General features: G+C 39.9%; 17 protein-coding genes across 22 annotated transcripts; 1 reads left to right on the forward strand and 16 right to left on the reverse strand.

The window, feature by feature from the left end:
• Window positions 1-24507: 24507 nt before the first annotated feature.
• Window positions 24508-27149, reverse strand: LOC115764053 (vesicle-fusing ATPase 2). The gene is made up of 2 exons (XM_030706900.1): window positions 26987-27149; window positions 24508-26844 (listed from the first exon to the last, which is right to left on the reverse strand). Exons 1-2 carry the CDS (start codon window positions 27094-27096, stop codon window positions 24702-24704), a joined length of 2253 nt encoding a protein of 750 aa, XP_030562760.1. The 5' UTR covers window positions 27097-27149; the 3' UTR covers window positions 24508-24701.
• Window positions 27150-27466: 317 nt separating this feature from the next.
• On the reverse strand, window positions 27467-29049 carry LOC115763986 (tRNA:m(4)X modification enzyme TRM13 homolog). Its single transcript, XM_030706799.1, has one exon. The coding sequence runs from the start codon at window positions 28802-28804 to the stop codon at window positions 27494-27496; it is 1311 nt and encodes a 436-aa protein (XP_030562659.1). The 5' UTR covers window positions 28805-29049; the 3' UTR covers window positions 27467-27493.
• A 92-nt stretch (window positions 29050-29141) lies between these two features.
• LOC115763991 (probable small nuclear ribonucleoprotein Sm D2) lies at window positions 29142-29788 on the forward strand. Its single transcript, XM_030706807.1, has 2 exons — window positions 29142-29262; window positions 29377-29788. Coding segments are annotated over exons 1-2 (360 nt in total). The 5' UTR covers window positions 29142-29260; the 3' UTR covers window positions 29735-29788.
• Window positions 29686-30973, reverse strand: LOC115763989 (protein D2). Of its 4 annotated transcripts, none has more exons than XM_030706802.1 (3): window positions 30916-30973; window positions 30352-30485; window positions 29686-30285 (listed from the first exon to the last, which is right to left on the reverse strand). In XM_030706802.1, the coding sequence occupies exons 2-3, from the start codon at window positions 30475-30477 to the stop codon at window positions 29806-29808; spliced, it is 606 nt and encodes a 201-aa protein (XP_030562662.1). In that variant the 5' UTR covers window positions 30478-30485; window positions 30916-30973; the 3' UTR covers window positions 29686-29805. The 4 variants fall into 4 exon arrangements, with proteins under 4 accessions (XP_030562662.1, XP_030562664.1, XP_030562663.1 ...); XM_030706804.1 differs by having other exon boundaries at window positions 30352-30481; window positions 30916-30936; XM_030706803.1 differs by having other exon boundaries at window positions 30875-30926.
• Window positions 30913-31831, reverse strand: LOC115763990 (protein D2). The gene is made up of 2 exons (XM_030706806.1): window positions 31706-31831; window positions 30913-31649 (listed from the first exon to the last, which is right to left on the reverse strand). The coding sequence occupies exons 1-2, from the start codon at window positions 31784-31786 to the stop codon at window positions 31170-31172; spliced, it is 561 nt and encodes a 186-aa protein (XP_030562666.1). The 5' UTR covers window positions 31787-31831; the 3' UTR covers window positions 30913-31169.
• Window positions 31832-31960: 129 nt separating this feature from the next.
• On the reverse strand, window positions 31961-32713 carry LOC115763987 (protein D2). Its single transcript, XM_030706800.1, has 2 exons — window positions 32529-32713; window positions 31961-32471 (listed from the first exon to the last, which is right to left on the reverse strand). The coding sequence occupies exons 1-2, from the start codon at window positions 32685-32687 to the stop codon at window positions 31974-31976; spliced, it is 657 nt and encodes a 218-aa protein (XP_030562660.1). The 5' UTR covers window positions 32688-32713; the 3' UTR covers window positions 31961-31973.
• Window positions 32714-44406: 11693 nt separating this feature from the next.
• Window positions 44407-45643, reverse strand: LOC115764091. The gene is made up of 2 exons (XM_030706944.1): window positions 45223-45643; window positions 44407-45151 (listed from the first exon to the last, which is right to left on the reverse strand). The coding sequence occupies exons 1-2, from the start codon at window positions 45617-45619 to the stop codon at window positions 44709-44711; spliced, it is 840 nt and encodes a 279-aa protein (XP_030562804.1). The 5' UTR covers window positions 45620-45643; the 3' UTR covers window positions 44407-44708.
• A 3456-nt stretch (window positions 45644-49099) lies between these two features.
• Window positions 49100-50438, reverse strand: LOC115764128. 2 transcript variants are annotated; one of them, XM_030706999.1, is made up of 4 exons: window positions 50232-50438; window positions 49917-50166; window positions 49647-49828; window positions 49100-49237 (listed from the first exon to the last, which is right to left on the reverse strand). In XM_030706999.1, the coding sequence occupies exons 1-4, from the start codon at window positions 50436-50438 to the stop codon at window positions 49100-49102; spliced, it is 777 nt and encodes a 258-aa protein (XP_030562859.1). The 2 variants fall into 2 exon arrangements, with proteins under 2 accessions (XP_030562859.1, XP_030562858.1); XM_030706998.1 differs by having other exon boundaries at window positions 49890-50166.
• A 4055-nt stretch (window positions 50439-54493) lies between these two features.
• Window positions 54494-55487, reverse strand: LOC115764185. The gene is made up of 2 exons (XM_030707072.1): window positions 55019-55487; window positions 54494-54954 (listed from the first exon to the last, which is right to left on the reverse strand). Exons 1-2 carry the CDS (start codon window positions 55485-55487, stop codon window positions 54494-54496), a joined length of 930 nt encoding a protein of 309 aa, XP_030562932.1.
• Window positions 55488-58360: 2873 nt separating this feature from the next.
• LOC115764034 lies at window positions 58361-80743 on the reverse strand. Of its 2 annotated transcripts, none has more exons than XM_030706870.1 (9): window positions 80382-80736; window positions 72570-74114; window positions 71190-71423; window positions 70785-71038; window positions 67332-67516; window positions 65909-66131; window positions 63515-63625; window positions 63272-63450; window positions 58361-59145 (listed from the first exon to the last, which is right to left on the reverse strand). In XM_030706870.1, the coding sequence occupies exons 2-9, from the start codon at window positions 73180-73182 to the stop codon at window positions 59004-59006; spliced, it is 1941 nt and encodes a 646-aa protein (XP_030562730.1). In that variant the 5' UTR covers window positions 73183-74114; window positions 80382-80736; the 3' UTR covers window positions 58361-59003. The 2 variants fall into 2 exon arrangements, with proteins under 2 accessions (XP_030562730.1, XP_030562731.1); XM_030706871.1 differs by lacking the exon at window positions 58361-59145 and adding an exon at window positions 60725-61183 and having other exon boundaries at window positions 80382-80743.
• Window positions 80744-83479: 2736 nt separating this feature from the next.
• On the reverse strand, window positions 83480-84436 carry LOC115764036 (proline-rich extensin-like protein EPR1). The gene is made up of 2 exons (XM_030706872.1): window positions 84354-84436; window positions 83480-84295 (listed from the first exon to the last, which is right to left on the reverse strand). Exons 1-2 carry the CDS (start codon window positions 84370-84372, stop codon window positions 83538-83540), a joined length of 777 nt encoding a protein of 258 aa, XP_030562732.1. The 5' UTR covers window positions 84373-84436; the 3' UTR covers window positions 83480-83537.
• Window positions 84437-85879: 1443 nt separating this feature from the next.
• On the reverse strand, window positions 85880-86961 carry LOC115764186. The gene is made up of 2 exons (XM_030707073.1): window positions 86640-86961; window positions 85880-86394 (listed from the first exon to the last, which is right to left on the reverse strand). Exons 1-2 carry the CDS (start codon window positions 86959-86961, stop codon window positions 85880-85882), a joined length of 837 nt encoding a protein of 278 aa, XP_030562933.1.
• A 1838-nt stretch (window positions 86962-88799) lies between these two features.
• On the reverse strand, window positions 88800-89865 carry LOC115764037. Its single transcript, XM_030706873.1, has 3 exons — window positions 89544-89865; window positions 89042-89194; window positions 88800-88972 (listed from the first exon to the last, which is right to left on the reverse strand). The coding sequence occupies exons 1-3, from the start codon at window positions 89863-89865 to the stop codon at window positions 88800-88802; spliced, it is 648 nt and encodes a 215-aa protein (XP_030562733.1).
• Window positions 89866-91399: 1534 nt separating this feature from the next.
• On the reverse strand, window positions 91400-92408 carry LOC115764188. Its single transcript, XM_030707074.1, has 3 exons — window positions 92167-92408; window positions 91869-92074; window positions 91400-91785 (listed from the first exon to the last, which is right to left on the reverse strand). The coding sequence occupies exons 1-3, from the start codon at window positions 92406-92408 to the stop codon at window positions 91400-91402; spliced, it is 834 nt and encodes a 277-aa protein (XP_030562934.1).
• Window positions 92409-99163: 6755 nt separating this feature from the next.
• LOC115764038 lies at window positions 99164-100236 on the reverse strand. The gene is made up of 2 exons (XM_030706874.1): window positions 99883-100236; window positions 99164-99817 (listed from the first exon to the last, which is right to left on the reverse strand). Exons 1-2 carry the CDS (start codon window positions 100142-100144, stop codon window positions 99456-99458), a joined length of 624 nt encoding a protein of 207 aa, XP_030562734.1. The 5' UTR covers window positions 100145-100236; the 3' UTR covers window positions 99164-99455.
• A 2673-nt stretch (window positions 100237-102909) lies between these two features.
• LOC115764189 lies at window positions 102910-104459 on the reverse strand. Its single transcript, XM_030707075.1, has 2 exons — window positions 103814-104459; window positions 102910-103319 (listed from the first exon to the last, which is right to left on the reverse strand). Exons 1-2 carry the CDS (start codon window positions 104457-104459, stop codon window positions 102991-102993), a joined length of 975 nt encoding a protein of 324 aa, XP_030562935.1. The 3' UTR covers window positions 102910-102990.
• A 6781-nt stretch (window positions 104460-111240) lies between these two features.
• Window positions 111241-116846, reverse strand: LOC115764190 (the record flags this gene model as incomplete). The annotated part of the gene is made up of 3 exons (XM_030707076.1): window positions 116808-116846; window positions 114381-114819; window positions 111241-111596 (listed from the first exon to the last, which is right to left on the reverse strand). Coding segments are annotated over exons 1-3 (834 nt in total), but the record flags the coding sequence as incomplete, so codon positions are not given.
• Between the last annotated feature and the right edge of the window lie 4313 nt (window positions 116847-121159).

A 121159-nucleotide genomic window follows, 5' to 3' on the forward strand; every position in this document is an offset into this window, starting at 1 on the left:
ACATATGCATCTGTATTCTATATACATATGTACATGTATGTTTACATATATCTCTGCATGTTTATTTTTAATTTTTGATTTTATTATATATTTCAAAATGCAAATTTACATATAGAAAAAATATATAAATATAAAAATATAATATATATAAATATAACAAACGTAACTCTATGTATTTTGTATAAATTATAAATCATATTTAAAAACGAATGCTAAACTGTGCCTACTAAAAAAATGCCCTAAAATTGTTACTTAAATATAAGTTTAAAAACTTAAAGTATTTTGTATTCTACTTAATTAAATCCAATTTTTTTCATATAATTTTTTTTTCTTTCCCAGTTTTTGTTATTCATCTCTCATTTGAAAAGTTTGTTATATTTTTTGTTAGCTTCTGTTTTGTTATATTAATTGATTCTCTGATAAAAAACATTATTATTCCTTTTGAATATTTTATTAAAATTTTCGAAACTTAAAAAAATCTTCTTTTGTTTTTTTAGTTTTATGCTATAAGGTAATTCTTTGTTTCTGTTTATATATAAATTAATTGAATATGTCTTTCTCTTACGTTTCATTTGATTTTTTTTTTAGTGTACACCATTTTCACTTGCATTCGGGAAAAATCCTTTTAAATGTTGTACTGCATAAATAAAGTTGATTTTTGTATGCTTTCTACATTTTCCTTGCACAATTTTCCAACGCATCCAAAAAACTCTTAAAAGTCTTCTACTTGTCAGCTTAATTTTTTCAAAAAAGTTTTTTCTTTGATATTTTTTTTTTTAATAAATGAAATATCGCCTCTCAGTCAGCTTTCGTGTGCTTATTTGAATGTGCACAATTTTCACTTGGATTCGAGAAAAATCCATTAGCCAACCACAACAACTGCCAGCGCTTTTCTCCAAGCGGAAAAAAAAAATCGGAAAAAATACAAACAGCAAAACACTCTCACTGCTGTGGGCCAGGCGAAAGGTCATTGACATGGTCCAATTTTTGACAACAAATGTTGTTTTCATTGAAGACGACTGCGACTCAAGAGCAATGGGACAACAACAACAACAACAAGAGACTAGGCAGAGGCCGCAGCTGAAAACAAATTCAATTCACTTTCTATTCCAATGAAAAATCGCTCAAAGCTTCAAAATCAACAACAGTAGCAACGAAAGTGGTAGACAACAGCAACAACAACAGCAACATTTGAGTTTTGGTAGCAACATGGTCTTGGCTTGACTCCATTGATCTTCGCTTTCGAGTGGGCCAGCAGAGCGGGTAAACAACGGCGCACGGCTCATTAACAAAGGCAGCGGGACGAAGAGCAGCAACAACAACAGCAACTTGAACAATTTGAAAGCGATTTGAAAAGTACACTGAAAGAAAAATGTGCATCTATTTACAAGCATTGTGCGCACTTCTTTGATTCATAAAAAAATTCTCACCAATTCTCACTTGATTTCAGACAAGTTCTCAATCGTCCTTAAATAAGTATAAAGGTACTTAAATCAATTTGTACTTCATTTTAAATAAGTTATTAAATTCCTGAGTCAAGCAGCAAGTCACTTTAAATAATAGTCTTTCATAGTTTTATCAAGTTCTATGCACATAGAAATTCATGCTAGAAACAAAAATATTATGCTTGAATCAAGTTTTTTTTTGTGCTGAAAAAGTCCAACTTCATTATGCAAACATGTTTACAGTTCTTAAAATTGTCATAAGATTGTTGTACTTTAATCAAGATTTTTTAACATAAAAAGTTATACCTAAACTATGAATTGCATACTTAATTCAAGCTGTGTGTACATAAATTGTATTCTTGAATCTAGGTTTTTAGTAGCAAAAAAGTCAAACTAAAAAAAATTGCATACTTTAATCAAGATTTTTCGTACGATTTTAATAATTTTTTTCCAGATGTGTGTCAAAAAATTTTACACATACTTAAAGAAAGAACTTTATACTTAAATCAAGTTTTTTTCGTTGCCTTGCTCTAATTAATAAATATAAAAATAAATAAAGAATTTAATACTTGAATCAAGTTTTTCGATCAAGTAAGCCCTGTAAACTTCCAGGTTTGGTATTGCCTGCAGGTTTGTAATACTCGCCTGTTTTTCTCTCAGTGTAACGTTTGTTGTCTTTGTTATTTGACTTTAACGGTTTCCGTTTTTTGTGTTGACTGTTTTGTTTGTTCAGCCAGCAGCAGCAGCAGCTGTTGCTGTTGATTTGAATAACTGGTGAAAATTTCACCCAGACAAGTGCCTTTTGTTATATGCATAAATATATGTATGCATATACACCTTATATATGTTTTCTTTGAGTTTTAATTTCAATTTCGGTTTCGGTTTCGGTTTCATCTGTCGATTCTGCAAAACAACACAGAAATGTGGTCCGCCAGCAAAAGTTTCTCCTAATTTGCAAATATGGTTGGAAAAAACAAATAGTTAAAAACAAAATGTTGTTGCCATTATAATTGACAGATGTTTTTTTTTTTTGTTTTTTATGTTAGTTCGCATAGTTTGGCAGCGACTCACGTGACGTCTGTTACATTTCTGCCGAAGTTTTTATTAGTCATATTATATATTATACAGGAGCTAACATTTGTTTTTTAACTTTGATTCAACACGGGGCGTATGCGCAATCTGCAGCTAAATGGGTCGCTTTCAAGTGTTTTGCTTTGGGTTTTTTCCAACTGGCCAATTATCAAATTGGCCAGCTGCCAAGCGCTTAGAACCCTGCAAGCCATCGACTTAATAGGCCAAGAGGCCAGCACACACACAGACACACACACACCCACGCACATAGGCGCTTCTTTGGAAAAGCGCAAAATGAAAAGTGAAAAGTTGCCAGCAAATTTTGTTGTCTTGTTGTGTTTCGTCTTGGCCTGGCTTTATGTCTGCACACTTGGCTTTTGCCAATTGCAAATTACGTGCCATACAAATCAAGTGGCCGACGTTCATGTGGGCTGCGCTTGGATTTGGATTCGAACCCGCACCCACCCCCACATAGAGCGCGCCGACGACCGGCCGTTGTGGCCGCGGCTCGAGCGTAACTCGCACTTTCACGTCTAATGCCAAAACACGTTGCAATTTTCATTACTTGGCACTGACTTTAATGCCTCTTGGCCAAGTCCAAGTGAACAAATTGCAACCAGCCAAAGTCGTCGAATGCGCCTTTTTGGCTGCTGCTGCTGCCTCATTCACGTGACGTTGGCTGTGTGCAACAAACATATGCAGCCCGGACAGGTCTCACCTGTGTCAACCCCCAAAAATGAGATACTCGGGATTCGAACTGGCTTCCTTTTTGGTTCGATTCGTGAACCTGGTTTTCCCCAGGTCGGGTTTCCGGCCTTGCGGTTCGATTCGTGAGCATGTTTTTCCCCAGGTCGGGGTTCGACTTACAGTTCGAACCGGCTTCCAGCCCTGTGGCCCGATTATTTCCTAGGTCTTGTAGCTCGATTCGTTAGGCTGCTTTTCCCTAGGTCGGGGTTCGGTTTACGACTTGAACTGGCTTCCCGCTTTGTGGTTCAATTATTGAACCTGCTTTTCCTCAATCTAGCTCTCGGTTTACGGTTCGAACTGTCATACTGCCTTGTGGTTCGATTTGTTTCAGGCGAGTCGGCCTTAGGATTCAAAACAAAAATGAAAATATTAAATAAAATAAAATATGTCTCCCGCGAAAATATTTTGATTTTGAACCAGATCACTTTGGGTCCATAATTTGGTTCGTGTTCCGAATGAATATTTGGTTCATATTCACAAATTCTGTTCTGTGTTCCATTCGGTTCGTTTCTAGACTGGCTTAAAGGCTTACTCACCTGTTTCACCTTCCACGCATTGCGTAAGCAGAGCAGCCTCAACAAATCCCGCAGATCTATTGTATGTATATTGTGCAAGCACCTGACAATCAATTAAATACTCGCCCACAGACGACAACAACAAGACACAAACAAACAAACAATTTTTTTTTGCAACAATTCAATTAAAAAACTGTTACTACATTATTGAAATAATTATGATACCCAAACATTGCGTATATGTCCATGTCAGTCAGTTTGTGACATGCATAATCTATAAATATAAAATAATATGTCCCGACTAATTGAGCACTTTTTGACATGTTTGACATCACGAACGACAACGTCATGAGTCTGCATGACTCAGGATTCTGAGCGTCGAACTAGCAAGTAGCTGGTCGCTGGTTCAAATCTAGCGCTTTTTTATATTTTATTTATTTACGCTGCTATTTTTCACAAAGAAAAAGCAATACAGAAAATTTAAACAGAAAAATAAGTTGTTGAACCAATAAGCGTTAGGTCGCTGGTTCAAATCTGATTATTTTTATTTTATATATTTATTTAATTTTTGTATTGGTTTTTACATTCATCTAAAAATAAATTTAAGAAAAAAATAATTATTGAATTTATTTACACATTTTATTCTGATAAATTTATGAGAATAGTAAAGAACTCTTAAGGTTTGCTCTAGACTAAGCAAATACAATTTGAGCTCTTCTTCTACTAACTAAATAATTAGTTAAGTGTATTACGGCTTCGTTACAATCAAGAGTCTCTCTCTTGTTTTCAATATGTAATAAGCCAAAATACTTGAACAAAAAAGAGCGCTGAAATTTTTGGAGACCCCCAGACAAGGTATGAAACGTGAGCCGGCATTCACACACGCACACACGCACGCTCGCTCGCTTGGGGCCCGGCTAAATGTGTGTGGCTGTGCACCTGTCAGGTGCCGCTCTGCAGCGGCGGAACCCAATCCATCTAGCGCCTCTATCAGCATAACAATTAAGCTTAAATGCCTGGCTTATTGGTCCCCCCCCCCCCAAAAATTGGCATTATTCACACTTGATTGGAGGCATGTGAACATTTTTGTGGGCACTACGACTTGCATGGGGCCCATCAAATTTCCCAAATTCATTCAAAATTTCATCTTTCGACGGAATGGCTACGTGACAAGAGCTAAAAACACGCACGAATCCAAAAAAGAAAAAACTATATCTGTACAGATGTAGATACAGATACGCAGCCAACAGATACGAGATGCAGCGATAATGAGCTGAATATGGAGACGAATATATGTACATGTCTGTATGTGTGTGTATGTATGTATTTACATGCCACCCAACTAAAGCTTTCGTTGCAGTTCGATCCTAACTAAGTAAACACCACCTTAGACATACAAAAAAAAAAATAAAAACTCAATTCAAATACACAAATAAACATAAATAAAAACAAAGAGAATAAGAGAGTGGTAGAGCGGGAGAGCGGCAGAGAGGGCGGCAGATACTGATATACATATGTGGGCAGCCGCAGTGCCAAAGCGCGAGCGAGAGAGATAGAGAGTGCGCGAGTGGCAGAGAGAGCGAGCGAGCGAACAGCATAGCAACATACTGAAGACAAAAACAGTTCATTGAACTATTTGTGAGCTTTTTTTTGTGTGTATGTGTGTATGTGCGTGTGTGTTTGTGTTTGCTGTGGTTTCTTTAGTTTTATTCGTGGATTATGGTATCATAGCCCAAGCATATGCCATATAGCATACAACATATAACATATGGCATGGCATATATGTATGCACACACACACACACACACGCACACACACATCTACATACACATAGCTTCTTCAAAGGTTTTAAGGTGTCATGTGTTTTTTGAGAGGTTTTGGATTTCGACGCTCGACCGTTTGCCGTGTAATGGTAAACTTTTTATCATGAATTCCAAATTGATAGGGCACACAAGTGTGACTATTTCTTTAGATACATATGTATATATATAAGCGCAGATATACAGACACACAATAGAAATGCGGACAGCGGCAAAGAAAGCTAAGCCCGGGTTAATGCTGATCACAAGTATTAAGACAATATGCAAGTCATTGCAATAGGAATACTGACTGACTGATTGACTGACTGAAGATCAACTAGCTCAAAAAGCTAGAAAGCTGTATTTCTTTTTACAGTATAGTATTGCACGCTACGACGAAGCTTCAAATCCACCCGCTTGCGTGAAAAATTCGTGGAAAACTCTTGCAATCAGCCTCAAGCTCATTCCTAAAAATTTTTAATAAAACTGGAAACACACTTCTAACAAAAGCCAGCCCGAACTAGTGAAAACTGTGGCTCGAGTTTGACGAAGTTGCGGGCTCAAACCTTATTTGGTGAAAGAGGTGTGTTTTTTGCTTTTCATCCGATCGATTTTAAATCCACTAAGAAAAGTGCTATTAAAATTTCGAATGAGCGTTAAATTGGATGAAAAAATAATTTCTAATATTTTAAAAGAAAGAAAAATACTTAACTCAGACAATGCTCGGAAATACCCGTTGTACCCATTATATGGATGGGCTGCAGTAGCTGCTCCCAAACAAATCAGTTATATAAACCTGTCCAGACGATCGGCTCGTTTACAATAAGCCAAGCCAAAGCGACCTTGAGATTAGCAAGTGATAAATGCATTTAACAATCGGGTTTACACACACGCACACACACACGCACACACACACATATGCACACTTAAATATTTGGCATATAGCAGGCAATTCATGATACGATTTTATTATTGAATTTATAATGCAGAAACAAACCCAACCAGACGCCGTCTTCAAACAAAATAAACCTTTTTTGATATCTGTGAAAAGCAACAACAACAACAATTCCGCGAAAAAATGCATTTAATTAATTTTATTTTTAATCAGTTGCCTGCGTTATATGCTTCTTTTTTTTTAGCTCATTTGTTGTTATTTTTAAGTTCCGATCCGATTAAAAACCGGGAGTTCTTGTTGTTCCTTTTTTGCACGGATTAGAACAAAAGTTGGGAGAAACACGTCTTTAATTATACCCTGAACCCATTAAAAATGGGTATATGGGTATATTGTATTTGTGCATAATCCAAATGTTTGTAACAGGCAGAAGGAAGCATCTCCGACCCCATAAGGTATATATATTCTTGATCAGCATCAATAGCCGAGTCGATCTAGCCATGTCCATCCGTCCGTCCGTCCGTCCGTCCGTATGTATGAACGCAAGGATCTCTGAACCTCTAAGAGCTAAAGACTTAAAATGTAGATGTAGGTGCTCATAGTGCCTGCGCAGATCGAGTTTGTTTCCGATAATCGATAACTTACTCCGTTTCCAAGCAATCGATAAAAACCGATTTCGATATCCTGTTTTTTGGGCAATTTTGGTAAATAATAAGAGCTAGGGTCGCCAAACCTGACATATAGATTCTAAAATAGAATATATATTTGCATTTGATGTTGGAAGAAGAGGGTTCAGGGTATCCTCTAGTCGGGACCTCCCGACTAGAACATCTTTCTTGTTTTATGTAAATCGGCAGCAAATGCTAAAATTTGTTTAAAAAAATAGATTCAAAGCTTCTTACTCTAGTTTCCTCTGATAGTTTCCAGTAAATTAACAATTTAATTATTTTGTTTTACCGATCAAACTAATTAAGATGTTCACATTTTAAAACAATTTTAGCGATAAGAAATGAATAACTAAGTTTATAGATTTTTAAACAGATAAATAAAGATGTTCAATATGCTAATTTATAGAAATTATTTTAAATATGAATCAGCAAAAAACACAAAATTCACTTACAGCAAGAACTTTGATAAAAATAGTTAAGAGTCTCCTAAGATTTGGCTTAGTGAAAACTGATCGCGGCTCGAACTCTATAGGCTACATCGGAAGCAAGCTCGTACTGCGGGCACAATAGGAGGATCTACATTCAAAATCATTCAAATCCTTAGCTCTTATAGACTCTGAAATCAACAAATTTATGCATACGGACGGACAGACGGCGGGGGACAGAAGGAGAGACAGATGGACTTGGCCAGATCGATTCGGCTATTGATGCTGACCGGGAATATAAGTACTTAATGGGATCGGAGATGCATCCTTCTGCCTGTTACATAAATTTACTCAAAACCATTGTGACCGTATTAGCCATTTTGAATAATGAAAAGAAAAATACACAATTGCGCATGTTTCGCAATCAAAGACAGCAACATTTACGTTTAAATTGTAAACAAATTGCAGAAACACGTTTAATGCAAAAAATGCGCCAGACAAGAGCAACAACTCCACCTACGATAAGCGACTCGATGACAACATAAATAATAAAATAAATAAATAAACATTCAATTAGAATACAACTACATAATATTTAATGCTAGACGCCAAAGTCAAAGTCAGAGCTGGAGCTAAGTGCGAGTCGGAGCCCAAGTTCAATATCAAATGTCAGACGCTGTGATAGACGTGGCTCAATGAGATCGATCTGAAGCCGGGGCTTGTCACAGACGGTCAGTCATAGAGAGAGCGGGAGCGAGAGAGAGAGAGAGAGAGAGAGAGGGGGAGAGGAAGAGGGAGAGGGAGAGGGAGAGAGAACAGGAAGCATTACGCAGATTAAAAGCGGCATTGGGCGTCGCAGCGCTATAAATCAAATTAACTTACTACGGGGCTGCCCCGGCTAACACGCCCTTTTTGGCCAGCTCGGCGAACGGCTAAATCCGAAATAGAAAAAGGCAAAAACCAACAAACAAAACTCCTGCAGCTTGCGCTCAATCGCAAGAAGCCAACTGGGACATACCCTGACTCTAACCTAACCTGCGTGGCAGGTCTTCTTGCCTTTGCTCCACACTATGGAGGAATGCATTCTCAAATAACTTCGGTGCTTATAGTCCGATCTGTATGAAATTTGCAATACTTAAAGAAGTCAGCATACTGTATGTGCATCCCAAAGTTCTGCCTTGGAAAATGAGTTTTTCTAGCAAATATGCCCCATATACCAAGTTCAGCTTTTAACATATTTTGAGTTATGGTTACACAAGAATGCTTAAAAATAAATATTTAGCTATATTATCTATATAATAAGCTTGTTATGGGTAAGCGAGAATATATATTTCTTATTCCAAGTTTGTAGCTACTTTATTTTCCGATATGACCTGAGACACAGACGAGGCGATCCAACTCCTCGTCTGGACTCGACGATGCTTTCTTCTGCCTGTCACAAACGCTTGCACAAAACCATAATACCCCTTTTGATTAATTTTCAATGGGTTCGTGTATAACAACAGCAACTGCAACTTACACAAATGACAACTTCCGCATGTTGCTCATGAGTCTGTAATTGAGCTGGGGCAGCAAATGCAAATGCAACACAAAAAGTCAGCTCGAAACTAAACTAAAGTGCAATTGTATATCTTTTGGTGGATCGATTTTGAGTTTCGATTCGAAAATCGATTTGCATTGATTTACGGCGATCGTACGACGAGCTTGTGTTTACCAACAAATTGACATAATTTGCTTATAAATGTTTAATGAAAATGCCCAAAGACTTGGCGCAGACCCAACACACAGCGCCAACAACGTTGCAGACACCCAAGTGTGTAGTTAGCATACTTTTTCATATGCTCAGCCGACATGCAACGGGGTATATTAGACCAAAACGAACGTTTGTTACGAGCGGCAGCTAAACAGAACGTGAGTAAGGGTTTCTTATCGGATGACAAACAATAGTTTGTGACACACAGAAGAACTTCAAAGATAACCCTAATTAGGAAAGGTTTTAATACTTTTTGACATATTTTAATATCTTATGGATTATTTAGAATAATTTTAGTTGTAAGGTCTGTAAGTTTAATGTAGAAAATTGTTCAAAAATTTCTAAGGAACGCGATCATCTTGCAAAGTTATATTTGCAATTTTAACATTAAATAAAACAAGTCAACCATTAACATATATAAATTATTAATATAAAGAGAAAAATTAAAAAACAAATAAATAAACAATTTTTATTGAGTGGAATTTCAAAGATTTCGAGATGAAAAAACAATTTGTATCGAATGGAAAAATTTCAAAATGAAACAAATTTTTAGAATCAATTAAAATATTGTTTCAAAAAGCGTTTTGCATAATCTTAACGTAATTAGTATATTTCTTAAAGAAAGAAATTATGTATATAAACAATTGTTTAAGTTATTAAAAAATATTTTGAAGGTTTTATGTTATAACATATAAAAATTTGAATTATTTAGAAAAAAAAATTATGCTTTTGTTAATTAATATTTCAAAATACTTTTTATGTTTTGTATAGAAAAATTATAGAAAATTAAGAAAAAATATGCTATAAAAACTGAAATTGAAATTTTATGTTTTTTTTTTTATAGATATAAATAGATGAAAAAAAACTGGGCATCTGCGAATAGTGTATTTCCCACGTTTTCCTTAAAGCACTTGTGTAAATAATCAATCGAGCAGACACTACAAAAATACAAAAAAAAAAAAAAAAGAAAGAATGAAAAAAGATCAGCCACAAAAGCCAAATGCTAATTTAGATATCAAAGTCGACTCGCCCCGCCCCGTGGAAATATTTTCGGTATTTGTAGCTATAAATTGAAGTATTTTTGCCACACACTAAAAGCGACGTCAATTAATTAAAAATTATTGAGCATACACATATATATCTAGTATTTACATGTTAAACTCGTTGTGATTAACTGAAATATACCCTGAACCCATTAAAAATCGATCTAGCCATGTCCGTCCGTCCGTCCGTCCGTCCGTCCGTCCGTCCATCCGTCCGTATGTATGAACGCAAGGATCTCAGAACCTATAAGAGCTAAAGACTCGAAATGTAGATGTAGGTGCTCATAGTGCCTGCGCAGATCGAGTTTGTTTCCGATAATCGATAACTTACTCCGTTTCCAAGTAATCGGTAAAAATCGATATCGATATCGCAATTTTGGGCAATTTTGGTAAATAATAAGAGCTAGAGTCACCAAACTTGACATATAGCTTCCAAAATAGAATATATATATTCATTTGATGTTGGAAGAAGAGCGTTCAGGGTATCCCCTAGTCGGGAGCTCCCGCCTAGAACCTCTTACTTTTTTATTTTGGTTAAGAACCGAGAACATGAGAACTGGAATAATGCCTGATGGTGCCTGGCTGCATGTGTACAAAAACACAAAACGCATTAAATTTGAAATGATTAAATAAACAAATTGATTGCATAACACAAAAAGCCGCAAAAATAGTCTTAAAAAAAACAACAGCAAATTATGAAATAATTAGCATATTGATTTGATTGGATTATGCATACTATATGCACTATATATATATATATATATATATATATATATATATATATATATATATAAAGGGATTTTTTTGGAAGGATTTCAATGCAATTATAAATATTTAATCAAATATAAATATATAACAACAAATACAAATAAAATTATGAAATTAGAAAGAAATTCAAATTTGAACTAGTTTAGTAAATTAAATATAGAAAAAATTAAAGTTAAGTAAATAAAGGTTATTTAAATAAACGATAATTAAAGTAAATTATATAATATATAAAAATAATAAAAAAAAACTTGACTAAAGTAAATTTAATTAATTAAGGATAAATTACATAAAAGAAACTTAAAGTAAATAAAATACAAATAAATAAATATCAATAAATTCACGAAACAAATTATAATAAATAACAATTCAATTAGAAAATAAATAAAAAATGTATTAAAGATTAAAATATATTATATAAAGAATCAAAGTTAATAGCATGCAAATATAATGAAGTTAAATAGGGACAAAAGCAATAACAAATCATTAAGAAAAGTAATACAATACAAATTAATGGAAAAATAAAATATATAAATAATTATTTAAATTTGTTCTGGAATATATTTATATAGAGAGATACGCGTACTATAAATGAAAGTATGGCTCAAACAGAGAGTAATAAGATCGGTACTTAATTAAATGGAATGAGCTGCTATTAATATTTATTTATTTTTAATCAATTGGCGTCCTCTTGACGCACTTGCAGTTGGCTGAAAGCGGCATTAAAGTGCTCAAAAACCAGTCAACTGCTCGGCAACAAGTACCCCCGCATTTGTGCCCCTCATTTAGTCGGCACACTTTTTAAATTTGGAGCCAGTGCGACCTGTTCTCAATTTAGCGCAGCCCAGCTCAGCCCAGCTCAGCCCAGACACGGCCCCAAATCCAATGCCCATCCAGCTAAGCTGCGTCTGACGCAAATGGAGTTACCCATAAATGCGACACATGCATATATGCGACACATACTTATATACTAGATTACACAAATTGATTATTGAACACATTCGTAGCATATGAGAATGTCAAATGGGCTCAGACTTTGATACCTCGGAGAGTGCGTAGAACAGAACGGAAGCTGTTCCAGCTTAAGATCTCGAACGCGAACTCGATCGAATGCTGAATTTATGTAACAAGAAAAATAGCAACAACAACAAAAGCGATTACAATTATTACTACATATTAACATTTGTAACATTCTTACATACTTAATACATTATTATAGTAATTTAATAACATGTTCTCATGGTCAACCTGCTGTGTGCCATGGCTTTAATACGATTGAGCCACATTGTCGTTTGTTGTTGTTGTTGTTGGGGAGTGTGTATTGTACTCGATGCCTGACAGTTTCGATGCATATTTTAAAGAGTACATAGATCGTAGCAGGCCCTCGCGGTCCACTCGCTCGATCATAATGAACAACATTTTACGGGCGTTAACGTGGCAACATGATGGCTCGAACATTGGACATGCCGTGTGCCATGTGCCATATCAAAGATACCACCAGAGTATAAACATCAAATATCACGATTTTCAGCTGTCAACAGTTAGCCGGATGTTGATATATACTCTATATATGTATATCTGCAGATCGGGTGAAAAGTGAAAACGCATCGTTCTAATTGTAAGACGCGGTGATATCATCTGGCATCACTTGATTAACGAGCTTATGCTTTGCAACCAAAGATCCGGCAACAATTGGCTGCACCTGATTGCATTCGTAACGGCCCCTGCCCCGCCCATGCAACGCCCCTACCCCCGCTCAAGTTCAATGCGAAACTGCAAATGCGACACGCCAGACAAGGCAAACCCTTGAAAATGGACTCGACTCGACTCGACTCGACTCGATCCGACTTGGCTTGGCTCGACTTATCATCATCTGTGCACTTGATACGAGATACGAGCTGCGACAATGGATGTTTGTCACCTGGGGCTGGGCGGGAGAGATACGGACACCCAAAACCACATTTGGCGGCCTCGTCGTGTACGTAGTACTTCGATGCTAAGTGTGTGCACAAAAACGATTCAATTCCATTTCTTTTGCGAATTTCATTTGATTTGATTTTGTTTTATTTGTTTTTTTTTTTTTGCCATTGCGGCAATTTGTGTGTTGCTCTGCTAAATTGGGTCTTGTTTATGCGGTTTGTTTATGAATCTGACCTTAGTCATGAACATGAAGTGCTCTGGTTTCTATGAATGGGCTTGGACAAGGGGAGAGTTGAGATCAGGGAAATTTAATTAGCCAATATCTAAATATCTAATTGACTGCCGGACTGCTATTTTCCATTCTTAATGAGGTGCCTTTTGCAAGGAAAATATTAGTATTGCAAGACAAAGCAATGAAAACTATATAAGTGCTAATAACACTATTTCAAGTATTTCATAGGTGTCTGAGCGTCAGACTCACAAGCGAGAGGTCGCCGGTTCGAATCCAGTTTTCTTATGTAAAAATAAAGAAATGAAGGTTAAATTTGTTTAAATAATATTTTTGTTTTTTAAATAATTTTTTAGGCTTTTTTGTTAAGTATTGCTACCAGTTAATCATATTTGCTCTACAACTGGAATCGAACATTATTTTCAGCGAGCTTCCCCTGCCTGACTTAGTCCCAGATTCCACAACTTATGCATATATAGTTTAACGCATAGTGCATCAGCCATTATCTGGACGATAGACACCTCCATAGATTTATGGGCGTCGTCTATGCATTGCCGTTTCAGACAACAAACAAGCTTTAAATCAAGTTCAAAGTCAAACAAATTAACAACAATTTATCTAATCAAATGCTGGCCGAGTGAGCAAAACTGTTTGGGGCCGCGGAAAGGTCCCAAAAGCCGCAACATTTTGGAAAATAAACTAAAAACTAAACTATAAGAAAAGCCAGCTGCAGACTACAGTGAAGCCCATGTAAGCTGACAAATGCCTGTGGATAAATGCAAATAAACAATAATTAAAAGCAAATATAGCAGAGGTACCAGCAGAGGCAGCAGCAGCGGCATTTTTGGCCACAACTCACACAACTCGGCTATTATTTTGGCAATAAACTTGTTTAATTTGCATAAAGCCAATGCCCGCCCCCTCCCACCATCCTAACCGCACCTCTACGCTGTCAACCAACAGTTGCAGATCGTATCGAATCAACGTCAGCATCTGCTGACGCGGATGCTGGGACAACAGCCCAACAGCATCATCTGGAGGCGACCGTATATAGTCGATATATATATATATATATATACACATATATGAAAACTTAATTTTATATGCACTTTATTTTCGGCATCGGGAATCAGTTCCGAAACTAGTTCGTCGCTGCGTTATTTAGTGCAGTACATAAAGCAAGCAGGCATGATCTAGTTAGTGGGGAGTGCACAGCTGCCAGCTACCCTCTACGAGCTATATCTCACTGATCCGAACTAAAACTTTTCGTGTTTCCATAATTTAGCTATTTCTAATTTGATTCTCCTGAAATTTGCAAGGCTTGGAGATATCAAGATCATAAATAGCTATGATATATAGCTAAAGATAATGTTAGTAAAACGTCCAGAACTTGATTCACGCATATTTGAGATCGTATCAAGTATATGGAAATGTAGATGTGTTGCTTTATATGGGATCAGTTTGACCTGATATTTAAAAAATATACTATATATATACCACATAGACTTTATTCCATTATATAAATCACAATAACTTGGTATGCCTCAAATAAATTTGGATATAATGAGCTGTATCGAAAATCCTGTCGATATTTCTAAAGATGATGGTTCAAGAACAAGAGATTTTCTTCATCTGGTAGACACCAAATTGTATGTACTTTTTCTCTTGACTTGTCACGCAAATATGAGCTACTGTTTTCTGTCTATTTGATGAGCATGCACAACCTGATAATACCCTGTTGAAATAAGTTTGTGATCACAGGGTATGGAAAAAATTAAATATGCACGTTTATGATGAAACATATACGATATACAGAAATTGTTATATATTTATATAAAACATATGCACTCGCCAGCTAAATGTGTCTTTATTTAGCGTGTTCTATTGAAAGGACAATAAACTTTGAACAATACATCAAGGTCAACCACTCGCATTAGATGAGTAGCGGCAAAGCCGGCGACAGCGGGTGCTCGCGTTTAGTAGACGATTATTTAATTCTTCAAATTGTTTTAAAATTAAAATTGTATTATGCAAATGCCTTTGAATCGTGTTAATTGTGTGTTCTAAGCTCCGATTTGAGGTGTGTGTGAGGGTGATTACAGCCGTGAAAGTGTTCTATATTAAAAGCAGGCGCTTTATTCGAAAAGCAATATTTTAATAAGCTTGAGTGTCAATAAAGCTAGAGATAAATGGATCCGCCACATATTTGATGGAGTGTTAATTGTAGCTTTTATGATAATGGCACTTTGTTTATTCTATTATAATCCTGTTAACTATTATTTAAAAGAATGGTAGCGCCTCATTCTCTGTGAAGCTGTTTTTAAACTTTCTAAGTGGAAGTTGCGTCTTTTCCACGTTAACATTTAGGATCACAATTCGTGCACTTTCTTCCAGAGCGAGTGCGTAAGAAAGCCAGAACATGCTTTTTGGCAATCTTATCTAGCTTTGATAGTTGCTTTTCTTGGGATATGTTGTTTTCTCAGCTTATAATAGCTGAATAAATAGCCAGATGCTGGGCTATTTTCGTGCATATTGTCATATGATCTTCTATAATAATTAGTAAATAGCCAAAACCTAACAATTATAACAATAAACAATAAACTTATAAAGCTTCAAACTTGCTAGCTCTGCTAACGAGCAACATATTCATATTGCTGTGAGAATCGCATAGAAAGGTCTGTTAAGCTAACGTTTGTCTGTTTGTTTTTTTTTATGCTATGACAAATGTTATGTGCAGTTTTTGTTAACAGAGTGTGTAACAGTAACAGCGGCAGTGTGGCCGCACTCTAATATGCAACAATTGCACATGCTTTCAAAGCAGCAGAAGTAGGAGCTGGCAAAATCAATCAATCGAATAACTAGAAGCCTAGCTAGCTAGCTAGCAACTATCGTAAATACCCCGTTTAATATGAATATTAATAAATAGATATTAATGTAATTCAATGAGTTGTTTCCGCTAAATAAATGCATGCAAATTATTTCATCAAGTATACGAAGAGTATTTAAGCAGCGCCTTGTGGAAATTTTATTTATATATATATATATTTTTTTGATTTTCTTGCCTCTTTTTTGTTTATCTGGCTTAATGTTTGTTGTTGTTTTAAATTTAAAATATTTACAGCTGTTGGCAACTATTTTTGCGGTGCATTTGCGCGTGTGTAAGTGCATATATAAAGATGCATATATGCATGTAAGTGTGTGTGCATATGTGTGCATGTGTGTGTGTATGTGTATTTATATGTATGGGATTTACATTTCTGCTTTGTTGCCAGCTCATGTGTTCAATGCACCCGACATTTTCGATGTTGTTGTTGTTACTGCTGTTGTTGTTGTTGTTGTTGTTGTTGTCGACTTGCGATTAAGTCAGTTCTGTGCTGCAGTTTTGTTTACTTTTGATTTTGTCGTATTTTTTGATTAAGTGCAATGGGCGCATGGCCAGTATGAGTATGCCTGTATGTATGTGCGTATATACTTATATGTGTAAGTATGTGTTTATATACAGATGTTATTGGCATTATCTGACAACTGTTGTTGCCCTTTGCAGTTGCCGTTGTTGCTCCAGCCCGAAGTTCAACGTAATCAACGCGAAGAATGTCACATTGAAAGAGGTCAAGCACCAGCGCCTTGTCATGTCATTTATGTAATTGAAAACAATTTATTTTATTTGCTAACGATATTACGATTTAATTTAATTAAAGCAGGAAGCCAGACGCCCAGCCGCTATGCCATAGAAACAGTATACAAGAAACAAGTATATAAGACTTGTATATAAATATATAGATATATAAAACCTAGTGGATATTCATTTTTCCCACCTATTTCCCGTCCGTGGGTGATTTAACTAAACTCCTACTATCTGGAACTTCACGTCTCAAATTATATTTTAAAACACATGTCAATTGAATCTGTAGAAATATCTTTGAATGAAGAAAATAATGCTCAGATGTTAATAAAAAATTCCAATCATATTTTTCTGCGATTTCCACACTAGCTGCTGGAAGTTCCATTTTCCGCTCAGGAGTGGTGGATTTTGCGAAAAGTGTGAAATGTCATTTAAATGAATTCTTACAAAGAATCTTAAAATGAGTTAAATGCCAATGGTAAACAAAAAAAACCGTATTCAATTATTTCTCGCGATTATTTCACGCTTGTGGGTGAAATTAGCCTTTTCCACATCATTTTAATATATGTAATATATGTATGATATGTAACCTCTTTTTGTGATTGTTTAACACTCAGGAAAAGTAGTTTTTCGAAAAGCCTGAAACATTATTAAAATGAATAAAATGAAAATAAATGGGTGTAACTGATTTCCGTGCGTTTTCCACACTTGTGGGTGGAACTTTTCAGTTCCACTCAGCATCCTAGCGGCCACTTGCACCCACAACTAAAAGAGTTTCAGCTTCCTAGCTTTGGATAGATGTAGTACTCATGCCTCTGTATTGCGCTATGATATATTGTGTTTGCATGACTTGGCCCGAAACGGGGCGTTGCCTAAGTATGGGTTGCAAATAAAAAGCGCATAATAAGCGTTTAAATGCAATTTTCGTAGCAAAACGAAGCGTTCAGGCCGAAATATCATAAGGGAATTAAGTATATGTTTTGGGCAGCACGTTGATTAGAATGAAATATGTGGCAGCAGCCGCAAAAAAAAGCCACATCGAGAAGAAGTCCTTTTTCTTTCTAACAGAAATATTTAGGTAGCATTTAAGGAGACAGACTCAGACTGCGCTCACAAATCGGACAGTTTCTGTTTTAAGTTGATTTTTTTTTCACATTTTATTTTTGACTGGCGGTTTTTTCATTTCTTGTGGCTGTGGTCAATAATTTTGTGAGGGTGCCGCCAAGAAGGGCGCTCGTCGTTCTTTGTTTCAAATAGATTATTGGCAATACGAGTATACAAAAATATTTATATTGTCTGACCAGAAAGAAGTTCAAGGATTCTGGCCATTGGGTTCATTGAACCAACCGGAAATATCAAATTCGCTTTAATTATGATCAAACAAATTAATAAGTTTGATGAAAAGTGAAACGCAATGAACACAGATGTCGTCTCCGTTCCGAATTGAGAGTCACATTCGATCTACAAAAAAAAAAAAAAAACGACGCAAATTGCGTCAAAGGAAGTGAAAGACATCGTATTCAATATCCGCCTGCTGTAAGTGTGCGCCCTAATGGCTTGTGGGCGTGGCCAGGTGAACCCATTCGCAAAGGGTTGCGGCTAGGTAATCCGAGTAGACCGGGAAAGTGAAGAAAGCCGAAGCGCTAGACACGTGCCGCCCCAGCCCACAGCTGTCGAGGATACGGATTCAAAAGAAAGTGAACTACGACGCGCTGCCAGAAGTCAACACGCCACGAGCGAGCGAGCGAGAAAGAGAGAGGGTGCGAAAAAGAGAGAGAGAGGGGGAGAGTGAGAGCGAGTGACGCAGTCGCAGATCAAGATCACAAGCGCTGATGGCACACTGATTGATCTTGCGACTGGTTTGGATTGTGCCAAGGAATTCCTAAGAATATGGCACACACACACAAAAAAATGGGTTTCATTGAGTTAGTCGCCTAGCAGATACCCTAACTTTCAATGCCAAAAGTTGTTGCTAATGAACTAGTTTCCTTTTAAACATTTTGTTGTTGTTTCTTATATGATTTATGTTTTGTCAATCTTTACGCACTTTATGCTGAGGATTTTCTTTTTCTTTCCTTGAACCCAATCTATATTTGAAAATTGCAACCTGTAGTAACTCGAGTGTTTATAGTCCGATCTTTATGAAATTTTCAGGACTTAAATAGAGCAAACAAAAATGAGCATATACCAAAGTTGGGTATAACTTTAAGTATTTCTGGAAATATTGGAAATATTGGAAATATATCCAATAAATCTTCGAGCTTAGCTTTTAAAATCATGTCTCAAAATGAATATTTAATGATTTTATGGAAGGATATATGTAAAAATAAATGATAAACTCATCCTGTCTATAGAATAACATTTATTTTAAATTTAAGTAATCTTAGTTTTACGTTTCTGAGATCGAAGCATTTATACAGACTGTCCTGGTCAAGAATATATATATGTCCCTATGGAATCCCTGTACCTCTTACTTTCTGTTACATACACGTGCCCAAAGCCAGCATACCCTTTTAGCCTACCTTCAATGCGTTTAGGGTATGCAAACTGAGAAAAAATACGACGCACCGCACGCAAAAAACTAAAAGGGTGGAATACAATATAATAATAACAAGGAACAGGGAGCTCGTATTATTTAATTTGGCACCGAGAGTTTTTGCTGCTGCTGCTGCTGCTCCAAGTTCTGCTGTTGCCGTGGCGAGTGTATCAATGAATCGAAATGAAATGCGAATGTCTCGATCGCGTGCGGCAAACATTTCCACGGATTGCTTTGCAGTTCCCGCATTCGATGATTTTTTTTTACCTCACCTCAAGTTGGCAGAGTTTTGATTTGTTTTGCCTGATTCTGAGACGATTTGGTGATGTTTTTTTTTTTTTTTTGCTTTTTAAGTTTTTGTAAACTTGTGGGTTGTGCCACAAATGCACATAAAATAGGTTTAACCCATGAGAGTTGAATTAAATGAAAAACTATAATAATATTATTGTTTTTAAATAAATATAATATTTATGAAAAAAAATTGTAAAAAAATTGTTTTTGGTTATAAATAAAATAAGTTTATTTTCGTGCTCTGTTTAAATATTTTTTTCTCGCACAACTTAAAGTTTATTCAATATTGGCACCAGCAAAGGGTTAAGTCATGGTATTTTTTTTTTTGTTCTTCTATAAACGAAATAATATAATGCAATTATTTTTAATACTTTATCCATATCAATTTGATGACTAATACGCATGCAAGTTCCAAGAAAATTTCAGACATACCATGAATAGTTTTGGGACCCGGCACTGCCGTCAACTTCTTGGCTCGCATGCCAAATTGCAACTTAATTATAAATTGCAGAAAACAAAACAAAAAACAACAACAACAAAATGAAGAAAACAAAGTTTCGGGCCGCACTGTAAAATTGTAGCGTCAGAGCCGTGAAGCGCCATGCAAAAAAAAAAAAAAAAAAAAAAAAAAACAGAAAAAAATGCAACTGCTAATTTAACTGTTAGTTTCACATGCTCACACACAGATACACAGATACATAGATACAGATACATAGATACACAGATACATACATGGAAATGGCATGAAAATGCAGTCAGCACTGGAAAATCCATGAAATGTGCGAGTACAAGTATTAAAGCAAGAAAATCTTCCGCGTTTGTGTAATGCAGGAAGATTTTGCATGATGTTTGCTTTTATTTAGACATTATATATAGCTACACACACACACACACACACACACGCACACACACACACATACCTGTGCATGCCAGCTAAAAAGCTGTAATTTTAGCCAGATAACTCTAAATATAGCCTTTACGGGAACATGGGAGAGTTTGGCTCTTGAGTCCAAAAATTAGTCAGAGAGAAATGTGAGAAGTGGCTATATTAGGTTCATTATTTAAAATTAAGAACAATATGCTTATTATAAGAATTTATATACTTTAAATAAGCATATTAAACGTGGAACCTTATGCTCAGGTCAATATTTTGACAGAGGAATAATAATAATAATGATAAATACGAATAAAATAAATAATTAATAAAAAACAAGCTTGAAAAACTTAAAAGTTTACTTGAAAAAATATAAATAAAAACCTTTTTAAACTAAGTAAAAAGTTTCTTAGACTATTTAATAATTTTGCGAGCCAGGAAAAGGGTTATTAATATAGGAACACTTTTCTCTGTTTAAACAATTTCTTGCTTTATTTGAGTAAAAAGTATTTGACTTTTGTTCCTTCTTCTGGCCTGGTGCGCAATTAGCCGGTTCCTGACAAAGTGCTGCAGATCCGGTCAGACAGAGGAGGAGAGAGAGAGAGAGAGAGAGAGAGAGGGAGAGCCATAAATCGGATGCTGCGAGCTCTATTTGAAAGAAAGCAGTGAGAGCAGACAGAGGCCGGCTCGCAAACCTGAACCCCAGACAGACCCAGACCCCAGCGCATTTGCCCCTGTTACACGGCGATGCCCCCCCCCCCCCCCCTCCAACAGTCAGCACCCGCCCCCGCGCCCGCCACCCTCCAGCCGGCTGTAGCGCCAGCAACTCGCGACGTCAGCGACAGCGTGCGAAAGTGAAATCGAACCTTTGCTGCCGGCATTTGAGCTTTTAACAGCAACAACAACAACAACAACAACAACAATAAGCGCAGCCGGTTTCAGAGTGTTGCGAGGGGGCGTGACTGCGAGGGGGTGGTGGGGGGGGGGGCGGCTTTGGTAGCTTTGGCTGCAGCTTTAGCAGACAAGTGCGAGCACCACCCCCTCGCCTTCAATTAGTAAAAACAAGTAAAAGTGCTCTAGTGAAGAGTGCCCGACTAGCAGATACCAAGTTGTTGTCAAAGAGATTGGAACCTTTCTTTTTGTGGGGGAAGGGGTAGAGGTATTTAAAATTATTTTAACCTAGTTTACTATGGGAGGCTCTGTTACTCTTATATGCTATTTATGCTATAAAAAACATTTCTCAAAATGTATATATATATCGATATTAAATTGGGAGACGATATCGAAAGAAAGCTAAACTCTTGCTGCGTATAATATGGGAGAATATTTATAAAATATTTCAGGTCGCATCAGATCGATTCAGCTTATTGCTCTGATCGATAATATATATAAATAAATCTAGCTAAAGGTGACTTTTGCTTGTTGCATGCTTTTCGAGCAAACCATCATACCCGTCTTAACACCTTTTCAATGGGTACAAAACAAAAACAAAACTTCGACTTTTGTAAAAGTTTCGCATTTTATTTTTAAAGAGGCGACGCAGCGCTTGAATGAAAATTTCATTTTGGTATCACTTGACGTTCAATTTTTTTTTTATGCTTTTTTTTTGGGTGGTGGGAGGTGGGAGGTGGGGAGGTGGGGAGGTGGGGAGCTGGGGAGGTATCTGCGGTCACTGAACTTTGTCCGACTGGACTTTCGTCATGAAGATTTGCATACGTGCGCGCACGCTGCCCGATGACGCGGCACCTTGATGAATGCCGGACTTCCAGATATTTGGGTGGAAGTTGGGGGCTTAGCTTTTTGGCCGTGCGTCAACGTGACACGGTTGCCTGCACCGAGCGGGGGTAGGGAGGGGGGAGCAATTACCTGATCTTATGCACGTCGAATGCCTAATTGTGCCATTCTATAGGAATTAATTTTGCATCTCGGAAAATATGCAGTTTTAATTAGTTAATAAGCACCATATGCAGCTTGCAGCTGGCACTCTGTCGCGCCGGAGCCACAAGAACAACAAGGATTCCTTAGATAAGCTGGCGCTCACCAGCCCGATCCAATCCGAGCCAATGGAGCTACATATGTGCGCGTCAAATGGGCGTCGCGCGCAATTAGCGACATATATCAATTACAATACATAAATAAGAAATCTACATATATTACGTATACGACTCGGTGGCCCGTTAAAATGTTTACATTATAAATCATTTATTCAAATTACATACTACATAGCTGGCCGGCTCTGATCGGTCTGGTCAGTGGCCAATGTGGCGGGTCAGCTTGTCGCTGGTCGATGGTCGCCCCACGATGGCGTCTCCCCAACAGCTGATCGAGTTGGACGTCTGGAAATGGGGTCTGCGCAATTTGGCTCTGATTTGTTGCTCCACATGATTGGCGCCCGAGTCAAGTTCAAGAATGTCAAGACGTTCTTTAATGCATTTACAACAGACTAGATGAATTACCCGGCGTTGTTCGGGTCAAATGAATCATTTTAAGCAATAACATTTGTTTGCGGGATTTGAATCGGCGACCTTTCACTCGTTAGTCCGATGTTATGATTTATATAGCATTACAATTTTGTTGACGCAAAATAAATATTCTCACACATAATACATGCTGTTTATTATGCTTTAGTTTATAATAACATGTAAATACATTTTCACAAAGTTTGCATCGTTTTTGAATTTATTTTCTGTAACATTATTTTCTAAGCTACATAATTTAAATGCAATGTTTCGACTCTCGCTTACGGAAACCATATTCGGTGAAAGCTCTCTTTGTCCGCGTCTTTTTAACAGGAAGGATGTCAAGAAAAATACAGGAACTAAGAATATTCTCAACTTAAGCTCTCGTTGATGGAGATCTCACTGTACTTAACAAATTCGATACTTATTTTCTGTAATTTTTTATTTTTATGCAATTTTGTTATATTTTTATTTTAATTCAATAATCTGGCATTTATTTCATTCTTTCTTTCTTTTTTCCCACACAAGTATGCATTATTCTTGTTTTCGTCTTCGCTGCACTCAAAAACGTTTAGAATACATTTCAAAAAAAAAAAAAAAAATACTTGCGTTTTTCTACGCCCTATTTAACGCTTCAATATGGAATTACAATCTCTGGAACATATTTGGCATGTCTCCAATTTCCAATTGAGATTCCGATTTTCATAGTCTACTTTTGTGCAGTGTAAATCGGTTAGTACCCAAAATGGCCGCAGCATGCTGTGGCGGCGCTTTATCAAGACGACCAAAGGAGTCGATGTGCTTATATAAAATGTGAGAAATCTCTCCAAATTACAGTCCAAATACATTCAATATACATAAATAGACAATTAAACATTAATATAAATTGATTATAAGTTGTCTTTCAATAATGTTTGCTTCCATCAAATAGTTTGTGTATAATATATTAATCCTTTACACTTTGAACTTAACAGCGAGGCATATAGGGATAACAATCCCTAGGCGGCAGGGACCGAAAGGTTGCAAATAAATATAGATATCTAATTACAATTTTCATATATTAAAATTAGTATTAGGCAATGTATAATTAAAATTAGAAATTTAAATTATTTTTATACTCTAATTATATTTCACAAATTGGCAAATTATGTTTAATTCTTTCGTCATCTCTGATAATAAATAATTTGACGCAATTGTTACGGTCCCTGGAACTATTATTTTGTGCTTACATAGACAAAAAAAAAAAAATGTAAATATTTAACAAACAAATAGACATCAATAGAGGTTTCCAACGAATATCGTATATATAAATACATATGGAAGGGTTCCGTATTAACTATTTAACTATCTGTTAGTCAGGAATATGCCAAGGATTTGACAAGGATTCGGCAAGGCTCAAGGGGACTAGTCGTTGGGTTCTGTGCGGAATGTTAATAAACTTTGTTTTCTATTCTTTTTTGTTTTTTTTTTGTTGTTGTTTAATTCACATAATTGGTCGGCTCTGTGTTTGTTTCTAGCTCTGGTTTTGTGGTCGGTTGCGTTATAAAATGTATTACAAATCTCTATTCGAGCTAATTCGTTGGACACGCTTCAGAAAGCATCGTTGAGCTCCACGACTGACATTTTCAGTTCCAGTACGGGCGGTAGCTACTGCGGTCTCGCCATCATCTCCAGGCCGCCCTCCTCCTCCATTTTGGTAAGGAACTTGATAACCCGATATTCCGGCTCCGATTGCCGCACCATGTCAATTAATGCCAGCAGCTTCTTGATGCCAATCCAGACACGCTTGCCGCTAATTTTTCTAGCAATTACTTGCAACTCTTCGGGGCTGAACAGATCCGAGTCTTCCAGCACGGTGAGCACATGATCGGGACTGGACAGATTGGATACATGCAGGACGGAGGTGAATGCTGAGAGCATTTCCATTTCCTCGAGCACCTGACGCCGGCTGGAGGTGCACAGGACGAGCAGCTTGCGGCCCTTCGGTGGCTGTTTCTTGAGCAGCACAAGCAATGCCTGCAGCGTCAGGTTGGAGTAGCGCGGTCCAATGGGTCCATAGTCCAGCAGACGCTCCACATTGTCCACCACAATGCAACTGAGCGTGGAGCGGTAGGCATCATCGAATATCTTGCGTATGTGCAAGCACTTGGCGGACTCGGTGAAGCCCACCATATCCTCGGGCGAGCACACCTTGACAAAGGGAAAGTTGCTCATCTTGGCCAGATTGGCGGCCAGCGCCGATTTGCCGGAGTTGGGCGCACCCTCAATGAGCACCGAGACCAGACCTGAGCTTTCTGTGGCCTTCGCTTGCTGCACGTATAGCATGCCATCCTCCAGCACGCTGGTCACCGGCTGGCCCCAGTGGATGACGCCACGCGCGAGCATATTCTCGATCATTTCCTGTGCCGCACCGAATGCGGGCTTTATATCATTTTCCAAGGCATGCATAAAGTCGGAGCGTGTGACCTTCAACTTTTCCATGGCTTCGGGATCCACATGAACCTTGGCATCGGCCTTGATCAGACGATTCATGGCCGTGGACTGGGCGGCACGCACCAGACCCTCCAGCTCGGCGCCGCTGAAGTTCTTGGTGCATGCCGCAATCTCCTTATTATCCACATCGCTGGCAATCTTATTGAATTCGCGCATACGTTTCGTGTGTATGTCGAGAATCTGAACGCGTCCCTTCTCATCGGGCAGACTGATTTCCATTTGAACCTCAAGGCGGCCGGGTCGAAGCAGCGCCTCATCGATCATATCCCTGCGATTGGTCATGCCAATGACCAGTATGTTGTTCAGCTGCTCCACGCCATCAATCTTGGCCAGCAGCTGATTGACCACGGTGTCGTGGACGCCACTGTTGCCCGCCACAGAGCCGCGCGCCTTGCAAATGGCGTCGATCTCATCGAAGATGACAATGTGCAGTCCGCTGTTCGGCCCGAGACGCTTCTCCTCCTCCTCGGCATCGGCGAACAGACGGCGTATGTTGGCCTCTGATTCGCCCACATATTTGTCTAGGATCTGCGGTCCGTTCACAATCTTGGGCTCACGCGCATTCAGCATGGTTCCAATCTGTCGGGCCATCAAAGTTTTGCCCGTGCCAGGCGGTCCGTAGAGTAATATGCCCTTCACATGCTTGATGCCCAACTGCTCGACCAGCTCGGGCGGAAAGACGCGCGAGGCGAAGGCACGTCTAAAGATGGCATTGAATTCATTGTCCAGGCCGCCAATGCCCATTTTGCCAAAGTCCCAGTCCGGATTTATGATAGACTGTCGCACAATTTTACCTTTGGATCTGCCCGTCAGATTCAGCACAGAGTTCTCGGCCTTCTCGAATTGCACCACAGTGTTGCCCAGGACACGGCCAAAGCGGACGTTGCGCGTCTTTGGCTCCTTGCCGTCACCAACAGTTCTGGGATCGACGGCTTCGAGCGTCTTTACAGCCAAACCAAGCAATTTCATGTCCTTGAATTCAAAGACCAGTGTCTGGCCTACCGTCAGGGCCATGCCGGCAAACTTCATGATGAACTCCTTGGCCATTTCATCCGAATCGTAGGGCTCCTGGGTGTTGATCTTCTTTTGCAGAAAGTCCGTCTCAAAGGAAACGGACGTAACAATGTCGGAGCTGGCATCGAAGCGATATGGACGCACATCGATCTCCTGGTTAATGGAGAGCGAGGCCCATTTGCGGTGCACCAGTGAGAAACCCACATGTCCACGTGGCAGATCGACAATCTTCTCCAGCGCAAATATATAATGCTGTCCAGGTCCTGGCGAGATGTCCACATATCTGTCAGTGAATCAGCGAAACACAAAAGAATTACTCTCACTCCAAAGGAGACGCCCACATACATTGAGCTGGCGTCATTTTGCACGCACAGAAATAAAGCAAAACTGAACAAACAAAAACAGAAACAGAAACAGAAACTGACTTTACTTCCTCGGTGAAATCGGCGATATTAACGATCGCCTTGTTGGTCTTCGATAGTTCGTCTGTGGGGCATTTGATGGCCTTCATTTTGTGCGCCATTTCGTTAGCCATTTTCGCAGCACAAATTGATTACAATTAATTTTCTAGCGCAATTCAATATTAACGGGGCGAAATTGTTTTCCAAATACTGACTCACCAACAGCTGTTCGCACTGTTGTGCAGCCCTGGCTAAGAAAAAAACAATAATTGTGTATACACTGGAAGACCGTTTGATTGGAAGCAAAAACAGCTGATTCGTATTTTTCCGGCATTGTGCAGATTAGCGCAATAAAATTAAACAAAAATTAGTTTGCCGCCCTCACGGGAATACTTAAAAGGTGAAGTACTTAATTTATGCTTGTTTTAGGTTAAGCAATTAAGTACTTGATTCTTATAATAATAAAGGAACTTTAATTGAATAAGCAACCAGTTCTTGATTTGTTGATTTTTCAAATCTAGTAATAGATTATCATGAGGCTTTATTGCACTTAATGTTGTCGCGTTTGGCCAAGAGCACCACATTCTCCAAGGTAACATCGCGCGGCACGTAGAACTTGAGCGACGCTTGGTAGCCATTCGCCCGCAGGTGCTCCAGTCGTCCGTGGTCCAGGATGCGCTTGCACTGATAGCCAATCAGTTCGCGCTGTTCGCGGCCCAATCTCTGAGTGGGCTCCTGTGGCGGCTGTTCTGCCCGCGTGGCCTCCGCCAGGGCCTTGCGACGCTCGCGACTCATGCCGCTGCCACACACGGCCCAGCTAACCATCTTGGTGATGATAACAAACTCGCGCGGTGTGACGCCCGCCGCCTGCAGCCACTGCTTGCCCACGTAGGAGCGCCACGAGCAACGATGATGGCAGCACAGGGCAATCAATATGTAGTTCGTGGTGCACGCTGCGTCGCCTAGCACGCAGCGCAGGGTCAGATCCGTTGCGGCGCCACACAGATGCTTCGATAGCGCCACATTGCGCTGGGTGCGTTGCAGCTCCGGCAGCTGCGACAGCTTGAGGTCTGCAATATCGGCGCGTATGCGTTGCACCAGCTGCTTGTTGGCCAGCTTGTTGTCCTTCTTGTGGCGCAGCGAGAGGCGATCCACCAGCACCAGCTGTGAGTTGGCCAACTGTTGCGTGTCGAGCGCCGTCGCCAGATAGAACGCCAGCTGGCCCTTGCCAGCTCCGAATTCAATATAGCTGGTGTTGTCGCTCAACTGCTTATCCTGCTCCAGTATGCCCAGCAAGGCAGATGTTTGCACCAGGTGCTTGCGCGTCTCCGGGCCAAACTCGCTGTGGCTGAGCGGCTCCTCCAGCGTTGCATGCTGCAGCTGCAGCTGCTCAATGTTGCCGGCTATGTGTGTTTCGTAGAGCTGCTGCACTTTCTCTATGACGGCATAGAACTCTGCATCCTCCAGCTCGTGCAGTTTCAGCTTCTCGTAGTCGCTCAGCTCCTGCTGCCTGCCAGGCTCCAGTTCCTCGCCAGCATTGATATTTTTGTGTAAATAGGGCAATGTGCTGACTTGATCGCGGGCATTGCATATGCTTAAATGTTTGGCTAGCTTGCGTTTGAAGACCGTATGCTTGGGATCTAGTGGACAGGGTATGCGCTCCGTGTCCGCGTTCTTTGCGCTTGGCTCTGTTGGCGGCTCGTGTGCTCCACAAAATAAACTGCCCTTGTTCGGTGTCATTTTGCAGTAGCGTTTCTTGCGCTGCACCCAGTGGGCGCAGTTGATGGCTGGCTCTTCATCTGTGGTCATCTTGGGCTTCTTAGCGGCGCTTGCCTCTGCCATGCCATCCGCCAAAAGCTTACCTCGATTTAAGCAGACAATAACAAATGGTGAGTGCAGTGTGACCGTATGTGATAAGCGTTAAAGTACCACAACACGTATGGGAAGACAGCTGAGCAATGCAGCGAATTACTTGTTTTGGAAACATTTTAGACTGGTAAGTGCGGCTACTTTAGACTTTGTATATTGTTACAAGTGTTTTTGCACCTTTAAACGATGTTAATCGAACAACAGAATTCGAAATGGCTGCATTTCGTGCCAGGTGGCAACGCTTTAATGCGCGTCAGTGAGATTTGTGCGCTTATCGATAGTGGCAATCGATAGTTAATATAGCATTTTTTAAGCACGGAAAAGAAGCCGCGAGGCGCAAACGTTTTGGTCAATAATATTAATTTACTGCATAAATTGTTTAGACACGATTCGCATTTGTAACAAATAAGCTGCCATAAACCCACCAACATGTAAGTTTCATTGCGCAAAGCGCCTGCAAAGCAGCGGCAACATGTGCGGCCGACATGTCCCGTTGTTCTTGTTGTTGTTGTACCAAACAAAACTTGAACTGCAATTTTTCGCAGGGCTCTCGTTAAACCGAAATCCGAACTGACGCCGGAGGAGCTGGCCCGCCAGGAGGAGGAGGAGTTCAACACCGGACCACTCTCGGTGCTGACACAGTCGGTTAAAAACAACACACAGGTACTCATCAATTGCCGCAACAACAAAAAGTTGCTCGGCCGCGTCAAAGCCTTCGATCGCCATTGCAACATGGTTTTGGAGAATGTGAAGGAGATGTGGACGGAGCTGCCGCGCACGGGCAAGGGCAAAAAGAAGGTGAAACCCGTTAACAAAGATCGCTTCATATCGAAAATGTTTCTGCGCGGTGATTCTGTTATTTTGGTGCTGCGCAATCCACTTGCCACGGCGGCGGGCAAATAGACGGCAGCAGAAACTCATAATAATAAACAATAAAACCAATTCATATTAAACAAACGTTGCTGTCACGGCATTCAGTTGTTCTTCAGCTGACTGTGCAAAATGGGCACATAGTCGTCGTATTCCGCCTGATAGAAGGTCCCAGCCACGGGATCGCCCAGATGATGATGCGCCGCAAATTTGTAGGCATGGAATTTGGTCCGGCCGCGACGTGATTTGTTGCTAACGCGCGATCCGCTGATGTTCAGCTTTTTCGGCTGCTTGAATACCAGAAATACATATCGATGCAGTCCCGTATCCTTTGGCGGACCCGAGCCCACATAATCGGCGAGCGCATCCCCCTTGTCCACATCGTTGCCGGGTATATTGATTACCAGCCAGTGCTTGAATTCGCGCAGCCTGGGCTCAGAACGGCTGGGCGCATCCGGATCGACCATCATAAGCGTGTAGTATGTATCCGGCTCGGCCATCCACTCCACCACGGGCTTATGCATAACCTGTGTGGGTGTAACTATGTCCCCATCCTTAACCGACAGACGATTATCGTAGCTGACCTGCAAACGGTAAGTTTTAGGCCTTTGTTTAAGTTGTACACCCTTTATTGCGTTTTGTTGGCGCACCTTAAGCAAATAGGGCGGTGGCTCCGGTATCACATCCGGCACCACCTTGTGCCAATTGAATGCATCGTTCACCGTAGAGCTGTGCACGGCCAGAATGCTGGCAATTGCCACAGCAAGCCGCAACATTTTTCTAGCTAAACCAAAATGGAGCGTAAAAAAAGCGAAACTAATTTAATTAAAGTTAACAACTGGCAATGTTGCAGTCTGACAAAGCTGACTGCGCAATGTTCAATAACAGCTCAAGGCAGGCTATATCCGAACTGTGGAGCTATTTATCCGTAGTTCGTAGTATAAGATACAAACTTTGGCCATTTGTCACGAGCTCCATGTGGGTTGAGAGACACCTACTCCCGTACTTATAGCTTGCTCTTTAGAGCAGCTAATGCGTAATCCTCTCGAAAACCGTACAAAATATATGTACACACAATTTTGTCAGTGGGCGTAGTCACATAATTTGTACACAATGAACGAATATTTGAACAAAGTGAAGTTTGTAACGTGAAAAGCGACGACAAGAGCTTACATTCACACAGACAGACAAACAGTTGGACAGAACGAATATACCCGTTTTGTGTATACAAATAGAGTCCAGGCTGAAATATGACCTGCTCGTCGACGCGCTCTGCGAACAACTGAAACTCGTTTGACTTGAATCTGGGCTTATAAATCGCTGGCGCTGGCAGCTGTTAGCTGGGGCCGAACGTTCCGGGAAATCTATTTAATGACACATATTTGAATGCACGCAAATTTGTTATGTTAATTAACGTATGCACTTGCTCATTTAGCACAAGCAAAAAACAGAAGAGCATATAATAATATCATTTGCCCGACAGCTGTTTGTACAACTTGGGCACATAATTGTCCCACTGTGCCTGGTAGAAATTGCCGGCAATGGGATTGCCCAGCTGGTATTTGCTGGCAAATTTGATGGTATTAAATTTGCCGCGCTTGTCGCCGCTCGTCTTGGGTATGCGCGGCTCATTGCAGGACAGCTTCTGCGGCTGCTTGAAGATCAGAAAGACATAGCGATGCAGTCCGGTGCCCTGTGGCGGCCCGGAGCCCACATAGGCGCTGAGCACTTCGCCTTTGTCGATCTGTGTGCCGGGCACATTGACGACCAGCCAATGATGCCATTCACGAAACTTGGGCTCCTTGCGGCTGGGCGCATCCGGATCGGTGAGCAGCACCGTATAGAGGGCATCCGGTTCGGTGGACCACTCCAGCTGTGGGGCGCTCTTCACCTGGGTGGGCGTCAGTTCGTTGCCATTGTTCACGTCCAGGCCGCCCGCATAGGTCACCTAAAAGGCAGCCAGCAGGTGGTCAGTTTTTGTGGCCAGGAATCGGGTCAGCCTACCTTGAGCAGTTTCATGGGCGCCACCTGCACCACATCGGGCACAATCTTGTGCTTGGCAAAGGACTCGACGGCCTCAGCCATAGTTGAGTTGAATATTCCAAGTGAAAAATTCGATTTCGATAGAACTGTCAGGCCATATGTTTGTGACAATTTATTTACAGTGTACGATTTGACAATAAGCTGATATCGCAGCTTAGCTTTAGCTTAATTTATGCGCATCTTGGGCAATCCAACAAAACCGGCCAAGAGCTGGGGCATTGCTGATTACCTAAAACGACAACGTCTCTCCATTGGTCTGGAAGGCCTTGTGCAAGCTCGGCACATCTTTGCTCCACTCGCTGGTAAAGAAATTGCCAGCCAGGGGGAAGCCTAGATTATACTTGCGCACAAATTGTCGGGTACTGAATTTGATGCGGCTGCTCTCGCTGTGCTTGGGCACATGTTCGATGTCGAAGTTTAGATAATCCGGCTGCTTGTACAGCAGAAACACGTAACGATGTAGCCCACTGCCTTTGGGGGGCGTGGCGCCCACATAACCAACACGGACATCACCGAGCGACATTTGGCCGCCAGGTATATTGACGACCAGCCAGTGCAGATACTCCTTGAGCTGCGGATACATTTTCTCTGGCACATCCGGATCGGTCATCAGCAGCGTATAGTAATCATCCTTGCCGGCGATCCACTGGACCGTCGGCTCATCCCGCACCTGCAGCGGCTGCAGCTCGACCCCGCGATCGGCACGTATGTTGCCCATGTAGGTGACCTGGTCACAAGAGGGTTAGAGATTAGCGAGAGTTCATTTCATTTGGGCTAATCTTACATTGAGAAACTCTTGGGGTCCCACATCTATAAGATCGGGTATAACGTCCAAGTGCCTGAGGAACTTGCTCACATTCGTTTCCGACGGATTGCCAATGACCAGCAGGCACTGGCCCACGCACAGGCAGAGGCACAGCAAACGACTGCACTTGGTCCACATGGCGGTTGCAGCGTCAAGACTGTGTTGCTCTGCTCTTAAAAGCCACTTAAGTAGGCACCAAGCCAGATTGCTGTTGTGCTGAAAAAACCGGCTGTCTGGGTCTAGGTCTGGTGGCCAGTTTGCCAACTCGCCCGCTAAAACTTGGGCTTTGTTAAAACAGCTGTTGCTCTTTAAAGCCATGGTTAATACGTCTGACTGGATAAGAAGACTGTTGTTACCCTTCCATTGAATAATTGCATCATTTTCTTGTACCCTACACCCATTGAGAATGGACTTAAGTGGGTCTTACGGTTCTTGCAAGTGCAACACGACGTCTCTTATCCCAAAATAACTAAAGGCTTTAAATTTGGAATGCAGATCCAATTATTGCCTGCGCAAATCAAGTTCATTTTGATTTTATGTTATATTTATATACATTTATCAGTATATTTTATTGAAAGTTCACACATTTTGAACGAATTTTGAATATCAACGAGAAGATCAGATTTATTTGTACCATAGCTCGCAACTTATAAGAGTTTTCGCTTTGCATAAAGAGATTTCACATATTTCACTGTTTGGATACTTTTCCCTATTCCCCTAAAGTAAAAGAATAAGAAAACAAAGTATTTATAAAGGTACAATCGTGGGCCTTGGTATTTACACACATTTATATGTCATATTAGAGAGCTAAAAATTTCATAACGATCGGACTATAAGCGCCGAAGTTATTCAAGTAGGCATTCTCTATATATTATTGTAAGGGTTAAGAAGGGAGAAGCATGCGTGCTTGTTTGTCTGTGTGTGATCCTTTATGTGCCATTGTGATTATTGCAAGGCACAGAGTTCGACTGTACGGGGTATCTTCAAATCGAGTACTTTTTCAATTAGTTAGTTTCTTCTTTTCAATTAGTTAACAGCCTGAAAAACTTGGCGTGCCTCAGCCCAATTGTTGATCCGGAATTTGCGTGACTTTGACGAACAAAAAAAAAAAGAAATCGTGAATGTTATATATGCCGAAAACAGTTAGTAGCTCATTAAATTCTAGTTAAATATGTGTGCAGGAAATTGTCGCTAAATTCCGAACATGCAAATCGGGCAATACGTCTGGACTGATTCCAGTCATTTTATTTAACATGTGGAATAACTAGCCATGGCTAAACATAGGTTAGTTATCCACTAAATATTCCTAATAATAATTAACTATAGCTAACCTATAATTTGGTTGCATACACTTTTCCATTTAGCATAACTAAATTCATCCGAGCTGAAATAAATTTGTTCAAAGTTGAGGCATAATTCTGATTGTACGCTAAAAATATATATAATCAAAAAAATTATAGCGAAAATATAAGTGTAGTTCTGACAATGTTTTTGTAACTTCACACATATACGACAACATGTTCGAATACTTCATTGTTCTTTTTTTATTTTTTATTAATTATTCTTGTTTTTGTTCGTGAATACCAGCAAAAAAAAATAAATAATTAGAAAAGCCCAAAAATGCTGCTGAATTCAAGCCAGCCACTTGTTAGTTCGACGCTTTGACGAAGTCATTTCATATGTCTATATAGGATATTTGAGGCTAACATTTTCACATAAATTTTGACCAAAATTAATGTTGTCAGATTTGAATACCAAATTGATAATGAGGCCAAACCATGCACAAAAAGCCAAACCTTTTGAAAATCGGTTGAGTTTTGATCGAGTTATGGGAGTGGAAAATATTGACCTATAGGATATATGTATATGTAGGATATTTGAGGGTACCATTTTCACATGAATTGTGACCAAAATTAATGTTGTCAGATTTGAATGCCAAGTTGATAATGACGTCAAAAAATTGACAAAAAGCCAAACCTTTTGAAAATTGGTTGAGTTTTGACCGAGTTATGGGAGTGGGAAATTTTGACATACATTTCCATATAGGGTATATGTACATATATGTAGGATATGAGGGTACCATTTTCACATAAATTTTGACCAAAATTTATGTTGTCAGATTTGAATGCCAAATTGATAATGAGGCCAAACCAAGGACAAAAAGCCAAACCTTTTGAAAATTGCTTGAGTTTTGACCGAGTTACGGGAGTGGGAAATTTTGATATATACTTCCATATAGGGTATATGTATATGTAGGATATTTGAGGGTACCATTTTCACATGAATTGTGACCAAAATTAATGTTGTCAGATTTGAATGCCAAATTGATTAAGAGGCCAAACCATGGACAAAAAGCCAAACCTTTTGAAAATCGGTTGAGTTTTGACCGAGTTATGGGAGTGGGAAATTTTGATATATAGGATATATGTATATGTAGGATATTTGAAGGTACCATTTAGACATGAATTTTGACCAAAATTTATGTTGTCAGATTTGAATGCCAAATTGATTAAGAGGCCAAACCATGGACAAAAAGCCAAACCTTTTGAAAATCGGTTGAGTTTTGACCGAGTTATGGGAGTGGGAAATTTTTACCTATATCTCCATATAGGATATATGCATATGTAGGATATTTGAGGGTACCATTTTCACATGAATTTTGACCAAAATTTATGTTGTCAGATTTGAATGCCAAATTGATTAAGAGGCCAAACCATGCACAAAAAGCCAAACCTTTTGAAAATCGGTTGACTTTTGACCGAGTTATGGGAGTGGGAAATTTTGATATATAGGATATATGTATATGTAGGATATTTGAAGGTACCATTTAGACATGAATTTTGACCAAAATTTATGTTGTCAGATTTGAATGCCAAATTGATTAAGAGGCCAACCCATGGAAAAAAAGCCAAACCTTTTGAAAATCGGTTGAGTTTTGACCGAGTTATGGGAGTGGGAAATTTTGATATTTATTTCCATATAGGGTATATGTATATGTAGGATATTTGAAGGTACCATTTTCACATGAATTGTGACCAAAATTTATGTTGTCAGATTTGAATGCCAAATTGATTAACAGGCCAAACCATGCACAAAAAGCCAAACCTTTTGAAAATCGGTTGAGTTTTGACCGAGTTATGGGAGTGGGAAATTTTGATATTTATTTCCATATAGGGTATATGTATATGTAGGATATTTGAGGGTACCATTTTCACATGAATTTTGACCAAAATTTATGTTGTCAGATTTGAATGCCAAATTGATTAACAGGCCAAACCATGCACAAAAAGCCAAACCTTTTGAAAATCGGTTGAGTTTTGACAGAGTTATGGGAGTGGGAAATTTTGATATTTATTTCCATATAGGGTATATGCATATGTAGGATATTTGAGGGCACCATTTTCACATGAATTTTGACCAAAATTAATGTTGTCAGATTTGAATGCCAAATTGATTAAGAGGCCAAACCATGCACAAGGAGCCAAACCTTTTGAAAATCGGTTGAGTTTTGACCGAGTTATGGGAGTGGGAAATTGTTACCTATATCTCCATATAGGATATATGTATATGTAGGATATTTGAAGGTACCATTTTCACATGAATTTTGACCAAAATTTATGTTGTCAGATTTGAATGCCAAATTGATCAAGAGGCCAAACCATGGATAAAAAGCCAAACCTTTTGAAAATCGGTTGACTTTTGACCGAGTTATGGGAGTGGGAAATTTTGATATATAGGATATATGTATATGTAGGATATTTGAAGGTACCATTTTCACATGAATTTTAACCAAAATTTATGTTGTCAGATTTGAATGCCAAATTGATAATGAGGTCAAACCATGGACAAAAAGCCAAACCATTTGAACATCGGTTGAGTTTTGATCGAGTTATGGGAGTGGGAAATTTTGATATATATTTCCATATAGGGTATATGTATATGTAGGATATTTGAAGGTACCATTTTCACATGAATTTTGACCATAATTTATGTTGTCAGATTTGAATGCCAAATTGATTAAGAGGCCAAACCATGGACAAAAAGCCAAACCTTTTGAAAATCGGTTGAGTTTTGATCGAGTTATGGAAGTGGGAAATATTGACCTATAGGGTATATGTAGGATATTTGAGGGTACCATTTTCACATGAATTGTGACCAAAATTTATGTTGTCAGATTTGAATGTCAAATTGACTAAGAGGCCAAACCATGGATAAAAAGCCAAACCTTTTGAAAATCGGTTGACTTTTGACCGAGTTATGGGAGTGGGAAATTTTGATATATAGGATACATGTATATGTAGGATATTTGAAGGTACCATTTTCACATAAATTTTGACCAGAATTTATGTTGTCAGATTTGAATGCCAAATTGATTAAGAGGCCAAACCATGGACAAAAAGCCAAACCTTTTGAAAATCGGTTGAGTTTTGATCGAGTTATGGGAGTGGGAAATTTTTACCTATAGGATATATGTATATGTAGGATATTTGAGGGTACCATTTTCACATGAATTGTGACCAAAATTTATGTTGTCAGATTTGAATGCCAAATTGATTAAGAGGCCAAACCATGGACAAAAAGCCAAACCTTTTGAAAATCGGTTGACTTTTGACCGAGTTATGGGAGTGGGAAATTTTGATATATAGGATATATGTATATGTAGGATATTTGAAGGTACCATTTTCACATGAATTTTGACCAAAATTTATGTTGTCAGATTTGAATGCCAAATTGATCAAGAGGCCAAACCATGGATAAAAAGCCAAACCTTTTGAAAATCGGTTGACTTTTGACCGAGTTATGGGAGTGGGAAATTTTGATATATAGGATACATGTATATGTAGGATATTTGAAGGTACCATTTTCACATGAATTTTAACCAAAATTTATGTTGTCAGATTTGAATGCCAAATTGATAATGAGGTCAAACCATGGACAAAAAGCCAAACCATTTGAACATCGGTTGAGTTTTGATCGAGTTATGGGAGTGGGAAATTTTGATATATATTTCCATATAGGGTATATGTATATGTAGGATATTTGAAGGTACCATTTTCACATGAATTTTGACCATAATTTATGTTGTCAGATTTGAATGCCAAATTGATTAAGAGGCCAAACCATGGACAAAAAGCCAAACCTTTTGAAAATCGGTTGAGTTTTGATCGAGTTATGGAAGTGGGAAATATTGACCTATAGGGTATATGTAGGATATTTGAGGGTACCATTTTCACATGAATTGTGACCAAAATTTATGTTGTCAGATTTGAATGTCAAATTGACTAAGAGGCCAAACCATGGATAAAAAGCCAAACCTTTTGAAAATCGGTTGACTTTTGACCGAGTTATGGGAGTGGGAAATTTTGATATATAGGATACATGTATATGTAGGATATTTGAAGGTACCATTTTCACATAAATTTTGACCAGAATTTATGTTGTCAGATTTGAATGCCAAATTGATTAAGAGGCCAAACCATGGACAAAAAGCCAAACCTTTTGAAAATCGGTTGAGTTTTGATCGAGTTATGGGAGTGGGAAATTTTTACCTATAGGATATATGTATATGTAGGATATTTGAGGGTACCATTTTCACATGAATTGTGACCAAAATTTATGTTGTCAGATTTGAATGCCAAATTGATTAAGAGGCCAAACCATGGACAAAAAGCCAAACCTTTTGAAAATCGGTTGACTTTTGACCGAGTTATGGGAGTGGGAAATTTTGATATATAGGATATATGTATATGTAGGATATTTGAAGGTACCATTTTCACATGAATTTTGACCAAAATTTATGTTGTCAGATTTGAATGCCAAATTGATTAAGAGGCCAAACCATGATCAAAAAGCCAAACCTTTTGAAAATCGGTTGAGTTTTGACCGAGTTATGGGAGTGGGAAATTTTTACCTATATCTCCATATAGGATATATGCATATGTAGGATACTTGAAGGTACCATATTCACATGAATTTTGACCAAAATTTATGTTGTCAGATTTGAATGCCAAATTGATTAAGAGGCCAAACCATGATCAAAAAGCCAAACCTTTTGAAAATCGGTTGACTTTTGACCGAGTTATGGGAGTGGGAAATATTGACCTATAGGATATATGTATATGTAGGATATTTGAAGGTACCATTTTCACATGAATTTGGACCAAAATTAATGTTGTCAGATTTGAATACCAAATTGATTAAGAGGCCAAACCATGCACAAGGAGCCAAACCTTTTGAAAATCGGTTGAGTTTTGACCGAGTTATGGGAGTGGGAAATTTTTACCTATATCTCCATATAGGATATATGCATATGTAGGATATTTGAAGGTACCATTTTCACATGAATTTGGACCAAAATTAATGTTGTCAGATTTGAATGCCAAATTGATAAGGAGGCCAAACCATGGATAAAAAGCCAAACCTTTTGAAAATCGGTTAAGTTTTGACCGAGTTATGGGAGTGGAAAATGTTGACATACATTTCCATATAGGATATATGTATATGTAGGATATTTGAAGGTACCATTTTCACATGAATTTTGACCAAAATTTATGTTGTCAGATTTGAATGTCAAATTGATAATGAGGCCAAACCATGCACAAAAAGCCAAACCTTTTGAAAATCGGTTGAGTTTTGATCGAGTTATGGGAGTGGGAAATTTTGACCTATAGGATATTTGTATATGTAGGATATTTGAGGGTACCATTTTCACATGAATTTTGACCAAAATAATCTTGTCAGATTTGAATGCCAAATTGATTAAGACGCCAAACCATGGATAAAAAGGCATACTTTTTGAAAATCGGTTGAGTTTTGACCGAGTTATGGGAGTGGGAAATTTTTACCTATATCTCCATATAGGATATATGCATATGTAGGATATTTGAAGGTACCATTTTCACATGAATTTTGACCAAAATTTATGTTGTCAAATTTGAATGCCAAATTGATAATGAGGCCAAACCATGGACAAAAAGCCAAACCTTTTGAAAATCGGTTGAGTTTTGACCGAGTTATGGGAGTGGGAAATTTTTACCTATATCTCCATATAGGATATATGCATATGTAGGATATTTGAAGGTACCATTTTCACATGAATTTGGACCAAAATTAATGTTGTCAGATTTGAATGCCAAATTGATAAGGAGGCCAAACCATGGATAAAAAGCCAAACCTTTTGAAAATCGGTTAAGTTTTGACCGAGTTATGGGAGTGGAAAATGTTGACATACATTTCCATATAGGATATATGTATATGTAGGATTTTTGAAGGTACCATTTTCACATGAATTTTGACCAAAATTTATGTTGTCAGATTTGAATGTCAAATTGATAATGAGGCCAAACCATGCACAAAAAGCCAAACCTTTTGAAAATCGGTTGAGTTTTGATCGAGTTATGGGAGTGGGAAATTTTGACCTATATCTCCATATAGGATATATGCATATGTAGGATATTTGAAGGTACCATTTTCACATGAATTTGGACCAAAATTAATGTTGTCAGATTTGAATGCCAAATTGATAAGGAGGCCAAACCATGGATAAAAAGCCAAACCTTTTGAAAATCGGTTAAGTTTTGACCGAGTTATGGGAGTGGAAAATGTTGACATACATTTCCATATAGGATATATGTATATGTAGGATATTTGAAGGTACCATTTTCACATGAATTTTGACCAAAATTTATGTTGTCAGATTTGAATGTCAAATTGATAATGAGGCCAAACCATGCACAAAAAGCCAAACCTTTTGAAAATCGGTTGAGTTTTGATCGAGTTATGGGAGTGGGAAATTTTGACCTATAGGATATTTGTATATGTAGGATATTTGAGGGTACCATTTTCACATGAATTTTGACCAAAATAATCTTGTCAGATTTGAATGCCAAATTGATTAAGACGCCAAACCATGGATAAAAAGGCATACTTTTTGAAAATCGGTTGAGTTTTGACCGAGTTATGGGAGTGGGAAATTTTTACCTATATCTCCATATAGGATATATGCATATGTAGGATATTTGAAGGTACCATTTTCACATGAATTTTGACCAAAATTTATGTTGTCAAATTTGAATGCCAAATTGATAATGAGGCCAAACCATGCACAGAAAGCCAAACCTTTTGAAAATCGTTTGAGTTATGACCGAGTTATGGGAGTGGGAAATTTTGATATATATTTCCATATAGGGTATATGTATATGTAGGATATTTGAGGGTACCATTTTCACATGAATTTTGACCAAAATTAATGTTGTCAGATTTGAGTTCCAAATTGATTAACAGGCCAAACCATGCACAAAAAGCCAAACCTTTTGAAAATCGGTTGAGATTTGACCGACTTATGGGAGTGGGAAATTTTTACCTATATCTCTATATAGGATATATGTATATGTAGGATATTTGAGGGCTCCATTTTCACATGAATTTTGACCAAAATTTATGTTGTCAGATTTGAATGCCAAATTGATTAAGAGGCCAAACCATGCACAAAAAGCCAAACCTTTTGAAAATCGGCTGAGTTTTGATCGAGTTATGGGAGTGTATATGTAGGATATTTGAGGGTACCATTTTCACATGAATTTTGACCAAAATTTATGTTGTCAGATTTGAATACTAAATTGATTAAGAGGCCAAACCATGGATAAAAAGCCAAACCTTTTGAAAATCTGTTGAGTTTTGACCGAGTTATGAGAGTGGAAAATTTTGATTTATATTTCCATATAGGGTATATGTATATGTAGGATATTTGAGGGTACCATTTTCACATGAATTTTGACCATCATTAATGTTATCAGATTTGAGTTCCAAATTGATTAAGAGGCCAAACCAGGGACAAAAAGCCAAACCTTTTGAAAATCGGTTGAGATTTGACCGACTTATGGGAGTGGGAAATGTTTACCTATATCTCCATATAGGATATATGTATATGTAGGACATTTGAGGGCACCATTTTCACATGAATTTTGACCAAAATTAATGTTGTCAGATTTGAATGCCAAATTGATTAAGAGGCCAAACCATGGATAAAAAGCCAAACCTTTTGAAAATCGGTTGAGTTTTGATCGAGTTATGGGAGTGGGAAATTTTGACCTATAGGATATTTGTATATGTAGGATATTTGAGGGTACCATTTTCACATGAATTTTGACCAAAATTTATGTTGTCAAATTTGAATGCCAAATTGATTAAGAGGCCAAACCATGCACAGAAAGCCAAACCTTTTGAAAATCGTTTGAGTTATGACCGAGTTATGGGAGTGGGAAATTTTGATATATATTTCCATATAGGGTATATGTATATGTAGGATATTTGAGGGTACCATTTTCACATGAATTTTGACCAAAATTAATGTTGTCAGATTTGAGTTCCAAATTGATTAACAGGCCAAACCATGCACAAAAAGCCAAACCTTTTGAAAATCGGTTGAGATTTGACCGACTTATGGGAGTGGGAAATTTTTACCTATATCTCTATATAGGATATATGTATATGTAGGATATTTGAGGGCTCCATTTTCACATGAATTTTGACCAAAATTTATGTTGTCAGATTTGAATGCCAAATTGATTAAGAGGCCAAACCATGCACAAAAAGCCAAACCTTTTGAAAATCGGCTGAGTTTTGATCGAGTTATGGGAGTGTATATGTAGGATATTTGAGGGTACCATTTTCACATGAATTTTGACCAAAATTTATGTTGTCAGATTTGAATACTAAATTGATTAAGAGGCCAAACCATGGATAAAAAGCCAAACCTTTTGAAAATCTGTTGAGTTTTGACCGAGTTATGAGAGTGGAAAATTTTGATTTATATTTCCATATAGGGTATATGTATATGTAGGATATTTGAGGGTACCATTTTCACATGAATTTTGACCATCATTAATGTTATCAGATTTGAGTTCCAAATTGATTAAGAGGCCAAACCAGGGACAAAAAGCCAAACCTTTTGAAAATCGGTTGAGATTTGACCGACTTATGGGAGTGGGAAATGTTTACCTATATCTCCATATAGGATATATGTATATGTAGGACATTTGAGGGCACCATTTTCACATGAATTTTGACCAAAATTAATGTTGTCAGATTTGAATGCCAAATTGATTAAGAGGCCAAACCATGGATAAAAAGCCAAACCTTTTGAAAATCGGTTGAGTTTTGATCGAGTTATGGGAGTGGGAAATTTTGACCTATAGGATATTTGTATATGTAGGATATTTGAGGGTACCATTTTCACATGAATTTTGACCAAAATTTATGTTGTCAAATTTGAATGCCAAATTGATTAAGAGGCCAAACCATGCACAGAAAGCCAAACCTTTTGAAAATCGTTTGAGTTATGACCGAGTTATGGGAGTGGGAAATTTTGATATATATTTCCATATAGGGTATATGTATATGTAGGATATTTGAGGGTACCATTTTCACATGAATTTTGACCAAAATTAATGTTGTCAGATTTGAGTTCCAAATTGATTAACAGGCCAAACCATGCACAAAAAGCCAAACCTTTTGAAAATCGGTTGAGATTTGACCGACTTATGGGAGTGGGAAATTTTTACCTATATCTCTATATAGGATATATGTATATGTAGGATATTTGAGGGCTCCATTTTCACGTGAATTTTGACCAAAATTTATGTTGTCAGATTTGAATGCCAAATTGATTAAGAGGCCAAACCATGCACAAAAAGCCAAACCTTTTGAAAATCGGCTGAGTTTTGATCGAGTTATGGGAGTGTATATGTAGGATATTTGAGGGTACCATTTTCACATGAATTTTGACCAAAATTTATGTTGTCAGATTTGAATACTAAATTGATTAAGAGGCCAAACCATGGATAAAAAGCCAAACCTTTTGAAAATCTGTTGAGTTTTGACCGAGTTATGAGAGTGGAAAATTTTGATTTATATTTCCATATAGGGTATATGTATATGTAGGATATTTGAGGGTACCATTTTCACATGAATTTTGACCATCATTAATGTTATCAGATTTGAGTTCCAAATTGATTAAGAGGCCAAACCAGGGACAAAAAGCCAAACCTTTTGAAAATCGGTTGAGATTTGACCGAGTTATGGAAGTGGGAAATTTTGACCTATATCTCCATATAGGATATATGCATATGTAGGATATTTGAGGGTACCATTTTCACATGAATTTTGACCAAAATGTATGTTGTCAGATTTGAATGCCAAATTGATTAAGAGGCCAAACCATGCACAGAAAGCCAAACCTTTTGAAAATCGTTTGAGTTATGACCGAGTTATGGGAGTGGGAAATTTTGATATATATTTCCATATAGTACATGTATATGTAGGATATTTGAGGGTACCATTTTTACATTCTTGAGCAATCAGAGCAATCTTTAGAAATCAGAATGTGGTTCTCTAAAAGGGTCTATAAAGAATTAAATTTGTAAAGTAAGCATATCTTTAGGTTTGTGAACAGTCATTAGTACATCGTTAGAACATTACTAGGAAATGAGGATGATAAAAGTATATGCCTATTATATCTGACTAACGTAAATATCTTCGCTTAATTCAGTTCTAGGTACTAAAACTATTTCCAATAATTAGCTATTCACAACCAACTCAGTTTCTGAGTTTATAATAATTTGGAAAATATATTCATAGTAAGGCGATAATTTCTCTACCTATCTTCAGACAGGGTATTTAAAAGTCTGCCCGATTTACAAACGTCCGTCTGGGTCAGTTTAATTAAGAGAACAATGTTCAGCTGGGAGAAATAAAAAAAATAAAGACACGGTTTTTAAATGAATTTAATTTGAATTTTTGCAATTTTTAATAAATTAAATAAATAATATTTTCAATAAAGTTGCTTGATTTTTGGTCGATTTCTGTTAAAGAAAATGGGAAAAGTGCGAAGGGGAGAATGCATAGTGAGAGAAAGCAAAGCAGTAAAGAGAAGTCGATAGGAAAGAATCGATAGGAGACGGCGGTGTGTGCAGTGGGGAAATAAATAGAATGGCTAAAAGTCGAGCGCTTAAACTTAAGAAACTAATTTTATGGCCTAGGCATGTTCCGGTTCCATTTGGTCTGCTTACTCAAAGTGCCACGCCCCTGCGGCAGAGGGGCTCAGTGGCACTCAGTTCCTTGGTATGTACATTAACAGCGGCGAGCGGTGCGAGCTAAGATCTAAGATGAGGAGCTGTAGCTGGAGGAGGTGCCCGCCGTGGAGCCCGACGTTGAGCCCGAGCTGTACGAGGATGAGCTGCTGGGATGATACGAGCTATAGGCCAGATTCTGTGAGTCCCAACGCGCATATGGGCCACCACTCTGCGGCTCCCAGCTGCTGGGATCGTACGAGGAGGCCGTGGTGCTGGGCACGCCGTATTCGACCGCTGGCATTGGAGCTGGCATGGGCACCATGTTCATCTTCATGCCGCCCAATTTCTGGATCAGATTGTAGATGAGGAAGCCGAGCACCAGCTTAATGGCAATCTTGGACAAGATCAATGCCTTGGTGGCCTTCAGACTGACCAGAGCCAGCAGAATGGGCATGACGACCTTCAGCTTGAGCTTCATGAGCAGCAGCAGAGGCAGGAACAGCTTGTCCTTGTTCTTCTTCTCAGCACGGCCTGGAGAATGAGCACAAAACAAACAATTAAGTTAGTATTATGAATTTTGGCCAAATCAGAGGCTGACGCACCTTCCACCTGGGGCAGCTCCAAATCGAAGCCACGATCCGCACGATAGGTCATCACGGAGCTGGCAAAGAAGGTCTCCGGCAGCTGGACGCGCAGCTCGTTTGTGCGCAGAATGCGTGCCACACGATCCACGATGACCTTGTCGATGACATCATCATCGAAGGCACGACCGCTGACCTCCTCCTCAACATTGGCAACTGTGTCCAGATAGGTGAGCACCTTCTCCTTTAGACAATGCATCGCATTGGCATGGAAGCACTTATCCACAATCGTCGAGATTAGCTCATCGGAGCTGTGAATGCGCGGCGTGACCCCATTATCAATGGCAGCACCCTGAACAGAAACCGCCAGCAGCAGCAAACAACCGAACGCGGCGAAGGATGTGAAACGTTGTGCCATTTTCACCAGATTTACAACTATACAGTCACAGTTATCCACGCGCTATATATATCTTTATATATATAAATACGACCAGAGCGCGTTGTGTTCACTGCGTTGCCGTTGCGACGACAATGTTGAACAATTGGCCAGTACCGACGATTTTATACTGCCGCTCCTCGGGCGCTGGTAAAAAAGAGACGCGTACTTGTCCGGCAACTGGTGCATTCAAAAGTTTGTTTTCTTTTTGGAGCGCACAAATATTTTTGGACAGTGACGAAAGCCGTTGCCGAACCTTAGCCAAAGTCTTCGTGGTGTCCAAAGTTTTTCACCAAACGGTTGGATCGGCTGTTTTTGATATGTGGGTTGACCGGCTGACTCCTCTGGCTTTCTCGCTTTCCATAACGGCCAAGTAGACCCCCTCCCTCCTCTTTTTTGTCAGCCCCCCCCTCGTCAGCTGGTCAGTGCTCAATGTTGCATTATCGATGGCCGATGAAAATAACTTTTTGTTTCGCCCAATTAGTATGCGAGCCCTCAACTCTTACGCGTACACATGAAAGCCAGTCCCAAGCCAGACCCAGAGCCATGACGGAGTCCGCGACAGACCCAGGTCCAGGGCACGTACATTTTTCAGCGTATTGTGTCAAATTTCGATACAAGAAATCAGTACGGAACTCGTCTACGCTTTGGTATTGGCCATTTGACCATTTGCCGTGTATTAGGCCATTTTCTGCTTTTTTTTTTGTCTATGCGGAACTGCGAATTGAGTTATTGTTATTTTGCTTGTTTCTGGGGATTACGAAATAGACTTGCGACACATATATTACCGATACGTTTCTTTTGGGGGCGATGCTTTTCAGCCAGCTTTAAATGTGGGCCGCTAAAAGTAAAGGAATTAATCAACTAAAGGAATTAATCCACTTATCATGCAAAGTTCTTTTAAGAGGCTTTTACTTTTAATGAACTAAGTTCTATAGCCAGTACAAAAGTTTTCTTAGTAGCACTTGTTTTATTTTTTTTTTTTTTATATTAGTTTATTTACTTGCTTCAACTAAATAAATATAAATAAATACGATGATGGCATGTTGAAAAGGATATTTAGTTTTCTACAAAGTTATCTTTCCAGCTAAACAATCTGTTATAAATTAACCTAATGGTAATGCAATAACTTATTGTTTTATTAAAACAATAAGATGCCACACACGTTCATTTCCTATAGATAAATATTGTTGATAATTGAAATATTTCACACACATTTTATTGGGCGTGTTCAAAAGTGTGTCATTAAGAGAGAAGCTTTTGGAATGTGAAATTCAATATGAATCGAGTCTTGGCCTTTTATAGGACTTATTTCTTATACAGAGTTTGTACTATTTGTTGTCCGCAAACTAATTTACCGGATTTTAAGTTCAACTTAACATTTCCTTATGTTTGACATAAGCTCCCATTTATCGAAATTGTGGAGCAAAATTACATTGTTATCTATCTCTGAAACAACATTTTATGTTATGTTTTTCTATTTGTTAGCACCCGACCAGGAGTTACCCTGAGCCTGAACAATATACAAACTGTTTTTATATATTTTATACTGTGTTTATATTTCGTTTATATTGTCTCTGCCTGAAGCTAGTGAACCCCTGAAGGGGTTTCAGTTTCCAAAAATTGACCCTCGAATACTATACGAGAATCAGCATATCAAGTTTATTGTAGCTACTTATTACTAATAATATTTCAGTAATGCTTAAAAAACTACATCACAAAATCGATATTTATCGACAGGATATATCGAAGAAATAATTAAAATAACAGTATCCTAGAATAACACCCAAAAAACAGTGGACTCGGTTCATCTTCTGAAAATCTACATACCAAGTTTTTTGTAGCTAGCTCCTATAGTATTTGATTTATAATAAAAACCCATATCTCTCGATATTTATCGACTTTACTCGTTCGGATCAAGAGAATATGTACTTCATGGAATCGGAGAGGGCTCTTGATGCCGGTTAAAACCTTTTTCAAAAAATCAATATGCCCTCTCTACACATTTTCAGTGGGTTCAGGGTATCGAAACGCATCAAGCAATTCACTGCCAGGGAGGTAATTGTGGACAACACTCGTAGATTACCTAACTGATAACGTGAATAATGCAAGAGGTGTCAACTTTGTCATCGTCAAACGATCTGTTATCACCCAATAAAAGAAATTTTCAACGTCTCGCCGCGATGCGTGCCAAAACTTAAAACAATTGTCGAAAAAACAGTCAAAGGGAAGAAAAATAAAACGAAAAAAAAAAAACAAAAAGTGTAAACATGCAATCAATTTCCATATGCTCGTGCGGCTGTGCAACGTCCTCCTGAATGCCAAATTGTTATGAAAGCGATGCGTGGCACTAAAGCAAGCGGCCAACTGCTGCCACCCACTCGCCCATGGGTGGGCGGCATACACAGCGGGGTAGCTGCAAGAAAATATTCGCTTGAGTTCTTAAAGGTTTTTCCAGCCTCGACCAATATGGCCCAGCTGCGCTTTATGGACCCGAAATGGGCCCAACATGCGTGTCGATTTTGCCTTTGTTTTCTTTTTTGTCTAAATTAAATTCAAATGCAGCCGATTGTGTTGAAATTGACCAGGCTCAAGAATTTTGGGGCGGGCTTCTGTTTTTTTTCTTCCCTATTTTTTGTTCAGGCCTTTTTTGCCATATTCGCTTCAGTTCGTGTCGTTGGCTCCTTATCGATTAGAATACTTAAAGACTTTCACTTTCAGCGGGCAACTTTCATCGCGGCAAGTGAAAAGCAGAAACTTAAAAATTAAAATTGAAAGACAGTTCATCAAATGAATCGAGTCAATCGCATTTGACTGGAATATTCAATTAGATGCGTTGCGCCAAAGAATTTCGAGCCCACTGAAATGTTGGCTAATTAGGATGGCCCCAATGTGTTTGGCCCATACATAATTCACTTGGCCCGGCTACCGGACGACCTACTTAATTAAGGGGCAGCTGTGGGTACACTTGAAAAAAAAAACTGTTTAAGAAAATTGCTATGAAATGAAGATTTTGCTCAATATCAGCAAAACTTAATTTACTTGTATTTAGAAAATGGAAGAAAATAATTTAGAAAAATGATTTCTTGTGTGTTTTTACGTAAGCAAAATATTTGCAACTATTTTTCCCGATAGAAAATGTATTTTTTGAATGAAGAAAGCTTTTCTAAAAAATCGAAAAATTACTATGCTTCAATTTTTAAGGCATTTATTTAGCTGGTTTATTTTGTTTTGGTTTCTGTTTGTTTTTTATTTTTTGTTTCTTACTATTTGTGTTTTTCAATAAATAAATAAATAGTTATTATAAATAGGGTCTTAAGGATGCGGCGCAGCCTCGCGCTCAGTTTTCACCAAATCAAGTCACAAAAACAAATAGGAAAATTTTTAACAAATTAACAACAATTTTCGTGGCCCGTTTTGTGGCTTCAGCTTTCAGCTGTTGGGGAATACGCTCGCCGGCGCCTAGGCGTACGCCGGATAGGCCAGCTCCTGGGCCAAATGCTGCGGCTGCTCCACGACGGGCGCGGCGCCGCCAAAGTTGCGACCATCCCACGGCCCGTGGGCGGTGATGTGGGCGGTATGATGGTGATCATGGGCAATCTGTGGGCGGGGTGGTAAGGGCAAGAAAATATGGCTTAGAAATATGTGCAGCTGCTTTGGCTATAGGCTATAATTGTTGGCACATTTTTGGGTTTGGCTTTTAGTAGGTGCTTTTTTTTTTTTTGTATAGGGGGTTGGAGTGTGTTGTTGTGATGGGGCGTGGGTTTTGGAGTCGGGTTTGATTACTTTGGACTTTGGACTCGACACTTACCCAGCGCACGCGCCCCTTTTTAGGGTGGGGAGAAACTATACATACGTGCTATGTGAATGCAATTATTTAATGTAATTATTAGAATTTACCCGTCGCCCTCTTTTTCAACTCACAACTCCCTAACTCGCACTAATTACCACAGCCCGCGAATGCCTAAAAGACAATAGAGATGCGGTTTTAATAGCTGATTGGGCTTACCTTTTTGCACAATTGGAAAATGGCCAAACCAACCGAGACAATGAACGAGAAGAAGCCGAGCGCGAGCGCATTGAATGCCTTGATCTTCAGTATGCCAATGGCCATGGGTATGACAGTGATGGCCTTCAGCAGAATGAGCACCAGTATGGGCATGGCCAGCTTGCGTAGACGATGCTTCTTGCCTAATTGAAGAGTTCATGTTTATGTGAGGATTGCAATTAAGACACATTACAATGAACCCACCCTTCTTGAAGATGTTGCCCTTCTTACCCCTGGCCTCGATATCGGACGCATCATCATCAACGGCGTTGTTCAGCTGCAGGTTCAAGCTCAGCTCATCGTTGGCCAGATTGCGGGCCGAGACGGTGATCTTGGCATCGGCCACGGGCAGATTCATGCTCACATCGTGTCCGCGCATATAGTTCTCAATGGCATCCAGGAAGCCGTCGCTGGTGCTGGCCCGTGCCTCGCTAACGGCGGCCACTTTTTGGCCATTGCTGCTCACCTCCAGATTGGCCAGCTGCAAGAGACATATCAACTATAAAAAAGAGGGCGAGAGAGAGGAGGTAGAATGTCGCGGCTCACCGTGTAGCTATCTTTGCTGAGCACATTGTCCACAAAGCGCATGGCGCGCTCTTTGATGCACGCCATCGAATCTTGGCCCGTGGCGCATTTGCTCTGCTCCTCGGCAATCAGGCGCTGCAGCTGCGGCGCAGCATTGGTGCCCTGCGCCTGATCGGCCGACAGGGCTGCCATTAGGCCAACAACAACCAGCAGGAGCAATTTGGCCATTTTGTTGTGTATTTGTTTGGTTGACTTGTGGTCTCGACTCGGCTGGGGCTCACACACACAACTCGCCTCAATGCTGGCACAATTGAGTTTAATAATCGTTTTTCTATTGTTCACGATTTTTATACTTGCCCAATGTTTTTTTTTTGAAGCGGCGCTGCGACGACTCAACGACTCGACGCTCGGCTCTTGGGCTGGCTGTGGTCGTGCGAGCAAAAAAAAAAAGAAAGAAAGAAAGAAACATGGCGGAAGAAGACATAAATGAAGCAGACGCCGAAAGAGGCAGAGCGCCAACAGCAACAACAACAACAACGACAACAACAACCAGAAAGCATTGTTGTAGCTGCCTCTGTCTCCGGCTCTGCCTCTGCCTGTGGCTCTGCTGCGGCTTTGTGGCAGCGCGTGTGCGTGCCTGGGCACCACGTGTCGTATACTTAATGCGCTTTTATTTCAAACGCGTGCCGGCGCTCTGTCTGCATTTCATTTGGTTAACTTCGCTTTGTTATTAAATGCATTTTCCTTGCTGCTGCCATTTCATCAAACAAGGTCCGAGACGCCAAATTGTCGCTGCAGGAAATTGTAGAAAACTCGAAAAGAGCTGCTAATGCTATTAAGGGCGCCATTTAAGTTGACTTTTTATGGTTAAATTAGTTTTTCAATTGCACGCTTTAATGTCTCCAAAAAAAGGTCTGCAGAGTGTGTGGGAGTGGGAGAGCGAAGGGTAAGGGGGTAGGGAGTGAGAAGAGTGCAGCAAATGGGTTAACTAACCTTGATAGAAGCCATTATTGATCAGCTTATTGCTTTGTTGGCCTAGGTGATAGTTGATGTTCGATTAACAGACTACAAATTTTAAAATTTAATAAAATTAATAATAAAATTATATTTTATTTTTTTAACGTTTATTGTTATTAATAATAGTCTATCAAAGTGTGATTTGTAGTATCAACTTTTGAGTTCGGGGTCTTCGGGCATAGCCTCTTATAGCATATGAAGTGTTCTACTGTTAATTTCAAGGGTATACCAAATAGTGTGCAACATCTTATGAGGTCTATATTTAAAAATCGAATATATATTTTAAGATAAGGCTATATTTATGAATTATATAATTTAAATGTTAAAATAGGAAAGAAGCCACAAGGTTTATCTTCAGGTTAAAGGCTGTAAACTAACTCTGAACGTAGTTCTCACTAAGGCTTTTTCGGATATATGTATATAACAATATTCCTTGGAATATCTAAAAAATGTAAAGTATTTGATAGCTGATGAAAGAAAAAAACCACTCTATCTTTAAAGCATTCAATATAATATGCACATAAATATATAGAAATATTGATGATAAAATTGATCAATAATCCAACAGCTTAGACGTGTTAAGTAAGCGATTTGCTGCTGAGAAAAGCATCTCTGATGGAGTTTCAAACGATTTTTATGGAGCTTGTGATTAAAAGCATATTAAGCTCTTTTATGGCTAATCAATAGCTTTTTATAATCTTTTCTTTAGTTCGTCTATAGCTATTCAATAGTTCTTAATGCCAAGCCTAATCTATATGAGTGCCATGATAAAGATGAATTCATAAGAAAAATCAGGAACTATTTAGCTTGGAGCCAACAACAGATATGCGGCATGCCTCACAAGTACCACATCGTGTGGCAAGCAGAAATATAGGCAACACTTTTGACAACCAGCTCGCAGCTCATAAGCCGTTCGGTGGTCGCTAAAAACTATTCATAAAACAAATGCAACGCATATTTTATACGTCAAATTGTGCAAGCTGAAATTCAGTTGGGCAATTAACGCACAGAGAAAAAAATCATAATTAATAATTAAAGCTGAGTTAGCTCAGCGCCCAAATTGAGCAACAGCTCGGCGACATTGAGCCCATGCCAATGATATAGAAAGTGTTTTTCATTGCCCTAACGAAAGCGAAAGTGACAGCAGATGCCCCAAAGATACAGCACCTCCGCCCTCACCCTTCCGCCAAGCTGACCACAGCCCCAACATGCAAGAGACATGCGCTGAATTTCGATATATTTCGCGTTGCAACATGTAAATTATGAATTTCGTATATTGATTGCGCTGCCACGAAAATGGAATTGATATCAGAGCAATTTGCTTGTTTTTTTTTTTTGTTTTGTTTTTTATTTTAAACCCTTTTTTTTTGTGTGTTTGTTTGAAGCCAAAGTTTCACCACGCATTGGCGCTTGATTTGCAATTCCGAGCGCATTTTGGCAGCCACAGAAGCCCCCGACATTTGCCAATGAAATTGGAAAAGTTGTTTTTTTTTCACATTTCAAATTGTTGCGTAGAAACGGACAAACGATGGCAGCCAAGTTAAATATCAATGAAGTGTTGGCCGGCCAGCGAAGCCATATACACTATATTGCATACTCTGCATACTCTTGTAGAGGGTACAATAGTTTTCTGATTAAATGTGTGACATACTAGGATCTCATCTATCATCTCATCTAGCTTTAATATGGTTTTCTAGTTTTGGCTCTATGTTGATCCTAAGTCGAACCGGCTTGAACACAGAACTCTAACAATAGTTTTTTACTCATTGGCCAAACTTTGAGCCAAGCCAATTGCCCCAAAAACAGCCGAACCGAAACTTGCATATTTTTCAGATATAAACAGTATATAAGGTTCGGTTTGGTTAAAATTAAAAATGTTTGAGGGCAACTCAGTTAAAAATATAAATAACTTGTGCCCCAAACATTGCATGTATCCTGTGTGGTAAATGTTTATTTTGACAGACAGAGAGTGAGGGAGAGAGAGGGAGAGGGCGAGAGAGAGAGGGAGAGAGAGGGAGAGAGAGAGAGGGAGAGAGAGGGACATAGAGGAAGAGAGAGAGAGCGAGCGAGAGCTATTTAGCCTTCCCTATAAAAATAATATGTATATTTACAGCCTGAAATATTTTCATTAAAAAAGGCAATTAATGCAAAAATGACACTAATTTTTTTAAAATATCGACAAAATTGTTAAGCTAAAGTTTGAACCTGTGTGCGAAAATGCGAAAAAATGGTAGTTGAACGAGCGACTTACCGTTTTAGGGCTTGAAGCTGGGCTTGAAGCTGGGCTTTTATGTAAATTGTCAAATGTTAAGTTTGAACCTAAGTGAGAGAATTTGTAAAAGCAGGTTCAAGAATCAAAACGCATCTTAAAGCAGGCAGTTGTACCAGCGACTTTCCTTTGCTGTGTGCAAGGGTATTTAAGCTTCGGCGTGGCCATTCGTTTTAGTTGTCCGTTGCTGTCATCGCTGTTGCTGCTGCTGTTGCTGTCTCCGCTGCGGTTGCTGCGGCGTCTGCTGTCGGCGCCAGCGCCATTTTGCATTGTTGCACGCAGCAGTTGTCGCTGTTGTCGCTGTTGTCCACGCTGCCACTTTCCCAATTGCCACGTGTGGGTGCTTGAAAAACTGGGAAGAGCATACAGAAAAATATCAGAGGCTTAACTGATGCCAAAAAAAGAAATGCAAACAAATTGAATACCCTGCCGCTTTCACGTTTCTGTGGCACGTTGCGCTCCAGATTTGTTGCAAATACTTTAATGCCACGGCTCGTTGTTTCAATTTGTCCAAGCTGCCAGCTGCTAATAACCCCAGCTGGAGTTGGCTCAACAAGTCGTCATTTACGGTCCGTAGCTGTCCGCTCTTTGGTCAAAAGGTTAAGTGCGTTAAGGAGCCCGGCTAATGCCTGCATTAGCAAGTTAGGCCAAGTGCCCTAATTAAGAGCTTGTTACATTTCCTAATTACACTCGCTCGTGTTGCCCCGAGAAACTTTGCGTCCAATTCCCTTCAATTAGCCAAATGACTTTTACATAGTTTTTATTGCATAAATATTTGCCAGAGTTGCCCGACCTGTCTGCAAAAGACACATATTTGGATTCATCCTCTTTCCTTTTATGGGTTTCCTCTTGTTTTCTTATGCTTTTTTTTTTTTTTTGTTTTGTACAATTCTCATAAATAATAAATAAATAAATAAATAATTAAAAACAATACGACTATGCACTACTTAAAATAGAGCCAAAATTAATAAAGTCGTAGCTTGTTACGGTTCCGGGTTCAACGCCTCTTTTGGCCCGCATAGGCCATGTCCTGTGCGTCTTGCGGCTCTTGGGCGGAACGTGCCCAGGCGTGCGGATCCCAGGCGGGCGCCGGATGCTCCAAATGCTCAATATGCTCCACCGGCAGATCCACATGATGATCCAGATGATGGTCCAGATGATGGTCCAAATGATGATCGAGATGATGTTCGATATGATGCGGCACAATATGCTCAATGTGATGCGGCACCACATGATCCACATGGTGCGGATAGTGCACCACCTCGTAGTTAACAATCTTGGGCTTGGCTATTTTGAATATGACCAGAGCGCCGGACAGCACCAGCGAGAGCAGGCCCAGTGTCATCGCCTTCCAGGTTTTCAGGGCGATCAGACCCAAAGCCAGCGGCATCAGCACGGTTGTCTTCAGCTTCAGGCCCAGCAGGAAGGGTAGCACAGCCTTGCGTATCATGCCGCGTCCTAAGTGGGGGCAGAAAGGGGTATTTAGCTAAAGCTGAGATAAGATAAGATGGGCGCTACTCACCCTCATTGGCAGCTGCGAGCGGCACCAGGCCGCCCTGGGTCAGCGGATTGTCCAGCAGAAAATCGGGCACCAGGGCGCGTGCCTCGGAGCTGCGGAAATACTCGGGTGCCTGAATTCTCAGCGCATGGCTGGCCAAATAGTTGTCAATGCCATCGAACAGCTGCTGCTCAGCGCTGCGACCTGAGCTGCGTCTGCTCGGCTCCGAATCGGATTCGGATAGACGCACCAGGGACAGACGCTCGGTCAGCCTCACCTCCGGCTGCTGCAGCGCTGCGTTGAACCATTGCAGCGCCTTGGGACGCACACACGATATGCTCAGATCCTTGAGACAGCCATGGTACATGTCCAGCGCCAGCTGCGTGGCCGACGGCTGCAGTTGTTGCGTCTGCGTCTGGGTGGGCGCGGCCAGGGTCGCGGTGGCGGCGGCCAGCGCCGTCAAAGCGCCAATTAGCCAATTGTAGCTCTGCATCCTTTTTGGTTAATGCCCTTTCACTGGCCAAATGGAAGTCGGTCGAGTAGCGAAATCCAAGCTAGCTGCTCGCGCGCTAGCGACTCAATGGGTTATGCAAATGTGGCCCGGACAACGCTTGGTTTTTATACGTCGGTACTTTGTTAATTGAATTGCGTATGCAGCGAACGCGCTGCTCTTTGCCAGCTTTGCCATTGCCTTCCAGCTTTATTGGCCGTTGCGTTTTGTGTGTGTTTTTGTCAAAGTCATGGAAAGCGCAAGTTGTGTAGTTTCACCTGTTCGGCTGCCGCCAAAGGGCTGGGCTTTTGATCGGTTCTACGGACTCCTTATGGGTCTATTGGGTCAGCTGGGCTGCCTGGGCCTGCCTTATGGGCATGCCACACTGTCTGTCTCTCCCTCTCTCGTTCTGTCTGCCTGTCTTTGGCTTAATCGGACACTTCTAAGCATAATACACACACCATTTCCATGGCGCAGATAATTGAAAGTTATTTTATGGCTTCTGCGCTTCGGGTTTGTCGTTAAATCAACTTCCCAATCCACAATGCGCGTGCCTGGCAACTTAATTAGAATGCGATACGCCACGAATTGGTTGTGTGTATCTCCGTACACAATGCATTAGCCGAAGGCCACCTGTAAAGCCCACCAAATGCAGATGAAGGCGCGGCTTTTAAAACTTCATCTTCTTCTACCTGATTGCGCTTACAAAAGGCGGCCATATCTGACCTTTAACTGACTTGACAGAATATAAAAAATATTTTTAAAACAATTATCCATTGAATATATTGATAAAACAGACAAAAGTTAACTTATTTACAAATAAAAATGATGTTTCATAAATTTTTATAAATATTTTTACAAACTATTATTTATTTTTAGTTTTTTCATTTATCTGTTTAGTTTTATTAATTTATATTGGAAATGTATACCTATGATTCTCAATTTTTTGTTGTATGTAATTGCCGTGCCAAGTCTGTTTCAGATTTGGCCGTCTTTCTCAATAAGTTAGCCATAAAAAAGGTGTTTTAAAAGCCGCGCTTTTATGTGCATGTCTTAATAATATTTTTTATGTACGGATTGAAATCTGGACAAAAGTAGCTTTAGTATAAAGGTACGCTTCCCTGCAAGTCAGCCAGGAAAAACGATTTTATACGCATAGATGCGCTTTAAATATGCTTAAGTACATCAGGTAAATAGAAGCTTTAAGCCAATTCCTTGTTTGTCCTCTACAAAGAAAACCAAAGCCAGCCACCACGGCCAATGTGTCCTTAAACTCTGAGCTAAGGCAAAGCATTTAGATGTATCTTCTATTTATAGACTCAATAAGAATCGAATTTCTGATGTGCTTCCAGGTAAGGCACACCCACACAAGCAGTACATTTAATATGCTACATACATATATATTAAATGCTGAGCCGTAAAAATGACTTTAAGAACATTTCAAATTAAATTCTCCAAACAGCCGGATAAGTGCTTTTTGCCCTGATGAGGGCACCTTTGAAGAGCATTCGCACCTCAACTAATAAAATGTAATCAAAAAGGTCGATGCCCACATTTAGCCACAGCTCTTAACTAGTTTTTAATATCGTCTCAAGTGCAGGCGTTGTTGCCTCTGCTGCGGCGAGAGTATTCGTAGGTCGAGACTACCCCAATATATGTTGACTGGACGATTTCTATTGCTTGTTTGATTCTTCTATGAATTTGTTATGTGCGTTTCGTATAACGGAAATATAATCGTAGCCCCAAAAATTAAGCCAAGCCTATGTTGGGCTGGGTCTGCCAAGAGGGGAGGGGGCGCGGGTTTTGGCTATAAGCTGGAATGTGTCCAAATACTTTTACTGCTGTGGCATTTAATAAGCCAGCTGTTTGGCAATTGGTGTTTTCATGTCAATGCAGTCGCATGAAATTATTTTCTTGTGCTTTTGTTTCCGGTTGGTTTTTTGAATTTGTTTCCTTTTTCGGGCTCGAGAATTATGTTGCGAAAGTAAAAGCGTTGACGTATTTGCGTGTTAATTGCGACAAGAACTCATATATTCGCAGCATTCCGCTTGAGTTGTTTTCAGAGATCAAAGGCCAGGGCCAGAAATTTCAATAGGCTTGGCTAATAAATATATTTATGCAAATGAATTCCCTTTAATTTTGACTGTTGCAACAATTGGCAGCACGCTGTTCTGGCTGCCCGTGACGTCTTGATTTATGCAAACGGAATTATTTTTATTACGTATACGCAACGTCAACGCTGCGTATGAGTGATTTCACAGCATGCCTAATTCTATAGAACCAGCCACGCTTAAGGGTCGCAGTCTGGGAACGTGCGAAACACCAGCACATCAGCTAAACTCAATTCATATGTGAAAAACATGAGACGCTGCTAATTGCACGACTCGCAAATACCCTGTAAATCAGCTGCAAACTTACCAGCTCTGAGATATACACTGTATACATACTTAAAGGCCTTAAGTGGCCTTTTACTTTTGTTTATTGTATGAAAAGCTTATGGGCTTTTTATACCCTTCCTCGGCGTTTGTGAACAGGGTAGGACCAGTCCTGACACAACATGAATTTGCAAACATGGTGTTGAAATAAGGTAGTTTGAGCTGCGAATGCAGGCAATTTAATTTATCAAGGCCTAAAATAAGCCAAAGCAATTCTGAGAACCTATAGCCTCAAGTGCTGTGTGCCAAGAACCTGACTTAAGAGCAGTAAAATCTGTTTTTTCAATAATCCCAAGGCGGTTAGCCCATGCCTGTAAAAAGAAACATTTGCCGCAAACAAATTAGGTTTCACTCCCAATATCATTTTTTAAGGTAAAACAATTTTTTAAAACTGGAAATGGTTTTTCAAATAGAAGATTTTTGTATGAAAATCCGTGTTAATAATGGTAATAATACATTGTATTTGTGTTTTATTTAAATTTCTTATTTATAAACAATTTTGCTAGCGACCATTTACATTAAAATCCGCATAAAATCAGCATCGAATTGTAGTTTTGTTTTATTTATATTTAGTTTGTGTTTTTGTTTTTGTTTTTTTAATAAATGTAAGCAACAATATTTCTATAGACTACAAAATGGAATGTTTTTTTGTTGATTTACAGCCTCGATTGCCAGTCTGGTAATTAATGCAAATCCTGATTTCATTTCATATTTTTATTGCTATTTTTCACGCTCTTTTTTATTGTCATTGCAACAAGAGCTCAAATAGTTGAAGGCCAAATGGTGTAAAATGTCACCCTAAAAAATATGTGTAAATTGTATAAATTTCAGAAGAAAAAATGGTTGCAACAAAATCAGAATGAATATTAATTAGCAATCGGGGCACACATAACATTCATTGCGCCATTAATAAATAAATCAATAAATAATAATAATAATAATAATAATAAATAAGAGAGTAACAATTAAATTAGACTTAAATAGGTTTAAATAATTCGGATATTCACAGTTCGATTTAACAAGGAATTGTTGACTCAAAAGATTTGATTGTACTCAATGCAGCTGCCGCTGCCGCTGCAATTTATCACTTCGCCGGCATATTGCACTGTGGATAGAGGCTGTGGCAATCCTTTTGATCCTGTCCATCCCGGGCAGCCTGTATGAGTCGATAGAAGCGACGCACTGCCTCATTCGCATGCGTTACGGGTTCCAATTCGCTCGTCTCTCTGCGCCAGACAAAGAGAATAGAAAGAAAAAACAGTATGAATGAAAGGAAAATGGAAAATTGCGTTAATTCAATTAATTTTGGTAGAGCAGTCAGCAACTCGACTAATTAACTTTGCCGCATCGAAAGTAAACTTTCTCTTGCCATTCTGATGAAAGAAACCTTTGCTTACTTTTCAGCTCCGGCTCCGGCCCAGGCACGTGTCCTCGTGCCTGTGTGCGTGCGGTAGAAAAAAAAAAGAAGCAAACTTAAACAGCCTCGATTTTCACACCAAGCCCGCCCGCTCTCAAGTTGGTTTTTGGTCTCACAAAATGCCATTGGGCATTGTAGTTTTGGCTTTTTAGCTTTGAGGCCTCGATAGCTATGCGTACCGAATCCTCGGCAAGCCAGACAACGCGTTGCCGTGGCTAATGGATTTTCTGCCTCTGCTGCTAATGATTCAAACGAACTTTGAGTTCATATGCTGCCCGAACAAGTAACTGAAATGTTTCCAGTTGTGGCCAAATTACGAGCTCAGTCGGCAGACGTGCTCAGACAGACACACACACACACTGCTTGGCAAATCGTTACAGACATTTCCATAAAATGAATGTCAGTTCATGTTTTCTATGGAATTCACTTGAAATTTCATTAAAAACAATTCTTAAGATTCTCGCATTTCAATGTCAAAGTGAAGCAGCATTTTATTTAGTTGCCAGCCATTGTGGAAGGTATTCTAATTTTGGCACCAATTTGACAAAAGGCATGTCAAATTTTTGACCAGGACTGAGGGAAAATTTCTGTATTGCCTGCGCCCTTTTCTGCCTTATGAAATATAATCTGTACAGTTTTACAGTTGGGATTTTACCTTTCTAATAAATATGTGTTTGATTGAAGATAAACGAATTAAAACGTTTTGTAACCGGAATTATAATTTATACTTATTTTCCATGAAACAAACCGAATTAGTAGAATAAAGAAAAGCCGAACATTAACAGGAAATCAACCAAATTGAAAAAGAAAACAAGTAAGAGTGTTTTAGTCGGGAGTGCCCGACTAGGAGATACCCTGAAACTTCGACCAACACCAAATGCTCTCGCTAGGGGGTGGAAGGGGCGAAGGTTGCTTGAAAATTAAAGATACTTGATCTGTAGATACAATTCCAATTGGAATCTATGAGATTTGCACAAAGCCACGATTTTCAATATCGATTTTTATCGACAAGCGGCAAGTTGTCAATTATCGGAAGCAATTTCTTACTGCGCGAGTAAACTTGACCTATGTTCAAGATGTCTATGTTTCTAGCTCTAGTAAGTTCTGAGATCCTTGCGTTAATACATACGGACGGACGGACATGGCTGAGAATATATATACTTTTGCACAAATACATTATACATTTTATAGCAATTTTGACTGGGTTCAAATTCAAGTAATTTGAGAAGTTTCTTTCTAAATAGAATAGTTGTTAAATAACAACTATTCAATTTATATTAAATTAAAATAATACATAATTAAAATTATATGCTTTATTTAATCTAATTAATAATTCAATAAATATGAATATATATTTAATTTAATTTTATGCGAATTGAATAGCTATTAAGAATTTGACTCCTTGACTCCCAATCTTAGTTCTCAGATGGAAAAAATCGGGTTCAAGAACCGTAAACTTTAGTTGGGCTCTCAGAGGGAATTGATTTTAAATGTTGACATTCAATATTTAACAGCCTTTTTGTGGAAATGAGACGACGTATTGTTGGCATTAGGACAATCGAGCCACCAATAAGCAAGTACTTTGTTTTTATAAAAGAAATTAAATAAATTAATTTGGAAAGGGTTTTAAATTTCCAAAAATGTGTATAAGTTCTTGATTTCAATACTTGAGTATATAAAGTTAATTAATAATTAGTTATATATTTAATTACATGGAAATTTGCCTTAAAATCTTTTAGACAGACACAATTTTGTTAGAACTTCATGCCTCGCAGCTCTAATAAGCAAGTCGCAAGGGTTTTCTTGGAAACTTATAAGGGACAAAATGAAAATGAGGGATGCCCAAACTGAAATGTAAATATTTACATTAAAAGAAATGTTGAAAATTGACTAGACAAAAGTCAATTAATATGTTGCCTTCATTTAAGTCGTTCGCTTTGGAATATTTCTAATAGCTTAGAGAGATATTAAATTAAATTAGCAAAAACATTGTCTTGGCCAATTTTAGTTGTGGTAATCGCTCAAGTTGAAGCCTTAAAGCTTGGGGCTTGCTCAGCTGCCGCCCATCGTAATAGATAAGCAATTTCTGGAGTTGCTCCTAAAAGCTATTGCCACTTTAAAACTTATTCTCTCTGTCTCTCTCGTCTTTGGCAGCTATTTTAATTAATTTCCTAGCTGAGGCCATTGTCTTGGCCTGCAATGGCCCCCTCAGCCCCCACTCCCGTCTTGGCCCAGTTCGCGGTTAGCTTTTGTCTTTGGCTCAATTTCTGTTGTTTCTTGTTGTCTGTTTTATTTCTGTTGTTTGAATCCTCCAGTGCGTCTGATAAGATTATTGAACGCACTTGGGGCATTTAATTAATGATGTGTCATTAACATAAATACTCATAAATCACACAATGCGTCCCGCTTTTCCCCTTCCATTTTCCAGCTGCCCCTGGTGGTATGCAACAATCTTGCCGCTGTCAAAATCACAATTCCTTATTTGTTGTTAAATGTCAACAAACGTATCAACAAATTTTACGTTGACAATTCACATTCATTGTCTGTGCCATGTGGCTGCGCCTAGATATCAATTTAAACGAAACAAGGCCAGCTACAAAAGCCACATTAAATGCAAGTACGACTAGGAGATACCCCCTACTCCGCATCGAGTGCTCTGAATTTTACCTTGTCTGCTTCGCAATGTAAAACGATTGTCTTTTTCATTAATGTATCTGCTATAATATTCCAGATAAACTAGGTCTGATACTCCACACTTATCGACAAGCTGTCGATAATTTTAAGTGACAGTCTATCGCCGAGAAACCACCATTTATAGATTCTACAAACTATGATCTTTGAGTATCAATTTCAGACTTGCGCAAATATAATATATTCCATTCATATGTATAGGGTATAAAATGCAAAAAGCTAATAGCTCAGATTGTGATGATGGACAGTAATATATGCTTTGTCCGGGCTTTTAGCAGAAATTCATATGAATTATGAACAAAATATTGTATTGTACTTTTGTTAAACACAAGCTATTTATATATTCAAGTGTTTTTTATACTCAGTTGTCTCCTTGATCATAAGGAATATATAAGTATAATTTTAATAGGCAGCTACAGCATTCGCATATATTTTTAGAAACATCTCGTATTTTAGATTGATCTTTATGTGATTTCTGGCTGACATACAAAATTGTAATGCTCAAGCTCGCAAAGTTCTTGAGTTCTATGAGGTCAAGCAAAAAGATAGCTGAATAGGTAGGAGTCTCAAGTGTGGAGGCTGTTGATGCCAGAATATACATAAGTTCAGTTTGGAAATATGTTGATCAGTGTGTTCAGATAAGTGCCCAGTGCACATACCCCTTGTCATGACGTTTACAGGGTATACATATTATGAATATATCTGGCCTGTGGCACGCATGAATGCATCGCCGTTGGCAGTTGACCGTCGTTAGTCAATTATGAGAGTGCGGTGCGTGTGGGTGGCGCCCGTTGACGCGCTCTTTGACGCCGCGGCAAGCTGGCAGCTTTCCGCTTGGCTGACCGAGTGCAGTGCAGTGCAACGTGCAGCACGAAGAAGAAGAAGAAGCTGAAGCAACAGTGACAAATGTTGCACAGACTTATGTGAGTAGGCGCACTTTCTTTGCCTTCACGCTGATGCCCATTGATTGAAAAGTCTTGTCAGCTGCTCGTCCCGTTCGTTATGCGACGTTTCGTTATGGTTCGAGTCTAAAGTTTTCACCTCAAGGGAAAACTTGCCAAATGCCAGAATGTGATGCGGCGTGACACTTTGACTGGCTGGCAGTAAAATTTGTCTTGCAACTATTAGAGCACAAAGTGTGCCCAAAAGAGCCCAACTGCATTCATAACACTTGACGCACTAATGGAGCTGACAGGTTTGGGCAACTAAGCCAAGTCGTGAACCGATTTACATGATTTACGTACCGACTGAGCTCGGCGGAGATGAAGTTGCTGTGCGGACTGTATGTGGCCGGATCCTTGTACATGCTGCAGACGATGCGCTCCTTGCACAGTTCATTCTTGACGCCCAGCTGTTCGATGATTTTGTCGATCTTCAACAATATGGGACTGTAGAACGGATCGTAGTTGAGCGGATAAAGCGGCTGTAAATATAAATCGAAATAAAATTAAGAGTCGTTCAAGGGCTGCGCTTGTCCACTTTCAAACCTGTCCATCCTGCACGAAAGGCTGATGCTCCAGAATTTGCTGCTGCTGTTGAATCAGACGCTGCTCCGCCTGTATGCGTATGGCCTCCTTCAGCTGTGCAGCCAGCTCTGGCTGTAAAAAGAAAAAAACGAGTGTTAAAAGGCTTGACAAATCGATTAGCATACGAATTACTACAGCTTTTAGCCACAGCATGGGTTGCTCAATAATTAACCGGATATCAGGGGCAAGTTTTATTAAAAGTTGTGAGAGATCTAGAGGCTACTTTCCAAAAATATCTATTTGTGATATAATATTATAATATCTTTCATATGTAACTCTAATCAAGAGTCGAAGCCCAGGCTAGTGTATGGATTGTCTTGGTCATAGTACACAATTTATTTCTAAATTAAACTTTTTATAAGATCAGATCTGATTGGATCTTTGAAATAGATATACTCCTATCGGAACTGTTCGTTGAGCAATATTTATATATAGGCTGCATAATAATTCAGTCTCTGATAAATACTATAGAAAAGTAGTTAAGAACTGATCGATACTTTTCAAATATAACCTATGCCTCAGCTAAAACATATCTTCCTATACTAATTTGCATGTAAAAGAAGTGAGAAGCTTATTCTGATATTCTCTTTAGCTAATCACGTAATGTTTTGAAGAACTAATAATTACTTTATGCAATTATTTAGAGATGGAAAACTAAGTTATATAACTTGACTTAACTTGATTTACTTTAAAATTAAGTGAAAACGAGAAGGAAAGAAGAGGACAGATTAAAATAGAGAGAAGTTGGAGAAGCTGGACAATTGCAGCTACTATGTCCAGCTCATAAAGACCAATAAACACATATAAACTTCCTCATAGAGTTAAGTTCAAGGCATTTCGCACCAGACCTGAACAGTATATAAATATATTTTAATAATAAGCATTTAGAGTTTTCTGCCTAACTTATCTAAAGAGACAACAGCTGTTTAAATATTTTTGGGCACATCTTAGCGCTAAATGCACTTTTAACATCAGCTAATTGCATGTGCATATGCTTAACTGCATTGGCGACCCACGAAATGGGCGGCCAGGTGTGGACAAGAGTGGTTGGCATACTTTCTCAACGCACTGTCGCCATCAACAACAACGGCAAGACTGTCAGGTCGGGTCGCCCAGCGGGCAAATTGTGGGATATTTGTGAAATGTGCACTCATTTAATTAAGCCCAACAGCAACGGATTTTGCAATTCAGTTGGCAGTGCGTTGGCCCTTGTCAAAGTGCATTTTAATTATGGCTTAGTTAACGTCAGGCCAGGTTTCTCGCCGCTTGGCCCACATGTCTAGTAAGACGCTACTTGAAAGTGAAAACTGCCAGCTGACCCAGTGCAGCTAAGCAAAATATGTGCATAGCACTTGACAGTCGGACGACAATGCAATTTGCAAAGAGACACTAAGCAGGGTCTATCGCCGGCTGACAGTCTGCCATTCGAGCTGGGCACAAATAAACGTTTGTAACTAGGAAAAACTATTTACACATTAAGAAAAGTGTCAATAAACACTTAAAGCCCAGACGTTGTTGCACTTGTCTGCAAGTGAAACTTCAGCTGCCTGATTGACTGATTGATTATGTTGTCCCACAGCTGCAGCCTGCCACACCTCCTCCGCTGCCGCCAGACTTTGCGAGAAAAGCCATCTCTCAATCATCCGCAATGCTAGCTGGGAGTAATTATGCATTTAAAACTTGTCATTATTATGCCCTTACAGCTGGTTACGAAATGAAGAAGGGTCTTAAGCGCTTAAGCACATTATATATTTGGCAACTAATTAGCTACGTTCTGTGTGTGTGTGCGTTTGTTTCAAAGACATCCCCATTCAACTTGGCATTGATTAAACGTCTGCATATATATTTATGCATTTCGGGTAGATTTACAGGAGCTAAAAACACCAAGCTTGGAATATAGGTTCTTGCTTAATATTGACAGATTACAAATATATCACTTTTCGGATACCTCCTTAGATTCTCATTATAATTGAAAAAAAATTAATTTCTTAGAGTTTTGGCCTTGCGCTTCGGTATGCATAAACTTATTTATGCCATATTTAATCCTTGAAAATTTCATAGCGATTGGACTATAAACTCCGCAAGACTGCATTTCTCATATAGTCTGGCGTAAGGGAAGAGCTATTGACTTTTCTCAGCTACATTTCAATACCTGCTGTTTATTTTCAACAGGTAACTAAACGACAATCTTTTTAGAATATTCAATGTTCGGTTTTGGTTTTAAAGCTCGTTTATGCGACTTCTGTGCAATTGGCATGTGCCAAACTTTATGCAATATTCTCTCGCGCACATCCATCAGAGTCAGCTTAAGAATTAATTAACTATGTTGCCACATGCTGTGGCAGCTATACGCACCGAAAGTTGTTGTTCCAGTTGTTGTTGCTGTAGTTGTTGTATTTGTTGCTGGTTGTTGTTCCGCGCTGGTTCGTATTGCGCCGCAAATTTCGCAGCGGCTGTTAGGCCTGGTCCATGTCCTGGTCCGTGTCCTGGTCCTGGTCCTGGTCCAGGTCCGGGTGCTGGTCCCTGTCCCGGCGCTGCGACATATACCGGACTGTGCTGTCCGAATGCCGGCCTTGAGCTGCAAATGGCATTCAATATGGAAATGCGTATGTTAATGCGAGTTAACAAATTTCTAATTGTTTGTTGTTTGCTTTTGGCCACATTCAAAATGGTTAAAAGGGGTAAACGGATTGTGTGTGAATGAGGCAGCTCCAAGCCCAAAAAGTGTATATAATCTCTGTTAAATTCATGGGCAGGTCCGTCCGTCTCGAAAACTTAAAACAGCTGCAGAAATATATCTATTCTCTTATACAATATGAACAGCAAGTTATTATTTTCTTCCGATAAATTATGTTATTTAATATATCGATAAAAATATATTATGAGGATCGTAAAGTATAGGCAGTTTTTTAGAGATATAGCCTTGGGCCTTGCTATGCACGCATATTTCGATATCATATTTATGATCTGAAAATTTCGTAAGGATCGGTTCATGAATACCCAAGTTATTTGGGACAGTATTTGGCTAAATGTGGGGAAGAAGCAGGAGCATAGCTGTTGCTTGTGTGCGTGCATATATGTGTGTTTCTGTGTATGTATGTGTAGAAGAAAGCCGGCAGCTTTGAGCTGGGTATAGGGCACCTGCTAGTCGTGCACAACCGTCTAGAGCAGCCTCATTTGTTGTTTGCTTTTATTGTGTTTACAAATTTGAATTTCGATTTGCGTTTGCAGTGGGTTAGCTACGAATTTTAGGTAATTACAGTGTTTATTCAGTTAAGTGGGTGTGAGTATGAGTGTGTGTGTGTGTGCGCGTGTGTGTGCGTGTGTGCGTGCCTTGTTTGGGCAGTTGATACCTTTGTTTGTCCAGGTTTTGATATTTATTTAAACTCTGACTAGAGGCTTGTGCCTTTTGATGACTGATCTGTTGTTGTTGTTGCAGCTGCAGTTGTTGTTGTTGCGTGGGCGGCCTCTGTTGCTGGTTGTGCGGCCAACGTTGTTGTTGTTGTTGTTGTAGTTGTGTGGGCGGCTTGGTGTGTGTCTGTGTGGTGCCCAAGCCCCAGGCATGCAGCTCGTTTGCATCGTTTGTTGTGTGCGGCTTAAAGTAATTCGCATTATCGCCGACTTGTGCAACGCGATTTATATCGCCAATGTATCTGAACGTGATGAAGTAGTGGTTGCAAATGTGATGTGAGTGTGTGCGTGTAGTTGTGTGTGTGTGTTTAGAGACAGACATTTAACAGAGTTGAACACAGAATATGATTTGAATGCCGCAACTTACTCAGAGCCTAGACCGGGACCGCTGTTCTCCCAGGCGCCTTCGAAGTGCTCCAGTCCTGGCCCGGGGCCGTAGGTCTCGTGGACGGGCGCGCCATGCAGATAGGCCGAGGGATGTCCCTTGGGCGGATGCGTGTAGATGATTTCCGGCACCGAATGATGCTCACCGCTATGCCAAGGCGGCACCACCTGCGAGAGAGAGAGAGAGGGAGAGAGTGGGAGGGAGAGGGATGACAATAAAGTTGGCACTTAAATTGTACGAGCTGCCTTCTTAAGTAGCATTAAGGTACATTACTCGCTTTTTTTTTTGGACATATTTATTGGGGCTTTTTTTTTTTTTTTAATTTTTTTGTTCGGCTGCCCTTTGTGTGCTTGCCACCTATTTATAGCTTCGCACTCCAACAGATGCGCATTATTTTGGTTCGACGAGTGCTCGAGTTTGATTTCGGTCCAGTTCAATGACTTTTAAATTGTCGTAAATAATAAATACGCGCTCGGTTGCCGAGATATGCGACCAAAAGCAACCATTGCCAGACACAGTTGAATATACATTCTTTTTGGCTGTGAACTCTGTTTGCCTGATTTTTACCCTCTACACAATAGAACAACTCTGGAAAGGCATGTCAAGCTCTTCGAAATAGGAGTTGAAGAATTCGTCCTTAAATTTCATGCTCATTAAATTTCACGCTAAGCTAAGATTTGAGCCGGCGAGCTCACATGTTACTCAGGCACGTTACAAAGCACATTCATGTTCTTTTATACAAACTTTGACCAATGTTTTTCCCCACTTGGAGTGCGAAAGACCCTTAGTTGCCGCTTTCAGTCACTCAAAAGGCAGTTTCCTTAAAGTCTCTTGTTATTCGTCCTGCGTGTTAATCACCAGACAGACAGACAGACAGAAGAGTCAAGGGCATTTGGTAGTCGAGCAGCCTCGTCTATCCACATGCTTGTTTACATGCGCAGCTCGTTTTCTCCATAATTTGTGTCATATATTTCAGTTTTTAGTTGCTTCACGTGTGTGTGAAGGACACACACACACACACACAGGATTTTTGCCAACTCTTGGCAGAGGCGAATAAGAAAAATGGTGACAATTTTTGGCACATCACTAACAGATGACAGGCGCCTCGAATTACGACAGGCAAACTTTGGGCGCAAAAGCTGAGTTATATATGAGCACTGTAATATGACGAAGGCGTCATAGCATAATTTAATTTATGAATACCAGAGTTTTCTCTGTACGCAGCCGAAATCACGTGGCTATGAGCTTAAATCGCGCGAAATATTAAAGCTGCGACAAGAAAGCTGATGGGAATGGTTTTTTTTTTAATTAAATGAACAGTGCAAGCGCGAGTGTTTATAACGGATTATAAAAGGTTAGAGAAAATGCCTAAGGAGTTGGTTTAAGGGATGATTATTCTATGCAATTTGAAGGTTATGTGGAAAAAGCTGATGTGGCTATGGACTTAAAGCTTGAAGGGGTATTAAAGCTGCGACAAAAGAGCTTTATTCTAAAAAGGGGCTTTTATTAAATTAACAACGCAAATGTGATTTTATATAACAGATTATAAAAGGTTATGAATTGCCTCAAGGGACGAATTAATTCTATGCAACTTTTAGGTTATGTGAAATAGACTAATGTGGCTATGAGCTTAAAGCTCGCAATAGTATTGAAGCTGAATGCCAATGTCAGTTTATACAATAGATTATAAAAGGTTAGAAAATATGTCAAAGGCATTAATATTAAAGCTTAGAGAAAACGTTTTAACAGTTGCAGATTCTAGGAAATATTGAGATTATGTTGCAGATTGAGGTTAAGCAGCATTTTGCTGATTGAGTTTTCCCGTCAGCAGCACTGAAAGTGCGAGTTTCCTTTCAAATTATTGCACTCCAATAAACATTTAATAGTCCTACAATGATTAAGACCAGTTTTGCTCGTAAAAACCAGATGTGTAGACTGTCTAAGCTCTTTCACCTATAGCTATGGATCGTTTAAGCCATCAATATATGAATGAGGCAGACTCATAAGCTAGACTTCCAAAGTATCTTAACAGTTATTAAAGTCTAAAGCAATTGACTGACTTAAATTCCAGCCAGCCGGGTGAACAAACGGTCGCAGACTCATGCTTATCTTGAAAGTTGAAGCTTCCAATTATCTAGGCTTATTGTCATATTTACAGCGCCACAAATTTGTACTACGCATTCATATGACGGATATGTGAGCTGAGTTTGAGTGCGACTGCGTTCGAGTGTCTGTTCGTGAGTGGGTCTCTAATCCTTGCCAGCGACAGAATTTAATTTGAGCTATGAATGAATAACAGGATTTCATTTGATGAAATGTCAAGCTGTTATCTCTATGGAATTTCGCTGTGCATGTGTGTGTGTGTGTGCGTGTGTGTGTGTGAGGGTGTGAGTGTGTGGCACATCTTTAAGTTGAACCCGGCGCCTGTTTCGAGTTCCTTGACATTTTTGGTAGCTAAATTCAATTAGCCAAAATTCGGTTTCCATGCATTAGACATATGTCATGTACTTGTTTAATTGCCTCTGAAGAGCTCTGCGGGGGCGTGTGTGTACAGTAATCAAAATGGGCGCGTCCGCATAAATAAAATAAATGACAGCAAAACAAAAACAAAGAAACTATATTGCTTAAGGCAGGCATGTTCGATAAGGAGATACCCTGTACCCCGGGCGGAGCTATCGCTAAAATCATGTTAGCTCTTTTCTCTGTACATATACACGCACAAAAGATACAGACAGGCACACACACATGCTGCTGTTGTTCTTCTTCTTTACTTGACCCCACTCTATAAGAACGATGTTCCCGATTAACTCCGATTTCTTTCAAATTTGGAATGCATAAATATGCCATCCAATTGTGATAATAATACCAAAGAACAAGCTTCTATCTACAACAATTCTTTTGTTTTTTTTTTCGAATCAATAGCGTATGGGGGGTAATTCAAAGAAGTGAAATGTTATTTTGATCTGTGTATATGAGAGCAACATGATATGCTCAATAACAAGATTTCGATTACGATTGTTATCGATCGCATGGAAGCATGCAAGTTATCGATAATTTATAACAAGCTAGTTCTGCGTGAGCTACGTTCAAAGTCCTCAGATCTTATAGAGTCTGAGATCGATGTGTTCCCTTAAATGGACAGACAGACGGAGAGGCTGTTCCCGGAACTTAAGACCTTCCTCTGCCTATTAGACACAATTGCATAGATTATACCCATTTTATCGCTTAACAATGAGTTCAGGGTATAAAGAAATGAAATTCAGTATATTTTTGTTGAGAATAATGAAATTCCAGCCTCTGGAAACCGAAAACAAAAAAATAAAAATCGTGGGCGGCACGATTAATAAGAAAATCAAATGATAAAAGAAAGGGAGACAAAGAGAGTCAGAAAGAGAGAGAGAGAGAGAGAGAATTTCTCTCTTTTTAAGTACCTACCGTGTGATGATGATTGATCAGATGATGATGATGATGGTATTTGGTGCCATGATAGGATTGCTGGTAGTAGGAGCACAGCTTGAAGAGATGCGTCAAGGCCGGAAAGAGGAAGAGCAGGAACTTGAGCAACAGCTTCTTGGCGGCCCCAACGCCAATCACAATGGGCAGCAACCAGAATAACTTGATCTTGATGATCTTAATAATGAGCACCAATGCAATAAATGACAGCAGCAATTTGTTGCGTAGAAATTTGTCTAAGGAAACGAAAGTTGAAATCGATTAATAAAAATGTGTTTTATTTTTATTTTTCCTTCCGAAAGCGCACTTTCTGCAATTTCTGGTCCAGTATGGCAAGTTTTTAAGATTCGTGCTGGTTGGAATAAATAAAATAAATACATTACTTACGTATCTTCTTCTTGATCATGGCACCGGCGAGACGCGCCTGGACGAGCTGCTTGGGTATCAGCTCCAGCTTGGCAATGACCCCATTGCCTTCAATGGAGCGCGGGGAGATGCGAAATGTGGCTCCATTGAAAACGATCTCGGGCAGATCCACTTCCACATCATGTGTCATGGCAAATTTGATTGTTTTGCCGTACAGTGCATTGGACACTTCCTCGATGGGGCTTTCCGGGCTGGCTGCAGGTGTACAGGTGAAAAGAGAAAAGCTAGTTGAGTGAAAATCATGTGCGAAAACTTAACTGACAGTTCTATGCTAATGAAAGTTGTCTAAAGATCGAAAATACTTGCTGCTTGCATAATACCAACTGTTGTCTTGGCTGAAAAAATTATTGGCTAAAGAAGAAATCAGCTGCTCGGCGCCGTGACTCACGTCGCATGCGAGTCGCGTTTTATATTTCTCTCCACTCAAAATACGTTGAAATCAAATCAAAATGCGGCAAGTGAAAGTTGGGAGTGTGAACGTGCCAAGCAAATGGTAAACAAAACGCATGCAAAGAATCGAATGCCGAACGAGATGTGAAAAAGTTTCCACCAAAAAACCGAAAAGCCGAGAAAAAACTAAACCAGCCAAACGAAAGCGAAATGAACCAAGGGCTCTTACATAAGTTCCACACATATATTTAAATAATAGAGCATTCAACTAATTAAGAATTGGGTACACTTAGCGAAAAAATCGGCTAAAAAGCAAATCAATTTCAAAGCACCTTGCTCTTCAAATTTCAAATACATTACTTTTCGTCATGACTTAAAAAAAAAGAAAATTTATTTTTACTTATTTTAAGAGTTTTCATACTCGAAATAAGCGTTAGACGTTTCTGGGCTAGAATACTCTCACTTTGGGATAAGCAAAAATATAATTATTAAACTTCATTAATTGCCAAGACATACTTTTGAAGTAAAGCAAAAAAGAAAAAAAGTCTTAAATTAAGCACAAAATGCTTATTCGCAGACTTTTCATACTCGATAATATTGCTGGAAATGACTGCTTAAGTCTTTAATTGAGGCATTTTGTAAAAAAACGATTAATTATTCGTACCGTCTTCAAATGTCCAGTGCTTTTCTCAAATACTCTTAAAAGAAGTTTCTATCCTATTAAAAGCGCTTTTTATTTATTAATTTACACACTTGAAATAAGCTTAAACGCATTCTTATTGCTGTCAAGTCTACAATGAAGTATTATCTTTGCTATTACAACTTTTTTTAATTTCATAATTTTGTTGCCAACTTAAGAGTTCCATCTTCAGTCTTAAGGCTTTTACTTGTTCTGACTAGAAGGTACTTGATTTTTTTGCTGAGTGTATGCAAAGCTAACTCGAGACTTACCGGAACGCGCCTCATTTGCGGTCTCCTCTGGCTGCTGCTCCGGCTCGTATTGCACTTGATTCCTGTAGAACTTCAGGCGCTGCGTGATATTCACATCCTGCGTATCCAGGGCGCCATCCAAATAGCTGTAGACGTTCTTCTGGAAGCAGGACATGTCCGGCTTCAGGTAGCAGTCGCGTATGAGCCCATCCCAGAGCTCGTTGCCGCTGGAGAAACGTCGCGCCAAGCGCAGCAGCAGCGAATCGCTTCCGTTCAGCCGCTGCGACCTTGTCGCATTCACAATGGGCCGCCAATCCTCTCCAGCTGTTGTCGTTGTCGGCGTCGTCTCTCCTTCTGCAGCTGCTGTCTCTGTGGTCGTTTCAGGTGTTAAAGGTGTTGTGGAGAGCTGGCTTTCATTCGCATTGACTAGGCTGGCGCACTGGATTAGGCAGAGGAGCGCGGCCAGCAGCAGCAGCAGCCAATGCGGACGGCATTTGTTCGACTTGTTATTGGCCATGTTGGGGCGATTTCTATTGCAACGCCGCCGCCGCCGCGTTGAGGATGTGCACTGGCTCTCACTTCTTGGCCAATTAAGGCTGGCGCAGTTTTTTCTATTTGTTGCAGGGTCTTGCATTTTCAATTTGCAAACACCTTTGACAACTTAGCGGCCAATTGGCGCTGTCTTGAACTATTTGACTGTGGCCAATTAACTGGGCCAAAAAGGGGCCAAACAATCGACAACAACTGTTGCCGCCAGACAATTTGTTGTTCCGCACAAAACCCGATTAACACGCAAACACAATTATTATTATTGCTAAATTGTAGAATTGATTTTCACAAATATTTTTGGCCAGTGCGTGGCACGCGCAACTTGGCTTGCTTTCTTTTTTTTAATGTATTGTATATTGTAATTTCTGTTGTTGTTTCGTCGCGCTGTTTGCAATTTCGCTGCTGCATTTAGCACATTTTCTATTTGTTTTACCAAATTCAATTTCAACAGTGGCCCAGCTTGTCGCGGTCAGCTGCAATTACCTCATTTGTGCGCTAGACACGCCTACGGCCTAACGGTTGCCGCGTATTTATTTGAACAATGCCTCGAAATTCACTTTAAACGCGTGCGCATGCGTGCGCGTCTGACCGACAACTGACTCAGTCGCTCGCAATGCCAGTCAAGTTCATGGCGCGGCTTAGCTGCCGGCTATCCCACTCTCTCTCTCAGTCTCTCTCTCGTGCTCAACTTTCGTTCAGTTGCGCGCTTCGTTCAGTTTCTGCATTGCATTGACTGCGTCTGCTGTAGCGGTTGCTGCTTCTTCTTTTGAACGCGGAATTGCTTACTTTAAATTCTTCCGCAGCGCTAACTGTAGTCGCTTCTCTCTGTTGTTGCCTGCTTCGTTGTGTGTTGTTGTTGTTGTTGTTGTTGTTGTCAGAAAGTTGTTTCAGCTTTGTTTACATTTTCCAGTTATTTGTGATTGTTTCAAGAGCAGTTTGTCCGCTTATTAGACGCTCTTGCTGACGGCCAAGCGCGCTTTTCACGGCCTTTTCAGATTCGCCTGGAACGTGTTTTTCCTATAAAGGCAAAAAATGTTGTGAGTGGTTTTCGGAAATGACATATATCTATATAATAGGCCAGTATGTCACGGGGGTGTTCGAACTAAATTGACATGGTTAACGGGCTGGGCAAGAGTATATGCTAGACGAGTTCAAATATTTAAATATCTCCGAACTCGAATCAATTTTCTATTTTTACTCCGAAACATGGGCTAGTCTAAGCAGCAGGTTTTCTTAATGGAATCCAATGGCAAATACCGTTATTGGCATATTGGCAGCTTATAGACACATCTTCCGCTTTCTTGTAGACACATCTTCCACTTGTTTTGCTTACTTCATCATACACTCAGAGAAACAACTAGAAGTTTTTAAAATCAACAGTTCTTTAACTCAGCATCTAAACTTAAGTACAGTTATCAATCTCCAAAATATTGTTCTCTTCTTGAATTTGTATTAGTTTGATTTCATTTTTATTATATTTATTTTTAAGCTTTTTGTTTAAAATGAGGATGCTTCATACTTAATTTAGGATGGCTTGGAATAAACTCTTATTTAATATAATAATAAAGGTAATGCAATAATCAAGAGTGTGGTTTTTTTTCTGAGTGTACGTGCACCATGACCTATGTCGGTTCTTATTGATTGAGCTTTCCTGTTAATATTTTAATTTAGACTTATTACGCACAACTTAATTGTCTTTGCATATTTAACCTCCACACACAGTCACACATACACACACACACACATGTGATTTATGCTCAGATGTAATCGACCGCATCGTTTATAACGTCTCCTATCGGAAAATCAATTACATTAAATTACGCACACAGCTGCAGACAGCATTATATGTTATGTCAATAATGTGCATATACACTCACACTTACACACACACACACATATGTTTATTTTATAATGTGCGGCGGCCACGAGGCGTATGCGCAATGTTATCAACGACATGTGTTTCGAGTTGCAGCTGCGATTGCGTTTATGTCTGTTCGTATTAAATACACATTCTTTATGAATTACCGCTGCGCAACTTATGCAATCAAACACGAAATGGCCATAAACCATTTCAGCCAAAATGTCATCAAAATAATGGCCAACAAACAAGTTTCGGGCGCACAGAACAGCCCAAGTACGAGACGCTAGTTCGCGTTACGTATGCGAGCAGTTGCATGTTTTTGATGCCCTTCCCGAGGGCATTGTGATTTTATTAAGAAATGTGAAGCAGACATCCACGACTCCATAGAGTATACAAAGTCTTGATCAGTACGAACGAGTATATATGCCAGATTCGGACAGATCGGTGCACTCTATCATATGGGAATTATATCAAAAACCATTTTGATTCTTTCTTGGAAACCTAACTTTATCAGTATCAGACCACTATATCATATAGCTGCTATAGGCACGATCGATCGAAAATTAGGGTTTTTAATAAGCGGTCTTTTTACTTTTTAATATATGCTATCTAGTCCAAGCCTGGCATATATGAGTATTGCCATGCATTCCACTTGAGAGTCAAGAAACCACAAGATCTCCTCAACAATTACGAGCTTCACAATTCAACTCACATAGCTGCAAACCTACGTAACTCACAAATCAGCAAGAGTATTTAATCTTCGGCGTGGCGACGCCAGCTCAGTTCAGTTTTTTGTTAGCGTTTAATTTCGTTTGGTCTAGCGGCTAACGGTTGGTGGTCTAAGCCAAGAGCGGTCAGCGTGGTTCAAAGTTCAAAGCTAAACTAGAACATTGCGTCATGGTTATATAAGCTGTCTTATTTTAAGCTGGTTATAAATTGACGTAGTCCGTGTCTTTGGCTTTCACTTGATACAACTGATTGCTCTGGCAGAGTGATTTAATGAGATCTTTCATAATGGCACTTGGCTGGCAAAATGGCCAAAATGCTGGCATATTTTTAATTTGGTAACAAGCTTTCGCTTTGCGCTTTGGCGGACATTGAGATATTTTATTGCATTTTTATGTGACAATTTTTTTTCTTTGCCGAGCAGACAGCGCAACAACAACAACAACAACAAAAGCAACTACAACAAGTACAGCAGCAACAGCTGCAGCTACAGAATCCAAGTGCCTGTCGCTTGTCGAGTCTGGCTTCACATGTTTTTACTGCTTGTTATATAAAATCTTTAAGATTGTTAGATAGCTGAAACTTTATCTCTGTTAATCTTGCCAGCTTAATGTATCAAATTGTGTTTATTTAGTTATATATTTTTTTAAATAACTTAACCAACTTTCAGTTTCAGCGTTAATCGCATGTTCGGCGCTTGAATCTAATAGATTTTTAATTTCACTTTGTGCGTGTGTATCTTTCAGTTCGTCTATCTTTCAGTCTGTCCGTTTGTCTGTCTGTCTGTGGCAATTTGTAAGGCGATCGCGTCTAGCGTGCAAATATTTTGATAAACTGTAGCTAACTTATTTTCTGTTTATTTAATACCCTAAACGAATCGAATTTGCTTCGCAAAGGGTATGCTGAGTTTGTGGAGGTATATGTAACAGGCGGATGGATGAATCTGCGAGCACACGAAATATGCTAACTGTAAAAGCTATAGATAGGACATTTGATATAGTATATATGATATGGTATATATGAAAATACTGCAGCACGTGCTTATAGTTCTTTTCGGTATCTTCTATTATTTTCTTATAATATCGATGAATTTTGATTGTAAGCTTATCTCGAGGAACATAGCCCCAAATTACACCAAACTTGCCATAATGGTTCTTGTATAGCATACAGAGACTGAGAATATTTATTTTTAGAGTATCTCTACCCATTTCCCACAAAACTTTCATTTCTTTGGGTAGTTGGGTACCATATTTAGGTTCTGGAAGAAGCTTCGAATACTTGTTAAGGCAGCTCGGCTCAGGGTTTAGTCTACCTCGTAGTCGGGAATGCCCGATTCGAGCACTCTCCCTTTTTTTAAGTTGTTGTCTGTTTGCATTTAAGAGAAATCTAGCTTAGAGGTAAGCGACTGCAAAAGCGAATTCACTTTCGTTGCGGTTAGCCAACCCGACTTACTAATGGCTTATTAAGCCACAAATAGATTGGCTTAATTTTTACGAGCACATTTATGTGCAGGCGAGTGCAACGCATTTAATGTGGATTCGCAGTTAAAAGTATTCCCCATCTTTTATTGTTTTTTGTGTTGTTTTGTTTGTTCGATAAGTGAAGCCAAACGGCAAAAACGTGTTAATAAACCGACCATAAAAACCAACAGGCGACACAGTTCGCACATTCCCAATGTCAATCTACTGTGGCCATACACTTGCTCAGAGGGGGTGGTATGCTACCTGAAGCGGGAAGGGAGGGAGGGAGGGGCGTGGTATTAAAACAATATCAGAAGAGACGCACTTGGAATCAATTTAGTGTATATACGAACAAATGTATGGCATTTATATGCTCAATATTCTAAGCCGAATTGAGAATTGATTTTCTCCATTTTCAACTATAAATGGGAAAAATAAGATGCAAATTTAGTTCTTCGATGATATATCTTTGTTTTGTTGCTATTTATTAACTCTGTTTGAGTATGTGCGTAAATATGAGTGCATGTATGTATATGTTATATTTGTGCATGTATTTTGTATGCATGTTTGTGTGTACGTATGCATGCATGAATGTGTGTATGTATGTATGAATTTGGTTTTTGTATGCTTGTATGCATTTATTTATGTGTGTGTGCACGTATGTATGTATGTATGTATGTATGAATGTATGTATAAACGTATGTATGCATATATTTATGTATGTATATATATATGTATGCATGTCTATATGCATGTTAGTATGTATGTGCATATGTACGTGTATATGTGTATGTTTGTGTATATGGATGCATGTGTATTGATTTTTGTATGTATGTATGTCTGTATGCAAATACATGATGGTGTAAGTGTGTAAATGTGTAAGTATGTTTGCATGAATTAATATATCTTTGTTTGAATGCATGTTTGTTCGCATGTATATGCATGTATCTATCTATGCTCATATGCAAGACCAAGTTTACCTCTAGCGCCGTTGCAAATGAAAAAGAAATATTCTTAGATAATTCCCTACTACGCGATTCTCATGAATTCAAGTAAGTCTCATAGACTTTACTCAACAATGAAGGGGGCGGCGTCTTGAACAATGAAGAAGGCGGTTTCAACTATGAAAGAGTGGCTGTAGCTTTGACGGAGGCGTCATCAATTATTACATAATCTTTTGCTATTAAATAAACATAAGAACAATTACAATCGCATGCATGCATTTTGGCTTGCATGTATTTGAATACATACATGTATGTTTCTATATGATCCGAAAGCTAACAAAATCATTTCTATAAATATTGCGCTATTATGCGATTCTCACTAATTTACGTAAGTTTGCTTTTTTTTAGCCAATTAACATTATCTCTTTCCGTTCTTTCAGCGATGTGTTTCTATAAAAGTTCGTCTCCGTCAACTGATAGCAGACGATTAAATAATCATGCGTGTGAATTTACAGGTAAGTACGTAATTACAAATATATACTTATTAGCGGGTATACCCCGGCCTTGCCCGTATAAAAATGTATTCAATAAGTCATAATGTAGAGCTTTAAATATAAGTTTGATGTAATTTCGAACAATGCCTAAAACAAGAGCATTGTTTTTAGATTTAGATGTCAAACTGATCTAGAGGCCAAACCATGAACAAATTCGAATGAGATTTGACCGAGTGGGAAATTTTAACCTATATGTAGTATATTTGAGGGTACCATTTTCACATGAATTTTGACCAAGATTGATGTTGCCAGACTTAGATGACAAATTGATCCTTTCTAATAATACTCTGCATCGTTTCCAAGCATTTTGCTGGTCGAGTTTTCTCAAAACTCTTACTTGTTTTGAGTTGAAGTTAAGGAAAAGAAAAACGTGTTTGTTTAAATTGTAAATTAAGAGCTCGAACCGGCCAAAACATCAATTGAACATAATTGTGAAGCTAATCGGACAAAACGCGAACGAACGGCCTTTCCGTTGAAAAGTGTGGAGCATGTGTGAAATTTTTGATAAGTTCTTCGAAAATGAGCTTAAAACTGACCTGTCAGTCAGTTAGGGCAGAAGTGAAGGTTTATTTAACTTAACTTTAAAGTATACCCAGTGAAGGTTAACTAACTCATATATATGCGAATTTCCTGTATTGCAGCGAATCGAAATGCGCCCCACATATATATTTTTTTGCTTTTTGCTGCCAATTGCATGCATGTTGCCTGAACATGACACTTGCCCCTCGTGGATACAAGGCCCATCTTAAACTTGTGCTGGTCTCTGAATGCTGCAACCATTTGAAATGCAGCTTCATGCCAGACAAGGCTCCAGAGTATAAGCGACAGTCGCCCGAATGCTGCCACAAAGTAGGCCAATCTAAATTGGGCACAGGTTCACACCTTGGTAGCAGGTGAAAAGGCGCAGCTTATCCCTGGTTTTGTCCTTGACTTAGCCCGATTGGGGGCCAGATAAGTTGCTGGCAAAACCTCATGTGCCTGGCAGCTTGGCGGGGCCTTTGTCGCTCGAATTAGGATGTTGGGATGAATTTTGTTTACGACTCAACTTGGCCGAGACCTAGTTCATATATATAGTTATTTATATAAATAGATATGTGTCATTTGTTGAATTGTAACTAACTTTTGGCATGACAAGTGAAATATGTTTTGGCGTTAAACATGGCTTGAGGCATAAACTCTATGTAAATACTGATTAGTGTTTAACAACAAAATACTGAATGGCATGCCGGCAGCTTATAGCCTGGCTAATTGCTAGAATAATGTGCACGCTTTATTGTTGTTGTTGTTGTTGTTGTTATTGTTGTTGTTGGTTGGGTATTAGAGCATTACTGCGATGCTCAGCTGGCTTGAGCTAATAACTCAAGCGAGCGTAGAACGACAATGAAATTCTGGCAGTCAGAACTTTAATTAAGTGTATGCAGACATGTGTGGTGGCAAGCCGCATGCTACATGCCACATTTGGGGGCAAGACCAAAAGTTTCACTTTTACATGCGCATTGCTCGTAATTTGCGCTGGAGAAATGCAGCGACAAAAAAGCGGGCTAACAGGTTTATGTCTTCTTGTTGTTGTTGTTGTTGTTGCACAGCGGAAAGGCCAGGTTGTTTTTTTTTTTAATAGGCCGCCGGACGTCAGCCTTGGCCCCGCAGGCAGCTGCTGTTTTTTTTTGGCTAGTCATGCAGTCAGTTGGCCGGTTGCAGTCAAAACTGGGTCAAATGTTTGCATATTGTCTTTTACTTACAGCTACAGTTGCAGTTATTAACTTTTGATTGTGTGGCAATCACACACACACACACACAATCACACACACGCGCTTATCAATTAACGCATTCTTCTAACTCGCGCTTTTGCTCTTGCGTGACGTCTAATTAACAACAATTGATGCTGCTGTTGTTTTAATAGTTACTTTCGCTTGCTTGCACTGCAAATGGCAACAAATTTCACGAACTTCATATTAAGAATTAATCTTGTCAAATTACTAGCGACGGCCTCTTTCACTTTTACAGTCTGGCCTTTTTTCTTCAGATTTATCTCGTGGTTGTTTTTTTTTTCACACGCACAACGCGACGAATGGTTGTATGTCGGCAACTGTTGAGCACAAACTGAATCGAGTTGCCAGCCGCATCGAACCGGGTTCCAGCTACCAGATGTGGCCAACATTGGGTGCTAGCGATTCGGCTTATAGGGCCATAGCCGCAACAGATAGCTCAATTTAAAGTCGCCTAAAAGTATGCTGCAAAATTTTTAACATGATTTTAAGTTATTATTTTATGTTTAGTTTAAGTTGAAACGGATTTGGATTTAACGGATTTGGATCACTGTTACTTGATAAACTTACTCGGCTTAAATAAATCATATTTAAAAATCAATTGTATATAAAATCTGCCTGCAGCTTGTCTGTCTGTGGGTCTATAAACTATTGTCAAAACAATCAAATCAAATCAAATCTTAAAACATTTGAATAACTTTAAGCAATTAAATCAAGAAATGTTAACGAAAAGGATACTAGAATATCTTCAACACGTCAAAGATTTAATATCCTTGTAGATATTTGTTTGACATTTGATGTGATAATAGTAAAGGTCGCAAATGTAAAGATCGCAACACATAGCTATCCGATGTTGATAAGATTTTGTATATACCATATGTAGGGAGCAAAGTGAAACCTATATCTCCCGAGTTTGCTTAAAATACCTTAAATAAAAAAGTTTTCCATACAAGAACCTTCCTTTCGACCGATGTACTGCCTGGAAATAGAAAGCCGAATCTATGCAAAGTTTGAATACGGTAGCCTTAAAAATGAGAGACCAGACTCGAAACAGACAGACAGACAGACATGGCTGTATCATCCTAATAAATATATACCTTAATGACTCGGATATGTCTCCTTCTATGCGTTTCACATTAAACGAGAAAATTGTGACAACCTCTGTAAGGGTATTTAAACTGTTATATTGCTAGTTGATTAGAGCCAGAGACCGCTCGCTTATTGGCCCGACGCTCAAGCACCTAAGTCAGGTGCAAGCTCATGACGTCACCTTTGCAAATCCCACTTATTTGACTGCTTTTTTAACTCCTACTACGAGATGGAATATTTTAAGCCCCGACATTTCGTTTAAGGAAGCATTCTAGGTATTACGACATTGATAAGTCCGTGCAGACAAAGTCTTGTATTTCTACAGGTTAAAACTATAGGATATAGTCATAAGCTATAAGCCCAATATCAAGGTAATACTCAATTCATACACCGCCTGCGATTTGAGGAGAGATTGTTGTTCGCCAAGTGCATTTTTTTCAAATATTATATTGCATTAAATAACTTTCACTGCTTTACAGACAATAATTAATCAAAAATGAAATGAGCTATGAAATGGAAAATTAAATTTCAAAATTCTGGCTTTACACCTAAATCGATTTTCCTAAAGGTTGGCTCCGTTGGGTTTGTGGCTGGTGCTGCGGTTGTGGTTGTTGTGCCTAGTTTTTGCATCCATTTTCTTTTTAAGAAATTCTTGAATCTAAGCATAGCAATGGATGGCGTTTCCTCTTTGGTCTCAAATGCAAAGTTCTTGGTAGGAAGCTGCGTCTGTGTCTCTACGCCATTTGTGTTGATTTGTTCCGCTTTGGCGGATGTCGTCGGTTCAGCAGGATTTTTTATTTCAGACTCCTCTGCTGTGCATAACCATGACACACTCAGCAGTAGAAGTAGAGCTAAAGTTGACAAAGTAAATTGGAATTATTTGCCTTAGACAAACAACTAATACGCTTACTTGTATAAAGGAACTTCATCGTGGCTCGGGAGCGACTAATTTCCCTTCTGGCTCACTTCGGCCTTTAAATACATTGATATGCCAGCACTAAAACCTATTGATTAATAAACTTTAAAAGTCTAATTCGCTAACTGTTAAACAAATAAGCAAGAGCAGCTGCTAATATGGCCAGAGAAATTGGCAAAACTGCAAAGTTAGCACAAAGGAAAGTGAACTAATTATTCGTTGTGACGTCGCAAAATTATTATTTATTTTCAACCAAAAAAAAAGTATTTTTTTATTAAGAAAATATGTATAACAGGTGCTGGAAAGGGTTTCTAAATTCTTTTTGGTTTTTAATAATTTGTATAAATATTTTTATACCCTGAACCCATTAAAAATGGGTACAAGGGTATATTGTATTGTAACAGGCAGGGTAACAGGCAGAAGGAAGCATCTCCGACCCCATAAAGTATATATATTCTTGATCAGCATCAATAGCCGAGTCGATCTAGCCATGTCCGTCTGTCTGTCCGTCCGTCCGTCCGTATGTATGAACGCAAGGATCTCTGAACCTATAAGAGCTAGAGACTTGAAATTTTAGATGTAGATGCTCCTAGTGCCTGCGTAGATCGAGTTTGTTTCCGAAAATCGATAACTTACTCCGTTTCCAAGCAATCGATAAAAATCGATATCGATATCCTGTTTTTTGGGCAATTTTGGTAAATAATAAGAGCTAGAGTCACCAAACTTGACATAAAGCTTCTAAAATAGAATATAAATATTCATTTGATGTTGGAAGAAGAGGGTTCAGAAGGGAAGAGGTATACCCTAGTCGGGAGCTCCCGACTAAAACCTCTTACTTCCTTACTTTAGAATTTTATCCTATGTAGATCCATAACAAATTTCCATTTCATTCAAAACAATTTTTGTTAGATTTTCCTAAAATATTGACAATATTCATATACACAACAAAGTAAGGGATATTATCAGAAATCTATCGACGAGCAAACGTATTCTCTAGTGTAATTAATTTTCTTTATTTGTATATAATCATAAATAAATAAATAAATAAATAGGCTTGGTGCATATTGATAGAATGATAAGCAGGGGTTTGTTCTATGGAAATTTTCCCTTGTAATGGAGAAGCTCTAAGCCGCCGGCGCAGGCGTGGTTGTTGTGGTAGTGGTAGTGGTTGTTGTTTTACTGTTTATCTTGTTTCTAATCCAGTTCTTGATAAGGAAGCGCTTTGGTGGCTTTGTGGCAACGGTAGTATTGACCACTGTAGTAGTAGTATTAGCAGCTGCGGCTTTACTATTCCAGAACTTGGCAAACTTAAGCAGTTCTTCCACGTTAACTACTTCTGTGGTGTCCGTGGGATCCGCCACCGACTTCAAGCCGGTGGGTTGAGCGAAGGGATATGGATTCGGACTGTAGCCCGGGAATGGATATGGCGGTGGATACATAGGCGCTGGATAAGGCGAAAACGGCGGCTGGTTGTACGGGCACTGTGAATATGGCGTCGAATATGTCATGGGGTATGGCATGGAATATGGCATCGGAGCTGGTGCGGCGTAATATGGCATGGGATCGGACATCGGCTGTGGATGCTGATGATGATGATGATGGGGAGTCGGCCGTTTGTTTTGTGCCTGAGGGCGTTTGGGTCTCTTGGTCGGACGAATCTCTGGCTCTGGCTCTATTTCATTGTCGTAATCCAGCTCCCTAGACAGTTCGTCTTCTAGTTCCTCGATTGTTATAGGTGCTTGCTTTGACTCTGGATCCTGCTCTACCAACACCTCCAACGTAATGGACTCCGTTTTGCCTGTCGCCGTTGCATTCAACTTAGCCGGAACAACTGTCGGATTTGCCGTGCAAGTCCAGGCTGTGCATAGCACCAGGAATACAACTGCAAAGCGAATGCTAGTTACTCGACAATTTCAACTAGGCATTTCCCTATTTCTTACCACTGTAATGCGCCTTCATTGTACTGGGCTATGAAACAACTGATCTTCCCATGTCTGTTCTGCGCCTTTTATGACAAAAATCAAACTTGCCTTAAATTAGGTTAGAAGAGAAACTAAACAAATGTGAATTCGCTAATTTAACATTCACACGTGCAGAACTATATTCTACGGTCTATTGACCGCTTTAAATCTGTTAATGAAATTGTCACACTATCCTAAAAATTGAATAATTGATTCATTTATAAATAATATTGCAGCAGACAACTAAAATATTGTGTAGAAAACTGAATCCAGATATTGTGAACTTTAATTCAATTAATTTAAGTTTAAATTTGTCATCTGGTATATTTTATAGATATATGCAATATGTATGCAACATTCTTATGGGACTTGCTGACACGTTCGATTTTTCTTGTACTTTACAAAAAATTTTGAAATTTGAAGCGTTAAAATTCTTGTCCTACGACGGTATATCAAATATTCCTCGATATTGTACGCGATTGTACTTTATATCTTGGGAGTTTAAAACTAGATCCGGTTATTGTACATGAGATGGAAATTGTTCAAATATGTAGCTCAGGCTGAAACACTTTCTATTTCCATTAGAGCGTGGCTAATTTGATTAATAGACTGCCTCTCATTACAAAATTGTAATTTAAGAAAAACCATTTGTGTATAGAAGCTCATTTGGATTTTATTTTCGATAAACATATGATATATCCCACAGCACGTATTTATAATATATATATATATATATATATTATATTAGCATTATCGAAATCCCAAACAACATTTCGTATCGGCTGGACAGGGCGTCGCGCTATCAATTTCCACTCCGCAGTTATTTAAGCAGAGGCCCATGTCATCGCAAACTGAAAACAACATACAGTATTTGAGCACGATAAACGTTGTTTTCCTCAGTTTTTACCTGTATGCTCACCTTCGTCGCCATTGGCAAGGACTAGAAGCATGTGAAGCAAATACGTGCAGAGCAGCGACTTAAACATTTGAAAGCAAGAACGGCAATGGGTCTGATGGAAACCAAATATAATAAAATAATGCGGCTGCTACTTAAATCGAATTGAATTAGAGGCATCGATTTGTCGCACTAACGAGTAGAAATTCCTTTCACAGAGGGTTGCTTTAGTGTTGCACGAAATGTGGCTAAGACATCTATATATATTCATTTTAAATATATTAAGATAAATATATATAAATTTATATTATGTGTCCGACCCCATTAGCTATATATATATATATATATATATATATATATATGTATATATATATATATTTATTGAGATAAATATGTATAAATATATTTTATTGTACATCAATCAAAACTTGTTTCGCTTTGGATTTCTCAGGTTTTTTTCAGTTTCGGTTCTTGATAAAAAAAAAATGATAAATGACTTTTCATTTGTTTCTTGTTAATCATTTGTTATTTGTTTTTTTCGTGTTTCAATTCAGTTAAATACAATAAATATTTTGATAAATATTATAAATAATTAATATAAATATTTAAATCACAACGCCTGCAGCTGGCTGGGCTGCTGCAGGTGGAGCGAACGCGCATAGCCGCCATAGCCATAGCCGCTGCCGCTGCCGCCAGCTGCGGCCGCAAAGTGTGGACTGTGGGCATGCCCATCCTCGTGGCTAACCGAATGCGAGTGGCTGGACGTGTAGACGGGCTTGGCCACAATCTCATAGGTTGTGGACTTGCCGCCGCCGGCCAAGCTCTTCAGGCCAAGCACACCGCTGAGCGTTAGCGCCATCAGCGCCGTCATCAACGCCTTGCCGGCCATCATGGCAATCGCGCCCATGCCCAGTGCCATCATCATGCCCTTCATCATGAGGCCAACTGCCAGTAGCGCCTCCATGCCGCCCTTCTTGCCAAACTTGTGCTTGCGTCCCTCCTCGAGACTCGTCTCGTCCAGCAGACGAAAGCGCAGCACGCGCGTCTTCAACAGATTCTCCAACTTGGCCATAATATAACCATTGAGACGCGTATGCGGATCGCTGGGATAGCTGCGTGCAACCTCTGTGGAAATAGAAATGATTGGAAGAACATTCTTAATAGCAAAATCTAAATTTAATATACAGCATAAATTTGCCACGAAATGAATAATGGATAGAAATAGATGTTTTCTTAATATGTATTCTTAAATTCTTCTCAGTCATTTAGGTCTGTTATATTCTGCTAATATATTAGCAATAGCATATCAAATCTGACTACTATATTATATTGTTTCTGTTCGTCTCATTACAAGCTAAGACTTAACTTACCAGCCATTAGTTCGGAAGTTTTTAGCTCTGTGGCATTCTCATCCTTGACCACACTCACGCCCGGCAGAAGTTTCAGCTCCTGCTGCTCGGCCAGACGTTCCATGATCTTCACAAACTCGATTTTCAGGCACATCCAACTGAATGTGGTTGTCTCACACTCATTTAGACTCATCGTTGGATGCTTTTGGGTTGATGGCAGCGACTCCATTTGCAGTTGGGGCGCCGCTGCTGTGGGCTGTACGCTTGCGGCTTCGGCATATTTGCATAGGAAACAGAACCAGGCCAGATAAAACAAATACTCCAAGGTCTTGAGCAACAACATGCTGTTTGGCTATGGTATGTCCAATGATTTGTGGAACTCTTGAGCGACTGCAGCAGCTCATTTTTATGGTTTTGCCTTTTATACCCATTTCCCTTTCACTACGCACAGCACCCAAAAGTCATTGCCGCGTTTGGTTTGCCCGCTGTCTTGGACTTTTTCTAATTACCCCACGATTTGTGGTCGAAATTCTTCCCAGAGTCGTTCAACTGCGTCCAACTAACTGGGCAACTGGCCAACTGGGCGGCACTTTCGCTTTCCTCTCTCTGCCACAACGCTCAGCGTAGCGCAACGTGCGGCTAATTTTTGTCACTAAAACCCTCTCTGAGGAGAGTCTGCCCCCATCTTAATGAATTTTCTGAGCTAAAATGAAAACTCACAAATACCTACATAATTATGGGGTAGCTAAAAGTCGCGTGCCTCGAACAAAGTACATTCATTATTTTATAACTAGGAACATACAATGTCTCTTTTAGCCAAGTTGGATCAGCTAACTAATTGGGCTGTATTTTAGCTAATATCATTTTAATTTGTCTGTGTTTGGTAGCTGGAATCGTCAAGTGTTGACTCTCTCGTCAGGCGTGTGCTCATACTCATAATGATGATAATTATTGTGATAATGATAATGATGATGCTAATGACAATGATAATGATAATAATAATGAATAATAAATCATAACAGATAACAGACAAATGAGATATGATAAATAATGAGTAATATATGATAAATAATGAATATTAATAATGATAAATAATGAATGATGAATGATAAATGATAAATAACGAATATTATATAATGAATAGTATACAATTAATATTAAATGATGATTGACAAATGCCAAATGATAAATAATAATTAAAGTGATGACATTAAATATAATTACAACAATATTTGACAAAAGAATACTGAGAAAATTTATATTCCAAAATGACTTCAGGAAAATCACATATCAATAAAATATTGAAAGTGTAATGTAGAAAATTTAAAGTCCTAAAAGACTGGCTGCTTTTTATTGTTAAGCGAAATCGTGTCACTTAGTTGGGTATATCTGCTTACTATGCATTAGAAATTTCATCAGCCCCAATGCATTAAACAACATTGTTAGATACCAATTGTTGCATTGTTTTGTTGCAAGCGTTTTGGCAACTGACTTGCAAACAATATTTGTTGTTCAAATGAATATTCTCTTCATTTTAGTTCTGACTACTTTGAGCTTTAAGACATATTTTATTCCCGCCCTGATTATCGGGCAAATAAGTTGCATTTCATGAATCATTTTTATTCAATTGCTATAAATTATTATAAATAAATACTTAGTAAGTAAACTCTTTAGCAGACATAAGAATTTCTTGCTAACATATCGTTTTCTTTTCTTGTGATTTTTTTTGTGCTTTTTTTCTTAGTTTTCAATTAACATTCATTTATGAACCTGAGCTGCATGTCTGATTAGAGAGCATGTTTGATTGTGCAATAAATATGGCGCAAGCATTATGTGTGTGATCCGTGTGCGTTATCCTGAGCTAACCAAGTCGTCATTGATGTTCGGTTGTCATCGTTGATTTTTATAAGTTATGTTTTTTCTCTTCTTAAAGTTTTCTTTTTTTTTCTCTTTTTTTTTTTTTGGTATGTCGCAGCTAACTAACTAAGTACAACTAAATAATTATTGACTACAACACTACAACGAATTTAGCCATGTGGAAGTTTAAGTCTCTTGAGAGGGGTAGAAAATAGGGTTAAGGAAGGCGAGGAAAATGGGCAGTAGAATGGAAAGTTTTAGGGTGAGAGTGAGAGGGTAAGGGGAAGTGGAAATGGAAGGCAGCTAACTGTGTTGCTTGGCAGCTTAGAAGGGCTGAGCCAGACCGTAATGGTTATAGGCCAAGTCGGCGGCGCTGGCCTGACCGTTGCGGTTCCAGTCGGAGTGCACAATCTCGGCGTTCAGGGGGCTGCCGGTGATGTAGGCGGTGGTGATGTGATCCTTCTTCTTGGCCAACAGATCCTTGAAGAAGGTGGCACCTGCAACAAACAGATAGAGGTTCATAAATTTCAAGCCCACTTGAAATATGCCCGTTGCCAGACACTTACCAGCCAGAATGAGGGCAAGGAAGGAGATGGCCAGAGCCTTCAGCGAGATGAACTTGATGATGGTGAACATGATCTTGACAACGACCGCCTTCTTCAGTTTCAAAATCAACAGCAGTGGCAGCAGCATTTTCTTCATGCGCTTGCTGCGCGATTCTGTGTGTGTGTGGAGAAGAAGGGCGAAATTGGAAACCGAATTGTTATTAGGAATGCGGCGCAAAAGTATGCAAAGCCAGCCGGCTGAAGTGTTGCCTTCAGGCGCGGCCACAAAGTATGCAACGCGAGTCGAAAAAATCAGTCAGCCAGCACTTGGGTGCACGAGGCGTATGCGCAATTTCCTGTGGCAGCAAGCTGGGGGCCGTGGCAGCTGCCACAAGTGCTTGCAACAGCAAATCGACTGTCAATCGCTGTGGCAACAAAGTTGCCCTGGCACAAGCGAACAGCTCGAGTGAAAGTTAACTGATTTTGTATGCTCGAGATGTGACAAACGGCAAACGTGACTCACCCTCCATGGCGCGTCCGCTGTAGACATTCTCGGCATTCTCGTCCTGCTCATCACCGGAGAACGCGAGATTCAGCTCATGCGTTTCCAGATAGCGTTCGGCGCGATCCTCGAACGATTCGAGACCCTTGGCCGAGCCGAAGCTGCGACCCGTTTCGCTGCGATCGATGCGCAGTCCGCCGAACAGGGGCACCGACTCCTCGTTATCCAGCCGGTTGAGCATATTCACTAAATCCTTTTCGCTGCTGTCCTGCGAGGGCAGGGCCAGAGCGCCAGAGCACACAAAGCTCGCCACGAGCACCACACAAACGAATTTCGCGCACATATTTTTATTGTATTTATTGTTTAGTTTTTTGGTTGGGAAAAGGAATATTTATTCTTGGTTTTTATTGGACAGTCCTTGGCTAAGCACAGCGTTCAGCGCACACACACTGCTGTTGGCTTTGTGAATGGAAATTGCTTTGTGATTAATTGAATGCAATAGCCCGCAGTTTTATACCTTTTCGATGGGTACGCGTGCCGACGGCTACGGCTTCGTCCGATTTGGTGGCTAGAAATCGCGGGCCAAAACGCACCACTGCTGCAACAAAAACAATAACAACAGCAACAACAACAATTTATGCAAATTTTATGCGTATGCTACTTCGACACAAAACCAATGGCCAATTCGGCACCCACAAAAAAAAACATTTCTTGACCATATTTTCGGGCACGTCCCACGTGTCAACGCAAACGAAAGGGAAGTCGCCGAACGGTTTGAATATTATTTTTGTCTGTGCGCATATATATTTTATATAAGCAAATGCCCCAATTGTGTTTGGGCTTGGGCTGGGTAAAGGGGCAGGTGCTCGGTGCTCACCGTTAGCCGATCGTAATTGGCATGCAACAGCCACGCCCCAAAGGAACGTGATTCCCATTTTGGTGATGTGCCACAGATTCTTGGGCTGGCCCCCGGCCGTGTCGGTCTCTCATTAGCCATGCCATTGAATTTCATTAAACGCGATTATTAGCTGCCAGTTGGCCCTCCATATTTGGTATGCCGCGCCAGCAGCTGGCTTAATGCTCGTTTTGGCCCAGTTAGAGACGCGCTTTCAACCGCCGCTTTCGATTTCATTCTCTTTTAGTCAAGTGTCTGTCGTCGTTTTCTATTTCAATTGCTTCTAAATCTTTGACAAATCTGCGCAATAGAAAGCTAAATTGTCGCACATGCACGCATAAACAAATATCTCGAACCGATCGCTTTTTTATGCGCATAAGTAGAAAGTCGACAATTAACATGCCCCCATGCCCATGCCCAGGCATGGAATATTTCTGTTATGAGGCGTGGCATCTGCCAAAACCAAAACCAAAATATGTATTTCGTATACACACACACACACACACACACATTTCTATATCCAATTGGGCTGTTTGTGCTGCGCCAGCTCGAGAACTAGCCAAAAGTTTTCTTTAATGCTCAAAAAACTTGTTGTCGCAAGTGTCGAGTGTCAAACGCACACACACGCACACACACACATACACGTGCACATGCTTATATTTTGTGACACCAACCAGTTGTTGTTGCCTGGGAAAGTCTTGCCACAGTTCTGGGCTGCAATTAAAGGCCAAAATGCTCGCCAAGATTGGGCCAAGTTTAAGTTATAAATCGATTTTATTGTCATGACTCTTTAGCTGATGTGTTGTACAGTGTTGTGTCTTGCAGCTTGTACAGTGTTGTGTAATGTGAAATTAATTAAATAAATTAAACAGTTAATTACGCGTCAGCTTCACGTCTCGAATAAATTACTATAAGCTAAGTTCTTTCTCGAATTAAAAAGGCACATTTCTGGCCACAAAATGCAGCCACATTTGCTAAGGGCTTACTGCTGCTCCTGCTGCTGCTGCTCCTCTGGCTGCTGGCCGGCATAGGCCAGCTCCTGGACATTGTCGGCGGTGATGCTGCGCGCATAGGGATACGCCGAGGAGGAGCCCGAGCTCCAGCCGGCGCTAGCGGGCGCAGACCAGGCATTCGAGTTGTAGCCGCCATAAGAGCTGCCGATGCCGGCGCCGCCGAACTTGTTGCCAAAGCCGCTCAGCAGACGCGAGCCGCCAACAAGTATGGCCAGGAAGAAGGCAATCTTGGCCACGACCACAGCCTTGAAGGTCAACAGAGCCAAGAAGCCGAGCACCAGCGGTATGACGGCGAACAGCTTGGCGCCAATGGCCAGAGCGATGGGTCCAATCATCTTCTTGATCTTGCCGCGGCCTGCAAATAGAGCGGAGAGAGGGAGAGTGGAGAGAGAAGTAGTACGTGCAGCTCTTGTAAATTGTTGGGAGTGTGGAAAGTACCTTCATCCAAAGCACGTGCCACCTGCTGTGTGGTCTCGGCGGGCAATTTGAATTCCAAGTTGTGGCTGCTCAGGAAATCGCTGGCGCTGCTTATGGCCAGATCCACCAAACGGCTGTTGCGCTCCTCATTATTCTGTGGCAGCTCCGCGTAGATGTCCTGCTCGCTGAGGGACTTGCCGCTGCGCTGCACGGGGCTGGCGGGATCTCTGCAACGGAAACGCAACTTAGAACGCAGCTCGCATTGAAAAAGCACAATATTTCCATTCACTAAAGTTCACTTTCACACACACGCACACACCTTTGGAAGGTGACGCCATTGATGAGCTCAATGTTGTTGCTCCTGGCGGCGCGATTCAATGCGGTAATGCCCTTGACCGCCAAACAGGTGGCCATGTCATCGCTCTCAAAGCAGGCGCCCAAGTAGCGGGCGGCCCGACCGAGCGTGTTATCACTTTCGACGCGGCTATCTTGCACACCGGGCGCGGCCCAGGCACAGCTGGCCGCCAAGAGGCACACACAGGCAATGGAAAACACTTTCATTTTCGAGAATTGAGTTTAGTTTTCTTTAGAAATTTTCACGCGACGCGTTTTAATCCTTAGCTGCTGACTGGCTGCTGCTGCTGCTGCTGCTGCTGAGCTCGAGATGAATTTGATGCCTAGCTCTGCGAACGTCTAGCCTTTTATATTGGGCAGCTTTTCTGGCAGCTGCAGCGCAGCCGACGTCGACGGCGGCGGCGTTACAAAACAATTTTAAAGTAAATTAAATAAAAAACCAAGCCAAGCCAGGGCGCAGTCGCAGTTGCCGTCAACTGCGGAAGCTACCAAAAAAGGTAAAAAAAAAATAATGACGCGAAAAAAAGGCACTGAGCACATGCATAAATCTAGGGAACAACAACAACAACAATGCCCCCAAAAACATAAAAAGAGAAGAAAAAGAAAGAAAAAAAAAAACACTAAAAAATAAAGTCAACTTGTTTGTTAAGTGAATATGCTCATTTCTTCTGCTGCTCGCGCTGACTGCTTTATTCGGCAGCGTCGACGTCAACGTCGACGTCAGCCGCGACGTCAGCCGCGACGTCAGCTTCAGCCTCAGCTTTTGTCGGAGAGAAACTTGTACTTGGACTTGGCCAGTGGAGCGAGCGAAGCGCTTGGCTGGATCGCTCGAAGAGCGCAAACAATTGGCATCATTGGCGGTAGCTGTGGGGCTCCGCATGGACTCGGGGCAATTATGGCATATATATCTCGCATATAGTACACGCCCTGCTGCTAGCCCATCTCTCGCTGGGCGTCCGCTTTCATTCGACTCGCGTAACACTCAGATATTTGCTAATTTATTGATCCGGTTGCTGCATATTTTGAGCCTGCGCCATTTACGGGCGGGCTCCGCAGAAATGGGTCATCTACTGTTTGCCCTTTTGCCGTGGCGAAAGATTGTTTAGCACCTCTTATGATCATCGGCGTGTTATCAGGGCTGTGACTACTTTGGGGCATTTTGCAATGGCAGGTGTATACTGATTTGGCCAGGTGCTAATTATACGCAATTCGGTAGCTGATATAATTGATTAACGTCGGCAGAGCTGAGATACTTGAATGGAATTTGCGCCATGCAATAGATTCAGACATCTTTTCTATTTTTATATTCAACTAATATCACCAGAATTTACCATGTTCATTAAATCCAGGGGATACAGCTGCAACAGTTCCACACTCGCTTAAATTAAAGACAATATAAATTAAGTTTTTATTGTCTTTGCTTCAACTCCTCGTTTGTATGCATACAAGATTTTATTAAATATTAAAGATTAAATTCAATAAGGTTGAAAAATACTTCGATTAAAAAAATATCAAAAAGTATCGACTGCTTTCGATACATACTCTTAGAACTTATTACCAACTGCTAATTGCTTGAGTTGAATCAAAATAGGTGTTAATAAACGTAAATGGGAAAGATTTGAAGCGCCTGGTCACACTTAGAACCATTCTGGTTAAACTCTCCTGAGACTAGCTAATGCTATGCGCAAATTTGAAATACATTTTCGGAATCTCTAGAAATAATTAGCATTTGTTAAGTTCTGATTTAACAGCTGCCTTAATTCACATAAGATTGAAAGCCTTTTTTTTTTTTGCATATTTAATTGACATGCGCTCAAACACGTTTTCAACTGATTCATCATCAATGTTTTCCCAGTCACGTTTTTTGCGATCACACGCATGCAGACATTCCGACATTTCTCTGGCGTAGAGCTACATGAATTAAATCTTTCAAGTTTCAGACAAAATGCCGTCAATAAAAAATCGAAATAGCACAATTTGTATTTTGTCGTTTTGTTGATTTGTTGTTGTTTTTTATTAAACCTTATTAAAGCCGAGCCATTCAAAAACAAAATCCAAAAATAAACAAAAAAACATAAAAGTCTCAATTCACTCACTTTCATTTATATTACAACGAAATGCGACACTAAATGAAGTTGTTGTTGTTATTGTTGTTATTGATGATGATGTTGTTGTTGTTGTTGTTGTTATTGCTCTGTGGACTTAGCTGAGCCCACGGGCGTCGGCTTGTCACACGCTGCGTATGAGTGACGCGCCTTTATTTTCGGTTATTGTTTTAGCTGCCTAAAACCCGACAGCAACAACTACAGCAACATGAGTAAACGTTAAAAAGAAAGTGCGCTAGGCATACCCCATGCTATATATATTCATATACAGTCCCATGCTTGCCGCGGGTTTGGCCAATGATTCACCTGTTGCGCCTCATTTGCATAGCTGCAGCTGGAGGCACGCCAAATATTTCATCAGTTGCCACACACCTGAGCCGCTCTACACGCATTCATTGATGAGATAGCTCAACTGCCAATGGCTGACCCCTGTCGCAAGCCCTCCCCCCCTTATCCACCATCCCCTTTCATACACTCTGCTGCTTAGCTTGCGGTCCAGTTTCGCATTCATTCATTGACGTCGTTTAAGCGTGAGTGAAAGTTATGTAATTTTTTGTGAATTTTGCAATTTGCAATGGCCACTAAAAACCTGATTTCGCCGGTTCCTGCCGCAACAACAAAAACAGCGTAAACCAAAAAAAGGTGCTCCATTCGGGAGTGCTCGACTAGGACATACTCCGAGCCGAGCTTCTTTCTGTATATACATAAACCGTTTGCTTCCTCTTCTCTTTGCCCTACATTATTAATGGGAAGTGCATCTTGATTAACTTCGGTGCTTAAAGTTGAATTTGTTGGGCCTAAATAGGGCATATTAAGGCAGAGTTTGCTTATATAAAGAAGAAGAAAGGAATTATAGAAGATATAATAAAATCGAACTGCGAGAACACATATTTAAAACTTCAAGTCTCTCGCTTCTGCAATTATCTTTTTCTGTTTCCTTCTATCTGTTACAAAACATTTACACAAAAGCATTCTACCCTCTTTATTCACTTGAAATGGGTTTAGGGTATGACAAAATGTATATTGTGCATAACGTAGTTATCAATTGTTCAGTTAAATGTCAAATCAAATGGGATTTCTTAACGCCAATCATATATATAAATTTCTCTTTTTTGGCCAGCACAGCTTTTGACAGCTGTTGCTAACCCTTTTACTCTCATCGACGCAGGCCAACAAAGGCCTTAACGCGGCCCTTGCCAAATCTGTCAGCCAGAAATTTCTATATAGTATATATTGTTGTGCATATACAAAATTCATAAGCCTCATATCGTGTGCAATTTGTTGACTCGCGTCACTCAATTAGCCACAACAAGTGACCATAAACAAATTGGCCCGCATACTTTCGTCGTGGGTGCGGTCAGCTTCGTGTAAGTCGCATTAAAAATACCCTGTAGTCGGAGCGTGCGAGTAGGATAAAGACAAATAAGGCCCGAACAGAGCTAACTGTTTAAATTTTTATTTATATTATATATATTATATAGATATTGAACTATGTATATAAAATATATTAATCCATAATAAATAATTTAGAGTTTCCTTAAATAAATCTGAGAAATAGTAAGTCAATTTTATAGGCAAGTTAATAGCCATAAAATACCCTGTGTAAATTATATTCAGCTAGCAAATGGAGATAGTTCATTTTGATTTTTAGCATAAAGGGTAACCTGCTAGTCAAGCAATGGCTATGCTGTAGACGTTATTGTTGTTGTTGCCACGTTTACTTTTGGAATTAGCCGGACACAGTTTACAGCTGAAGTTGGCAACGCTGCGCAGGCTGTCTGAAGGCAGTCAGCGTGCGTTCTATTGACCCATTTGCGTGTTTGCATGCATACAAAACAAATACATATACAAATTTTGGCATACCAAAAATACAGGGCACGAGGAAGAGAGGTAGGCGAATAACAGGCATATGTTCTTATTTGTCATAACTTATAATCTTTGAGCTTCTGATTTTAGCACCTATTTTTATGATGATAAATATTTATATATTATATATCGTGTCATTTGGGGAACAAACAATCAGAAGAGGTCGCCAAAATCTGTTTCATATATTTATTTTGATGATTAATAATTTTAGAAAAATACCTCTGTATTGATTATATATGTATATTATAATAATCGATTAAACAATATACATTAAAACAATATTTGTTTTAAAATATTGACGACTATAATTATAATCATATACAGAACTGTTATAAATATATATATAAAAATGCTTTATTTGTTATAAAACGGATTTCTATAATGCTTGATATAATTTCTATCTGTACATTTGCAAACACTGTTAAGAATTTTTCCTGGCTTGGCAAATAAATGTTTATGCAATGCCAATAAGTTAGATGATTGATAATGTACATTCAATTTGCTCCCAGTTTACATCACATGTTTCCTTGAAACTCTACTCTACTCAGCTTCAATGTTTACCTTTTATAATAAGCATTCACCCACATAAGAAACTGCTACTATATTAGGTAAAAGGTGTGGCTCCTTCAACGCCCGCTATCATATAAAAAAAGAAAAAAGCTAAAAGTAGCGAGAGAGAAAAAAAAAACAGAAAAAGAAGCAGAGTTTTGGTACGTTTTTGGGTTAAACGCGTAAATACCGAGAGGTGAAATTGATTTTCTTTTCATTTGCGCAAATATGAATTGTCAATATTGTGCGTAGACGTCGCTGTCTGAGAAAGTGCAGCGTTAACTTCTTGCATGGAGCAGACCTTTTTTTTTTTAGGGTTTGGGCTATTGAAAAATTCATGGGCACTTTGCCCGAACAGCCAAACAAATTCAATACACTTTGCCGCTGACATTGTGGCCAAATGTTGGTTAAGCAATTGGCCCCAAACCCAATGTGCGCACATTTCCTGACCAAATCTATAAATTGTGCGCCTGTGGGAGCGCACACGCTTTCACAGGGCCAGGCCAAGGGCCCAGCACGGGCCCAGCACACAATGGCAATGCGTTGTTTAACTTAAGCCTCAAAGAAAGTGAAATTGATGACACAAATGCTCAAACAACAAATACTTCAAGCCGAAGTTAGAGTTTTTGTTTTCCTCTTGCTCGTTCGTGTGGCATCTATGCTAAATGGTCTGGTTAGGTAATCTCGTGAGAGTCGCAAACATTGCGCACTCATCGAAGCGTCCAGCATTCACTACACCGAGAATGTTGTCAACCCAACAGACTGAGATGTGACGATAAAGCTCCAAGCGTCGACAGCACCCGCCTGTAGCTTAACTATCAACATTTTTTGCTATTTTCAGCTGAGGGTATTCTGATTGATTCAGGAAACTTGTAACAGACGTCTCTTGCTATGCTGGCAAAGCTCTTCATCTTAATCAAAGTTAAATGCTTGTAATCTGCATATAAAATACGAGAATGTACGTGGTTATGTTAAAAAAAGCCTTAAAATCGATTTTTATCGATAAAACAGAAAAGGGAGAAGATATCCAAAACATACAAGACTCTGTGTATAAGATATGAAGTATCTTTTTAAGTTGCTACGATCGATTTGTTTACACGGAGGGACATGTATCTAGAATTCAGTTATTCCCTCTGATCAAGCAAATATATCGGAGAAGTTTCCACCTCCCTGTTTCATACATTAGCACAAAATATTTAGGACCCTCTTGTCCATTAGCAATAGATTAATTGCTTAAAAAAGACTATTTATCGCTGCTGAATACAATTTCGATAAATATCGATTTTAACTTAATAAGAAATTCAGGTTGTCGTGATCGTACAGAGTTATTCTGTGATGAGAGAGACTTTATTTAGAAATAATTTCTCCAATACAAGCAGAACAGGGTATCATCAAATCGAGCCTAATATCGACTAGAGCACTCTACTTGTTTTGTTACCTAGAAAGAAGATGCGGCCAAGACAGAGGCGACGCTTTGTTGATCGATTTTTTAGATATGCGGCTAGCATGCGACTTTGTTGTCGGTGTTAAAAAGCCTGCAATTGTGTTTGGCTTTGAGTGTGCGAGTTCGCAAGTGTGTGTGTGTGTGTGTGTGTGTGCGTGTGTTTTTACCATAAACTGTGCGCCCTACAACTTTCACTTGTGTGTGGCGCAAGCTGAGGCCGTCCCAGCCGCAGCTACGTATAGCCACAGTCCATGACTCGTGGGGGCATTCTCGGTAGTATGTTGAATAACTTTCAGTTCTTCTTCTCCGTTTTTATTTATTTTTTTGCTTCTCTCCAGTGCTTACATAAAGTAATTAGCTACAGAGTAAGTCAGGTGTGGTTGTAGGTAAAAACTCTGCTGGTAGCCCTCGCCACCCAAGACGTTGTTGTTGACTGCATCTGCTGCATGCTGATTGATTTGTGACGACCTGTTTATTGACTCTGCTTGGCTTTTACATAAGCCCCTCGTTTACTTGGATTGCAACACGGCATTTGCGGAAGTTCGTCTTGGTCGAGGCCGCCGCGTCTTGGCCAAGTCGTCGCGCATGCGCAATAAACCGTTTTTATGCATAACGGCTCTGTGCACGCATTGAAGCATTGACGCATTGCCGCATTGTTCGACCTGACTTTGGGTCCACGTAACACCATTTGCCCGGGCCCAACTCGTGCATGTGCTAATTAATTGTGAACGGAGGCAGACGCCGCTGAAGTTTTATGGCTTTATTTCGGCCTATTGGCAAAGACAAGCCAAACTTTTTCTGTAACTTGGCTAAGGGCTAAATACCTCTGTGAACCGCGACTAGGGTGCAAGCCTTACTTCGTCTAAGTGCTAGATCTTTTTCAATTATCATAAATTATATCAAAATGTTGTTTATTAATTTAATTACCATTTTATTTAATTTCTTTATGATAAGCAATGTCACAAGGTTAATAGTTGTTGAGAAAAAAAGAAAACATGCTTCGTTTAAGCTTCGACTTCTTTTTTATCCAACTAAGCAGTTCGTGGTTAAGAAAAAGGTTCAAGCCCCATTTGAATTAATTTATTACTTTTTATATTCTTTTGCGATTCATTGTAAATAAAATAATAAAATATTTTAATTTCAAGCTTAAAGCTGTTAGGCTTAGCTGATAAAACTTATTAAGATTCGGCTAAGACTTACTAAAACTTGGCTAAGACTCACATAGACTCGATTAAGACTCGGCTAATACTTACTAACTTACATAAGACTGCATCTGACACAAGACTTTGTCTATAAAAAAGGCTTGTTGTCAAAGTTAGCCTGCGCCTTGGCCACGCCCAGCGGTATGTAATGCTGTCTAATTGGCATCCAGCTGGTGCCACTCGAGGAGAGATCCCCATGATAGCTTTTCAGCGCCGGCGCCGAGGCGTGCACAATCTCTAGACGTTCGTGTGTGGGACTCATGATGGATTTCAAGGCCAACAGGCCGGCGGCAGCCAGAGCTATTTTGCCCATGACAAATGATGAGGCCGAGAGCGCCGTCAGCCATTTCAAGATCAAGGGCAACAGTATTAACTTGGCCAGCACAGCGGCGCCCAGCAGCGGGTAAAGCATCTTCAGCAGCTTCTTCTGTTTGTGCTGCTTGCCGCGAGCTGAAAGCGAATGGAAGCATTAATTGTGGCTGCGGAAATTGAGGTCATCTTCTGCTGCTGCCTACCTTCGGTTGTCCAGTTGTCCAGCAGCTTGGCCAGCTGCTCCACGCTGAGCTCGCTACTGAGCAGCTGCCGCAGCTGCTGCTCGGCCAGCGGCAGCCAGCGCTGCTCCGCCGTGGCGGCTGCCTCCTGTTCGGCCTCCTGCTCGGCATCCTGTTCGACGGCAGCGACTATTGCACCGCCCAGTTGCACCGCTGGCGGCAGGCTGTGCGCCTCGCCCAGACTCATGAGGCAGGATATGCAGAGTAGTAGCTTAGTCAAGTGCATTCCGCATATAGTTCTACACAGCAGCGCTTCGCTTAGGCAACTAAGTTAACTAACTAGCCGATGGAACTAACTAAGTAGCTGGCTAATGCGCCCGCACAGTGCCTCGTTGCACTCGAATGCATTTGGACGTGGCTGCAGTTCTGGCCAAGTGGCTAATAGCCCCCGATTGCTGTTGCTGCTGTGCTTTGTTCTATTTTGTATACACCACATACCCATTGATAATGTTTAAATAATGGGTATGTTGATGAGTAGACGAGCCGAGTCGATGCAGCCGGGTATGACTATAAAGACTGTGCGAGCTAGACTCTTAAGATTTGGATTCCTGTTGTCAATCTTTCTTAATTCGGTAATCGATAAATATCGATGCTTAACTTTATCTGTTTGTACGTTCTTGTATAGCATTCATATATCTACAATAATTGTTGGAATTTTGCGACTTAGTTCTTATTCCTTTACGATTTTTAAATATAGCCAGAAACTATCTGGATATATGCACCCTTTCAAGACATGCCTTTTCCTTGGAGACATAACCTTTTCTGTGCCCTTTCTCAATCGGACTCTAAGCACCGAAGTTATCCAAGTTCCCATATCCCAATGTATGTTGCTGAGACAAGAAGAAGCACAGTCGAGGCATTGAGTTCTTGTATGCATTTTATGGTTTGTATGGGAATATTGGTTTAGGGTATCTGTTAGTCTGTCATTCGATTCGAGCACTCTTACTTGTTTCTTTTGCTTTCTTCTGTTCTGGTTTTCGATTCAGTTTTACTTGAGCGTGAACGCACACGTTAAGTTTTCCCTACTTTAATAAACGATTTTACAGTTGTTGTTGCTATTGTTGTTGTTGTTGCATTTGTTGTTGTATTTGTTGTTAGCCGTGTTATTACCATGGCATCAACAAGTAAAAACTCTTTATTAACGTTGGCGCGTTGCGGTTCACTTGCCATTTTAGCTGCACACACACATACACGCACACACACGCACACACATGCACACACTTGCAACTACATTTTTCCATTTCTAAACCGTGGAGAAATGCCAGCTGCTGACACGCCTCCCGCCAACTCCCTTGCCAACACCCGTCGCCTACTCAAGGGTCAAAGCGACTTTTATTTATGAGGCGAAAAACATGTTTTAAGCGCTAAATACTATTTAAATACATAATATTATTAAACCTGTCGCCAATTACAAGCAACAAAAATTCGCAAACTAAATCAACTTAATTTTCTGTTGCAAATTTGCGTAATTAAATTACGCTTATTAATTATTTGTCTAATATTATGCGAAAATCCGAAGCTTGATGAAAATATTATTCAAGGCATACGCCGTGAAAATATTTACCAAGTACATCAATTTTATACACTCAAAAAAAAAAGATGGCTCTAAATTTTAGAAAAGCGAATTTTTATGCATTTTAGAAAATTATTCCATTTTCCATTCCTCATATTTCTTTTCCTTGTGAAACAAGTGCAATTTCTAAATTTCTTATTAAACGATAATTATTCTGAAAACAATTTCTCTTAACAACAATTATTTTGAGTGTAGAAGCTAATTTGTTTATGTGGAAAATATGCGCTGAATAAATTACAATGGGCCAGAGGACACATTTTAATTGGCATAATTATTGTGAAAAGCCGGCCATAAAAAGCCATATTAAGCGCAGGCTTACGAGAAAACTAAATGAAAATGAAAATGAAAATGAAAATTGTGTGTGTTTGATGTGTTTTGTAAACGGAACTAAATGCCGTTCAAGTGCGAACAAAAACGTGGCGAAGACAATTTCAATTGGCTGTCGAAGTACTGGAGTGCGCCTCAGCGTAGTGCCATGTACCGCATCTAACGGTTAACTGTTTTTTAGGGTCTGCCCACGCATATTAAAAAACTCAGTCTCAAACGTCAAACGCGCTGCTGTCGTCACATATCATGACCAGACTTTGGCGCAACTCAGCCAGGCTTATAACGTCATTTGAGTGTTAATGCGATTTTCTGGCATCCGGTTGTTGCTATTGTTGTTACTATTGTTGTTGTTGTTGTTCTTGTTGTTGTTGTTGTTGTTGTTGTTGTTGTTGTTAATGTTGCTGCTGATAACACCCTAACCAAGTTGAGATATAGTTAGTTTGCTGGGCAGGGCTTACTCGAGAGAAATTAAATTTGTTACTTTAAGCCGAAAAGTTAATAAAAACAAAATATTAAATATAAATTCGAAGAAACAGGGAAAAGAGGAAATACATTTTATAATAATAAAAAAAAAATTATGCAAATTTAATAATTATGCTTTTGGAAATATTATAGCTAAATTAGAAATTTATTCTCACTTTGCTGCACCAACAAATAACATGAAAAATTAAATAAGCTGCAAAAATGGAATTTTCTAAAAAAAAAATAATAAAATATTAGCTCACTTTTGTTAACTTTGCATTTGTAAATATTTTCTTTTTGAGGTTCTGTGGGAATTGCCTTCAAAAAATTTATTAGATTTATTTAGAGTGTGACCGCGCTTTTGTTTGACCAAAAATATACCGAATAGCCTAATTACTTAATACACTGCACACAATTAAATGCACAATTTATTGTCTTTTATTGTCTTAAACAAACGTCTTAAAAATATAAATAAATAATTATAGCTCAATTCAATTTGAACCAATATAAGGGTATAGAAACTTCGTGAAGCTAAGAAACTTGTCTATTGCGACCGCTTTGTTGATATTACTTAATTTCAGTGTATTATCAATAAAGCCCATCTCCGTTTTGGCCTTTTAACTGCCTGCTTAAACTGAGGCCCAGCGGCGAGGGCCGGGCCCTAATTAGAGGAAATTGGAACTAAATCTTAAATCAAACGCTGTTGGCCTCTAAATTTTCTTTAATAGAATCGCTTTGCTGGAATGCCCACCACCGCCACCTGTTGATGACTTGAGGCTCATTACGGCCGTAAACAGGGCAAAGAAGAAGCCAGCCAGCCCGGTGGTGCCCACCAGCAGGACGAGGCCGCCAATTAGAACGGGTATCAGTGTCAGAAACTTTAGTTTGTACGCAATGAGCAGCGGCAGCAGCAGCTTCTGAATTTTCTTCTTCAATTTCTTCAGCTTGCGGCCCTGATAGCTCTCAGTCAGCCGATTGTGTCGGCCTTGAACTTCCTTTGATGTTGTTGCTGCTTCTGCTAATTTGCTGGACTCGGCATCTGCAAGGAAAAGCGTCACAGGTTTTCAGTTAATTAAGTGGCTGGGCCTTTGAGCGTCCAAGCGCACAAACAGACTCCTAAGCAGCGTCCATCAGCGCCGAAAAAAAAACACAGCGAAAAGTGTTGCAGTCGGGTATAGCCGACTGCGCAGTGCTCTTCCAATATCCAATAATAGACTAAGGCAGGCACGATTTGATATATCGAGTTGCTTTCATCCCAAACTTGAACCTTTTGGACTTACATTTTCTACAATTTTGAGCACGTTTCCTTATTCGCAATATTATAAATAAGGCTTTTTTTAAATTTTCATGACTTGCCAGGCCCACTGCAGGCTTAGCCACATAATTTTCATACCTTATCTGAAGCAAGTTTCAAATCTTTAGTTTATATTTTTTGCGGACGGACAGCGCACAAAATCTATATACTCTTCTCACAATCTGAGCGATTATAGAAAAAAACCTAAATATTGTTGAGAAGCACGAAGTGAGGCCTACCTAGGTCGGTCTGCTGCTTCTGCGGCTCCTGCTCCTCCTCCGGCACAGCCTCCTCCATGCTTATCATCTCACGCACAGTGTCACAAAAGTTGCGCACCTTAAGCACGGCTCGCTCGAATGCCGCCAAATAGTTGTTAATATGGAGAGCTGTTGGCGTGGGCCTTGCCAGAATGGCCTCGTTGGCCTCATCAGGTGCATTAGTGAGAGTCGCGTAGCTGTCAGCTTGGCGCACTTCCGGCTCGGGGCGCGCTCTCACTTCCGCCACATCCTGCGACAACTGACGCAGCGCGGGGCTTATGGCCCACACGTAGCTGGGGCTCTCATTGAGATTCGCTCGCACCTGTTTGTAATTTCCGCTGGCAGCAACGTTTGCGGCAGCCGAATCGCTCGCCTGATACCGATGATTGTAGGCGTAGTAATTGACAGGAAGTCGCCCCTGTTGTTGTTGCTGCTTCTGCTGTTGTTGCACGTCTGTTGCTGTCGTTGCCTGCAGTATTAGCCAATTGTTGTCGCCCGTCAATGGCTGCCAGGCATTGAGATTCACTCGAAGCTGCGCCTCATTGTTTGCCGCGCCGCGATTAAAGCCGCCCTCGGCCTGCGCCAGGAGCCAAAAACCGCTCAACACCAACATTTGTTGCTGCCACATTTTGTTTTTCTTCCACACACGAACTACGCCGCACGCCGTTTAGAATCGAACTGAAGGCAACGTCTCCAGATTTGATTGAATTCTAAAGAAGAAACTCTCGAAAGGTTTTACGACTGTTTTAGTTGAGCGACTTTAACGGCCTTTCGCCGAAAAGTGGCCGCTGTCCCAAACTTAAGCTGGGCTCTAAATGTATCTGCTCTGACTTTTACCATGCCACCGAGCTGCTCTCAAGCGTAGCTGCTTGCCACACGTCTATTATGTGGTCAAGTCGAATCTATTTGCTGCTAAGAATGGCAAGCTGATCGAATTGTTGCAATTGGCCAAGTTATTTATTCATATATATCTGAAGCTGTGCTGTCCATTGAAGCGTTGACATTTTAATTAACAGGTGTATAAGATTAATGTATAGCCAGGTATATAGTTTGTGCCACAGCACGTGTTGTTTTCACTTTTCTGCCTGGCTGCGTCTTGCAGGCCAACTCGATGCCAACTGCCGCCTGCACTTGACACTATGATTCTATATAAGTGTCCAAGCCGAAGACGTCGCTGTCGACGCCGGGAAAGTGTGCCCAATCTAATCAGCCAGCTGCTGCACTTTGGGGCATGCTAATTGCCGACTCTGAACTTGCAACACACACAATTGCCGCAGCTAATTGGCGCACTGACAGACTCTTGCTGGGGCCCAACTTCAGCTGTAATAGCTGCCTGCCACGGCTTTGCTATTTATTGCGCCTTTTTGCTGCGCCTAAAAGCACGCAAGTTGCATGCAACAGCGTGTGCTTTCAGGCGCCTTGTTGCATGCCGCCAAATGTGTTGCCTGCTTTTGAGCACTATGACAGCTGCCGCTGCCAATTTTTGCAGCTGCTTGTTGCATACTCTTAAGCGGCAATTGTAATCGATTTCGTGCCCCAGCCCCAGCATGTGTTTTGTTTTCTTAGAGCCAGAAGCAAGCCGCGCTCCTACCTGTGCCCGCCTCAGTCTAGCTGGTTTCGTCCTTAAGTGCCAGATAGTGCCAGCTGCCACATCTTTTCGGTTGGGCTTAAATTGGTTACGTGCTTTACCATGCCAAACTTGTGATTAGCGCAATCTTTTTTCTCATATTTTATATCTAAGTGGCTGTAATTTGAGGGAGCATATCTAAGAAAGGCTGGCATATTGAATATTTATAAGGGTAAAAAACTTCATAAAATAAAATAAGATTCTCCTCCTTCTGAAGAAACTACTGAAACACTACACTACGCTTAGGCATGAGAAATTGACGTAGGATTATTTTTTACCTGGAAAGAAGTATATTAGTTTTGTGCAATGCTTTCCTCTCTATTCCACAGTCCATCTATTCGTAAATCCTTTATAGCGGACACTTTTATCGCTAAACACTCTGAATTTCAAACTCTTTTCTGAGTTAGAGGCATAAAAATATATGCACCACGCCCACTTCAAAACTATATCCATGTTTTCTAAAGTTACAGCTAAGAAAACAATTGTCTCACTTGACTTAGATTTGTGGGAACAAACCTGACTTAATACTTATGACAATTTTACGTACCAAACCGAACTTCTTATAATAAATAAGATTTCTTATCACGATGACGATGACAATGCTGTCCAGCTAAAATAGTATACCAGGTCCAACATAAGATTAAAGTAGCAATACTTTTTGAGAGTACCAAAATAAAACAAGTAAGAGGTTCTAGTCGGGAGCTTCCGACTAGGGGATACCCTGAACTCTCTTCTTCCAACATCTAATGAATATATATATTCTATTTTAGAAGCTATATGTCAAGTTTGGAGACTCTAACTCTTATTATTTACCAAAATTGACCAAAAAACAGAATATCGATATCGATTTTTATCGATTGCTTGGAAATGGAGTAAGTTAATATCGATTATCGGAAACAAACTCGATCTGCGCGGGCACTAGGAGCACCTACATCTACAATTTCAAGTCTCTAGCTCTTATGAGCTTTGAGATCCTTGCGTTCACACATACGGACAGACAGACAGACGGACATGGCTAGATCGACTCGGCTATTGATGCTGATCAAGAATATATATACTTTATGGGGTCGGAGATGCTTCCTTCTGCCTGTTACATACATTTGGATTTTGCACAAATACAATATACCCTTATACCCACTTTTAATGGGTTCACGGTATAAAAAGTGTGCAATAGTTATAGAATTATATTATTGTCTGGATGGGCGCTCGATTCCTAAACTATTAGCCCACTTGCTATTCAAGCGCCTGTAGCATAATAAATTATTGTAAGTCTTTTTATCGACCTGCTTTTAATTGAGCTGAGACGAAAGCAAGTCTCTTAAAAAATGTTACCATCAATTTTTAAATGCCTATTCTAAACGGATTGAATAACATTTTGGCTTATTCCACTCTTCTCTCTCAATCAAAATTTGGATTTCTATTTGATATAAGCGAGTCGGCTGAAATGAATATATTTCTCTTCGTTAAGAGCTGGTCACGATGAATCATCAAAAAATCAAGATATGCTTACCTTCCTGATAGTATTTCATTGTCAAGGCTGGCAGTGCAATCATCATGGGGCAAGCCCGATGGATCCATTTAAGACTTTAATGTGTTTATTTAAATTTTTATTGCCACTCACCGAATTGTATTTTGAAGCGTTTAAAACATGTCACGCCTCCCGTACAGCCCGCCCGGCATGAAGTTTGAACAATTTGCCGACCGCTTGTTGAACAACAATTTGACTATTTGACCAGAGCCGTAAATTAATTTATTTTAATAGATGAATCGCAGCGCATAGAAAACAATAACGAACAATAGAAACGAGTGTAGTTTGGTTTTGATTTTTTATAATTTTTATGGCTGGCCAATCGAATTGACAGCCGGGGATTGAGATCAGTTGCATGCATTTAGTTCGATTGTTGTTCAACCGAATTTGATGCGTATGCGTGAGCGTGTGTGTGTGTGTGTGTAAATGAGATGCAAATAAATTCGGCCAGAACTAGTTTAGGATCCACACTTCCTAAGCGGACACTAATGCAAATAATAAATATACTTTCCGAGCGGACAACATTCATAACCAGCTACAGAGACCTTTCCAGAGGCCAACTCTCAGGTATGTATAATTGTTTGGGCATGTTTATTGTATATGTATGTGTGAGTCTGTGCTTCAGCTAACTAGCTAGTTAATTTGTTTTGGCTTTAATATTTGTTGTTCTTGGCCAGATTGCGGTTGGTTTGATTCGCAGAGACAGCTGGGAGGCGGCGTCTGCTCATAAATTGAAGGCGTTTTGCTTAATTCGAATTAGTTTTTCGCCTGCTCTGACAGCGTTCGGTGCGTTATGAAAGTGAGTTAGCCTTTTGGGAAGGATCAAGGACTAAGTTCCTTCCACAGTCATGCATCCACACACACACACACACAAACACACACTAAATCTATCTCTTTCGTGCAGCTGTTTGTGTGTCTATTCGTTGTGGTCGCCACATTGGCATCTGCCCAGGCAGGATTCTTGGGTCTGCTTGGCAAGGGCGGCGGCGGCGGCGGCGGCTACGGTGGTGGCTATAGCGGCGGCTACAGCGGTGGCTACAGTGGTGGCTACGGCGGCGGCGGCTACGGCGGTGGCGGCTACGGTGGTGGCGGCTACGGCGGCGGCGGCTATGGCGGCGGCGGTGGCGTCCAAGTCATCAAGATAATCGACGGTGGACACGGTGGTGGCGGCTATGGCGGCGGTTATGGCGGTGGCTACAGCGGCGGCTACGGCGGCGGCCATGGCGGCGGCTACGGCGGCGGCTACGGCGGCGGCTATGGTGGCGGCTACGGCGGCGGCCATGGCGGCCATGTTGATGTCTACAAGGTCATCACCACAACCAGCCACGGTGGCGGTTATGGCGGCGGCTACGGCGGCGGCTATGGCGGCAGCTACGGCGGCAGCTACGGCGGCGGCTACGGCGGCGGCTATGGTGGCTCCTCCGGCTGGTGGAAGAAGAAGTAAACGCCCGACTAACTGTAGAGTAACGTAAGAAGCCCGTAAAATAAAAACAAAAAAAAAAAAAATAATATGCTTACGTGTTTCAAACCTCTGGCAACAAAATAGCAAAGATTAAAGAGCATAAATCAATGCGTATACCCTGCCGTAACTCTAGACAAGGGTATAAAAAAGATTCGTTCATTTAAGAAGCTAGAAAGAGAAGTTGTAATATTTATAAGCGAATCGATTTGACCAACAGAAAAGTCTCTCTGAGAGAATATAAAAGTTGGTAACATCATTTTAAATGTATTGATTCTAGCAAACTCTGGAACTCAAAATAGAAACAACTACTTAAATATTTCAATATTTAGAGTCAGTTAAAAAGCTGGTAATTATCTATGGAAGTTTTTGGCTATTAAGATATCCAGTTATAAGAATTCGCATTAGATCTAAAACTAATATTTATATTATATTTTATATATATTTTTGGGAAATTAATTTTTAATGACCTGCATACATTGACGTACTACAATTTTTTTATTGTTTTTCGATACTTGCTCCCATTTTAATAAAATCGATTTATATTGATTTTGAAAGTTGACTCTTCAAGGATAACTCAGAGATTATAAAGGCTGGATACCCCGCACAAGTCTCTCGTATTTAAGGCTGTATTTCTCATAACTATAGTGGGGCAAGGGGGTAAAGAAGAAGCACATTAGCTAAAATAGAATATAGCTGAAATATTTAAACAACAGCTTTGTGCTGCCTTCAGGGTATCTCTCAGTCGGCTACTTCCGACTCTCTTAGTTATTTTTGTTTATTTTCTGTTCTTATAAACTATAAACAAAAATTCGCCATGTATCTATAGAGCTTTGTAGAGCTGTCACGAAAAATAGAGTGCAAAAAAAAAAATCGACAGGTTTAGATATGAGGGTTTCTTTATGACTAGGTATCTACCAGTCGAACACTCCCACGACTCGCCAGCAATAACTCTTTTGATTTGAATAACCTATTAATTTGATTTCAAAATGAAATAATCTTTCTTTCTATGCACGCATGCCAGCTATTTAGCAGAGATTTGAGAACCAAACCTGTATAAGGTAAAACCAGAATATTTAAAAAGTTGAAAAATTAAATTTGCCTTGTTTTCGGTTCGCTTAAGCAAACTTGATTTATAGCGCTGATATTATTATGTAAAGGTTACAGCAGCCCAACTAATAATTGGTAACGACAACCGAATTCGGGTTTTTGGCTAAAAGATGACTTGAACCTGGCTTTTCAAATACGGAAACCGTTTTGTAAAGTTGCCTCGCAGACTAAAAGTCGAGGTCGCCTTGAACTTGATTTAAATTTTGGGGATTTTTCAATAACTTGCCAAGTTGCTTCTGGCACCTTTCTATTCTGGCAACTACTTGACGTGTGTTTTGCTGAATCACCGCATAATTGGCATCAGCTGCTCGAACGAAGCGCATAATATTTATATTTAACATTCCAAAATAGTTTCCATCCAAATGGCGTGCATGTATCTTCGCCATTATCTCAACAATCCCCCGGGCAGGGGCAACAATAAACTACTGTCGTGAAATAAGCAGCAGCACATGTGTGTAGTGAAAACATCTAGGGAATCTCACCTACAACGTGGACATGTCTCAGGTGGACAGCGGTGGGGGCTGGGCCACAGCACGTCCTTGTACATGCGGACGGATGTGCGAGCTGTACGTGGCCGAGTTTGGGGACATATGGGGACATGCTGGCATTTGGTGCCAAGGTAGTCAAGGACACAGAGCCACAGGATGCCAGGAAGTGTATACATGTCGTTTGTTTTACTCAGATAAATCAGTATACAGGACTGGACTTTAAGTTGACCTTGTAGTCGAGAAATAAAATTGAGTCAGAGAAAATGTTTTATTTATAGAAATATATGTTATTGTCTTATTTTATTTTTATTTGTAATTGTTTTTAGTTATTTATTTATTTTTTTGTAACTTTTGTGTTTCTTGAAAAACTTTGCTGCTTACATGCGAGACACGCTTAGAGCTAGGAAATAAATAATGTTAATAAATTATTACACTAGACTACAGTTAGGCGAATTAAGATTAAAGTTAATCAAAAAATGTGCGCGTGAAAATGAGCTGGAAACGGGCGCAGAGCGTGGCTGGCTGCTTTAGACCAGAAGAAACAACAGTATGAATAAGTGAATAAGCGAGTGAGTGAGCGAGTGAATGAATGAATAATTGAAAAATAACAGGAACTGTGTGCAGTTAGAGATACATGGATAGATAGATGGATGGATAGATGAAGCGACAGCCAGATGCAGATACAAAGTTCAGACAGAAGTTCAACTGGATAGCAGTAAACGGGAAAACATAGAATAGAATAGGAACGGAACGGAACCGAGTGCGTCGCATTCTCATGTTACGTAAATCGATTTGTATTATGCAAATGGCAATGATTAAAATGGATGCACAACGTTACAGATACATTTGCAGCGATGTATCTGTAGGTGCAACTGTGCCTTGGCCAGCCATTAACCGTTGCAAACGCATCAACTTTAGTCGGGTGGAAAAAAAGGTGCAGCAGCAAGCATTTGGAAAATCTAATTACATTTTGCCAGCCTGCCCCTCAGCGCGCGTCTCTTCCGCTCTCTGCCTCTCTCCCTCTCTCTCTCTCTCTCTTTGTCTCTTTGCTCTGGTAATTTATCTACAAGATAAATGCAGCTTTGGAGCTATTAACTTTTGTGTGCATGTGTGTGTGTGTGGCGTCTATGTCTTGGACAGTGTTGGCTGCAACGGCGCTCCCAGCGGCTGCTGCTTCTGCTGCTGAGCTGCCTGCTGCTGGGCTGCCTGCTGCCTGCTGTGCGCACGATATGCCAGCTCCTGCGCCTCGGTGAGGGAGCGTCTGTCCCAGCCGCCGCCGCCACCGCCACCGCCGCCCGAGGACCAACCGCCGCCGCCACCGCCGCCGCCGCCGCCACCGCCCGAGGACCAGCCAGAGCTGCCGCCGGAGGATTTGCCAGACATCAGCTTCTTCAGGCCAATAATGCCAGCCAGGAGCAGCGCTATCTTGGAGATAATTAACGCCTTGCCCGCCAGTATATAGAGTGCGCCCATGGCAATTGGCAGCATGCCCATCAGCTTGGTGGCCATCATCATGGCCATCATCATGCCCATTTTCTTCATCTTGCCGCGGCCTGCAACAAAGTGAAGGCAATAAAGAAAACCGTTTGTTATACCGCTCGAGAGGAACTTGATGAAATTAAGATCTTAACTGACTTAACTCGAATGCCAGGCTTCGGTATGGGTGTGGAGTTGTCTACATTAAATATCCCTATTCCCATCTAAGTTGTATAAAAATAATAACTATAATACATTTTATAATAATAATAAATATAAAATAAATAGATAAAAGATATTAGGTACTAGCAGAATGCCAGCTCGAATCCAGGCTTAGGTACAGATATACCTAATTATATAAGCATAAAATACGATTATTTACTTGGTCGTCATTTTTCATTTATTGTTATTTCTCACACGCTTTCATACAAATTCCTTGTACTGTAAACAATGCGTTGGTTAAGCTTTCATGCTTGGCATTAAATTGTCAAGGGAGCAGCGCTGCGAGATGTTTTTCCTAGCTTTTCTTTTGGTGAAAGTGCACCCGAGTCTATTGCCAAAGTTACAAAGGCTGTGTGAGAATAAATTTCTTGACGTTTTTTTTATGTTTTTCTGTGTGTATTTTTTTGTTTTTTTTTTGTCCAACTTGTGTGGCTTTCGTTTTGGTGCAGTTGCTGCCGACGTGTCATCAGGGACACTTTTGGCGATTTCACTCGATGTGGTGAAAATCATATCAGCCTCAGCCAGCCAGTCTGGCTCAAGGGGTGTGCAAATTCAACCAAAAATCCAGGCAGCAAATAGTCAATAACAAGCTTGGAACTGATGCGATTGCAATTAACCAAAAATGGTGAGGCAATTGGGAAAGTGTTTGCCAAGTGGAAACAAGTATCGATTGAATATCTCGATTGAATATCTTGATCAATGTGTTCGAAAGTAAAAGAAGAAAAACATTCAGGCGCCGTGAAAGTAAGTTCACTTTTCATTACTGGAAATACTCAAAATGAGAAAGAAAAAAAAAAAATTACTGTAAAATATTTGCTGCTCTCGCTGCCAAATGCTTTGAGTGCTTCTGTCAAATTTGTAATTGATGCAAAGCATTCGCTTGCCAGCCAAGAAGTCGTTAACATGGCCCCAAGTGAAACCTGGCCAAGACACTTTCATTGCGTTTTACATTCGACATGGTCATGACATCTCAAAGCCCCCAACAAGCCTCGTCTCGTGCAAGCAGGGCATATAAGTATATTTAAGTGTACTTTGACTGCGGCGCTTTTCCTTTGAGTCATTTGTACCCAAGTGTGTTTCTATGGCATACATTGCTGCTTATATTCCTGACAGGCTTTTCACAATTAAAGCGCTTTCAACTTTTTTTTGTGTAGAAGCAGTTCAAATAAACTTTATATTCATAATTCTTTTGTTTTAACATGATTTGACTCTTATGTTATTTTAAATGTGGAATAGAATATTAAAAAACTTTGCTCTCCGAGTTTTCTACAGCTTCTCTTTGAAGACATCTTTTATTTTCTTGAGTGTATTTCTCATAGTATTTACCTTGATTTGCTTATGTGAGGCTTTTCTTTAACTAAATTGCTGATTTCTCGTATGGCTTTAGATTGAAGCAGTATTTGAAAAGCTCTTTATTCCATGAAAATTCGGAATATCTTCCAAAATGAAATATATTTCAAATGAAATAGAGGTTTATATACTTATATTCCTGTCATGCTAATATATTATAATCATGAATTGATATGAAATAAAACAAAACATGATTTTTGTGCCACGAACCAGCTAAATAAATATTTATAAAATGGAAAGATCGCCAAAAACCAACATATCTGATATTAAACTCATATGGAAACATTTATATATTTTCATATAAAGGAACACCATTTTTCAGCGCAAACTTGATAAAAACTACACCCAATCATATACGATTAAATATATTGGAATACACTTTCTTTAGAATTAAATAAATAAATAAATAGTTTGACAAATACTTTCTTTAGGATTTCTAATTAATAGCCTATCTTTCCCCAAGTATTCTTGGTTTCACTTTATTCAAAATGTTTTATGCTTTATCCATTAAAAAAAAAGTATCTTTAATAATATTCCAAGGAGTCTTCTGCAATCTGCTATATTTGGCATGAAGCTTGTGATATGTGCACATATTAAACTTCTACTTTTGACTTGCGATATGTGTACATAAGTATAAGGCATAAGCTCATAACTTTGCAACACTTTCAACATGTATTTCAATTTGAAATATTCGCAAAATTCATAAAAAGTCTTGCCTCAAATCAAAAGCCATATTAAACGGCTTTTACTGCAATTTCTCTTGTTTTCATTTTTTAAGAGCATTTACGTTTCGGCTTGTTTTGTTTTATTTTTTTTTTTTTATATGTTTTGTGCGGGTTAACACGAAATTCTGGCATGACAATTTTTCGTCATCGTTGTTGTTGTTGTTCTTGTTTAGGTTTATGGGTCATTGTAAGCTTGACGAACGAGTTTCGTGTCTTGTTGTGTGTGCGTGTGTGCACGAAAACAATTGCACATTTTCCTAAAGACAAGAATTTTCCACCGCAATCTCAGCGAACATGAGAAGGCCAGGAAGTGGGCCAAGCGGCTGCCAATGTCATTGTCAGCTATTCAATTAAGCCAAAGCCATATGCAATAAGAGGCGTTATGTATAACAAGCTGAGCCTGACTCTTGCCTCTAATAACCGCCAATTATGGCGCTCGCAAAATTATGTCACTGTCACGCGCAATGGCTAAATGCATTTAGCGGTGCATTTTGCAGCGTAACGTGACGGCAATTACGCTCAGGCGTAGCTGGGTGTGTGTGTATGTGTGTGTGGCACGCTTACCTTCCTCGAGTCCGCGTCCAATCTCATCGGAAGTCAATTTGGGGAAGCTGACCTGCAGCGAGTGTCCGTTGAAGAAGTAGCTCAGTCGTTCGATGAGCATGTTCGTCAGCTTGGCGTCGCGTTCACTGCCGGAACGCGCCAGCGAGGATTCCAGTTCGTTTTCGCTGTAGGCAGCCGGGCGTGGCGCCGCCTCGAGGCGGACGAGCTTAATGCCATCGGCGACGCTGATGGCATCGATGGGCGCTATACGATCTATGAACGCGATGGCCTTCTTCTTCAGGCATGGCACAAAGCCCGTCTCCGCCCGATTGCACTCATCGTAGACGCGGAGCAGGGTCCGTGCGCCCGCGTTCTGATTGGCGGGCACACTGCTCAGCTGCTCGGTGGCCGCATCGCAGCTGGGCCAGGCCAGGCACAGGCCCAGCAGGAGCAGCAGTTGCTTTTGCTTGAATGTCATTTTCATTTCACACACACGCACAGAATACACACACTCGCGTCCACGTAATCCTGCTCAACACTCTGCCAACACACGCGTCTGGTGCGTCTTTCGTACTAATCCTGGCCAGCTGATATCTGTGGGTTGCTTGGAGCGCGTCTCTTGCACTGCCGCCGCAAGTTTAAATCAAACTGATGGCCAGCCTTGGCGCGCTTTATTCTTTTATAGACCTTTCTTGCGGCTCGGCCGCGACTTGATTACAATTTGATTTTCTTCGTGCGGCGGGCATGCAGTTGAAGTTGGAGCGGGAGTCGACTTCGTTTGCGGCTCGTGTTTTCTTATACCCTGCTAATGGGCGAAAGTGGGTATTATGTTTTCGTGCAAACGTTTGTAATAGCCAGACAAGCGAGCATCTCTGATCCTGAGTATATATATTCTTGATCAAGACGTTGAGCCGATCTCCCTATTTAACCATGCTAGTGTGTCTGTCTCCCAATTCTTTTGTATAAAGCCTCGATCTCCGCATCAAAAAAAATCTATATACTATATATTAATATATACTATACGTTCGCCCATTTCTCAATTGGATGCCATATTCAAGGTCATCAATACACATCGGACAATAGTAATCGAAGTTAATCTAGGACGCCCTTACCATGGCTTTTCAGCTAAGTATATCTATAAAGGCAGCTTGGAGCTGGGCTCAGGGTACTTGCTAGTTGGGCATGCCCGACTAGAGCACTCTTACTTGTTTTCTTTGCAGTCTACTCAGTTTTCCGACAGCAACTGTTAATGTTGCTGTTGTTCAGTTGCTGCTGTTGCCGTGAGTATGTTGCTCTAATGATCATTGCGCCGGCAGCAGCAGCAGCAAAAACAGCAGCAACAGCTCTGGACTTGGTTTTTTTTTTATGCCCGACGCTTTCGTTGTTTATGGCCAAATATATTAGTTGAATTTGTTGCCTGGGTAGGTGTTTGGCTTTTGACCATTTTTAAACTGGCTGCCGTTTTGGTCGTCACTCTTGTTGCTGTTGCTGCTGTTGTCGACACTTTAATTTCAATTTGGCATTTGGCAATTTTCGCCTCGCATTTCCATTGCCATTGAACGTTGACCATAAAGAAAGTATTTATCAGCCACTAAGCACCTGCAATTTGCAGCTCAATTTTATTATGCAAATTTTCCGAAAAGGCCCATTTACAATCGGGCAACACCCAGAAACTATTAGAGAGTGTTTCCATCTGCCTGATGGCCAATGCAATCTAGGGCTTTCAGCTACCATGATATGCATCTATTAAAGCCGGGCCAAACGGCCATTGACTTGCGGCTGCTGTTGCTGCTCTTGCTGCCATAAAAGACAAATTGTTGTTGCCTGTATTTTATGCATGAGCCAGCATTTGTAGCTTGGCCATGTATCCGCTGTGCTGCTCATAGAACGTGCCACATGGAGTCGCACACACAGGCAGCCGAAAGGAAAGCTAGCTGCCACATAATTGTGGCTTTGCCTTGTCGTGGCAAGCAAAAAACTTTTCCCCAAAAAGACAAGCGGAAATATGTTTGAATATACATTTTCTGGATTCTTGTCCAGTGCTTTCGCCCAGTCAGCTGACATTGTGTAGCTTTATTTGGCAGCTGCTGCGTCAAAAAGGGATTTGCTCGCATGCCACTCAACTGAGGCAGCCCACCGCCCACCGACCACTGCCCACCTGTCTGCGTACCTGAGCCTCACCTTGGCTCATTTTCAACTAATAAAGTCGCAAATTTAGGCCGCACAGCGTCACCTGCTCAGATCCCAAAGACTAATGACTGTCGTGCCGGCTACTTGTTAACCGCAGAGATATTGCAACACAGTTGGGCAAGTGTGAGATTTCCCTCTTGCCAGTTGCCCGAACGAACGAACGCTTTGGAAAATGTTTTTCTGTCGCTTTCTGGGCCACTAATTTTTCGATTTTGGCTGCCGCAATTTCCACTTTATTTTACTTTCACTAAGGCGCACCTTAAGCCGGACACGGGCCAGGGCCAGGGCCACAGCCATGGCCAGACGCCTGCGATTTGCATGGATCGCTGCATATCATTATATATTCGGTTTGTTTGATCGCATTATGAGTATTTTTTATTGCTGACGAGTGAATATTGGTGAATGGCGCGCACTCAAAGTGCACATATTGCTCTCCCTAAGTAGGTTCACTAACCTCTTCTGCCCGGCTGCATATTGGAGTGGGATGCAGCACTTAATGGAAAAACTTCAATTGATTTTCGCCAGGGAAACAGACAAGCATTTGAATGTGAGGCTGTAGCAAAAATAACTTAAAGCACCAGACAGTCCTATTTGGTGTCAGTATTTCTTATACCCTGTTCCAATGTAAAGTTGACATAGAGTATATATAAGTGTTGCGCCAATGCAACAAATAACTTAAAAACCAACCAACTAACCAATTTCTTAGCGCAAAGTATGTTTTGCTCAAAAATATTTTCAGTACTCCATATGTATTGGTACATATAACACTCTAAATTATATTACCAGGCGTCGCGCGGGTCTAATAAATAACGTTGAAAATGCATTCATATAAAATATGAACATAAAATATGAATATAAATATGCTGCTAAAAAGGTGCTCAACTTGTGTACCTTGTTTGAAATATATTATTGATATTTTTTAAATTAGATAATAACTAATAAAACTAAAACATAGTTGAGTTGAACCAGCGACTTCTCGCTCGTTAGTCCAACGCTTGTACTCCCAAGCCAAGCAGTCTTATAGCTTGAAGCGTGCGAGGTACAATTCAATGTCTGTGCTGCATTTTATGAACTTTAATACAAGTGCTGCCTTTTTTTTAACTATAGGGTATATTTTAATCATATTTATTTACCTGGGGCATATCTAATAATAGTATTCATATGTGTAACCAAGTAGACTTGACAACAGGGCATCTCACAGTCTAGCACTCTGCTCTTTCGTATTTCCCACTTTGACAGCCGGGCACAAGCATTACATCTATTATGCACAAATTTCATGTTTGACACCTAATAAGCTCGCTTCTCAGCACAATTTATGCGCCGCATACTTTCTTGCCCAGCTCATGGATAATGCAGACCAACTAAAGACGTCAAACTGTCCATCACGGCATTGGGCATTACATTGCTTACAATGGGGCTTCCGACGAAGGCGAAGGTGTGCTTTGCTTTTTGTGCGGGTGCAGCTGCTTGCATGAGACATGTCCGCATCCGTGCTCCAACACGTCGTCCGACACGCTCGCACATGTAACCATATCCATATCTTATGCCTATATCTTGGCTGCTTAAGTGCACGCGAACCGAAACTTAATTGTCTGGAGTCAGAGTTGCTGTCGCCGTGGTTTCCACGGGCAAGGCCAAGCGGCAGCTCCAAGCCGCATTTCATTGTCTATTGGCCACGTCGCCATCCGCCAGCCGCCAGCCGCCAACCGGCAACCGCCAGCCATAATCCGGCATCTGCCTGTGACACGCCTTGCACTTTTCTTTCCAGAGTCAAGAGATTTTTCAGTGTTTTTCTGTGCCATTTTGTGGTCGAGGCCAAAACAAAGCAAAGTATGAAAAAGGAACAAGAGTGCTTTAATCGGCCGTGCCTGACTAGAAGATGACCTCTAACTTTTAAACTTTTTGAAAACTTCGGTACTTATAGCCCAACTTGTAGGGCTTAAATATAGCGTTTAAATGTGTGTATATACGATAGCTTAAATATTTTTGTTCTTACTATCTTAAGAGGTAACTGAAAAGGTTTTAAAAACAGACACATCCTGGATCAGTGTCTACACACAAAATTTGCTGTATCTAGCTGTTATAACTCATGGTTAAGCAAACATATCTAGAAACGATTTTGTGAATGAACTATCAAGGACTTAAAAAGTATCTTGATTTGCGCGGGTAATAGAAGGACCTACAAAGTCTCTCAAATCTTGTGGTCTCTGAAATCATAATTGCAGACGCTCGCACAGACAGAACATTTATAGATCGACTTGGCTATATAAATATACTGTTACATACATTTTCACTTAACCAAAATACCCATTTTCTAATTGTGCACGGTATAATAAAGCAGTAGCAGCAGCAGAAGCGGCAGCGGCAGCGGCAATAGCCATAAAAACAATTTCATTGTGGCAACATTAAAAATAAACCAGAATTGAGTTTTAATAAACAGCAGGCACCGCAACAACAACAACAACAACAACAATTTAAGCATCTACTCTGCGGTTTTTCTTTATATTTATTTATGCATTTTTATGTGTGTGAAGTTTTTCATATTTGCACCGGAGAAAGTAAATAAATTGTTCTAAATACTTGCTAAATACTTTGTGGACACCAACAAATTGCGGTTCGCATCGCAGTTGACCTTAACTTTCAGTTTTTAGAACCTTAACCCTTTAAAGCATATGTGGTGTACAATGTACGTGGGTTTTGTTTTATGTTCAACTTTCTATTTCATGCGGGCGTTCATTCAAGCGACCCAAGTGCAATAAAAATTGCAATTTTCACGAAACGAGCTCTAAACAAAAGAAAGTGAAAATGTATGTGTGTGTGCGAGTGTGTGTGTGTGTGTGTCTTGTCGTTATCTACTTGTTGGAAGTTTCATATGTTATAGACGCTCTCAGGGTCTTAATAACTTTGCCGGCAGCCTTTGAAGCATATCCGCCGATAAAGATCGGAAACAGCTGCTTAGGTACTAAGGCGCATTGTGTCTGGGTGCTCGACAAGTGTTTCAGATTCGGTGTTAGCTTTCAGGCATTTGATGACTGTTTTGATGACTGTTTTGAAGCTAATCAAAGACGCTGCGCACAAATCTCCACACTAATTAGCTTTTAGTTGCGACCAACTGACGGCGGCACGATAAGCTGCCAACTGTCAGCCACGGCGGATGTGGCAGCCACAAAATGTGCCAACTATGGGAATGGGGCGGGGGTTGGAACTGGGGCTGAAGCTGGGGATGAGGCTGGGGCTGGGGCTGGGGCTGGTTGTAGATGCTGCTGTTAACGTTTGCATGCAGCATCACTGGACACACGAGGCAATTTTTCACTTAGTCTGCACACAATTTATATAAACGCTTGGCCAATTTGGAGTTTTATTTAAAATTAAGAAAAAAAATAAAAAGCTAACTAACAGATGACGAAGATTAAATACACTTGCAAATAAACCTCGCCTCGTCCAACATTTTATACGCTATTATAATTACCAAGCCAAAGTACTTTTCTTTTAATCATAAATTTTGATAACAAAAATGTTGAAATGTTTAATGTAAAATGTAAATTTAAAGCTAATTAATGATCAAAAATCAGCTGCGGCTTAGGCTGTGCATTTATCATCATTCAGTCCGTCAATCAGCCAATCAATCAGTAGGTTGTATATAAATAGGCACATGTTTGTATCATATAAATTGCTCTCCAAGCATATGCGGCTTATTCTAATCGAATTTAAAGCGTAAAGTAATCAATGTAGATGCAGATAAATTTGGAACATTAAGTTTTAGAAGGACGAAATGTTTCTTTGAAAAACAGTCTTAGCGTTAATGCCAATTTAATAAATAATCATGCAATATTAGGCTGAAGGCAAGCGCTGTTACCTTGCAATTAATTTGAAGAATAATACATTTTGTGAGTTTCTTAATAAAAAGTAAAATCAAATGTTGATAATTCGCTTAATTTTGAAACATAATGTGCCTCAGTATCGATCCTTGGCATCGATATTATTAGATATTTTTGCAACACTATGTTCCTAAGAATCTATAACATTGAGTACTTTCGTAACACTGCAGTCTTCGATATTCTTCCTTGGGTAATTTTGCAGCACTATATTTTTTGGTATCGATACCACTGGATAGTTTTTGGGTATCGATATGCTTGGATAATTTGGAATCATATGTAATTTCCTTTCTCCATACATTCCCAATTTTGTGTGTGTATTATTATGCCCACTCCAAGTGTAAACACAATGAAAAGCATCTGAAATTTTTCACAGCTGGCCAGCGCAAGTGTCCAGTGTCAAAGTAAATTTATTTTTATTATTGCAACAATTAATTATAATGCGTTGCTTTTGCTTTCTTTGGTGAAAATCAGCCAGATGTCCATTTGGACAGTTGCCGCCTCTTTCTTTCTTCCAGTCTCTCCCTCTCTCTCCATCTCTCTCTTTCTCTTTCTCTGTGTCCATTGGATGCGTCTTGTGAGTTGCGTGGTAATTAGATTCTCAAGTGTCGCATTTACAAGATGAATAGTGCGTAATGGCCTAGCAACCTTTGGGGCAGCAACAGAAACAACAACAACAACTGTGACTTGGCATCTCTCTGTCTAATTAAAGTGATAAAATCTCAGAAAGCAACA

Source organism: Drosophila novamexicana, unplaced genomic scaffold (assembly GCF_003285875.2).
Source record: "Drosophila novamexicana strain 15010-1031.04,08,12 unplaced genomic scaffold, DnovRS2.1 tig00000817-arrow-arrow-pilon, whole genome shotgun sequence".
NCBI lineage: Eukaryota > Metazoa > Arthropoda > Insecta > Diptera > Drosophilidae > Drosophila > Drosophila novamexicana.

Bases quoted from the DNA above. Each gene is read 5' to 3' on its own strand.
- LOC115764053 (XM_030706900.1), bottom strand. From the start codon at position 27,096: ATGGCTAACGAAATGGCGCACAAAATGAAGGCCATCAAATGCCCCACA. The intron at 26,845-26,986 runs GTCAGTTTCTGT...ATTCACTGACAG, and splicing joins GATTTCACCGAGGAAGTAAA to ATATGTGGACATCTCGCCAG.
- LOC115763986 (XM_030706799.1), bottom strand. From the start codon at position 28,804: ATGGCAGAGGCAAGCGCCGCTAAGAAGCCCAAGATGACCACAGATGAA.
- LOC115763989 (XM_030706801.1), bottom strand. From the start codon at position 30,679: ATGGAGCTCGTGACAAATGGCCAAA. The intron at 30,486-30,654 runs GTTTGTATCTTA...ATTTTGGTTTAG, and splicing joins GCTCGTGACAAATGGCCAAA to CTAGAAAAATGTTGCGGCTT. The intron at 30,286-30,351 runs GTGCGCCAACAA...TACCGTTTGCAG, and splicing joins CACCGCCCTATTTGCTTAAG to GTCAGCTACGATAATCGTCT.
- LOC115763990 (XM_030706806.1), bottom strand. From the start codon at position 31,786: ATGGCTGAGGCCGTCGAGTCCTTTGCCAAGCACAAGATTGTGCCCGAT. The intron at 31,650-31,705 runs GTAGGCTGACCC...GCTGCCTTTTAG, and splicing joins CGCCCATGAAACTGCTCAAG to GTGACCTATGCGGGCGGCCT.
- LOC115763987 (XM_030706800.1), bottom strand. From the start codon at position 32,687: ATGTGGACCAAGTGCAGTCGTTTGCTGTGCCTCTGCCTGTGCGTGGGC. The intron at 32,472-32,528 runs GTAAGATTAGCC...TCTTGTGACCAG, and splicing joins GACCCCAAGAGTTTCTCAAT to GTCACCTACATGGGCAACAT.
- LOC115764091 (XM_030706944.1), bottom strand. From the start codon at position 45,619: ATGGCACAACGTTTCACATCCTTCGCCGCGTTCGGTTGTTTGCTGCTG. The intron at 45,152-45,222 runs GTGCGTCAGCCT...CTCATTCTCCAG, and splicing joins GGAGCTGCCCCAGGTGGAAG to GCCGTGCTGAGAAGAAGAAC.
- LOC115764128 (XM_030706998.1), bottom strand. From the start codon at position 50,438: ATGGCCAAATTGCTCCTGCTGGTTGTTGTTGGCCTAATGGCAGCCCTG. The intron at 50,167-50,231 runs GTGAGCCGCGAC...TGTCTCTTGCAG, and splicing joins TCAGCAAAGATAGCTACACG to CTGGCCAATCTGGAGGTGAG. The intron at 49,238-49,646 runs GTAAGCCCAATC...CCCCGCCCACAG, and splicing joins TTTTCCAATTGTGCAAAAAG to ATTGCCCATGATCACCATCA.
- LOC115764185 (XM_030707072.1), bottom strand. From the start codon at position 55,487: ATGCAGAGCTACAATTGGCTAATTGGCGCTTTGACGGCGCTGGCCGCC. The intron at 54,955-55,018 runs GTGAGTAGCGCC...GCCCCCACTTAG, and splicing joins GCTCGCAGCTGCCAATGAGG to GACGCGGCATGATACGCAAG.
- LOC115764034 (XM_030706870.1), bottom strand. From the start codon at position 73,182: ATGCAAGACCCTGCAACAAATAGAAAAAACTGCGCCAGCCTTAATTGG. The intron at 71,424-72,569 runs GTAAGTCTCGAG...GTACACCTGCAG, and splicing joins CGCAAATGAGGCGCGTTCCG to CCAGCCCGGAAAGCCCCATC. The intron at 63,626-65,908 runs GTGCGTATAGCT...TTCTTTTTACAG, and splicing joins AACTGGAACAACAACTTTCG to CCAGAGCTGGCTGCACAGCT.
- LOC115764186 (XM_030707073.1), bottom strand. From the start codon at position 86,961: ATGTTGTTGCTCAAGACCTTGGAGTATTTGTTTTATCTGGCCTGGTTC. The intron at 86,395-86,639 runs GTAAGTTAAGTC...CTATTTCCACAG, and splicing joins AACTTCCGAACTAATGGCTG to AGGTTGCACGCAGCTATCCC.
- LOC115764037 (XM_030706873.1), bottom strand. From the start codon at position 89,865: ATGTGCGCGAAATTCGTTTGTGTGGTGCTCGTGGCGAGCTTTGTGTGC. The intron at 89,195-89,543 runs GTGAGTCACGTT...ACACACACACAG, and splicing joins CAGCGGACGCGCCATGGAGG to AATCGCGCAGCAAGCGCATG. The intron at 88,973-89,041 runs GTAAGTGTCTGG...TGTTTGTTGCAG, and splicing joins CCTTGCCCTCATTCTGGCTG to GTGCCACCTTCTTCAAGGAT.
- LOC115764188 (XM_030707074.1), bottom strand. From the start codon at position 92,408: ATGAAAGTGTTTTCCATTGCCTGTGTGTGCCTCTTGGCGGCCAGCTGT. The intron at 92,075-92,166 runs GTGTGTGCGTGT...TTTCCGTTGCAG, and splicing joins AATGGCGTCACCTTCCAAAG to AGATCCCGCCAGCCCCGTGC. The intron at 91,786-91,868 runs GTACTTTCCACA...CTCTATTTGCAG, and splicing joins GGCACGTGCTTTGGATGAAG to GCCGCGGCAAGATCAAGAAG.
- LOC115764038 (XM_030706874.1), bottom strand. From the start codon at position 100,144: ATGCACTTGACTAAGCTACTACTCTGCATATCCTGCCTCATGAGTCTG. The intron at 99,818-99,882 runs GTAGGCAGCAGC...ATTCGCTTTCAG, and splicing joins GGACAACTGGACAACCGAAG to CTCGCGGCAAGCAGCACAAA.
- LOC115764189 (XM_030707075.1), bottom strand. From the start codon at position 104,459: ATGTGGCAGCAACAAATGTTGGTGTTGAGCGGTTTTTGGCTCCTGGCG. The intron at 103,320-103,813 runs GTAGGCCTCACT...TTTTCCTTGCAG, and splicing joins GAAGCAGCAGACCGACCTAG to ATGCCGAGTCCAGCAAATTA.